A 144179-nucleotide genomic window follows, 5' to 3' on the forward strand; every position below is an offset into this window, starting at 1 on the left:
GATCTTATTTCAACTTACTGCTTCAATATAGGTCGATGGACCATGACCCTGAATAAAATTGGAAATATCGTAGGTTTTTTACTGATATTCTTGATGTACGTTGAGCACGAGACATGTCTCTACATGAATACTACATGTCTCTCCGCTGGCCCATCTCTTCTACAGATATCCTATGCCCTAAATTATATATAATTTAATACGAAACTTCCGTGTATACTTATAGTGTGGCTTGAAATATAAACAAAAAGAACTAAACTTCCACCTATATACAATTAGCAAGATCTTATGTTATAGCACGTAGCAGAAGGTTCTTCACTCTCATCTTTTGTCTGGTTTTGTTTCGGTTTGAATGGTGTATTCTAATAAAATAGTATATTTCACCCAAATCTATAAAGAAGTCTTAAACCTATTTCACGAACTCACAGCGGCTCGGCTCATCTTATTTTATTTTTTAAATTTTAATTATTTTGCTCGAAGTATCGACAGAGTTGCATGGGTTAAAAACAATTATCCATAGTATTACTTAATTTTATTTGTGTACAAATTATTTCAACTTAATAATAATGGTGTAAGTATTTTAACAGACTTCAGAAAAAATATAGAGTGACATTTATGGGCTCAAATCTGATTAATAATTTATTGCTCTATTTCGTCTTAGAGTTTTATATTATTTGGATTTTTTTTATGGAATTATATATTATGTTCAGTTGAATAGTAACGTAAACGAAACGTTTTACGGGACCTGTAAAACTATTCTATTTTAAGTGCGCTCTTAAGGAGTTGAATATAAAAGATCTTTAGGCAGTTGCTAAGGTGTATTAATGTTTTGTCTATATATTATATAAAAGATAATATAATCATGACAAAATAACAAGAGGTCATTGATAAAGTTACGCATGAAAAAACTAATCACTATAGTTCATAATTTTGCTACCTAAATTGATAAGGAGCATTACACTTATTATTTTAAACTGCGATGAATTAATTAAAATTTAAAATACGACTTTTTGGACAGTATACATAAGTTAGTGGTCATATCAAACTATGTTGTCTGTGATATTACTCAGTTTACCTAATTACCTTTAATTAATTGTGTCACTGATATTCGTTATAATGGAAGAGACAGTACCAAGTACAAGAGTTTTATTGTATAGATATTAAAGACTAATCGATTATTATAAAATAATGATAAAGTTATTAACGGATACTTGTATTTATTTTATTGTTGCATTAAACGCTGATTATACTAACGAGTATGTTTCCATAGTGTGTCAGTATGAGATCACGCGTCGGTAAGCGTGCTTTGCCAACGATAAAATCAACGCCAACAGAATTATGTAGCTAGCACCCTATTGATAAAGGTACGTTATTTACAAAAGTTTTATTATGTTCTACAAACACACACATTCATTATGGAATAAGATTTAAAGTCTCAAAACTATGTATAATATGTAAATGGTAAAAAATCTATTTGGTACGTGGCCGAGTGCATCTGACAATGACAATATTTTATTCACATATTAAATAAATGAATCATAAAATTATTTAGAATCAGTTGGATCTATCGCGTGGAAACATATGAAATATTCTTAGTTGGTTTATTAGAATTTTAGTATTGGTACGTTAATAAGTTATTCTAGATACTATTAATATCTGCAAGAATTCGTTACTTCTCAACCGGTACTTATCGACGGTTTAGTACTTTAGTGGCATAATGTATTTTTTGTGCATGTAAGTAGGCGCACGGGACATTGGCGCTGTAAGAAATATAAACCATTCCTTGCATCGCCACGTTGCAGTGCCACCAACCTCGAGCGCTAAGATGTCTCTTGTGCCTTTAGTTACAATGATTTACCGGAACCGGAAGTGTTTGTTACAGACCCAAAGAGACTTGCGCAAAGCCCTACCACCAATAATGCTTGCGCTTTTACGGCAGGATTCGAGAAAACGGTGAAATATTTCCATTTGTAAAGTTCAAATAACCTGTCAATTACAATTTATATACAAATGGGTAACTTGATGTTAAGTGATCACCACTGCCACTGTTGGCACTGTTAGAAATGTTAAACATCCCATAGAAATTTCATACTTGTAGTTACACTTACGCTTAAAACCGGAACACTAAATACTAAGTACTTAGTACCTACTGTTGTTGGCGATGTAATTTGTGATGAATGGTTACTACTTTAGAGATGACAATCCTTAGATAAAACGACCTTGTTAGATGGAAATAATTGGACGAATTTAATCAATAATTTTAACGTAATCGTTACCGTTTAACCGTTTTCCTATTCTACTAACACACAAACCAGTTACAGTTTTATCGAATTTGAATCGAAATAGAATCGGAAGCGTGTCGTAACAGTTATAAATAAGTAGAATTGGCTCTCAGGTATATGATGATTCTTTCCGAACCGGTGGTAATGGTACATAGGTAGTGGTATAGGTTTTGTACGTATTGTTTGCGGATCGATACTAACATAAAGGTACAATACTGGAGTGGTATCGAATTAAAATAATAATAATAATGATTTTGACTTTGATTAGTTAAGAAACGCATTAACCCGAACATATATAAATGAATAGATGTCTAGCATAACTTGTTGTAGCCCGTAGCTCCGTTTACATTTCAGGGGAAAAAGGAACCAAATTTCATTAAATTCTGTTCAGTTTGTACGTGAAAGCGTAACGTAGAGACAGAAAGAGTAACTTTTGCATTTATAATATTATATCATGTATAATGAAATGGAATCATTCATTTCAATAAATTAAGTATAGGTATTAATATGTTATTATTATCACGTGGGTAGTATTAATCCTTGAGAGTCATTAACTAGGTATAGTTAGATTGAGAAGATTAATATTATGTTCTAGTGCGTTGTGCAATCAATTAACCGTTTTTTTTTTAAAATATGATTAAGGATTATAACTAATAGTTTTAATATTACGAATTAAACATAGTCGTTGTTAAAATTTTTCACGTTATTTTAATATATAAATACCTATTATTATATATATATATATATTATTTTTGAAATATTACGTATACATGCAGTATATAACGTATTCTCAATTTAAAAGCATTGTACCCTTTCCATATATATTACAATCTCTCCTCTGCCGAAAGCTTGTCTGGATGTGATGCCTGATTTAGCGATGAGACAGACTCCTCATGCAACTTAAGTTAATCCTAATGTATAATTTAGTGTAAGTTTTGCGAGTGTCATTTATGGTGCTCCCTAAATGATAAAGAATATAAATTCACATATATACCTTTTTTTTTATGCAGGTTGATCTTAAGTCCCAATTTTTTCCATAAGAAAATACATATATTTTTTGCTTGCTTTCATAATGATCGGTCAACGTTCAAAGTCTATTAAACTCAACCAGACGTACTAGTCTATTTATATTTATATCGAATTATTTGAAAATCGAAACCTACAAAAAAATAAATGTTTATACTTAGAACTTATACATGGTACTCGATACAAAATGTATGCGTACAATGCGATTCCACAAATTATGATATATGATGCTCACGTATAGCATACGAAATGTCATATCAACATATCTTCTACAAACATCGGGAATATTGATTAGCGCTTAGCCATGAGAACGAATACATTGTATATTTGATTTGCGCATTAATTAATTAATATAATATTAACAGAATTAATTAAGTCAGTGTAATTGCTTATAAAGGATCGTAATTGGTTGGTGTGCAGACGTGTCGGGAATGGTTAACGTGAGAATTGTTAGAATTACTATAGGCCTCGGTCAGGTACCATCAGAGGGATAATTTAAAAAAAAAGAAAAGAATAAGGTCTGCATCGCTACATACAACTGCAAATGTTAATTGTCAAGAACATATGTAATTGGAGTTAAATAACTGTTTTCCGAAATTACCTGTTTATACAAACACAAATTAGTCAGGCAGTTAACTTCAATAGCAATGTTATTGTTTTAAAATAAAGATAATTATAACCATTCCACCTTTTCAGAATGTTTAATTTATGTCGATTTAAGCAAAACATATAAAATAAAGGCCTATAAACACGTGGCTATTCTATCAGGAGCAACAAGCTATCGGAACATTATGTTGTGACGTGTCGTCATTAGCTGACTAAGGGCTAGCTCGTTATAATTTAATACGATAAGATAATGAAATTTGTATGCAATTAACAGCTTTCTTACTGAGAAAGAAATACCTTCGCGGTATGCTCTCTGAGTTTATTTGTTTGTCGTCTGAAACATTCTGATAGTAATAAGTGTGACAATTTTTATCTAATCAAAGTTTAACTTCTTCAAATTAGTGTATCTAATTATACATAGCTCATTATATATGGCTCTATAACGTCTATTTTAGAAATAAAGAAGGATTATATTAATATGATACACACAAGTGTTTATAAACATAAAATAAACTTACTATTTATATTTTTATTCATTATATTCCATGATATCATGTTTGATCTTTAGTTACTTGTAGTTTTAGTTACTGAAGAATTACTTGAAGTAAGTCAAGCCCGTCTGGGTAGGTACCACCCACTCATCAGATATTCTACCGCCAAATAATAGTACTCTGTATTGTTGTGTTCCGGTTAGAAGGGTGAGTGAGCCAGTGTAATCACAGGCACAAGGGACATAACATCTTAGTTCCCAAGGTTGGTGGCGCATAGGTGATGTAAGGAATAGTTAATATTTCTTACAGCGCCTTTGTCTATGGACGGTGGTGACCACTTACCATCAGGTGGCCCATATGGTCGTCCGCCAACCAATGCCATAAAAAAAAATACGGTTAAGCCGTTTTAAGAACAAACAGTGAGTGCAAATTAATTGGTTCGAATCGGCTTAACATTAAGATTCATGATTTGTCATAATAACAAATGAATTAGAATGTAAATTCCTATTTTTCAAGTTAATTTAAAAATGGAATTCGAATCGATTAATTTTTTAATATTTAAAATGAATCGAAACTGCAAATGCGGCACATGACGAGGTCGCAATAATTATTTGATTGATTGGACTATTGCTTTTGTTATCACGTGAAATAAAAATACCTATTCTGATAATTTTATATGCTGATCCGTCATTATTGAGCCGTGTACGTCACTGTTGTTTATTTAGTGATGTATGCTTAATGCAATATATGCAAAAGCAATAAATTAAAAGATTCAAGATAATCCGACATCTTTTCAAATGATATCATATTTTTATAACGTGCAAACAAACAAACCATGGAAATGTCATAGAGATAAGGATTTCCTGTACAAATAAAGACTATCTCTAGAATCCGAGTATCCCAATTAACCGTCTTCGTATAATATATATTATTTATCTCTATCATAATTGTCCCATTTAATAAACGCGTACAATCAATACTTATCATTTTAAACGGTTACGTTCTACAAGTCAGATCTGACAAACCGGCTCGTATCGGTTTCAAGTAGATGTATTGCAGTCGACAGACTATCGATGTCCCGTGCTTGATTAATTACATTAGTGTTTTTTACGAAATTACAGACGATGAATAAACCGAAACAGTTGAATTTGAAGATAAAAAAAGATGGAGATTTCATTCCCCCGGATGGCGGTTGGGGATGGATGATCGTTATTGCAGCTGGATTTTCTAACGTGAGTTATTTTCTGTGTTTTTAGGTCAAATGACTCACTTAAAAAAATCTCACGATATTAATCATTCTCATTTTATATTGCCTTATAAATTGTCATCGTTTATTCATGAATAATTGTAGTATACACATTTGTTTAAAATTAAATGTTTCTTTTAAAAAAATATTAAATAACAAAACACATAAACAAGATTCTTAAAAATAAATATTAAATAATATTTTGGAAATTTTTAAATTAGGAAATAATACATTTTTTTTTGTTTTACTTTAATACAATTACTTAAACTTACAAAATGATTTTTAATTTACAATAACATGATATGAAACCTGATATTTTACTAAATTAACTCTCAGTTTATATAGCATAGGTGGACATGAAAGAGTGCAGTGTTCATTGCCTGTTCTAATGTATTAATAAATCCTATCTTTAAGTGTCACAACCATAGACGAACTAATATGAAATATCAAACAAATTGTAAAAAAAAGTACAAGGTGACGTAAAAAATTATCTGAAGTGGTAATATAAGGAAAACTAATGTTTTATGGATCAAGGCATTGTAAATATCTACAGCGTGGTTTAGCCGTGATGATAAAGTTGTTCTTCGATCGTCTTTTCAGTTGTGTCCCTGGTTATTTATTTAACTTTTAACAATATATTATCTAACGCAGCCACATCATATAACTATTCTTTAATAGACTAGGTGTTATACTTTTGCTGGATATCAAATAAAAAAGGGGGGAAGAATCAACAAATTCCAAAAATTAACCTATAACGATCTGTGGGTGATTCCGCGTAGATTACCGATTAGTTTCACGTGATTGACGCACAAAAAATCAAATAAATTAAATATATGTACGACAAGTTTTCTTATTTATGTATTTATTTATATACATAATATAATACTTACTTGTAAAGTTCTTTTATTGTTAAAAGTTTTAACACCTCGATTAAATTGACTCGTGTGTGAGTCATTTCAAACATGCACATACAATTACAACAATTTTATTAAACGCTATAAAAATTAACAATCGCGACATAAATTCTACAGATATAAAGATTAAGGTTTAGGCCCAAAAGTTATATTCTCGTGATAAATTTGTAGTTATACAAATAATCTTCAACCTGGCTTAAAAAACATATGTTTAAATTCATTTATATATGCGTTTGTATATTTCCATTGATTATATTATATAGTTATGTTTAGTTAAAATCAGTATGCGACTGCGAGGAACTAATTTATAGAATGCTCTTGAATATATTAGTTATATCTATTAGACATGCGCGTATAAGAGGTACGACTGCTACGTGTAATATTTATGGAACAAAGCAATTGCTTTAAATTGCTATGTTTGTACAAACATATACAAAGTACAATAAACTATTGGACGCATTATTCTAAATCTGTACTTCGGGAACGTAGTTAGTACCTAACAAAAGTCAGTCTAATTCTGTCTAATTAAATAAAAATATGACAAACAACTCCGCAGTCCCATTGAGAAAGTTTAGATTCACGCTTGCTGGATGCTCCCCTTAAATTTGATGGATGTGGCATTTTATTAAACACGTGAAGATCGTCACTATGTTTTCCTTCACCGCTGATGTGAGGTATTATAAATGCGAAATACAGCGTCTGGAAGTGTCTAGACGTTGTTTTTGTTATGATTTACTGATAAATGATAAGCAGGCGATGTTAAGTTTAAGGGCGACGTGTAAATACGTTTTTAGGCTATCCTTGAAATTAACAAAACGTGAAATCATAGATAATATCAAATTTTAACTAATGCCTTTATGATGACGATAATTTACATTTTATTTTATTTAAATCCTAGTGTTATAATGATAAAATACAAAATAAAAATCTATATCTTTGTTTCCTATTGTTAAATAGTACATTGGGAATGAAAAGTCACCTACAATATTAAATTAAGGTTCAAACTTAAGTGTTTTATCTCATTCCATCGCCTTGTCATTTTACTTTTAAGTACCTTAAAAAAAACTTATATTTTATTTGAAAAAAATATTTTTATTCAGCAAAGTAATTAACACTTAATATGATACTATTGTAGTTGTCAACGCTGCCTATGCTGCAACAGTTTGGGTTGCTGTTCCGGGACAAATTTTCCCGCCTGGGCATCACCAGCTCGGAGACGACGACCATCATCAACATGAATGCCGCGCTGACCTCTTGCGTCGGTGCGTGACGCGCCTCGCATGGTAACTCTCTGATACCATACCGGCACTTCAGTGTTTTAATGTTCAGGCATTGTGCCAAAGATACGTAGACCGTACCTAAATGTAGAATTTCTTCAGTCACAATTTTAGATATTGTGACGTCGATAATTATCTACGATTCCAGCTAGAACAATCGCACATAAATATTAATGAACTATTAAAAAGTCGAAATAAACTTGGCTTTGAATGTTCATTTCGACTTAAAAAATTACCCCGTTAAACGTTAATTTATATTATATTCTTTATTGCACTAAAATATGTTACAATCATGGTACAGTAATATATGTACAGGCAAAGGTGGACTTATCTCTAAAAGAGATTTCTTCCAGTCAACCTATGGAGGTGAGTGACAGGGTGATGTAGCGGGCAAAATAGTGCATACTGTAGTATAAAGAAATATGAAAATATAAATACTTACATAAATAAAAATATAATACATAAACATACATAAAAATACAATACACAAAATACATATACTACGTATATTATTTATATATACTATATAAATACATATACATACATATTTACAAATCGGTGTTAATTTAATATGCAAAATAAAACAGAAAAGACATGGGGAGAAGTAAGGTTAAGATGAAGGGTTAGCTTGTGAGAGAAAATAATGTTTCAAGCGGCTTTTAAATAAATCAATACTACTACTGTTTTGGATGGATTTCGGCAGGTTATTCCACAGTATCGGAGCTCGTACTGTAAACGATTGCAGACGAAATTTTGTATTACTCCTAGGCACATCAAGCATCGAAGTGATGCAAGAGCGCCTGGAGCGTATGGGAGTGGGTAGGAGGTTGATCCGGGAGCTAAGGTACGAAGGAGTATGCGGGTTATTGAGTATGTTGAACAGGACTGAAAGGATGTGCATATCTCGGCGAAATCGGATAGGGAGCCATTTAAGTTGAGCGCGGAAATGAGAAACATGGTCATACTTACGTAGCCCGAAAATAAAACGAATAGCGAGGTTTTGTAGGCGCTCTAACTTATTAAGTTGCTCCTCCGTCACATCTAGAAAGCAGGCATCGGCGTAGTCAATAATTGGGAGAAGAAGTGATTGAGCGAGCATAATTTTGGTATTGAAGGGGAGAAAATATTGGAGACGTTTGAGAGAGTGAAAAGTGTAATGAAAACGCTTACTGATATCGTTGAGGTGAGCAGTCCAGGACATGTTGCAGTCTATGATCAGGCCCAAATTTTTTACTTTGTCATGGTATGCTATTGGAACCCCAGCATACATGACACAGGGTACAGATGACCAGTCTATTTTACTTCTTAATCTACTGCTACCAACAATCATGGCCTGAGATTTGTCGGTGTTAACCAATAAACCAAAGGATTTAGCCCAGGACTGAACAGCTGAAAGATCTTCATTAAGGCAATTAACAGTGTCAGACAGCTCACTCAACTCAAAATGACGATACAACTGCAAATCATCTGCATACAGATGAAAGGGAGAAGAAATAACACGTGATATATTATTAATAAAAATAGAGAAGAGCAGAGGTGAGAGAACGCCACCTTGAGGAACACCGGCAGTAAGGTTTGTCCAATCAGAGGATGAATCCTTTGTTTTTACACATTGCCGGCGCCCGAAGAGATAGGAGTGGAACCAATCAATGGTAGTTGAAGAGATGTTAACTGCTCGGAGGACACCGAGAAGAATGTCAAAATCAACAGAGTTGAAGGCATTGCTGAAGTCCAACAAGGCAATTACAGTAAGCTTGGTATTATCCATAGCATACCGCATGTCCTCAGTTATATTCAGCAGTGCTCCAACAGTGCTGTGGGAAGGTCGGAAGCCGGATTGGTAAGGACACAAGAGGTTGTTGATGGTGAAATAGGAATAGAGTTGCTTGTGAACCACAGACTCTAGGACTTTAGAAAGGATGGGCAGTATAGATATGGGTCGGAATTGCGAAGGGGAGGAGGGATTGGAGGTTTTTGGTAATGGAATGACATAGGCATTCCTCCACAGTGATGGAAAGACATTGCACGATAGTGAGAAATTAATAATGTGTGTGATCACAGGTGCAATATCCTCCAGCACAGGAAGAATCATGTCCAGGCTGAGATTGTCACTGCCGATGGCTTTCGTGGAGATAGACCTGACATTCCTCTTTACGGTATCCTCCGAAACTGGTTCAAAAGTGAAAGGGGGTAGGTCTGGTGGGACAAGACGAGACAAATAAGACAGGGTAGCTGTTTTAGTGTCATTATCTAGTGTGATAGGCGGAGTGGTAAAGTGATGATTTAAAGCATTGAGATCCACAACAGTTTGACAACTATCCGTGGTTTTGCCCACACCTAAAGACCGTAAGAATCCCCAAACTTGCGCTTGAGAAAGATTCTGAAGCGTTAAGTGAATATAGCGGCGTTTGGCATCCCTACACATTCTGTTGCAGATGTTACGAAGTTTTTTGTATGCGTCAAGGCCTTCCTGCGATGGAAATTTTTTGTGTCGGGCTTTTGCTCTATCGCGTTTAGCCATGGTTCTTCTGATCACCGGCGTTAACCAGGGAGCAGGCGCGTGTTTCATTCGCACTGGGCGAACAGGTGCATGGACATCATATAAACGTATCAGTTCAGCAGTCAGTGATTCAACCATGTCATCAATATTATTAGTTGACAATAGAGGTCCCCAGTCAATATTTTTTACATCCTCTCTCAAGCGTTCCAGGTCCATATGCTTAAAGTCGCGTAGAAGAAAAACCTTGCCTCTAATCTTGGGAGGTCGCACTTTGTAAGTGATGAAAATTAGGTCGTGATACGAGAATGGAGAAGTCATTTGACCGTGAGAGAAAACAAAATTGGGGTTAGAGACAGTGATTAGATCAAGTTGTGTAGGCCTGCTGTTTGGAAAGTAATGAGTTGGAGAAGTCATGGGAAGAAGGTTTAAATTCAAAGATGACATTAGCGTTTTCAAGGTTTGTGCTCTGGAGTCATTTTTCAAAAGGCATGTGTTTAAGTCACCCATGCATATAATGTGATCGTACAAGGGGACAAAATTTTCAAGAAGGCTTTCTAATGTGTTAAAATAATTTATCTTATCACTTGGACAATATAGCACTCCAAGCAAAATTTTTTTATGATGTACGACTACCTCCAAGAAAAGATACTCAAGATAGCCTGTGTATTGAGAAGGGGAAGAAGAGACTACACTGACAGGAATGTTGCTGCGAAGGTAAATACCAACGCCACCACCACCCTGAGCAGTGCGATCATTGCGGAATAACTGATAACCTGGAAGAGCACAACTGGTAGATGGAATTGACGGTTTCAACCAGGTTTCGGACACAAGAATTCCGTCAACCACGCCGGTACTGAAAGATGTGAGAAGATCAGAGTAGTGAGCTACTAAGCTCTGTGCGTTAATATGCACTAAGGAGAGGAGGTTAGTAGTATTATCAAATATTTTTGACAATTTCACTTCAAGTGTTTCAGAGTCTGAAATTGACGTGTTGTTGCTACTTGAAACACTCATAAATTCATCCGATGAACAAGAAAAATATTCTTCATCCAACATTATATAAAATATATAATATATTAAAAATATATATATCTATGTATTTAAAATAAATATATAAGTATTTAAAATAAATAAATACAAAATTGCTAATTAAAAACATTACACAAACCTCAGACATAAGTTGACCTTTAAAAAAAAAAATCCATTACACTTAAGAAATGAACACAATGTACATCAAATATAAATAAAAATAAAAGTAAGTTTTACCAAAAAAACAAAATAATTAAAAGTAAGTATCAAAGTAAATCTACTATTAAAATGACAAAAAAAAAAGGTATCTAGTATACATAAACAAAGATAGACTTAAAATTTGTACAGGCTCAAAAGGTCAGAATCCATAGCAGTAAATAGTGACATTTGACAGTAGTTGTTATATGAACATCAAATTAATAGGACAGGTAGTTAAAAATAAAGTTATAAAACGTTAATATAGTTCAAAATAAAAGTTAAGTTACAATAATATAAATTAGCAATACCCTGCAATGTAAAAGACAGCGGCAGAGTGATATAAACCGACCGAATTGCGAAGTTATAAACAAAGTACCCGTGATCAGTTGTGGCAATTTGGATGCTGAGCAAATAATTGTTTGAGCTCGGAAGATGATGTAATCTTTTTCCGGGTATTGTTTGGAAGAAGGATGACAATTTCGCCGTCTACTGACCAACACTTCTTTATTCCAAAATATTTCCGAGCTTCTACGAAAACAGCTTGACGGGACTTGGTCAGAAATTCTGTGACTGTTATTTTGGAACCCTTCAGCGCCGTCTTGGCCTTCCATACTCTGGAGCGAAAGTGTACGGAGGTGAAACGAATTAATATAGGACGCGGAGCATCCCTCTTCACCCCCAAGCGATGGCAGCAGTCGATCACTTCAGGTGCAGCATCTGACATCTTCAATTGGCCAGTTAATACAGCTAACGTTTTCTTCATGACCTCTTCACCTTGGTCTTCTTTAACACCATGGAGGAGAAGAACCTTCCTACGACACTGAGAGTCTATGCGATCCAACCCATTTGCAACAATCTCGATCTGGGCTTTGAGTAGTCCGAGCGATTTCCACACAAGGGACTTGAATGTGTAAAACTCGGCAGACAAGGACTTTATTGTTGGATTCGTAGGAGCAGAGGCGCTTGATGGTACCAAATTTCTTTCAAATTCTTCCATTCTTTGGCTGAACATCGCAGAGAGTTCCTCCATCCCTTTAACCAGCTGTTCAACAGGAGTATCCATTTCTCAGTGGTGTAATAACTTATGTGAGAGTGTAGTGATGGTCCACTAATGCTTAGGTAGTGTAAGTATTAAAACATAGGCACTAATGTATTTAATAAAATTAAATAAAGATAGAGCTTTGAAAAGTACGACTGTATATTTTCACTATACCCGTAAATTATCATTTTATCACAAACTATTTGGAAACGAAATATTAACTGTAACCGTTTTTATTCAAAACATTTTAATTTAACGTAAAATAATTTTTAAATTATATATAATATCAACATAAAAATGAATGATAATAGCATAAAACGTATCGTGATAGACTATATGTAGATAATCTATGTATAAACACATATATATATATATATATATATATATATTTACAAAGAGATAATAAAACAGAACATTTTTTATTAAGCAGCTGTTCCATTTTGCGTTAGAATTTTATTTCACATAATCATAGTCATCAGTTTTAAGAGTTACAGTACAGTTAGATGTACAGAAAGAATTCTTATTTATCCCACTGGAGGGCAAAATCCTCCACTCCAGTTCAAAGGAAGTTTTGAAGAATATTCATCCACGCAACTCTGTATGAATTATATAGTGGATATTATGCGCATACATATGATACGATACTGGTCTCCTTACGACGTTGTCCTTCGCCGACGAGCTCGAGATGACTTATAAAGACTAATGAAGCTTTGTTTAAATTGATTGGCAGTGGACTGGAATGGTACCCAAGATCTTCAGTTTATACCTATTCTCGTGATCTATCTCCTTCTCTATGTGACTTCAGTTATTTTTACATGTAATACGATTGCTTACTAATATTAACATTGAATTCTAAAAATAACCTCCTCCTTTTTGAAGTCGGTTAATAATTAATCATAGTACTTATGAGTCACACTTATAGTTATGGGTTGAGAGACATGATAAGATACTGTGTTTCTTACATGGTGTTTTAATGATCACACATTGTTTAACCTCGATAGTTCATCATCATAATCATAAGCCCTTATTCGTCCACTGCTGGACATAGGCCTTTCCAAATGCACGCCACTGTGGTCTTTCTTCGGCAACTCGCATAGTTCATTTCTATTTATAAGAATGCGAAAAAGTAATGTCAAACGAAATCTCTGGCTGCATACAATAACTGCCCTGGCTGAAATATGACCTATGAGGGCAAACTCAAGTCGATGCTATTGTGAATATTAAAGAAACAAATCTAAAAAACTTTTATTAGCCCGATCATGCGGCTTACCAATCAAATTACCGATAACTGAGACTTAATACGCTCTGACTCGTAACTAAATGAAAATAATTTATCTTATAATTTTAATTTCCGTTGAATAGTTTATTAGATATTCGTTTTACATTTAAAACAATATTTTCTTTACAGGATTAGCTAATGGCCCCGTCTTTAAAATCTTCAGCTATCGACAAGTATCACTAACTGGAACGATTGTGGTGTTCATAGCTTTAGTATTAACCGCATTTTCCTACAACTTTATCACGTATTTAATATGTTTCTCAATTCTTTATGGTAAGTAAAGAACCAAAAAATACAAATGACCTAATTATTAATATATTATTTACTAAAATTATAACGTATAAGTTCTATTACAAAATAAATTGAATGGTATTTTTTGTAAAATAACACTTGGATTCGGATTAATACCTGCACATTAAATAAATCATAAACGTGTAATAAAACCTTAAGCGAGGAATATTTAATTTAAGATATGCTAACTACATTTTCAGGTGCTGGATATGGTATAAGCAGTTCCGCCAATGCCTTAGCTCTAAATACCTATTGGAGAAATAGAAGAAGATTAGCTACGGGATTATCATGGACTACGACAGGCCTAGGTCCAATAGTATGGCCGCATATAATAACTGCACTGTTTGCTTCCTTTGGCGAAACTGGGACGATTCTTATTATAAGTGGATTTGCATTACATTCAGTGGCTTGCGCTCTTTTACTACAGCCTGTGGAATGGCATTCTAAATCGTCAGATTCTAAAGATCAAGATGAGGAGCGATTAATAGCTCCAAATACACAAACAGACAATTTACCTAATGATAAAAATGTTGAGGAAAGTGGATATTTCAGTCAAGTATCAAAGATAAAAAACCTTAGTCTTTTTTCGAGTCAGTATCTGTATAATGAAGATGACCCAGTGACGCCAGGGTATGAAATAACTGATCCAGGAGTGCCGATGATGTTACGAGCAAATGACGGTTATTTTAGTCAATCAAGGCAATCCCGAAGTAAGCTATCTTCCAGAGAAGGATCTGCTAAAACATCTCGCCTTAATTCAAAAAAACCATCTATGTCTAATTTATTAGAAAATCGATCAAGAAAATCGTCAACATTATATCTAAATGAATCTAAAAAAAATTCCTCCGCTAATCTAGGCGCTCTGATGCAGGATCGAGAATCCAAACAAACAAATAAGCCTAAACGTAAAACTTCAATTACTCTAAATACTCAGATTGAAGAATCCGAAATAGAAGATTGTCCAACATTAAAAGCCCCTCAAGATTTAAAAGCAGATGAAAAAGCTGTAGTTGAAAAAATAGACCCCGAAAAAGCAAAATATATTGCAGATAAAGCAGAAAAGCATTTAGCGGGAACAAAAAGTCTCAAATCTTTTAAAATGGATGGACAATATAGCGAAAAATATCACAAGGACAATCATAGCAATATCTCATTAAAGAATCAAATTGAATCAGAAGAACGAAAGTATCTAAAAGACAATCACAGCAACCAGTCATATCGCACGAAGCATAGAAGGAAATCTAATAACTTTAATTATGAAAGTGAAGTGCTTAAGCAAGCCTCTTTAAAATTAGAGCAATACTTAAAAGAAAGTGAAGATGATTACCAATCGAATAAGTTCAAACTTTTTGTAAATAGTCCTTCAGAGGATGACGTTTTTGAAGAAAAAGTTGAGCCAAAAAAAGAAGATCAAGAAGCCGAAGACCATGAACTAACGTTCTGCCAAAAGGTTGCAATGTTCTTTGACTTGGATCTTCTTAAAGATTTTACATTTATTAACCTAATGTTGGGCATTACATTGGCTAACTTTAATGAATTAAACTTTTCAATACTGACACCGTTTATTCTCGGCGACTACGGGATGACCAAACCCCAAGTAGCTTTCTTCATGTCACTGTTAGCAGGAGTAGATATTTGCGTTAGATTTTGTATTCCATTTGTAGCTGGGAAGATTGGATGGGATAACAATTCTTTTTTCTTATTCGGTGTCTTATCAATGGCCATGGGTAGAGTAGGTAATTATATTTTTCTTAAGAAATAATAAAATTTTTAGCCAAATCTCTATACTAAGAACTGTTTTTTACTATTTCAGTACTAGCTTATTGTCAAGATTATAGCGTAGTACTTATGGTGGCAATAATCATAGGCTTTGGAAAGGGTCTTCGAACAGTATTTATGGCTCTTGTAATTCCTACACATGTACCTCTACATAAGCTGCCAGGTGCTACAGGGATACAACTGTTAACAGCTGGAGTTGTTTATTTAACCTTGGGACCAGTTGTTGGTAAGATTTTCTAAAAAATATAAACATTAACATATTTTTTGTTTATAACATACCGAATTTAAAAATGTATAATAACGAAACTGCTTTCTTCTAGGTTGGATAAAGGATGGTGCTTCCACGACTGTCATATTACATTGTCTCAATATATTTACATGGCTCACTGCGATTTCCTGGGGCATAGAGAAGTACTTCATAGTGAGAAAACAGAAAATCGAAGCTACATCGATAAAAGCGTGACATGAAACACTTAATAGCCCTAAGCATAGTTAGATATAATATAAATATTCAAAATATGTTGTTAAGTTTAAGTGAATAATGCCCGAATAAATGGGTCCTATTAACCAATGATGTCGATTAGCAGTGTCGACAGAGGCCGGGTTGTTGAGGTCAAGCGGATCGTCAGTGTCGGCTTTAACTTCGTTACATGAGTCGCGATAACACCTACCAATATTATTATTATTATTATTACTTTTTATCTGTTTATAAATTGTCGTTAGCGTCTCAATAAAGTGTTAAGTGTTTCAACTGAATTTTATTCACATCTGCATTTTCGTAGAGCAAGTGACAAGTGTGAAACAAACGTAAATTTTTAGTGATATAAAAATTTGATCTGCGGAAAATATTCAAAATGTATGAAGTGGATAAATAAAGTATCTCACGAAAATATATTTATGTATTTAAGGGACAATTTTGAAACAAAAGGCACGAGAATGTTTCTACAAAAGTTATAACGCCCGAGTGCAATTGTTGTTTTTATTAAATTTCAAAGCGCCTTACAATAATTAATAGCTAATTGAGGTAAAGTGGCTAAGTAGCAATAATAGTAACAGCGATGTTTTGATTCTTCTTGAAATGTTAAAAGTGTTCTTCAGCTCTACAAACTTAGTTAGCTACTTAGACTACCTTAGTTAGTTAATGTGTGTATTAACTACCTAATAGTTAATACACACATTTTCACATTATCACTTAAAATGCAATTTTAAATACATATTATTTTAATTGCCAAATGTTTATAAACAAACAAATTCATGTATATTTAATAAATAACTATAGGTTTCTAAAAAAAATAAAATGCTAATGCTAAAAATTAATTCATAAAAGTAATAATAAACTAAGCACGTAATCATTCATAAAAATATAATCCAAAAATAAAATCCGTTGTGCTTTTTCCGTTACCAAATATTTTGGAATATGTACAGTGTTGTTTACAAGCAATTCTACGTTTTGCTTAGTTTACGCATCAAGCAAACTAAACAAGACCATTTCGTTTAATTGCAATTCAAAATTAAGTAATTTCTTACTTACTACAAAGGCTATTTTCCGATAATAATTATAACTATAAGAACATATACAAAACATGAAATTAAAGTTTAACTTTAAAATTTTCATTATTTAATCGTATTTATCTTTAAACTATCTACTGTAGTTCTTGACAGTAACCGTTATAATGAATTGTTACGTTTATATGCACCTTTATATGAAAGAATTAAATGCGTATTTGTTTACGAGGGCACTTTATAATTTATCCCACGAAACGAATTTTCCAATTCACACTTTTTTATATATTATTTATTTAAAATAGCTATTTAGGATAGAAAAATAAACTTTCATTGTAATATAGAGATAAACCCAAGAGTGAAAGTTTTTTTTTTTTTGATACCATATGACAACATAGTGTAGTTAGGTTATATTATATTTATTTGTGTTTTAGATTAGCGGAATTATGAACATTGCTTTTCTATTTCCTTTATCAGTATTTAAAGATTGTTAGCGATGAATTGAATTGTGTGCATTTGTTATATTATTTAATATCTGAGATAAAATAAATACGTCATTGTTTCATATATAAATAGACCTATAGTTAACCTATAGTCTCGTTAAATAAAAAAATAAAGTTGTCTTTGCTTTTAAGTTTAATTTAAGTGTAAGGTTACCATCGGTGAGAATTGTAAATTGTAGATAAAAAATCGGGATTAAAGAGACTCGGAAGTTACTTTTTAATACGAATGATATATGAATCGTCAACTGCCTTTATTACTCATAAATATAAATGCATTACATTAAAAATAATTAAATTTTTTAATTGCCTTAAATTCTCATAATCCGATCGATGTTATCATTTTAACGATAAATTTAATCCACTGCGTGACCAGTTTATCATTGATAAGATTTTTACACTTTGTAGATTAAAATGTCGTTGTGTCGATTTAAATATATTTTTAGGGTTTCGTAAGGATAAAACTTTTAATTACTGGCCCATGATTATCTACGGATACATAACCGTTCGTTAGTCTTTAATTCTTCTACTGCGAAATAGCTATACCAAAGTTTTCACGGTTCTAGGTAATAGTTATTTAATATATTAATAGTGATGACAACTTGCTAGAGCCAACCTCCAGGATCGAGAAGGTAACTACATTCCAAAACCGGTAAAACAACACAATAGCAGTTACTGAATGGCCGCTGATGCAGAACTAAGTTCTGGAGTCCGCAGCCGAGAGTCCGCTCCCCGATCCGTATCGAAGATCGGTAATAATCCCACACTGCCATGTTTCCCTAAAGAGCCGGGTATTTCGATTTTTTTCACTAATTATTGAGCTGAAAATCCGAAAGTCACAGATTCATATGCTACGTGGAGCGGCCCAGAGTTAAGAAGTCGACAATGTTACACTTCCGTTCCTCGGAAAGCATTTACAACCATTGGCCGCGCACCCGAAGACTCTCAGGGCGTCTCAGATTGCTGTTACCAAGGACTACGAGGGTGTGGGTATAGCAAGTGCACGTGACTTTGCGAACACATTTGTACACTACAATATCTCATCGGCAGCTAATCCCAAGTGGCCAAGATACAGTCATTTATTTATATATTATAATTTACGAGGACACCGTTATTTAAAAAAAATGAATTATCGATTTTCGTTTTTATTGTTTGTACTTCAGCGTCTTGTAAATAAAATCAATTTAAATTTTGTACGGAAGCCTCGTTGCGCAAGCACAATGACTCCCACTTGGATTTCAATATTGTTCGTTACAATCAAACACACTGCGCCACTGCTAGTAACTATGTACGTTAGTTTTCTCCATAAGCCCTGTTCCCATTAGTTATCACTACGTGATTTCCAAGCGCTACATCAATAGTACAATTCTTGTAATCTCGCTTCGTACGTAAATAATTAAAACCATTTGTTTTGTGAACCATATGTAGATATTAAGCGCTCATTGATTGATAAAATAATTTAATTTTCATTCAATAATAATTATGTTCGTTTAATTTTAAGGAACAACTTAAATAAGAGGTTAGATGTAAATCTATTTAGTCAAAAAAACAACTTTTTATTACCAATGATGAATTATAATCGTCCTGCAATTTACATAAGATAATATATAAAATATTTTCTTTTTATTTGTGAACGTTAAATATGTTCTTAAATTAAACAGATACCTATTGTTGTTATAATGATACTTTTATTACAATAAAATATTTTATTTAGATCACTCGTTGTTTATATAAACTATTATCTTTGACACAATTAATAGTCAGTATCGTACAACTACATGAACCGTACATAAAATTATTATATATTTTCACGGTTACAAGTATAATATTTACCCGGTGATTGCTCTATATTTTCATCCTATTTTAAATATAACATCATCATACAGTAGACTCGTCATCAAAATAGTTTGTCCATAAGCGCTATGAAACTAAAAATAAGACGAATATATTATAATATTAAAATAATCCTACTACTACTAAAATTTAAATTTGTAAACATTACTAAACTAGTTTATGCGTAAAATTAAATTTCAGACAAAAAAGTAACTAACGTCGATGTATCAAGTTGATCTTCTTTTATCAATATTTTCCAGTTGGATAAATAACCTTTTATAATTATATCTTTATCTAATGTTATAAATGCTATAATTAATAATATATAAATATATGCTTACAAGTCTAGAGCGGTATGCTTAGCAATTGGGTTAAATACCTAAGGTTCATCGGTTACAGTGCAAAGAACATCAACATATGTTACATAAATTCGAATTGATATTCTAATGGTTCACCTGTTTTGTTTCAACAGCTTTTTTCTTGAGCTGAGCAAACATTACAAAACCTTAAACTTTATTCGACACTGTACAAACTTGTTACTATTAATAGAACGCACAGGACGGAGAAAAACTAATTTATATTTATTAATAAAACATATTTCTTATTTATAGACACATATTTTGTTTAACTAATGCCTATTGGTTCGATGCTAAAATAATAAAAAAAAATATATGATATTTTTTAAATAATCGAGAGTGTATCAAAATTTTATTTTACAAAATAAATATAATTATCATCTGTGTGAAAAATGTTTATTATTACAAAAGACTATGTAAATATGTAAGTCTTAGTGCCAATAGTACGTTATTTGATAACAGGGACATTTTAGTCGCTCTGATAACAAGTGTCTGAATGTATAGTTACTTACTAGCCGTCGCCTTACAACAATACGTGCGGGTACGCTCTGATCCCACCACGAACTTCGAAATAACACAGTGTTTAGTGCCATCAGATCCTCTATAGGAAAGATATATTGAACGGGCAGTGATATCGAATAATGGTTAATAAACGCCGTGATGGCGGCTGAGTGAGCTCGTGAAAGTGATTCGACTTAAGACGGACTTTGTGGACAACTCTTATTGTTCAAGAAATGTGACGGTTTCCCACCCGGAATCACTTTCGTTAAAATGTCTCGTGCAATGAATAAAGTGCCACCCGATGGGGGATACGGATGGGTCGTCACTTTCGCCTACGCGTTAAATAATGTAAGTGTGAATATATAAATCGTATAATTGAAAAAAATTAAGGCCAAACTGAGATAATTATTCGTCTCTTGTCTCCTAAATTGTGAGAAATACAGATGTGGATTGAATCTTATAAAAAAATTATATGTGGTCATTAGACCATGAAACGTTATAAAAAATTCTTTTTAAATTATCTTTACCTACGAGATTTCTAGCATTTATACAAAAATATTTTTTGGTTTTAGGTGGTGGTACTGCCTCTCATAGTAGGCTTCGGCTTGGTCTTTCAAGAAGCCTTTGATGAAACTGACTTGTCTGCAACACAGGGAAGCCTCGTTATAGTCTTAAACCATGGAATCGGAATGCTTCTGTCATTTTTCGGAGGACCCGTACTTTGTCGCTTTGGGTACAGAAAAGTAGCAGTTGTCGGGGCTTTATTGGTCTCATCCGGCCTTATATTAACTGCCCTTGCGACCAACTTCTGGCTGTTTATAATCTCTTACAGTATTATTAATTGTAAGTACAATGCACTCACAATAATACATTCATTCGATATTGAAGTCTGTTTTTTTACTCATAGCAATTTCACTATATTTCCTAAGGTAACCGTTTTGCTTCGATATTCTTGAACTAGACAAAAATAAGTATCATCAAATTTAATATATTTTTTTCTATGCCTTAATTCGGGCTTATAGTTTTATCATAAGAAAATGTCTACTATAATAACCGACATTTGAACAAATATTAGAACAAAAAATCATCTCGTGCCTCGCGTTACAAGTGTGTCAACTAAATATGCCGCGAATGATTTTTTGTATCGTGCAAAAATAGTGATACTTGAAATTTAAAGTAGATTAATGTTTCATAATGTCTTAAACAACTCATATTCAATTTTCGACTACATCCCGTCGACTCCTTCATAAAGTCACAATTTTAATCATATCAAGGCAAATAAATATACGTCATACACTTTATTGAAATTAGACATTACATTGGGATATTATATGGGTATTTCTCATATTATATAAACATAAGTTCATAAAAAAAAACTTATTTCAAATATTAATATTATATAAAAAAACACCTTTTTCTTATTTAAATTGAAAACGTTTTTTTATCATTTGACAATTAGCTTAAACTTGTCTTGTGTATATATATATTTAATCTTTTACTTGTGATTAAATTGTATGTTTTTCTTGAAAAGTAAATTAATAATGAACTCATGAAACTGACTTGCCCGCCTGCTTTACCAGAGAGAAATAGCATAAGATTTATTCCCTGACTCTTCATTTACAGCTATGGGGGTTGCAGCAGTTATGGCAGCCTTTTCATTAGCAATAAATTCGTACTTTAAAGAAAAAAGAGCACGAGCTGTTGGCATTGGCATGTCCATAACAGGATTAGGAGCTATTTTTATGCCATTACTAATGAGCGTTCTTATTTACGCATACGGTTGGAGATACGCCGTTCTCATTTTAAGCGCAATATGTCTTCATTCCCTCCTAGCAGCATGTTTACTTAGACCGGCGAAATGGTACTTAAAAGATCCCCAAATATCAGAAGAAATGGTTCCATTAAACAAAGATCTTAGCATAGAGCTAGTCAATGGTAGCTTTACGACATCGTCTAAACAAGGTAAGGAGTTCGTTTAAATTTAAGTTATCCCCGTACAGACCCCAAATATATGGGCAAGAAAATAACGATGGTGGTATTCAACATCAAACTATAGGAATATTAAATGAATTGTATAATCTATTAATATTTAATGAAAACACTGTTTTATTTTTTCTTTTAGGAATTAATTCACTGGCTAAATTAGACGAATCTCTTGAAAATGGTCTACCACCACCCAAAAGTGTTTCTATGCGAGCTTTAAGTGGTTCTAACGGTATTATCAATAGGAATGCGATTTCGCATCCCGATATACGAAAAGAAACATCCGAAATGCCTCTTGCCGAATCCAAATATAAGTGGTGGGAATCTCAAGAAATTAATTTGGGTAGCTCCATAAATATATTCAATGAAACAGAATATGATAAAAAGGAGAAAGAATTAACAAAAGACTTGTCTGAAGAAAAAAAATCGAAAGGATTTGTACAAAAAATAATAGATTTCTTCGATCTAACTCTTCTGAAAGATCCAATATTTATAAATATACTAATAGGGCTATCATTGGCTTCGTGCGTCGAAATAAATTTTTCCCTGTTGCTGCCTATTATACTCAAAGATATGTTGAATTTTGAAACGTCCGATATTGCTAAGATTATGGCCGTAATAGGGTTCTCCGACACTCTGTTTCGGCTTGTGTCCGCGTTCATCGGAGAGTGGTGTCACAGGCCTCCTCGAGTTATGTACCTAGTGTGCCTGATTATAATCATCTTCACGAGAACAAGTAAGTACTTTTAGTCATTTAAAAATAATATATGATCTCATTAACAGGAAAACCTCTAACCTTACTTAGTATTGTTGTGTTCTGGTATGACTGGTAAGTGAGCCAGTGTAACTTCAGGAACAAGGAACATCTTAGTTGCCAAGGTTGACAGCATACTATTGATGGAGTAGTTAATATTTCTCATAGCGTAATTTTTTATGGACAGTGGTCATCACTTACCATAAGGCATCAAACAAATGGGCTACCCTAATTTGTTTGATGCCCTCAATCAAATTTAACCATGTGTTTCCAGAAAAGTAAAACCTCTCTTAACCCAGGGGTGCTCTAAAAACCTTACTTTTTTATAATATTTCGGATACATTTTTTTTACATCGCCGGCTATTACATATTTATGACATCGGAACCTCAAAAAAAGTTATTTATTACTACTATATTTCATGCATTTAATTTGCGACATATATAGGTAAATGAATATTATATATATTTGATTAAAAAAAAACCACTCCACGGTATGAACGCTGTTATTATATACATCAAAATGATTTAAATAAGAAATTATGTTAATTGTCTGTGCAAAAATTTAGTCGCTTAGAAAATTCTTAATTTGAAATCATTCTCTGATATGAAATTTGTATCACTCTTCGTTAGACGTAATTTAAAACGTATTTATAATAAAAAGTATATTATGACATACTCACGACGCAATCAGCTTCTATAAATCTTATGTAGTGTTGACGAGTTAATATAAAATAAAATTTATTATTATTAATTAATTAATACATAAATAGTTGCCAACTTCACTGTTGTGGACTTCTTTGCCAAATTACATCCGACCTGTAGTCGTTCGAACGTGAAGCAAATCCAAACAAACTTTATAAAATAATTAGGTACACCATATAAATATGTGTCAGCGCCTTTTGTTATTACTTAAAACAGCTGGTAAAAAAAGTGGTCACCATTATTGGCACTTAACAATATTAATCATCCCTTACATTGTCATTGCTATGTTTATATGTTATGTTTCTACATAAATTTACCCTGGATCCCTTAACCAGATGGGAAGCCGTACCACCAACTATAACTATCTGAAACTTAACATTGTAATACAAAGTCTAAAGGACATGCACATGTCGTGAAGCTCAGCGCGGAGAATACAAGCACAGGTTTAACCGAGCTGGTGCGCAACCGACAGTTTGTTTTGATATATCCATAAAAGTTACACGCCTCGCAAAGTAGCGCGTATAATCACGAGGACCAGGTTCGGTACCTTCACGGATGGAGTTATTTAGTTTAATTATTTTAGATTATATATTTATGTATGCAATGTTTACAATTGATTAGCAATGACAATTACGCTGCACTTGCGCCCTTGTGTGTTTGAGCCCGAACTCTAATTCGATTTAGTTTTATATTTAACGACTTTGAATAACCTTTGTGTTTCGAGTAGATTGATTAATTATTATTGATGATACTACTTGTGATATTATGTAATATCACAAGTATCTCTCGATTGATTGAACTCTTTCTAATCATAATTCGGATTAACAATTATAATGGGCAACGTTTGTGTTCCAAATCAAGGGCTAATATTAACTTTAATTAATTATCAATTATCAATTAATTATTCCATATTATATTGCTATGCTGACCCAGTTCAGCTTTACGATGTCGATACCACCTCATTATCAGTTATTCTACGCCCGAACATCAATAATTATTTCTATATTAGCTCACAACATCAGTAAACCAATTTATTCGTCTGCCTTATTTGCTCAAACAATAATAATTAATATTAATAATACCTAATAATTCATACTAATTAACATTTGCCTAATATAAGTATATGATTTCTTCTACTACCCATTGAGGCAACGAATAGAATAAAAACTGAACGTTAGAAAAAATGATATATAGAAACTAATGTAAACCTTGGAAATAAAAAATACGTTTATTTGTACACGCCGTATAAAGAGTACGGAAGAACAATCTCGGTACAATCTTCAGATGAGCTAGATTATCATGCCGATTAACATAAACGGCATTTAATTCGATGCAGCGATCAGAACTAGGTTTTAATGAATTTAATATAAATCCCACAAACGAAAATTCTAAAATACACACAAACGAAAGTGAGATAATCTGTTAAATATGTTTATGTCTTTACTTCCAGTAATGCTGTTCACGACGACGTTTAGCGGCATGCTCTTTGTAGCGTTTTTGATAGGGGTGACTAAGGGTATCCGGACCGTATACATGAATATCATAATCCCGAATTATGTGCCTCTGGAGCGGCTGCCCTTCGCTTCTGGAATTCAAATGCTCTGTAATGGGATCGTTATAACCACCATCGGTTCACTCTTAGGTAAGGATTTTTTTTTCAATTTATGTTTTATTATTACATTTGTATTTTGTTAATTTTGTATTTTTGGAAATAATCATGTGAGACCATCAATCCGCGTTAGAGCAATTAGGTTTAATTATTCCTAAGACAAGGTATCTCTGTCCAACAGTTACACATTTCTTTATCTTTTAAAATTGTTGTTATAAGTTAATACATGACATTAGCTGGCTCAGTCCGTGGTTCGATTTAACTTCACGCATTGAGGAAAAAAGGAATCTTTGTAATTACTTTATACTATTTATTATTATTATTAGATCTTAATTTAAAATGTTTAAAAAAAATACTACGATGGAATATTGAAATACAAATTGCGTTTTTATCTTACGTATTATATTACATATATTTTTTTCTTTGTCTTTATTTTATATACATAATATAAAATATTTTATTTTATATACTTAATTTTGAATTTAATTTATTGATGTTGTTGTGTATGAACACGAATTATCAAAAAAGTTGTAAAATTTTAAAATTATTGACCAGATATGGTCTATTGAAGTTATGTATTTGATTCGTAAGTTGCTATGCCATACATTTATATATATATATATATATAAATAATTAATAAATATACGTTAAAATCGAAGCGATATTAGTATATGCTATATATTTAAATATTAAGTCATTTTGTTACGCGTACTTTTTTATTATCTTGTTTTAAATTGATATTTTTATCTTGGACGATTACATTTTATATTACATTGCATTTGCTTTGCTCATGCGGCCGAGTTTAAAATTGCATTAATCTGATTAATTTTAATACAATAAAATTCCTTACTTACTGACGTACTTCGTGTTGGGACTTTGTACAAGCCCGTCTGGGCACGTACCAAACACTCTATGGCAAAAAAATGTTAATGTCAATAAAGTCGTGTTGTTTGTCTCGTCTCATCGGATACCCTATATTGTTTCTAAAAACCATAACAAGTCGAAACCATCATAATTAATCAATACATCATATAATTAAAATGATTCAAATTTAATTCAGAGATAAAAGAAAAATAATTCTAAAAAATGTTGTAACCTAAGAAAAAAATAATATTTTCCCGTCTGTTGTCTGTCCGTCATGCAGATTAAATAAATGTCCACAGTGAATTCATTAAGTCTCTCTTAGACTTTGTTCTTTAGTGTCTGTTCAAGATCAAATGACATTATGCCAAATAATCATTTGGTTTATCATTTCGTCAATAGATGGCGTTAGATGTATTTTACATCGCGCTATCGAAATGTTTTTTCTAAACTATAATACAATTTTTGTAATTTCATAAAGTGCGATCAATTACACTATCTGACCAGCAGTACATATTCGGTGGTTTTATTTTGAAGTCTCACAGTACCAACACTACCGGGTATCAACCCTAACAGTGTCAATTAGAGTAACAGACGTTTGGCCTAGCTCTGAACGCAAAACTGAAAGTACCTGGTGTGATAGCAACTGCTTATAATAAGAAAACAATTATATTTATAAAAAGAAGTGCGATACATCAGTAGCGAATGTTATCTTCAAACAATTATCTGTCATAAATGTTTTATCAGATAAATTGAGGTCGAGATAGCGGCTCATAAAAATATATTAGAAGCTATAATTACATAACACAGACGCGGGAGATTCGTATGGATGAAAAATCTACATATATTTTAAAACATATTTATTTATTTTATTCATAATTTTAATTCATTTCGTCTAAAGTATGTTATAAAACGACTTTATTACTTAAACTTTGGAAAAATCTAAGACAACTTTAAATAAGTGTACCATTTTCTATACTAAGCATTTATTGCCCTATTTTCTAAAAGTGTAATTGCACACTTCTACAAAAAGGTATAAATAAATAAATACAAACCCGTATCGTCATGAATCCTTTTCCTCAACGTCCACCACAAGTCTGCCCGTGATATTTGCTTGTGAATTGCACTCTACATTTAGTGCTGTGCAGAGGCCATAGAAACACATGGAACATAATATCATCCAACAAACGCAGGTTTTCCGCACAAACTTTTCCTTCACCAAAAAACACTAACTAAGCAAGTAACGAATCAGTGGTGCAGTCAATCAATGTGGATTTTGATTAAAATATTACAAAAATCTGTTTTTCATATTATATGACATGGAATTGTCAATAATATTTTTAAATATCCTCTGATAATCCTCATTTAGCTCAAACAAACTCTGATATAATTTATTATAAATGAATGAAATGTATACTTTATTGAACACAATCTTTTTATTTTTTTCAGGTCGCTTCCGTGACTTGTCTGGATCTTACAGGATGCCCATAATTATTCTGAATTTTGTTACGTTTTTAACAGTCATCTTGTGGAGTGCAGAGTTTATCTACTTCAGGATAAAGAACAGAAATAATTAACAGATATCTGAATAGAATGATTTATTGTTGGATGTTACATTAGCTTCTTATACATAAATGTTTTAGTTACGATGTAAATATTATTCACTAAGATATACATCACTTCATGCTTTATAACTTATGTACAAAACTGTTCGTATTATAAATTGTACAATACAATAATTTTAAATCTAAAAACTCATTTATTTACAAAGTATATTTACAATTATGGGCCGTTAGTAATTATGATAATCGGTTTATTACATTTTGGATACCAAATAGCAACAACCTTAAACTTAAGGAAAGCTTCTATAAGTTTCAGTTTGGTAAATAAAACGAAGAAAAAGACCTTACTTTGGTTTATGTTATTTTAAAATGTATTTACTATTAATCGATCAAATTATGAAGGAAACAACTACGTATTCTTCATAATTTGTTCATGTGTCTATTATAATTGCACTACTTGACTAACCACTATTTAATCAGTCTGTGATAATTAAATATAAATGTCTTTTATTTGTATAAAATATAGCACTAAACACTGTATGGCATTGCTACCATTGATGAGGTCCTTCGTCACTCGTCAACACTACCAGCTTTTGAAGTTTTTTCCTCCTGAAATGAGGGGATTGTTTTAGATTAAGTGGCAAACGAGATCATTGTTATAAATAGTGTCATAGAATTAATAAATTATTCCTAATCCACGATAATGCTAACTTTTTGAAGATCGATTTAACTTTAATTTGTTAAATAAGATTTTATCTTTAGGTGCTTACGGAACTTTTTAAAATAGCTCGACACTAAACTTTTAAGTTATTTAAGATTATTCTTTACTTTATAGATGATTCATAAATGATACTTGGGTATCTATAGACTTGCATTGTTAGTAACAATAACCAAATAACCTGCCTAAATTATGCCTGCTCACATCAATCAACAAAAATTATTTGTAGACAAATTATCTAGACACGCGGTGGCGTGTCAGCCGAGTTCAAGTAACAGAACTGGCGAACAGCACCGTTAATTAACTTACCTTAGTTTCCTTATCTGAGTCTTCTTCGAATGATGAAGAATTGGGATACTCCAGATTATTTACTGAAACAAAAATACAATTTAAAATATACGTCAAATATGATTTTTAGACTACCTCTCAATCGTGATATTCTCAATATATCTATGTCACTAGTATATGTAATGTAATGCTTCAAGCCAACATTACCTTTTTTGTGTGACGTTGATTGCGTGTAATGAAACCAGATCTATCATGATACAAAAAATAACTAAGACATTGCACTTTAGCCTGAACTGATTAGATGATTGTATTGAAATACCGACAGTAATACGATCGAAGTTAGTTATTCTAGATGAATTACTAATTTTATGTTTAACTTACTTCTTCGATGCCATCCTTTAGAATAACCATACGGTGATTCAAGCTTAGTAGATTCAACTGAGTCTGCTGTAAATCCGTACGAAGGTCTGTTAGAAAAGCGAGGTGAATGAAATGATAGATCATCTAAAGAAGAGTCATCATCGAATTCCTCTTTTTTTAATTCCAAATTTTCACCACCATAATCATATTCCTTTGTGATATTATTTTCCCGCCATGGTTTAGATGTAACGACGTATACTTTTTCATTTGTCAAGGGTGATATTGACGTCTGAATATGTCCCCATGGTGCCGGGGTCGTGGTCTTTGCGCTCCGAAAAGTAGAAGCAGCTGTATAAATATGTAACTTTTTAGGACCTTCTGACACCTCGTTCTTGTCAGTGTTATAACTATTTTTTGTCATTTCGATAACATTATATTCTTTACGTTTAATAGGAAAAGAATTTGTCCGATTTTCGGTGACTGTGTATTGTATACTGCTCGAACCCTCGTGATCGTAGGAATCAAAATTATAATTACTAATTTCGGTATCGAAGTTTGTAACAGGACTGATTGTTGTAAAGTATTCATCGGGTATTTGCTTAGCATACTTTTCATTGGAACGCGTTTTCTGCGGGATGTTATAGTGCTTGGAATACTCTTGCTCCGTCCAGTCATCTATTGTATGCTGTAATTTTATAATGTCAAACGGTGGCTCTTTCACATCATAAAAGTCAACAGCTGGTGTATTTAATCGTTCTGTGTCATAGTGGTCGGTCATAGTTGCCATCGGTGTCTCAGTTGTTGCTGTATTGCTGTAGCCTTCAGTTGCGACAGTAATGAAACTGCTTTCGGTATTTGATTGAATTTTTCTAGCTTGATATTCCTGGTCGTTATTCGTGAAATCAATCTGACTAGGTGAAAATTTATTTTTAATGTCATCATATATTTTTTTACCGTTCGTATAAGGTACTATAATTTGAACTATTTTAGGATGATTTTTATTTTCTTCCTCCGCAGTTGTGTGAGATAAATCTTCAGTGTCGTGCGTCCTACTTGTATCCCACGTATTTAAAAAAGTTGTTTGTGTTGGTGATAGCGTTGTTGGAATATCATCGTATATTTCATATTCATTTTCTTTACTTGGAGTTGTTCTCGAAAATGCAAAGTTCTTATAATTTTTATGTGGTGCACTAGGCTTTAAATAAAGTAGAGGTGAATCGATGTATTGCAAATTGCTCTCAGTGCGATATTTGTCTACATCTTCATCTTTAACTCCTCGCAAATCAGCAAAGCTAACTTTGTGATTAAACGGAACTTTGGAAGATTGCTGCAAGTCGAAAGGTACACTTGCATCATATAAATCATTAGTAAACCCGATACTTTCAAAACTGATGTCTGGGTTTGATTTTGCTGCTGATATGTGATCTTCGGAAGCTTGAGGAGATATATCTCGTATTTCATCTATTTCATGCCCATTAGCTATGTTTCTATAAGCTTTAGACTGATTCATATTTCTAAGTTGATCGATATCAATAACCGGTGACTGAATAAAAGTTGTAGGATACTCTATAGACTGTGTATATTCTGCAACAGGAACACTCTTCGCTATGTTAACCTTGTTTTGTCCAGACTGCAAATGGTTTATACCTTGAACAATGTTTGGGGGATATTTTGTTGATACTGTCCGAAATGGTCGTGCATTAAAAATTGGAGGTAGCGGCGAAACACTGAGGTTAGGTAATGCAACTGGTTGTAGTGTATGAATATTTCTTCCTCTATTTAGGCTAAATGGTGCAGGGTTAGATAATGCCATAGTTGTGTTTGGTCCTTGGGCTTTTGTAAATTTGTCAGGTAATACTTCAGTCTTTATCTTAGACGATGCAGCACCAGCAGCTGACACAGAATATGGGTAATCTAAATGGTACGTATTGACAATAGGTTCTCCATAAGAGTTTCTAAAACCTGTAGGATGTGTAACTTTAGGAAGTTGAAATTCTGTAGCTGGTTCTATTTCCCTAAATTCATCTATATTATTTTGTACCGGCAAATGCTGATTTAATATTTCGGGATTATAACCCGTTGAAACTGGGTTGTGTGTTGTTGATGGTACGGGATTTCTATAATTTAATGAAGGACTTGTATATATGAAAGGGGATGATTGATGTGCTGAATCTTGTGTACTATAAGGTGAATTATGTGGTTGGAAATTCGAACCAGAACCGATAGATGTATTTGGTGGCTCGTGTGAAGAATTATCAGAATATGGAGCACTCGGTGGAGTTTGACTAGCAATATTTATAGTATGGGTAGGACTTGGAGGCCCGTAAGTCGAACTTGGAATCCTAAATTGAGAGAGACCTGGTGGACCGTAGCTGGTATGAGGTACACCAGTTGAAATTTGACCTTGTTTAACGTTATTATTCTGAGTGTTAAAAGGTACTGGTACGTTTTGACCTGAATAAGCATTAGCTTTGGCTGTTGGACTTGGTGGTCCGTAAGTAGGATTATTACTTTGACGTCCACTATCGGATGCTAAGTCATATCGTATAACCGGTATCCATGGCACTAAGTTGCATGGATTACAGTCTTTCTTTAAAGGCGCTATGTTATAATTGTAATTTATTTGTGGTTCTAATTCGGATGCTGTTTGTTGAGACGGAAAAAGCCAACTAGAAACTTTTTGAAACAAATTTGGCGATGGTGTCGTCGTAAATGGCTGAGGTGCCGGTACAAAGTTAAAATTGTACTGCCTGTAAAATGGCGCAGGGAATTTAAAATCTGTCGCTGGTGCGATAGGAGGCGCTGGAGGTGGCTGCGGCGGGGTCGCCTGGTACTGATATCCGAAGTCATTATTCTGTCGTATTTTCCCCGTTCCTCCGTGGAATGGTACTGGCAATATTGGCAACAGCGGTGGCGGCTTCAATATGTTTCCAAAATGTGATGCAGTTTTTCCATTGTTACTATTATAATTGTATATATTCGTTGGTTCACATTGACATTTGGCTAGTATAACGATTAATAAAACCGGAAGTACCTGAAAGCATACAAAGAAAAATTTCAAATAGTATAATAAATATTTCGGTTGACATTATTGCTTTGTTAAGAAATTACAAGGACAGAAATGCTTTAGGAATGTGCTCTCCAATCCAACTCATTATGAATACTAATAATGTCATTATAATCTAAGTTTAATAATGTAAGTAAGATATCTGATATACATAACAATTGACTGATAATAATTGGTTTTGTAATTTTATTTCATTTAACTAAGCGCAGCTTAGTAGCTGTAATTAGCTAGAAAATACAGTGAAACCCGCCGAGCACAAACTATTGTGTCCAGTTCCCACGAACTAGTATTCCAGCACTTTTCTCTTTTCTCATTCATGACTCATTCATGAATTTAAAAAAAAAACCGAAATCCAATATCATATCTGATCTAAGTATAGATACTTATTACCCATAAATTCTTGCTTTTTTTTTTGTAACGTACATTTGAAAAAACTTCCAAACCAAAATACAATTAACATTTATTCTTCTATTCCATTGGAACTAGGAAAAATATAAACAAACCGTATTTCATGCGATTTGCCAATAACTCATATTGTGGACTACTAAGAGTTTATGATTTATATACCTTTACTTATAATACAACACTGTTACACTTAACTACTTATTTTCAACTTCCGATAACAGTTTCGTCGACGTTAAATTTTCGCAAAACCATAGTGAATATCATAGATTAATCCAGCTCTCGACCTGGATTAATCGCGTCAATTTGCTATCAATTGTGGTTTATTAGGCTTTCCTCCTCTTATGGTTGGAAGAGATTATATAGGAAAGAATATGCTGCGTGCTTCTCAGTAGGATTCAGTATATAATATTATTATACAAGTGCCTACTTCGTATCATATTATTCTTCACAATGAATACAAAGTATTAAAGTATCCAAAAGTATAAATAATGAGCTCAAAGATCACCTGCATATAAATTGATAATCTACTATTTTTAATAATGTTCGATTAATTTTAAATAAAAAATATTTTGTTTTCATTAATTAAATAAACTGTAACTGTTTAAATATTGTTACTAACAAAAAAAGCTTGAAGTCGCAATTATAGTAGAGATAGATGTTACTCTTACGTAACTGAATGTGTGGTCTCTTGGATAGCCTTGTATGCGCTTAAAATTCAATTAATATGTCTTACACGAATTTGAGTGTCACCATTTATAGCAATAACCGATTCAATTGTCGTATAAAGAATTTCGTCATTCTGCTTTGTTGGCAATTTATTTTGGCATATTGTCTTACGATCCGTTGCTAAATAAAATGGAATCCTATTTATAAATCTGATAAAACCTACGTTAAAACCTCATATAAAAGTAATAATCGTTATAATAACTAATAACAATAAAAATACCTAACTATAAGTATAAAGAATAGAAATTTACTTAAAAAACATTATTAATATTTTAGTAAATGTAACGAAAACTATGTCAATAAATTTTCTTTGTCTAAAAGCTTGTCGTTTTAAAATAAATATAAGTATTATATCGTAAAATACTTCAGTTAAATGAAATTGAGAAAAACCAATTTTCGGTTTTTGATAAAAAAATTAAATAGAAAAATTATATCGTAATTTATTCCAATGCTTTTATTCCAAAAACAAAAGCTATACTGAACCCAAACACATAAATAATCATCAAAGTCGTCTTCTTTTTAAAGTCGCTTAAGAATTTTCTTTAAGAAGCATAAATACAATAACAATTAATTATAATAAAATCAAATAAAATCCAATGAAATGTTTTATTCCAGTAAGCTTTACAATAAACCATTTCTGAATCGTCAAAGTTCACCTTCAAAGATCTCTATTAGAAGCTTAAACACATTATTTGGTAACGTAACAGCGTTCTTGTTTATATTATTATGATACAAATAAATTAACATACACACCGTGTCACAAATATACAAATTAGCAGCAGTATTGGTTTTACATATTACATATTAGTGAAACGCAATTTACCGACATTCGCTACGATGACACGAACATTGAAAACGTACAAGGGTCATTTAAATAGTGAAAGTTACGAACGTTAGCATAAAACTATTGTTTACATTTAGTCAATATTGTCTTTAAATCGTTTTTTTTTTTAACACTTCATAATTTAGTTTCAGGAATTAAAATGAATCTTGATAATAAATAAATCATATGGTGCGTATCGTTAAACAACGATTACAATATTATGATAAAATCTAATTTAATTATCGAGGTATGATATTATTGCATCGAGTTTCCTTTTCCGCTTGTTATTCATCCTTCCTTGGAAGATTCGTTTCTATAATCAAATTCCGCATGCAAAATTTCGCTCGATATAAGATTATACGATAAAAACATATGCTTGTAGTTCGTATTCGATTTAATCGTATTTAACACATAACATGTATTAATTTCTGAAAATCTCTAAATACTAAGTCTTGACAGCTCTTCTGAGTAGGATATCCTTCCGCTCCAATTACTTTTATTTTAATTAACAATTGAATTGTAATATTATTAAATGTCAATCAAAAGTGAAGGTGAAGTGACGTTGATAAGGTAGATTTTGTTTTTTAGTCATTAACAGATCCAATTATACCATAGACTCTTTTCCTCTCAAGCAGATGTTTAGACGCATTTTATAACGAAACAAAAGCTTTTGATATACGATGGAAAAACGAAATATAGAAGTAGTTACGAAAGGAATGACTAATGTTTGTTTCAAAAAACCGATCCAGTGCGAGTCGAACCCGCCTAATGTTCCACGCAACAGAAATCACACTTTTCAAATTCGATTGAAAATATAAGTTATATAAGAAACGAAATGTTTATGTGCATAAACTTAAACTTAGTGTGCGATATTCTTCATTGTTGTAATAGAAAACAATGCGAAGAAAGCATTTTTTAAATAGTTTTATGGAATAAAGAACAGTGTATAGTCCTATTTCGTAAGAACTCGTGAAATATTGTCAAAAAAAAAACGTAACTTACGTTACGGTGGAATTCTACATCGATATCGTTTTTTATATGATAAGTAGGCGAACTTTTATATGGATCACCTGATGTTAAGTGGTCACCATTGCCCTTAGACATTAATGTCGTAGAAAATTTAACCATTCCTAACATCGCTTATGCTCCATATTAGGAACTGAAGTGTTATGTTCCTTGTGCCGATAGCTACACTGACGCACTATTACAAAACGAACACAACAATACTAATTTTTACTGTTTGGCTGTAGAAGTTATGATGAATGTACCCAGAAGGGCTCGCACGAAGCCCTAATACCAAGTAAACGTACCTTTAAATCAATGGCGTATATTACTTTTTGACATTTCACTAATGTTCAGCGGTGAAACAGGAGATTCTTAGAGAAAAGCTGTACAGCTTGTGTACAGTAGGTACTCGCTGGGGGCAGAAGATCATTGCATAAAACGCACGTACGGAGAAAATTCATTTGAAGAAACCCGCACATCGAGCTCTTATAGTGGAGCTACTTATTAGTGGTAGGAAACCTAAATCTGACACGGGAACTACAGTTGAAAAATACATATAAAAAAAGAAAAACATATTATCTATACATGTATATTGTATAACAGTGGATACACTTGCAAAGCAGTTTCGAAACATCAATTTAAATCTAAACTCTTCAAAAATGTTTATCTTATAATTACTCAGAATAAAAATAAACAGACCAAGGTAAATGACCTTATAGTGCTTTAGATGGTACGATAACACCAGTCCCTTTTAGGGCCAAAGATCACGCCGACTCAGGAAGGTTTATGTTGATATATAACTATATTTCTACCCGTAATTCGACACCGTAAACACGCGGGTATTAAGTTTGTGGTTCCGAAAAAACCAAATCGTAGAATTTAACGTGAAAAAATCTCGACTAGAACGAGCAAGAACAGTTAGCAAGTTTTAATAAAATCCATGTATATATGTGTAAAATCTAGAGTATTAAATTGTATCGTCACCATACCTTACGAGAAGTTTCAGCTAAAGCTGTTTTGCGGAACAGAGAACAAGTGCCTTATTCCATTTAAAGGCAAAGTGATAGTACTAAAAATAAGTATTACCTATAATCGCAGGAAAATACTTAAAAAGGGCCCAATTGATGACTTCCTTCTTTTCGAGTCGGATAATTGGGCCGCGCTGTATGACTCTTACAAACTCTTACAAACCATTAAATAATAACTTGAGTGTTATCTTCTTTGTTTTATATTTAATAAAGCATCTCCTATTTTTTCATAATGACCCCTAATTTCGGATTTCTTGAAAATATCATAAAATAATTGTAATAAATTTTTTTTTACATAAATATACTTTATTTATTGTGGGTACATTTGACAATATCAAAACACTTTCTGAGTATGAGACCAGGTCTTGAGAGTAAGCATTTCTGAAAATTTCAATGTTAAAGTTAGGAAGTTGACAGGGTCCTGTGCCTTAGGGCTAAAAGCACCATAACGGCATTTATACCGGTTTACGCATTTGGGCTCTGATCTAGCAAGCCATGATTTACAGATGGCCTCCTCCCGGCCATCCCGGCGTACTTAGCGCTGTTCAATCCCACATAAGACTAAAAGCAATAAATAGTGCAACTTAGTTCGTGCACACACAATGATAACACTTTATTCAGACGGACATCATACTTATATTATGTGTAGAATCTACATACACAATTTTAGTTCTTAATCAAGAGTCGGGGTTCATAAATACATTTGAACTATAAACTGTAATTGGTTTTATTATACATGCGTCGTAGTTGCATCACAAAGCGGTAAAATTGAAAGTAAACGTTTATACATACTCTGAAGCTCAACTCAAACACCGGTAACCGGTTTTATCACAGATGATAAACTAGAGGCTCTGGAAATAAGTAAATATGTTTTTATGCATACCTCATGCGAAGAGGAAGAAGTCGTTGAAAATCGTTTTTAACGATTATGTACAAACGTCTTATGATAATACATTTTATGTTATTTCTAAATAATACAATAAGCTTGCAATCCGTGCGAATTATCCCATAATTAAATACCTTAGTAATTAATTATTTTTAACTATAACCCTGATAAAACTAAAACTACTCATAATATTTCCTGTTTTATTAATCACACACGAATGCTGTGTCATCATCATCATCCTCCTACCCTTATCCCAATTTTACTTGGGGTCGGCGCAGCATTTCTTCGTCTTCCATACTTCTCTGTCGGACGTCATCTCACAAGTAACATTCTTTCAAACCATATCGTCTTTCACACGGATACTGTGTCTTATGTCTAAAAGATTAGATATAGTTTTTTTTTACAATATTCGAATTATAAATTTGTTGCTACATATATTATGATGCTTTCCTTCATTATGTATTTTGAATAATTACACTTATCTTATGTTAATTATTGTGTTAGCTACTTGAAAGCTTCTACAAGTCATTATATAAGTATTATAACATACATATGTAGACCCAAACATTGCCTGTGTAATCATAGCCAATAGCGTTTAGATATAGACAATTTTACTAGTTTGTAATGTGATTTGATATATTCCTAACACACTAAAAACTTTTGGAAAATTACGCAAACGAAGTTTACAATCTCATCAAAGTACAATGCCAAACAAGTTATATACGACGTCGATTAAGATACGAAATAAGTTCTTACAAACACTGTTGTAATTTATATGCCAAGTAACTTTAACATTGTGTAAATCTTAGATTAATAAAGTCTATTATACATATTACACTCAAATTATGAACTGTTTATAATGACGATAACTATACGTTTCCAGTCTAGACTACCTCTATGCTTTTCCAAGCAAAACTCAATTCAAACACCCATATAAAAGTATTTGCTCTGATAATTTGAGTTCTCATATCATTATATTACTTAGTAGGACTTATCATTAGTTTTAATGTGTTTCAAGATTGTTTACGGTGACAAAGACACAAAAAAATCATTACATATAAAGTAAATATATATTGCCTACATCTTGCCCAATATAGTGTTAGGCAGTTATAACAAAATCAATACGTCAGACGTAGAATTCACTAATATTCGGTATGAATATTTAATCATACTTTAAAAAAAGTCTTTATATATTATTTGTGCACAGAAAAAAAAATAAACATACAACTTGTAAATGTCGAATTATTTGACAAAGATATTTTCCCTTCTTAAGGATTTAGAGATAATTCGGGCTGAGTTTCAGATTTTAGTTATAAGCAAATCACATGGACTAAGTAAATCTAAGGTTTGCTTTTTTAACTTCTTCGTTTAGAATAGAGTATAAAACTTACAACTACATGTTATAATTTACGGCAATTCAAATGTCGTACAATTAAAAATGTTAATAGCTAGTCAAAGAACTAATTAAAATGAAAGTATAAATCGTTGTAATTTAGAGGGAGGGACCCATCGTTTGTTTTTATGTTTCGTAATGAAGAGAACAAATAATTTAACGTGTCCAACAATAAATGAGAAGACATTAAAATATCGTTTAAGTGAAATTCAACAGATGACCATGTCAGAGCAAAACGTTTATTAACGAATGATTCACATTGCTTAAGAATACGTAAATGTCACAATTACGAACCATTACTAAGAAAGCGATACGATGAAAAACTGTAATCGTGGTTTTTATTTATTTAAATTGTGTAGCAAAATAGGTATAAACTTAGCTGTAAAGTATTTCATAGTAACTGATATTCGAATTGGGAATAGAACTGTATGTGCGGGTCAGAGAGCAAAATAAGTCGACATCTTTGCATATAACAGCTATATAAGTGTGTATATTAATTTGATTAATAATCTGACGTCCCTGGGATGATGGAACCGATATACGGAAATCCAGGTGAAATAATTCAAGTATACGACAAAAAAAGACTAATTTATCTATTTATTTTTCGGTTTACTAACAATCACTTCTACTAAACATCAGGAAAGAAAACTTTAGTTCATTAAAATAGCTAAATTTAATGATTAATTATAAGTAAACACATCGTTAATGTATTGCATTAACGATATATATTAAAGTAAAATAAATAACAACATGTAAAACAATAATAAATTTAAACAAAAACATAACAGAGAATTATTTAAATTAAAACACGATTAAAATGATAAAATAATATAAATTGTTATTTATCTTCTAACTATAAAAGTACGTTTTTCTTCATGAAGGATTCGCAGGGAGGACGAAAAAAATCCACGATTTGCATATTTTTCTTCGGAACATATACGAGTATGTATATTTAGCCGGAATAAATTAACAATCGTGCTTTAAACGCTAAGAGGAAGGTCTGTCATCGTACGTATATATGTATATATAGAAAAAACAACATTGTCATCTACGTTTAATAAATCTGTAAAAGTTTTATTTATTTAAGTCGCCTTACCAAAGGATCTTACAAATAGCATTAGCATTAGCATTACCAGCAGGATAAAGGCCTCCTCTCCCTTTGAGGAGAAGGTTTGGAGCATATTCCACCACGCTGCTCCAATGCGGGTTGGCGGAATACACATGTGGCAGAATTTCGTTGAAATTAGACACATGCAGGTTTCCTCACGATGTTTTCCTTCACCGCCGAGCACGAGATGAATTATAAACACAAATTAAGCACATGAAAATGCAGTGGTGCCTGCCTGGGTTTGAACCCGAAATCATCGGTTAAGATGCACGCGTTCTAACCACTGGGTCATCTCGGTAATGTTATATTTGTAAGATTTAGAGAGATGTAAATCTTACAAATATAACATGAAAAATGTTATAATATTTATTACTGACTAATATAACACTATCTTGCAGACCAATCGTATTTATTGAAATTTATCATATTGATAATAATTAGATTCAAATAAGATGAAATACTTTAACTGCTTATTTTTTATTAATTGTATGAGAATGTTACAAAATAAGCAAACGAAATCAAATCGCTCATATAGTAATTAAAAATATTAAAAGTGCGTGTAACTTCAAACGTATAGATACGTAAACTTTTTGCGTTAAAAACTTTCACTCAAACGTTACATACAGAAACGTTGCAAACCATTTCACTTGAAGAACACTCAGTACTTTACATCGATATAATTGTAATACCGTATACATAATATTGCATTAAAGTATTATTGAAATAACTGCAGCGCGATGACCATCGCGCAATTTTAATTGAATGCGATTTAACGCCGGTGAGTAATTATCGTGATCAACTGCGTGTTGATTAACATTAAATGCACTTATTCCGTACTCTTTTTCATTATGTACTATTGCATAAAACTGTCCAATGTAATTTGAACAAATATAAGTAACAACAAGAGTGTTGACTCGTTTTATAATTTTATAGCTGTCCGTCCCGACTTCTGTCGGGTAAATTTTAAGCAATGAGAGATTAATCAGTCAGTTAGGCGCTCAGATGTTTTTATAGTATGAAGAGAAAGCTATCCTCAGGATGCGGCAGGATGTTACCGAAACCAGGTGTACCATACTCACAAAATAAAAATCACCGAAATCTGTCAATCCGTTTAACAGAATGATTACGAACACACATTTAAACTTTATGTTTAAAGACAATTAACGCGTAACGCGTTGTATAGATAAATATTAAAATGAACTTTCATATATACACTCCCGATGGTAATTATAAACTTGTGATTCATATTATGATCATCGAAATCCAAAGGTTAAGTGGATGGTTTCATTCAATCAACAACACAATTACACAACTCGTGGGATTTTACGAAATAAGCACCACAACCGCTCTATAGTGATAGGTGAGAAAATACGCTTTCACGAACTTTAGAAGAATACATTCCCAGACGTAACAATTGCATGGAACAATGATTAGTTCAAGAGCACTGATGTATTATGCTCAGTGACATTAGCGGATGTCGTGAGATATGGTCATGAGCCGTTTAATGTTGGGGACATGATCCTCACATTAAAAGTCCCAATAAACCGTATTAGGCTTTAGAAAATTGATGACAAATGATCATGTCAATGAATTCCCGTATATGAGCGATTATTTAGCATTTGTTCAAAACAATACTGCAAAAATATTCATATAGAATTCCAGAAATCTATTACAATAAACATATATGTCTGTGTTTCTGTCTATAGCGTGATGGAGCCTGTATAATTACAGACAGGGTACATAACGTATTAGTTCCCATTCCGGGAGCATTCATGGTGGCATTTTATATTTCAATGTCTCTGTCACGTCACGTCATCATGCCAATGACGATAAAGACCAAATACCATCCACACACTTGATAACCACACATTTAAAAAAATCCATAAAACACAATAATTACGTCCTTTGTTTACCGATATTAACTTAAAAAAAAAAAACTAAATATTAGTTCGTCTAGATGACATTATATTGTAAATATAATAACATTACAAGTTAATAGTGTATTTTGTTAAAGACAATGTCTGTCTCAAGCGTCGCGATGTCTGTGTGTCGCGGACATCAAAGCCGAAAACGAAAGTGAGACGCGCGCGTAGTGAAATAATAAATGAAACGGACCCAAACGCATTTCAAATTTAATTAAAAAACTTAATCCTACTTAAAATTGATAGGACATATTATTATTAATGACATTTATTATAAATTAAATTAAATATTATAACTTGGATTATGTAACGATTCTTAGATTTAAGAATTCTTGTATTAAATGTTCAAAAAGCAACAAATATATGTCAATTTATTTGTGCTTGTTTTTACCACTACGCTTATTCAGGTTTGGTTTACGGATAATTGAAAAAAAAAAATGGTTAGCAGTATTCGTAAATATTGCCAACGTTTTTTTTTTCGGTTTTTTTTAATCGAACCAATTATAAATCTATTGTTTGTTGCAGAAATAGAAAAAAAATAAATAAATAAATTATTACTTGACTAATATATTAGTAATAATGAAACCTCACAATTTGTTTACGAGATTTTTTATAGAAAAACTAGTTTACGTCCGAGACTTCGATCACGTGTGAGTGATGCGTTAGGTACCCTTTAATATCCTCTACTATACCGATCATAACATTTATGCAAAATTTCATCATGATCGGTTTAATAGTTAATATGTAACAAACGAACAAATAAACAAACCTAATTTCGCATTTATTATATTAATTAGGATATAATTAAAAAATCAATGCTTTTTTCAAGAGATTACAAATATAAAACTGTAAACATAATTATAATAATTTACCGCTCATTTAGTTGTAATTTGAATAAAACTCACGATTACCGGCCGCGCACTTTAAATACTTTCATTTTCCAAACAATCCAGGCGAACTTCCTCATAACACTAGACATGTTATTACTACATCACGCATGCGTCTTAATTTTTCCTTCTTTTAAACGAACTCGACGGCGACGTCTTGTCCATTTAAACGAAAACATTTTTTTTCGAATTTCTCTTAGTGTCAGAATACAATCATGAAACGATGAAATTTTGTCAAATCATCTCCACGACTTCGCTGCGAGATGAGCCATTAGCTTCCCTAAGCAAGCTTTGCTTTTTATTCAAGCGCTTACGTCGCTTATTGGAATCACAAAAAAAAATACTTCGGTCATGCAAAAGCCTGCTAAGCGTCATCATTTCCTTTTGATTGTTTTGAAGCGATTTCTCAGAGAATCAGCAATTAACTTTCGTCATAATTTCGGTCAATTTCTCGACAACTTTTATTTTGATTCATTTTGACCACTTTTAAACTATAAATAATTTTCATTGTCCGTCCCTCGTTTATCGTTATCAACTTAAGTGTTAGGTTTTTAGGAAGTAAAACTTTGCCATCATTAAATACAGAATGCGTCGTCGCTTTAAAAGTCTAATGGAAACCGATATAAACTACTGTTGTAAGACAATACTGTACTTATCACCTTAAAAGGATTTGGGTTGCTTGGGGTACACGTTACAAAAACTTGATTCTAACGAGAAAAAAACTAACTTATTTACTAAGAAAAGGTTTGCAAATAAAACGTATCACAAAATAAAGAAGACATGTAGAAACATACATTTTAAATTTAGTATAATTTTAAACGCTCTAACATTTTATTTAATATAGTTATTGGTATTTAATTTATAGAACCTCATTCAAATGTAACAGGTAACGTACACGTAACGTGGTAGACGTTACGTGTATCATACGCTTATAAATCTTAAAATTCAGTATTAATAATCCACAATGTTAATATGAAGCACGAAATTATCTATGCCCATAGAAGATACAATGAATGTAAACAAAGATAAATAGAACTTATCTAGAGGTACATCAAAAGTTCCTGAAGTAAGGTCAACAAAAAACTCACCGGCGCGACCGCCATTATCTCCGATTATCTGATAGGTATATATAATAATCACTTTGTCTGTTTGATCATCACTCAAATATGATCACCAATGACGAATCCAATGTTATAATACTGCACTCCAGTTTTCATATCACAACACTAAAAACGATCACCCATAATCGACTTTTAACGTGTTAACGCTCCCGGAGTTGCGGAGGTATAAGCGTTCTGGTAAAGCACGAAAAAGTCAATGGTTCCCACGTGAGAGAAATGCTCGAGTGAACAATGGTGGAGGCTGCGCGCGAGTCGAAAGGTGGGCAAAAAGCGAATGAGCGCGGGCACGATGCGCGCACGACGGAGCGGGAGTTTACCTACCTGCTGACCCATTTCGTCCAGCACGATTTATTTACTAATCATAAACCTCGGCAGCCTTACAAATATCGAAAAAAAAATTTGATGTTTTTAGTTGAACTAATAAATCATTTATTTAATTATATATATTATCATAGAATTTACTTAAATGTGCACTAATTATTGAAATGAAGCTGATCACGTCAGAAAACCGCAAGAGTAATTTACTAAGTAGAAAATTGTAAATCATATACGATAATTAAATACATTAACTTTCTAAATAATATTTTCAAATAAAAATATATTAAAAGTAATATTTTTATGAGGTGTTAGGTAAAATGAAAGTTAGGTGTTACTAGAAATGTATTCAGACGAAAAAGCAACAACATCCAAGTACATGATGTCAGTAATACGAAATCCAATAAAAACGAATATATTTTAGTTGAACTCATGACACAAATTAACTCGAGGTAAAAAAAAAGTTTTGACGGACAATAGATACAACTTGTTAAAAAAAATAATTATTAAATATTAATTAAGATAGAAAATACTAATTACAGATATATATTTATATGTAGATTTCATTAATTATTTTATCTATTTGCAAAAATTTTGCGGCTAGTGCAGTGCCCAAGAAAATGGAAATTAGCTGGAATTAAAAAAAAAAATTAATATATTGCGATTGTATGTTAACATTTTTTATTATAAACATTCGATCCACTTGCATACAATAGTGATGTAATTGACTAGGAATGAAAAGAATTTATCGGACGGGTCAAAAGGATTTTTTGTTGCTTTTAAAATTCTCCTTAAAAGGTCCAGGGCACCTATCGTTGTTCCTTTAAGCATAAGTAAAAACTATTTGTAACTGTAAAAGTCATGGTTTGTGATCATGGCGTATTTATTATTGTCATGGTTTTCGAAATATAAAATAATATCCTTTGATTTTTTCATAAATACTTGCACAAACTATTCTGCCAAAAGAAAAGATATACCTACACCATAAATAAAATAAATATTTTAACAATAAAAGAAATTGACACATTGAAATTTATAAAAAGTTTAATTGATTAAGTACGTGAGGAAATGTTAGAAAATGATTAATAACGACTAATGAGCATGTGTTCCGATAACAAATAGGAAGGCATCATAAATTTTGCGTGTAGCTTATATTATCAAATAGACAAATAAAAAAAATTGTTACAAGTTGCTTTATAGTTCTATTAATAAATATCAAGCCGTTTTATATTTTTAGGTATGTATATTACATGTAACTATATAAAATACGATTACATATATTAAAATAGTTAGGTATTCAATTTTTTTTCCTGTATATTGATTTCAACAGTGACTTTTAATTTTTTTTACTCTAAAGCGCCTCTCGAAATTGTGTATTGAATGATTTTTTCCATTCATTCCAAATATACTCATCTATCGAAAGTCACGATGTTATATTCATCGATCACAATCACTTGAACTGTCAGAAATAGGTTTAGTTGTTTGTTTTGTATGAATTCATATTGTAATTATTCTTTTATTATTAAAAGTTGTTATTATACCAGAATATGAAAAAGTAGGTTTAAGGAATCTTACTAACAGTATAACTAGGAATTTTTTGGGGAGTTTGTTGTTTAATTAAATTCATCAAGTAGACGAATTCTAACATGTTTTTTGTTGAATATCTTCGGACATACTAATTTACTGATTTGTAATTTAGGAAATACTTAAGATTGATACATCTTAGTAGTGACTAGCGGTGCTAAAGGTTCCTGTAAACTATATACGAATAATTTGTATCATAGAGCCGAGATAGCCTAGTGGTTACGGGAATCCTAATCGAAGATTGCAGGTTCAAACCCGAGCTAAATCCGTCACGTCTTGAGTATTAAAATTTTACCTACCTTTTCCTAAAAATAGAAAGAAGGCTGTACTCCTCAGTAAGTTAATTAGACTGTTACTTTCATCATGATATATCTTATTAGGAGGCAAATGTCAAATGGAGTTCACCTAATGGTGAAATGGTTGCCACTGCCCATAGTCATTGGTTCTTTAAGAAATGTTAATCATTTCTCATATAACAAACCTACCAACATTGGGAACTAAGACGTAATGTCCCGTATACCTGGAACACAACAAAACTTGCATGTGTTGCTGCTTGGCGGTAGAATGACATCCGTTATATAATAAACACGAATTTATTTAAAGTGATATAACAAAGTTCTCGTTTTAAATAACTATTATTTTCATTTGTCTAAAATGTTGGTGGTCGCGTTTAGTGCGTGAATACAAACAAGAAATTAACTGAATTTTATTACCGACTTACATACAAACTGCACTAAACGCAATCCAAGTTAGTATTCAAGATGTCGGTCAGTTATTCAGTGAAATTGTAAAATTTCGAAGCACAACGCATTTACTATACAGAATGCTTTCGAAACTCATACCATTCCAACCACGTCCTTTATCGAAACTCTTACTCTTGGCTATATATTTGTCAAATAAAATTATGTTATTTCTTGTTACGAAATTAGATTACATCTGCATTTTGGCAGGCTCTGTAACCTACATAAGGAATGAAGCACTCACACAGCGTAATCGTACATGTATACTATCATACGTATGTATGTGTGATACATCTATTAATATTTATTATTTACACTTAATTAGAGAAAATGCAGAAATAAAACGACTACGAAATTTTAATAGTTATATTATTTTTATATAGATATGATATATTCGCATAGTATAACGTTTTGTCCTAAGCCCTTTATTTACTCTACCACCAAATATCAATTCTACTCTTCAGCCAGACAGGACATAACATTTTAGTTTCTACTGTTGGCGGTGAATTCATTGTGTAAGGATCGGTACTATTTCTAGCAATGCCGATGTCTATGGAGTAGGAAATACCATCGAGTGGAAAAAGTTGAAATGACTTCAAATAAAAAAATACATAGAAACGCTCCTATATAAGCCTATTTATTACTAACACACTTACACTTACACACACATAGACTGCTGTATATTTTATATCCATTGTCATTGTGAAATAGTTACATGAGAAAACCGGAGACGATCATCAAAGAAGCGAAATTAACAATTCCAATGAATGTTATTTAATCAATTGCAAAATCGTCTGACAGCCAACCGAAAAAGGAAAATGCAGTTTATTTGGAAAACGTGCACGTGTCTGCTTTGTTATTATTCCATTAGCATGTGCCGTAAACAAGGCTGTGTGCTCGGAATGTGACCGGCGGTCGAAAGTATTGCGAATATACGCAAAACCGTCGAAGTGCTTTGTCATGGCCTAGAAAGCTTATCTCAACGATGTCGGTAAGAGTCGATAGCTGTAATGAAATTACCTCGTTAGTCTAGCCGTTAGCTTGTAAGGCTTCACATCCCTGAGGTCCTGCGATCAAATTTCGGGTCGAGCAAATAAAAAAAAAAAAATTTTCCTTACTCTTGGTGTTGTGCATTTTTGAAAAACGGAACTGAATCCGAAAATCGGTCAACAGAACATTTTTTACAAATTGTTTTAAACGGTTGAAAACTCTGTACATATTGATTATAAAACTTATTTTGTAACAAATATTTTGCTCTAAATTACATTAATACTAGAGTAGACAACTCAATTTTTTTAGTATCCCTGACGAATTCCGAGAGCGACCCAAGTAATAACAATTCATAGTCTAATAAATACCATAAACTTACGGTACGTTACTAACGTTTCCTCTACATTACTTACAAAACAGTACTTCTACTATGAATCCTACCTTTAAATAAGTTATTTATAAACGGTCATCAACAACTTTCTCGTAAAGTATATCATATGACATATAACAAGGAACTATAAAAGTAATTGAACTATGAAACAAGTAACATTTAAATGTTTAGAGATGTTAATTCATGCGTTCGTTACTCGTGATTACTCTTCGGTTACGCAACTGTGTATCCCATCATGTTTATGCGAGTGACACCTTTCAACATCGCAGGCGCTAAATGTCGCATCATCGTTTAACCAAGCTCAGTTTACTGCTGAGTATAGTCCGCTTCCAAGTTGTGGAAAAGTCTTCCGTATTCCGTATCCAGTCGAATGTCGGATATAAGAATGTATCGGACATTCTTCAGATTTTAGCTCCACAACCAGCTGGTGCCCGACGGTATCTTTACTGCGTCTCGGGACTAGTCCGTACAGCTGCTTCAAGACTAGTTCAGCAACTTTTGTAATTTTTGTCTGGAAAGTCTAATTTCTAATTTAGAAATATCCCATATCTCATATCATCTTCATCGCGAATATTTTAATATATCCTTTACTTGACAAAATCTACCGCAATTGCGAGTTTAAAAAATGTACTGAAATTAGTCAAATTAATCTGTGTCTCTAAGTTAACCTATTCATAAAAATATAGTTATTTATCGAGGATTTCTCGACAAATTACAAAATCACCTCGGTGAAGTTGATACATGTCAAAATATTCGTACTCTATAAAATTGAAACTTGCATATCGAATACAAGTTTATATGTGTTAATAAAAACTTCACATAAATCTTACATAAAAAAACCATCTGTAAAAGTTTTCAGTTCATAGATAACAACAATCAACAGCGTATTAAAACCAACCAAAGCTATGGGAACCGATCACCGGGGTAGTAGAGACACGCAAGTGAAAGCGTATATCACACGATAGCAAATTAAACAGACGAAAGAAAACCATTGAGTAGACATCAATGCACTAATTTGGAATAATATTTCAATACACATGGCTTAAATAAAACATATTCGAATAATGAGTTGCTTCCTCATCTTGCTCAAAAAAAAATTAGTTTTGATTTTCATTTTATGTAAAGTATGTAAAAAGTATGAGTATATATATACACACCACTGTAATTCATCTATGAAAATAAAATAGAACGGTACAATTAATATAACTTAAAAATTAAATAATTGTCATTTGATTTAATGCGATTTTTATGTATTGTAAAAATAAGATATAAAATAAACTATTTCTATTAGTATTGTACTTTACCGTATATATCCGCTACGATGTTGGAAAATGACACAATACTTGTAGATGTAAATAGATGTATTCACTTAATTTGACTATAACAAGTACAATAATTTCCAAACAAAACTCCTATGTTGTACCAGTCGACCCCAGCCACGTTCGAATGCCCGTTTTCCCGCGCTGTCACTCCTTCGAAACTCTTCAAGTTATGTTGCTCGCATAAAAAAAAATTGATTATATTCCAAAATAGTCAAGTGACTATCCTAAATGTGATTTTGTTAACAGACGGCCGTCCTGTTATTGGGAATGTCCCCATTCCCTGTCGGCCATTCGAACGTTGGTGGTTAGAAGAGAAAAAAAATAAACTAAAAAAATAACGAATTTCTAAAATGTAAACATAACTAGTTTAAATAGGTCTAAGTACTGTGTATTACAACAATATCGTTTCTATTACTATTCCATAAAGTAGGCATTTAACACTGTTATAATATTTTAATTAATCCTAAGTTACTATTCGCTATGTGGCTCTACGCTGGCATTTCGAGTACCTGAAATGCACAATAACACAAAATAAGTACTTATTGAATAATATTCATGTGATCGCATATAGGAATTATGGGTTGAAACAAAAGGTAAGTAATAATAGCTGCTTTTAGATTTTGTAAAATTCTAATCAATGGGAAATAAATAGTAATAAATAACACACACAAATGAATAATAGTTGCCGTTCATATCCCTATTGGATCTTTAGACATATTTAGAGAAAGTTTAAGAATAGATATAATAGAGTTTTTAAAGATAGAGTAGTTCGATCGTTAAAGGGGAATTATACAAAGATATGTATTTCATCGGTATTGTGGGTACCGCTTATAAATACATCGGCATACCTTCCACATACTACCGTGAATACTTACTTACTTTTGGTTTCTTTCATAAAATAAAGGTTGGTGAGAACCGCTTGTGCATCGGCATCCCTTTCACAACATTATGTGAGCACCGCTTGCACTTCGGCATACCTGTCACCTTTTATTACAATAACAATAAAATATTATGTTCTCTATACGTACGCTGATCTTTTCCTCGGTAATCATGCGTAGAGCAAGATACAGCACTTTGTAAATTTGTTATAATCATTAATCATCATCGTAGGTGTATGTATATTGTTATCAGAACATAATCATCATAATTATTTATATTTTTATAATGTCCTTCTTGATTTCCTCTTGTTCTTGATTAATTAAGTATATTTATTTTTGTATTTCTTCTTAATTTTATTAGGTTCTTTACTTTTATTGTTGTCTTCTTCTGTTCGTAATTATATCGTTATTGCCTGATTTGGCCTGTATCACATTTAGATGCGAGATTCAAGCCTGTAACAAATGGTGGTAAGGGTAGAGGAAAGTAAGGATAGGGAAAATATTTCACTCTATAGTCACCAGTCGATTTATCATTATCCAGTCATTGTCTACCTACTCTCAGAATCGTCACTAGAACTTTCTGTTTCGTTGGCGTCGTTGTGTTCAGGCTCAGCATTAAAAGTAACCCATTTTTTCAACTGATCTGCTGGGAATATACTTTTATAAGTTCTCTTTGAAAACCCGGGTATGCTCGAGATTTGATACCTATCGTTACTCAGAACAGCTGTTATTTTGTACGGGCCGCGATATTTTGGAAGTAACTTTTTGCTCTTTCCTTCCGCTGGTAAATTATGGTTAGGGATCATAACAAGATCGCCTTCGTTAAAAAATTTTGTTGGTGCTCGGTTTTTATCGAAATTTTCCTTCATTTTAATCCGGTTCCTTTCCAAATTATCTTTAACAGTCATTTCAATTTTCTCCCTATCAGCGTTTCCTACATTATCTTCTTCACTATTCAAGGCGTTCTGAATTGTTCCTTCATTTGGACTTGTTGTCCTCCTACCAAACACCACTTCGGACGGCGCTGTTCCTGTGCTCCTATTTATAGTGTTGTTGAGACTCCATTGCACTTTCCCAACATGCGTGTCCCATTCGCGTTCATCACGGCCATGGTTCGAAGCAGCCAACGAGTCCAGTATTGTCCGGTTGTACCGCTCAATCTGGCCGTTGGCTCGTGGAGTAGCTACGGCATTTAGAATATGTTTCACGCCGATCGTTTTGATATAATTTTTGAATGACCCAGATGTGAAACTTGTGCCTCTATCGGATATTAAAACTTTAGGACAACCAATTATGTCAAATATCTCCTGTAGGACCTTAATTGTGGTTCTACTTTTTAGATTTTTCACGGCTCTAATGAAAATAAATTTACTAAAACCGTCAATGATAGCGAATATATATGTATTGCCGGTTTTACTCCTAATAAATGGACCTAAATGGTCCATATGCATGGTATGGAATGGGCTACTGCCTTTGGGTATTGGATGTAAATAGCCGCTGCGCTTAGAAGTCGAGGCCTTGTTGTAAGCGCAATTAAGACAAGCCAATACATATTTACGCACGAACCGATTCATTTTCGGGAACCAATAATTTTGTTTGATTCTATCTAAAGTTTTATCAACAGAGAAATGCCCCGCGTCGTCATGATTTAATTGACAAATTCGCCATCTAGCCGCACTAGGTACTACCCACTTTAACGTCTCATGGTCCTTTCTATACAGTTTGTTATCCTTTAATATATAGTTATCGATTATGTCCTTTATCTCCTTGCTATTATGACTCAAAATATTTTTTATTAACTTTAAGTTTGAATCGGTCATCTGTACCGCTTGCAACCACTCTGATGTATCTAATACGTCTATCTTGAGCACATCAAACTCTCTCGCTTCAGCCAAGTTATCGTCGTCATTGCCAGACAGTGGATTCCTGCTTAAAGCATCGGCATGTTTCATACTGTCTCCTGGCCTATATTCTACAGAAAAATTATATTCTTGAAGCAGGAGCCACCATCTGGCAATCCTTGGCACCAGATCACGTTTTGTGAGAGTCGATCTCAGAGCGTTGCAGTCGGTGTAGACTTTGAACGGTATGCCTATTAAGTAAGTACGAAACTTTTTAAGACTGAGGACAACCGCGAGCGTTTCCAGCTCGTACGAGTGCATAAATTGTTCGTCTTTAGTGGTTTGCTTACTGTAGTACGCAACTGGTTTCAATGGTGACTTTTCATCGGGCTTCTGCAATAGAATCCCACCGATACCCAACTTACTCGCGTCGCAGTGTACTTCAGTAATATAGCTCGGATCATATAATCCTAATAACGGCCTCTCTACTAATTTATTTTTTAAAGTTTCAAATGCATTAATCTGGGCTTCGCCCCACGTCCACGGAGTGTTAGCTTTGGTTAGTAAGGTCAACGGTTTTGCAGTACTTGCAAAGTTCGGAATAAACCTACGGAAAAAGCTAGCTAGGCCCACAAATTGGCGAACCTGTTGGACGCTTGTAGGCGCGGGAAAAGAAGCAACTGCATCAATCTTTCTTTTCCCTGGCCTTAGGCCTTCTTGGGAGACCTCGTATCCTAAATAATCCAAGCTGGTCTGGAAAAAGAAACATTTGCTGATATTTAATGTGAGACCGGCCTCACGTAGTGATATTAATATTATTTTAAGTTTATTCAAACCATCTTCGACTGTAGTTGCCGGCGATAATAAGTCGTCCATGTACGGTATTGCAAGGTCGTATCTGTCTTTTCCGAGGGCCTTGTTTATCATGTGCTGAAAGACAGCCGGAGCATTGACCAACCCAAAAGGCATTCTGGTATACTCATAGTGGCCATCAGGGGTTATAAAAGCCGTCATGTGTGTAGACTCCTCACTCATCGGAATTTGATAATAACCGGACTTCAAATCTAAACTGGTAAAATATTTTTTTCCATTTAATCGATCCAATTGATCATCGATTACAGGCATAGGGTAGGAGTCCTTGACAGTTTTCTTATTTAGGGCCCTATAGTCCACGCAAAGGCGGTATTCACCGTTCTTTTTCTTTACTAGGACTATAGGGCTAGCATAAGACGAATTCGATTCCTGCACTATTTTATTTTCTAATAACTGATGGATCAAGTCCCTAACTATTAGTCGTTCACTATATGGCAGGCGATACGGTTTATACGAAACCGGTGTGTCATCGAGTAATTTAATACGCATCTCGCAAATTGATGTTTTGCCCAGCTCGTCCATGTTAAGAGCGAAACAATCCCGATACTCGTTTACCAAACTAACTAGCTTGTCCTTCTCAATGTTTGTCACGTTAGGTCCAATATTAAGCATATCAATTGTTATGTCATTAGTGTTACAAAAGTCCGCGTCTGTCATGTGATCATTTGTATTAATGATTTGATTTACCTCTAATTCGGTTGGATATTCAGTTGACGGCACGTCTATTGGCAGAATACGTGCTCGAGCCAGCAACTGCCCCTCATTTATAGTTATTGATTTACTAGAGAAACTGATAGCTACAATTTTACATTGTCGGTCTTTAATCGGATATACGCCAGGTAATATCATTAATTCATGTTCAGGTTTAAAACATGAACTCCCGGGGATATATACATATCCAGAAACGTCTGAGTCACTTTTAGTATCTATGCTGCATACACCGGTAAAATTAATGTTACACACACTAAAGAGCTTTATTTTGGTGTCATCCAACATGTCCGATTTTTCAGAATATAAAATAAGATTAGTGCTCGTCTTGTGTATGATAATGTCCGCTCGTTCGGTTAAGTTCTGGCCCAGTAGTACGTCATAATTCAAAAATTCGTCCGGTACCACATAAGCATCAATATTGGCTCTAATAAAATCCACAGATACCTCTATCTGTACACATCCTAAGGGCTGCATACTGCCAAATGCAAATCCTTTCAATGTAGGTAAATTTGTCGATTCTAATTTTAAGTTCAAGTCGAGAAAACAGCTCTTTCTCATCATGGTACATTGACTTCCGAGATCGATGAAAGCCTCTTTATTTATCGAATTAACTTTGATCATTTTTATATAGATGTCAGATTTGGGGTTTTGAGTTCCAGTTTGCTGTATTTTATTAACAGTTTTAGTATTTTCAATCGCAGGGACATTAAGCTGTACATGTTTAGTCATATTATCTTTCCTACAATGTTCCGCAATGTGGCCAAGGAAATTGCATTTGGTACATTTTTGCAGCTCCTTAGGACACTTAGGGACAGTGTGACCTACTTCAGAACAATTATAGCAGCGAATGATACGCGATGAGTTTCCTGTTCTACTTGTTTTAACATTTTCGTAAATTTTTGGTTGAGCCGCTCCTGTTCTTGGTGGCAACATGGGTTTTCTAACGTCTCTATTTGTTTTCATAGAAATGCTGCGTAGATATCGTAGCAGCTTATTTGGTCTCTTAAAGTTAGCACCCTGAGCATTTAACCTTATATTATGATCGTAAATGCCGTGTATTATACAATCAACGGCATCTTTGCCTTTGATATTGCAATGGCTTACCAACTTTGCCTTGTCAAAGAAATATTCTTCTAAAGTTTCTTCTCTACGGCTTTTACGCTCCAGCATTCCAGTCAGACGCTCCGCGTAGTTCCTATCGTCTGGGAAATTTTTTATTAGCTTCCTTTCCCACTCCTTCCAGTTTAAGTCCACTGTCGTGAGACTCTCGTACCAACTGCGTGCTAAGCCGGAAAGTTTTGAAAGGGCATGAAATATTTTTTGCCTTTCGCTCCATTTATATATATTGGCCATTTCGTTTACCTTTTTAAGCCACGCTCGTGTTGATTGTGTCTTCAAGCTAGGGTCAAATTTGGGGATAACGTCATGAACGCCCACAAACGAATTGCGTTCATGGTTGCTGAAGGCATCTATGAATTTCTCCATCATAGCACCTTCCTTTTCATCATGTTGGGAACGACTGCCACGCCAACGCTTACGTGAAAACGGTCTCGTACGTGATCGTGACCTGCGCTCACTAGAACTAGAATCTGAGTGACTTGACGAGGAAGATGTACTCGTGGAATCAGATGAGCTAACGGAACGTTCAAAACGTTTCCGTTTCTGAGTTCGAACATTATCAGATGACGTCGAACTAACGGAACGACGCCTAATATTCTTACGTCTCCGAGAACGCCGGGGTCTCTTGCGCGAGTGTCGAGAACGATTTCTACTTCTCTGAGATGGTCGCGGCTCCGTAGTTCGCGATCTGTTACGCCTATATTTCCGAGTTTGTCTTCTATCGGTCGAGCGCTCACGAACACGTGAAGGTCTCGGTGGAGTTTTTGTGCCATTAGAAAATGCCGATAGTGGGGGTGTTCGTGGATCTGACATAGTGTCTGGTCAGGTGACTACTTAGTTATTAAGTGAAATAAGGATATAAGGAGGAATGGAATAAAGTTATAAAATTAGTTGCATCATTAATAAAATGTTTTCAAAACAAAAGGATGTAAATCCTTTTGGCTACCACGAAGTACAATCCATTAAGAGAATGCTATTATAGTGTATAAGTATAGGTATAGGTATGAGTATAATAACAGTACATACTCATATTTTATGTAAATACATGTACAGTAGTATAATAAGTAACGGTAACTTAATTAACGTATGACATTCGCAATAAAGTATTTATCTTTTCATTCGAAAAAATAAAACATACCTATCACTCGTTATAAGTTAAAAAATAGTTATTCATTATACAATTACACGATTGCAATGATAACCTAAACGTACAGGGATAAACAAAGTAAGTTCCTACAGCACAATAATCGCATAACGAGAAACATAAACCCTCATTATTTCTTGTTTAGTCTACCTAGGTCTCAAACTAAATGCCTAGATAAATGTTCGCTGCACCTCTCATAACTTCATGCATTATAAGTTAATAATACTACTTTTTTTCATATTTTAACGTTTATGATTATAATGACACATTACGACGGCAAAACAAAATCTATAAAAATTACTAGGTACTCTAAATATACATATTGTTAACGGAAAACAATCTAAAATTGGTTGCCGAATAAGCTTGTAGGATGTAACCACACAAAGAAACAAATTGGTAAGTAATTAAAACAATGATTAAAACGTATTCGGTTAGGTATGTAAATAGCAATGAAATCACTTACCGAAAGGCGTAAGTAAACATCCCACTTCTGACTTATTGTACTTTACCGTATATATCCGCTACGATGTTGGAAAATGACACAATACTTGTAGATGTAAATAGATGTATTCACTTAATTTGACTATAACAAGTACAATAATTTCCAAACAAAACTCCTATGTTGTACCAGTCGACCCCAGCCACGTTCGAATGCCCGTTTTCCCGCGCTGTCACTCCTTCGAAACTCTTCAAGTTATGTTGCTCGCATAAAAAAAAATTGATTATATTCCAAAATAGTCAAGTGACTATCCTAAATGTGATTTTGTTAACATTAGTATGATAAATAAATTTTTATTAAACATATATTTCGACAAAATAAAATCTTAAATGCCTCTAGAAGTTTAATTAAAAGATACGCAATACATATCCACTCTATGAATTTCTCTGTGAATTTGCGGAAGTAACTATTAAGAATCGTGTATAGCAGTGGCATTGAAAACAATGCTACAATCGGGAGCATTCTCAGACTCTTCCCTGACAAATTGTATACAATTATAAGATTAAATTAAAACAGCACGTATTGTCGATAAAATAAAGCCCAGATTGACGTAAACAAAATATGTAATATCTAATATAATTGTATAATGGCGTATTTAAATTATTTGCTAGACAAATTTGACCTTGATTCCGGGGGAGAGAGGTGATATTATTATATGGATTCATTCACTCTTCGCTAGGAAACAGTCGTTCGTGTAGTCGGACGTTATGCGTGACCGATGTCGTAAGAAATATTAGTAATAGTAGTTCCGGAGTTGCTCCAATAATATATTGAACCAGAAACACAAATTAAATTGTCTTATAGTATGTCTGTAATAACTATAAATTGGTTTATTGTTATTTCAGTTTATAGCTCCAAGAAACTTCCTCCTAGTGATCTTCAAATCACATTAATTGTATGAGATCGTATCGGATTTAAGAATTTATAATATATAATGCTGTCTTCCTTTATTAATACAGTAGGGTGTATTTCCTAACATAATCAAGCTTAAGTAATAGTCGAAATAGTTGAAATTACGAATATTACCAAATTTTGTAGCTACTAGCTATCGAATTGTATATATTTTAATAAACGGTACCGTTTAAACCTACATATGTACTAAGTAAAATCTTCAGGGAGCGCAAAGCCAGCCAGACTCTCATATTTGTTGCAGTAAATCACTATTTCCCCGTAGACTAGACATTCCTAATAATGAAACTAACATTTAGAATACTGAATTGAACATTGTGTGAAACAATACTCGCGTAGTATAACAAAAACCTCTTTTATTTATTGAATGTCGAAGTAAAATTACCATCGGTTCAGAAAGTGAATACCCTGACTACAGGCATACAGGCAAAAGATACTCAGCCTGTAGGTTATATTGGAGCAATCTAGGCTGTACAATAAATCCAGGTCGCCTGCCTGACGTCAAAATTTCTTGCAAAATCTTTTGCTGTTGGGGCTCTATTCTCTGCGCTCTCAGTTGATGGATGGACATGGCAGACGTTCATCGGCCACGTGCAGGTTTCCTCACAATGTTTTCCTTCATCGCTGACCATGAGATAAATTATAATCACAAATTGAGCACATGAATTCAGACGTACATCGAATTTCAACTTGGAATCGTAAAATATATAAATGTTTTAGCATCCTTGTGACGCCAAGGGGACAATTTATGCGCCACAATATTATTAAATAAATCGCAAATAATTATCACATCAAACGGTTACGAAATCAAATCAAAAGCAAAAGTCGCCTGCTTGAATAGTAATAAGATAGAAATTAAAAAAAAAATGAGCCTTACAATAGTCGCTTAAAGACATCTTAGAGACAGACAGACATCTAAGAGTAACACCTGACATCTCAGCATGGTAATAAGCAACATTAACATTATATCCACTCGGAAAAGGGTTTACTACTACCTATCCGATGGCCAACTCTAGCACAGTGCGCGTTCATTGGGCAAATCAAATAGCGCGCTTTTCCTAGCAAAGTCCCGTCCTTTTAGGAAAAAAGATTGGTACTGTTGGTGGGCTTTTAAAAAAAACTTTAGCTTGGAGGAAAATAAATATGATGGTTTTTTTTTTATTTATTCATCTGACGACAAAGACAAATATAATTTATAAATTGAAGAAACAACTTTCATGTATTTTTAATGACAACGCCTTTTGATTAACTTGTACGCGCACAAAGAAACACATCAGCGTTCACACGAAAAACGTGAAATGAAACAAATTCCAATTAATTTCTTCTTTCAGTTGATTTTATTTTCATGTGTATTTTTTATTATCTTATATTCGTTGAACACGAGTGCGGGGAGGCCTGGCCGTTATGAATATTGTAAAGCTAATTTTTCTTTAGAATGTAAAATTATACTTATATATCAAATGAGAAATATGGATGTTAAATTAATATTAACCCTCTCCGCTAATATTATAACTAAAGCGGAAAGAAACTTTACCGTCGATACTTTATGTCTACCGAATGTCAAAATATGTCATTGTCTTATTTAAAAACGTCTAATATTTTATTTAATGGTTGTTCCCAGTACGAAATATATTTTGTTTACGCAGTGGATACTGACTGGCCTCGTAACGTTTACGTGTTCCGTGAAAACGTATCAAGTTAATCGTGTCAACGAATCATCATATATCGTAACCAGTTTCCCTGATTATGAACAAGATAAACCAACGTTTAAACTGAGAGATAGTGGTAGCAAAGAGGTAGCAATGAACGACAAGAGGTCTAACAGGGTAGGATATACTACGTCTCCGACCACAGTGACCGTCGGTGATACAAAGAAAGTAAAAACAAGCCCAGCAGCAACTTACATAAAAAAAGTACGTGAACATTATTTTCGAAATTATTTCGCTACAATGAAATCAACCAATAACATATACCCAACCAAAACGACAACCATGATCGACGTTCTCGCGGTAAATAAAAATACAAAAATATGTCAATTGAAACATAACCTAAATATCGCTAGGAAATTAGCATCAAAATTAATTCTTGAATCAAATATAGACGTGCCTAGGGAGAAAAATGACTTTTATCGAAATACAAATCAAAGTGGAAGACAATCTGTTGAAAAGGGTTTGAAATTTTCAAAGATGAATAAACGTAAATATAGATAAATTAATCAAGATTCGTTCGTATAAACTAACGATTAATGCAAACCCAATAGTCTAGAAGACGCATCAACTCATTCGTGACTTGTATGTGATATTGTTGACAAAAAAAAGGTACACAATGCAGAGTATAATATTGAATACACACTAAGGAATACAATTTTTTTATAATTGAAATGAAGTCGTCATTTTTCTCTCCCAAGGTTTTATTTACGTACGCTATCAGTAATTAAACTTGAATGATAATGTGAATCAAATGACATCAGTTTCTTTGCTAAAGTAAAATATTCATTTAGAACAGTCGACTCCGTTCAAGAATTATTGTTAACGATTCTTAGATTGTAAAAAACATTTGTAGGTTCTTCTTTTTATTTATTTATTTTGAATAAAAGTTTTTAAACAATCCACTAAGTTTATTATATGTGTATACAGTAAATGAATATTACATTGTTATGAATTAATTTTATTTCTTGTAACTAAGCTAATAGATTTATTTTTAAATAGGTATATATAATTCCTAGTTCAGTTTACTTCAGAAAGTATGAGTTCCTAATTGATATGTTGGTTTTGAGCTTTATGAACATTCTCTTAGATGATTTTTTTTTTCTTTTTTCCAACTAAGTAAAGGAATAATATCATTTGTTGTTGTGTTCGGGATAAATTAAATAAAACATAATGAGAAAAGAAACACAAAAATATAAAGAATATTTATAATACATAAAATTAAAATTTTATCCCCTATCTATTTTTGTTTAAGTATTTGAATTACACAAATAATTGTTGGTACATATCCCTTTAACGGGATCAAATAACGATGCTTGAGGGCAAGTGTAGGAATATGGAGTGTAAGCATTATTAATCAATACGCAAAGCGTGTAATCCTGGCAAGTTGTATCATCTGGGTCTGGAAACCGGCCCGCTCCGTTTTCTGCACAGTTTGCTACAGCAGTGGCCTCCCGCAACAAACATGACACGGATAGAAACTAGAACATAAATACCAGTATTTACATTTTTATTAAATTGATAATTATTTTTAAATCAACTTAATAAGAATTGCATTGGGTGTCCACAGTATACCATCTCATTGCCCGATGGAGTGGCACTCCATCACGATATGAGAGTGATAAAATGCTGAAAAAAGCTCAATAACTGACTGCCAGAGATTTTGCAAATACAAGTGAACTCTTGACTCCTGAACTCTCTTAGTCAGATGGCCATCACTACGACACGTTTGGAGATCTTTCTCCGATCAACTGATCACTGGACAACTGAACGGATGTAATTGCTTAAGAATGCATACGATACAAATACAGATACGTTTATTTACATTTTTAATCAATAATAAAATTAAGTCAGATTTATTTTAATATAAATACTAAAAAAATGTATTAAAACTTACAACTAATAGTCCAGTGAAAATGTTTCGCACCATCGTGACTACACTTGGAATATGTTGCCCACATCTTTCGTCACAGTGTCTTTTATACCAAAACACTTGATAGACTAATTAAGCACTTATGAGGATTACCCCTAATGATAATACATACTCACAATAAATTGATGCCATACTAATCTGTTTTTATAGTTACTTCACTAAAACACTTGAGTCTTTTCCTGTCATAAAAGTATAGTTGTTATTGCCGTCGGTAAGTTTTGCAGCCTGCGTTACGAGTTCAGCCCCATCTTAAGAACAACAAGCGCTCGGGTGCAACTCTGTGATCTCAATAATCCAAAAATATTTTTTCAGCATAATTTATTTGAATGTAGTAAAATGTAGTATTATTACTATATATCTTTATTCAATTTTTATAAACAGGCAGAATTAAGATTACACCCATGAAGGCACACTTGGTGGGTGCCAAGGGTGCCTTTTGTGGTGCCCAAGACCCATCTTCTGCAAGATGCACCTAACGCGCTATGCCCGAGTTTTTTGCACTTCCTGCATTATCAAATGAGATGGCCCAGTGGTTAGAACGCGTGCATCTTAACCGATGATTTCGGGTTCAAACCCAGGCAGGCACCACTGAAATTTCATGTGCTTAATTTGTGTTTATAATTCATCTCGTGCTCGGAACCAGCGTGGTGGAATATGCTCCCTCCTCAAAAAGGGAGAGGAGGCCTTAGCCCAGCAGTGGGAAATTTACAGACTGTATCCATGTTGTATTTATTTATTTTCTCTTTGTGGTGTACAATCTATACTAATATTATAAATGTGAAAGTAACTCTGTCTGTTTGTCGCTCTTTCACTGCCAAACCAATTAACTGAATTTGATGAAACTTGGTATGAAGCAAACTTGAACTCTAAGGAAGGATATGGGCTACTTATTTTGCCTAACATATGACAACCGACCCCCTAAATTTTTCTGGATGCATCGCCATGAGTACAGCATAAAGATTATTTAAACACAAATTGCATGAAAATATTTTAATTACTTAATAAAAAATTTAATAAGAATATAATGATTTAAACAAGGTAGTGTGAATCATATGGGTGGCAGTGAGAAAATGTAAGAAAAAAATGTAATGATTTTATTATAATTTTTTTTTCTCTTTGGAAGGCATATATTTCTGGACCTAATTTTTAATTTTTAATTCCATAATATTTTAACATTTTTTGTAAACTGTCGCGCGCCAATTTGTCTTCTATGGAGATTTTTTTTTATACAATTATCTGCCAGTAAAATAAAAGTTAAAAAAAATAGCCAGATTCGGAAAAAATAATCGTAAGTACATATAAACATACAATCATTCAACAAAAATTGTCCCTACCATCATTCTTCGTACTTCTCTTAAAATAAACTACGGTAAAAGAAGGCAATGAGAACGACGGCGAGGATTTTCAGTAGTTTTTAATTAAAAAAAAAACAGAGAATTATTAAACTTATTTTGAATATCGTAATCGAAATCTTGTACCTAGACACCTAGTTAACTAATTTTCTAATCACTTTTGAAAAACAATATATTTATATAACAATATATTTAACGAAGGAGTTCCTTCACGTCGTATTTTTTTTATGAATATTTTCTTAACCAATAACTCGCGGACTCATATAATAAATGTTTCCAATAGACTGTAGTTAATACATTTTATATATAGTAGGTAATCACAAAATATGATATAAATCATTTACGCCATTATTGTTTTTTGATACAATGTACTATACTTATTTTTAACTTTACTTTATTACTGAGAGTAATGTCAGGACACAGAGGGTATTGAATTTTCTTACTATTAAGATTAATTTCCGAAAAATGGCCTCCTCCAGTTTTTGAATTTCAGTGCGTACGTAAAACATAATATATATTTTATTTTAATAATAAAACTCAAATAAAAGGATATTATTAAATTAATATGGAAAAAATCGGCTGGACAAGTAATTTGGCCAGATTTGGTGAATTACCCTAAAACAAAAATGATATTTGAGAGAAAGTCTCTTGATAGGTATAATAAAAATATAATCATGCTCAATATTTTATTTCCGAAAGAAAAAATAACATAATATTTTTATAAATATAAATATCGACAAATTAAAACAATTCCAGTCATCAATTTATCAATCATGTTGGACACGTATAAGCTGTTGAACAAACACGCGTATTAGGATTGAACACCGATGTTGACGGACAAGTGTACAAGTACTGTGCGTACGTCCCGTTGGTTGCTAATACACAAAGGTAATAGTTCCTACAAGTCGTGACCGAGGGATCTGCAAATCGGCCAGCGGCCGTACACGTAAATCCACAAACATAGGTTGTTTCACATAAAGTGGAAATCGGGTTATAAAATGAACCATCGGGACATGTTATAGGGAATTCTACAAAAGCTCCATTATCTAACAGACACTGTATGTAGCTTGAACAGTTTGTTGAAGTGGGATCCTGCGTAAAGCCTTCCGCAGTGCATACTGTTGATGTGGTGGTGTTAGCGGTGGTTGTGGCGTTGCAAACGTAATTAGTTGTGCACTGCGACACTGCGGGGTTGAACAGCGATGTGGTTGGGCAGACGTAGTTGTAGGACAAAAATTGTCCAGTGGTGGGGTTCACCGCGACGCAGAGAGTGTAGTTCTTACAAGTTGCGTCATTTGGATCCGCAAAACGACCTGCGCCTGTTGACGTGCAGTTCACTTGTGCATGTACATTCCATGCCAGGCAGATAACCTACATGAACAAAAATATAACTCAATAACATTGGATTCGATCGGAAAAACGTTTTTTTTTTACTATCAATATACTTACAAGAAATATGGCGATGTAGAGTTTACCGTCCATTTTAGCTATCTCAATAAATCTAGGAAATCGTACGTCTTTTATACTTGATATAGTTTATATCCACAATTAGCGCATAGGATTAACTAAAGAACTTTCAACGACACTTCAATTTGAGTGGGTACTATATAATTTCTGTGGAAAGGATTTGTCATTTCCCTTATCAATTATTGCCATCAGTATTTTTGTATCTCTACTAAAACTAAAATGCCAAAATATGCGCCGGCAGTACAGGAAAATTACGTACTTTGTAAACCAAACTTGGGAACTAAGATGTTATACCCGTGTGCTAGTAGGGTGACTGACGCTGACTCCGCGCAGTAGATTATAATAAATTCGTGAGTATACAATTATGAAAAATTTTACATTGTATTCATATTTGAAATACTATAAAATTTTCGATCGTTACCACTAATTCGAAATATATGTTCCAACGTCAAGAATCGGGAAGAAATATCGTAGTTACTCTTTTTACTTTTATGTAAAAAGTTAATTCCTATGCGACGTCTAGCAATAATAAAATTTTTAATATTCATGATCGTAGTAATACTTATGAGATTATTTTTAATGACGAATACGATTTTTTTTAGTATGAGATCAACTATAGACTGTGCACTTATCCTAAAATGTATTGTTAATCTTATGGCGTGAAAAGTTTGCAGTGATTAGTGTTTTTATTTTTATTGATTTGATTTTGTGTAACTTTTTTAACAATTAATTTGGTAAGGTATTTAGGAGAAAACAAAATAAATTTACTGACATAAATAGAATATCTCATAGAAGCTCTAATTAAGCAAAGAACGGTGCCGTATGTACCAATACTTATAAAATAACTGAAATCGATTCTGGCAGGTTCGATATTTAAATTTTCTAACTTTCCTTACATAAACCGAAGAATTTTCTTTCCTGTGAAAGTTGATAACTGTGAAGATTTAAATCGTAAGACTACAACCAAAAAAATAGATATATACTATTAAATTTTAAATTTAAGCAATTATTTTGAAAATATCTTCATTATTATCACAAAAATATCAATATTTGTGGTATTAATACACAATAATAATAAAGCCTTTATTGCTGTTCTTGTTTATACAAATAAATTATAAAACACATTTTTCACTTTTGCCTTAAACTTTGATGTAAAATATCGGTTCACGATCGTTGGTCTCCCACAGCTTGTCTTCCGACAAAGGTCTCCTCTAAAGATTTCCATTCATACCTACCTTTTGCTTTGCAAATCCATATTGGATCCGCTGCTTTTTTAATCTCATAATTTGTCTACCTCGGCTTCTTTTACCATCTCGGGGGTACTAACGCATAAACGTTCTTAAACAACTCACCCCTTATTATAAAATAATATCTTAATTATTATACATTAAGAATAATTATATATTGTTGTATGTAGTATAAAAATATTTCTAAGATATAGTGTATACACTGTTATTCAACATTATGTCTATGTATAACAATAACATTAAGATATACCTACTGTGTCTAAGAGTTACTGTTTAGTCCTATGACAATACTGTCGTATGTTATTTAAATCGAATGAAACATGAAGTCCGATAACTAAAACAAATGTCCCATATTTTAATGAATAAAAACAAAGACGACATATATCATATTTTATAGATTTAGACATACATCGATATCTTCATTATATTTTATAAATGTTCAATTAGTTAAATTAAGAAAAATATTATGCGAACACATAAAAGGATTTCGTTAAAGTTATCATTTCCACATAAAAGTCATTTATAATATGGATTACTTGATTTAAAAAATAGTTTTAGTGCACTTGGAGTCATATTTGGAATTCAATTAAATGTAGACATGTTAAATCATTTCTATGTTTAGTGGAACATACGACTAATATTTTACATATAAACCCAGTTCTATTTGTTTTATATTAATTTATTATATGATCAAAAAGAAAAATATTATTCAAAAATAATACTACGCACAGATACCTCAAAAAACTGTTTTCTGAATTTCACAAATATCGATTACGAACACAGATTGTGTATAATAATTGTATTACGTGATAAGAACTAGCGGAATATTTTACTGATATGTATATGTTTAGGTATTCATTACAATAAATTTCAAATATGTTCCATAAATTCTCTATTTATTATTTATTCCGGTTTATTCTTCATTTAAAACGCCTCGGTTCTTAAAATCATCAGATCTAACACGTCATGCCCTTCGTGTCTTATACCTTCAAGCCAGAATATACCCATATTTTTTATGTTACTGTAAAATAACTATAGAATACGCCTATGAAAAAGCCCAACTAATACTAGTCAAATCTACTAATTTATAAAGTTTACGATATGTTCCCGATCCTGTTACGATCCAATTTCGATCTAACCCCAACTGGATCGTTGTGTAGTATAATAAGAAAACATCGAAAAGACAACGATTCAGTTTCAATTTGATAGCAATAAAGTGTCAATCTCAAGGAAGTCCAGCCAACTACGCAGGACACAATTGTGCTTGAAAACCCAGATGCACTCCGACACGACCGACAAGGGTAGAACTTATACCCAAAATCTTGAGTAACCTTATATCAATCCACAACGAGGCAGTCTAAATCGCAACATTAAATAATAATACTAATAAAATTTACATATTCAATTAGAATTATTGAGGAAAAATTATTTAATTACTTATCTCAGTAGATCTAGTAATACCTATTATTTTGAAAAATACATATCATGACAGTGATGTCGTGATGAATATGAAACATCTTACTAATCTAGATATTAAACAGTGTTTGCAGTACGAATTCTTTATCATAATGATTCATAAACTTTTCCTGTTACAAAACGAGATTTTACGTTAAAACTCTACTTTTTTTAATTTCTCCTAAACTGACTTTATTTTTCATTTTTAAATAATATATACATAATCCATAATAAATAATATATAAGCAATTCTTTTAATCCTATTTACTGCAATCTAGCGGGCCCTACTCCGCGCTCGATCAGAGAGAGTACAGCCTCGGCGACTCTGATATCGCGTTTATGTATTGAGGTCTAAAACTCTAATGTAACATAAGTTTCCCTAAAGCTTCCAACCGCTTCAGAATTTATAGACGACAATTATAGAAAAAAATAATTATACGATTAGTAATCGATTACCATTAACTGTAATCGCATCGCATAGAATATAAATCAAACTAGTCAGGTTTCATTAAAAAAATATAGAAGTAGTAGGTTATAGCTGATACATTTTTATTTTCTAAGTAAACCAGTCACTTCGTGTAGAGTTATATTTTAATGCATGTAGATGCCTACTGAGATAAAACATGAGCCTTTACTATTTAAACATTATTATCATTTATCTTACGACCGCGTAGTGATGTCCTTTAATAAATGTAAATATAATATACAAGGTACATATATTAATTAATGAAGTCCTTTTGGTAGTGATTGGAGTAAAAACACGAGGTTTCTTCTAAATATACTTAATATTTCTGTAAAAGCGTTGAAAAATACGTAGTGATATAACCGTCAAACTGGAAACTGTTAAATATTTTATTAAGCGCGTATATTATTAAAATAATTTAAGAAATAAAAGTCTTTCGCTAGATTTTTTTAAATCATCTTATTTAGTTTCACATTGAGATATGTATATATATTTTTGGAAATATGTTCATTAGTAATAAATGAGTTTCTAATCATATAATCGAAACAAAAGTACAACACTATTATTAAAATAATGCTTACGTCGCGACAGTAATTCTCAGTTTCCGTTTATATCTCGGGTCTGATTTGACAAATATTGAAACCGTGTTTTTAGATTTTTAAAAACGAACAGATTATAAAATGTTTATACGGATTTTAATTCTACTTGTAGTGAGTATCGAATTTGTGTATGTTTTATTTTTACAAGATTCCTTAGTTTTATTTACCTAAAGCGATTAAGAAATCATACTAAGCTAAATAATGTTTTAGTATTTTTTTATTATTATTATTATGGAAAATACTAAAAGAATATGAAAACACCATTCTCCTGTTTTGTGCGATTACTTTAATTTTAGTTATCATTTATTTTGTTACAGATGCTTTACTACGAAACATGTTCTGCCACTGAATGCTCTACTAGAGGCAGATTCCCCGACAATTCGTATTCAGACTGTCGAGGATTCACAATGTGCTTAAGTACAGGCGCAAATTCAATGAAATACAACGTCCTCTGTCCAGAAAATTCTATTTACAGTCATTTAGAAAGCCAATGTACAAACGTAACTAGTTATCAATGCCTGCCCCATCATAATTGCACACTGGAGGGCGATTACGCCAATCCTACAAGTGAAGATTGCTCGTCGTACATAGCCTGTGTAAAAGACCTAAACAATATCATAACAGCAAGACTTGTTCGTTGTCCGGATGACCAAATTTTCAGTGCTACGGAAAATGTTTGCGTGAATCAAACGTTGTTCAAGTGCGATATTGCAACTGAATCACCGAAGGTTCTCCAAGTGTCCGTTAGTAATTCACCAAATATATCTGGAAACTTTCCATTGAATAATTCTGTGTATATTTTCAAACGTTCTTTGTATGTAACTATTGCACTGTGTATTGCTGTTAACATTATAATAAATGTGTGAGGAAAATATTGTTGTTATTCCCAACGGTTTCCTGTGATTAAGTCGTTACTTTTGTAATACTAAATTTGAAAGACCCACATAAAATAAGATCAAGGTTTCGCACGAGCATACTTGAATTAACGCGACATTATTTCACCTCAACGTGAGAAATGTGTAGACGTTAAATCATTCAGAGTAAAAAAAGTTATTTCGAAATTACATTTTGAATGTTAAAGTAATTTCAAAAATTAAACGATATATTTTTGGATAGGTAAGATCGAAAATAACCTTTTTTTAATCTTTTTCTAAGAAATTAGCGTAATATTATCTACCGCTTAGGGTTCATTTTATTTAATTCTGTATAATGACGATTTAAAAGTGCTTGCAAGAGCCTACTCGATTATACTCTTAGTATACTTGTTGTCGCCCGCAACTTCGCTCACCTTTTACGGGTTGGTACTCAGGTGTTAGGTATTAAAAGTAGCGTAAGTTCTTCATTGCGGCTCAATTTTGCTCCATACCAAATTTTATCAAATTTAGTTCAGTGGCTAGGCTTATTGTCAGACAGAGTTTCATTCGCATTTAATAACATTAGTATTAAATGCGAATTTGATTTGATTTATTGTCATTCACTTGTTTTAAGATGTATCATAATATTTGTTTTTCTTATACAAAGATAGGCAAGGTTGGTGTCAGTGGAAATACGTAAATGATGATTATGTACTATATCTATCTATGCCTTTGACTAATATATTTTTGCTTTCTTATAATTTAATAGCTGGACATTAAATAAACCTGTAAAATTTTTTTGACGATTGATGATTTCGCGTAGATTAGTCAAACTCGCCAACCGAAACGTTTAGTAGATGTCACGTGATTGATATTCTTCGTTTATCTAGTTTTCATTACATAAGAATATAAAAAAGCGGAATATATTATACATCTGTGTTGTTTGTTTGATAACTAATAATTTAAGTATTAGTGCAAACTAAATAAAAATATATTTTTAATAAAGAAGTATATTTATTTTCTTTCTAAATCTATATTTAGGTAATTTTAAATAAATGATGCGATATGTAATGACTGAGTAATTTTATTTAAAGTTTATAATTTTTTATAAAGCAGAGTTTACAATAATGATTTTTACAAGCTTACAAGTCAGATTTTACTAACTAATCTTTAACTATGCATAAAAAGTTTTCTTATCAAAACTTTAATTGGCACATTTACAAAATTTTGATCTAACTCAATGATAAGACAATATAAAACAAAACCCAGGACATCCTTGGCCGTTTCTTGATTAACTAGATGATTAAACATTCATTTACAGCACACCATTATTTTAAAATATGATATTTTTTTAAAACTTTTACTTAACTTGCAATGTTTGTTTATTTAGGTCAAATTAGGGATTAGAACCACTTCCAATTATCCTACTGATTGACATATTACATGTTAGTCAGTTCCAATTACAATGCATTTTTATCATAAGCATTATGTGATTGACGTAGACCAGTATTCAATCCAAAAGCCAGAACTCCTCAACGTTCAACAACATAGAAACGAACATTAGTATACAACTGCTTGTTTTCAGAAATGTTCTTTTCTTAATTAAGAGATTTAGATGGCTCAATGTATTATATTGGTGGAGTCTTAACTTATGATCTAGATATACATCGACGATATTGTATGAGATTAATTTGTAATTAAATTATATTTTTTCAGGACATATGTAAAATCAGAATAAATAAAAATAAAAAATATAAAAGTAAACGATTAAATTTATATCACTTTAATTCCTTAATCAGTATATGTTATTTCTTTTTTGAAAACGAGTAAAATAAGTAATTTTATTTATTATCCAGGGAAGTAGTAGTATTTTTATATTCTTAATGACTTTATTTGTCTTTATAATTCATGGCAGATGCATTTATAATTTATTATGCTCGACGGTGAAAAAAACATAGTAAGGAAACCTTCATGTGTTTAATATTAATCTGCAATCGTGTATACATCAACTTACACTGAACGTGAGGGAATTAGCTTCGAATCTTGTTAGAATCAAGTATACTTGTAAAAACTTATCCGAGTTATTAATTTTTTATATTATTTTGAGTTATACACATTTTAATTATAATTTAAAATGTAAATTAAATATCATATCACATATTCACAAAAAAAACCATTAAATATCTATTTCAAATTAAAATTAAGAAATAATCGATTTCGGTTTCGATTAGTTTCAGTTTATCGATATTTTCAAAATTTGACAACTACTTGATCTTTTTGACACTTAAAGTCACAGTGACAATGACATTTCAGCTGTCGGACTGACATCAAAGTTTAGGTTATATTAAAGTTTGCATTTTCCAGGATCTAAGAAAATATCACTGAAAAGTAACATAAATATAGCTAAAAAAAATAATTTAAATGTATTCGAACATCATTATACCAAGGTGACGATGGTGCTCAATATATGTAATATATTTTACTAAATGTTTTTCAATAATGCATTTTTTATTTTTCATTTATAGGCAATGGTCCAGGCTCGCTTGTGTATGTCGCTCTGTTGCTTCAATAGAAGGTCAAAAACTTCCTCAAACGAGTATATCTAGTGATGGCATTTCTCCGCCACCTCGTATACCCAGAGGTCCGACTGATATCTTGCAAGCTCTAGCTGCAACCGTCGGAAATGACCCTACCGCAGCCCATTACAAGTAACCTATATATATACGACTTAATATATTTTTCTTGTATGGCGTCGTATAAATATTTAATTATATATATATAATAAATTTTTAGATATCACGATGATCCATTTCTCATCCCACTGTCAAATTTCCGTAAACGAGCATATGCCTTATCAGCGGAGGCAGGCAGAAAAGCAGCTGCTTGGATCAGGGATGAGCATGCAAATCTTTTTACTACAAGAGAATGGGATCCACCAATGAAAATGAAAACCCCATACTTTAATGCTGACCCACAAATTCCAGCATATGCTCCTAAACCATTTTATAATGATGAAAGCACTGTAAGTATATATTTAATACTAGCACATAACGAAAAGCAACATGGTATAATATGCTATTTTGGCCACAAAATAAAAACCACATTCTTCTTAGAATATTTTTTTATTCCTTAAGTGTTATTTTTATAAATTTATAAAATGTAAGTTATAATTTTTATTTGATATTATTCTTCCATAATAATAATAATCAATATTTAATGTAATAATAATTAAAATGATGTAGGGACTAGCTTAATTATTTCATTCGGAATAACACTAAGAAGGCATACTACATTATACTATATATAACTATACTTAATTTTCAACCTTTCAGGTCACAGAAATTGACTTAAAATACACAATAGATAATGCACTTATAGAAGATGCAATTAAAGTATTCGAACTCCTTGGTGGAGAATCAGGTTTAAGCAGTGAATTAAAACTATCATTCCTCCAGCTTCTTTGCTTTTACAATGAGAAGGAACCTGTTGCATTGGAATGGGTTGAAGAGAGATGGTTTGCTGCAGCCACAAGGGAAAGACATGCTACTACCTGGAAGTAAGAAGTCCCAAGTATAAAAATCTTAGTAATACAAAATTAATTATAATTTACAAGCTGTATGGGTTAAACCTAAACTCGTAGGTGTGGGTGGGAGTCAACTCATGGAAATATTTGTGTTAAGCACATCATGGTATTAGATTAAGCCCCTCGGCAATATTTAAGAAATAGAAGTGTCAGATGATCTTGGAGTATTATAAAACAGATGTTGCAAACTAAAAGTTAATTATCTAAGGGCAGAAGACTGAGCATATAACTATTGTTATTACAATCCAACTTAACATTGTCTCTTAATTTATGGTTAAATCTAAGTTTTTTCTGCACAGATTGGGTGGTCTAGCTGACAAAATTTTCACATCTATGGAACCAAAAACACCTGAAGCGTATTGTGCTATTATACAAGGAATGGCAAAGTATTTTCAGGTAAAAATAAATATTTGAAAACATTCTTTCTCTTTGAATAAGTACTGAAGTTATAGACTATAAGGAATACAATTTTAAATTTTATATAATCAATTTTATTTAATCAACATGTTATGTTTTATCCTTTGTTTTTTTTGTATTTTAAATCTATTACCATTTCAGTATCATGCCATTGAGTATACAAATGATAAGTTTTATGAAAAAAACTATTCAAAAAAATTATAACAATTTCGATGTACACATGACGGTAGACAGGTCTAATAGTCACTGGACTAATAAGTTTAATCACTAAATTATATGTAATATAATTATTAATATATTTTTAGGCTGAACGCGCTTATGCCTTGACGCAAGAAGCAAAAGAGAAAGGAATTCCTCTGTCCACTAGTGTATATAATTCTCTGTTGGGTTGTATTGGTTTTCTAAAGGAAGGTGTATCTTTACGTATTGAAGCTTTGAAGGGTTTGCTGGTTGAAATGGATGAACAGGTAATTCCTTCTTTTGTTAGTTCCTTGGTTCCAGGTAGTTCCTTGTTTTGTGTTAATTTTGACAATAATCATGGTACTCTAGTGCAGTTTCATATAGCAAAATAATATTCTACATATGTAGGTTTCCTCATAACATTGAAATCCATGCATTCTCTCTTTTAAATGATATAATGTTACTTTATTACTAACTCTTTTTTAGGGATTGTCACCAAATTCAGAGACACTAACAGCGTGCCTGAAGTCCCTGTCGGCTTGGGGGGGCGGCAAGACGCTGCAGGGCGTGGCGCTGCAGACCGTGGCCGAGTTCCGCCAGCTCGGCATCGAGCCCAGTCTGTCCGCCTACTACTACTTGCTATGCCTGTTTTGCAAGGACCGTGAGTACATTTCTACTATAAACTTTTGTACATTTTACTATAACACTACTGCTTCTCTACATACCTTGTTTGTGTAGTTGCATGATACATGCAAATATAGGTCTCCTAAATGTCTCCTTACATCCCACACGAGATCAATTATAAACAAATTAAACACATGAAATAACAGTGGTGCTTGCATGGGTTTGAACTCATATTCTTCAATTAAGATGCATCAACTGTTTACGGTAACAACTGTATTTACTATACAGGTAAATAAATTAAACATGATTGTGTATTGTTCACAGAGGGACCAAAAATTGACATATTAACAAATATAATAGCAGATCTAGAAAAGAGAGAATCATTGGAACCCACAGAAGCCATGGATACCAACTTCTTTATAACCGCTATGGGAGTTTGCAGCAACCACTTGCAGGTACACTTTAGGCTTATAGCAACCTTAAATATATCTCCCATTATCATAATTGTCCTGATTCTCAACAGCCGTGGAGATATTATTGTCTATCAATTAAAATTAGTTTAAATTATAGTACATATGTATTTAATCTTTTCCAGCAATAACAGAATCTAGATATAATAAAAACTATTATTTACTTTCCTTATATAAATATTATAATATTATTTACAGGATATAAACTTAGCAGAAAGATTACACGCATTGTTAATGAAGGACGATAATTACAAACTAGTAGGAGACGCTTACAAGGAGAGTATATATTACAGGCACTTCGTGACTGTTGCCTGCAGGTGAGTTACTATTGCTAATATATAACGATCTGCCACGCTGGACTAGTGACTTACATATAAACTCACTGACTGTGAAGTCATGGATTCAAATCCTAGATCATCCTATAAAAAGTTATTGAGTTTTTCCATTGAGAAATTAGTTTTTGAACGCTGCTGTTGCAAAATTTACCCTCAAAATATCTGTGATCAAAGTTGGTAAAGGAAATTATCAACTTTTTTTTGTTTTAAAATTACGATTTAACATTAAATCTTTGTATATTTATTGATGCTTAACATCCTTCCACTCGCCTACAATTTGGCAGTTAGTTTGTGAAAAGGGACGGAAGTGTGTAACTAGAAGCCGGGGAAGCGCGAGCTATTTGATTTGACCAAGGAGCGCGCGTTGCGAGTCTCGGTTGTCTGCTGGTAGCGACCCGACGCGTAATATTAAGATTTAAATAGTTAGTTTATTGTATATTTAACAATAGGTATATTTTTTTTTAGTTTAACAAATGAACTTATGATTTAATTTTAGATTCGCGCCGTTCGAAAGAACGACGCAGCTGCTGGATACGTTGATACCGAATATATACGTTCCGGAGCCGTCGGTAATGGAGGAGGTACGGGGATGCTAGTCAATTAATAATACTCGTGTCCGTTTCAATTGTTACTTAGAATCTTTCGGAACGCACTGTAGTCAATTTGCTCGTTACACGATTGAGGTATTCCTTTAATAAAAATGCTAAGAAAGTAGATAGACTAGGAAGTAAGTTACTGCTTGTCACCGGCTAGCACCAAAAGCAGTCTCGGCGCCGTGGTGAGTGTGGCGTGACGGGCGATGTCCTCCGCAGATCCTGAAGGCGCTGGAGCTGCAGGGCGCGGGCGCGCGGCTGGCGGCGGCGTGGCGGGAGCTGCTCGTGTTCGGCCACGCCGCCCGCGCGCGCCTCGTGGAGCGCCTGCTGCGCGCGCTGAGCTGCTGCTACCACGACCAGGGTGAGTCCTCGGCCGGCGCTGGCCATCTGCGGTGTCTAGGGAACCGACCAGTGTACGTTTTGTTGTCTGTCCTCTTTTAGACGACGAGGTGAAGGAAAAAATGCAGACCGTCGCAGCGGACATCCTGAAGTACGGTGAGCTGGCCGAGGAGCGCGAGGAGAGGGAGGATCGCAGATCTCCCACGCAGAAGTGAGTTCCCTTCGGTCGACCCGTGGGTGCATAACTGTGGACCTGTTTTGCATTGCGCTTGTGCCGACTGGCCCAAAATGTTGTATGAAATACTATATACTCACTTTTCCACCATTCTGAACTAATTTATTACATTTACACGTTAACTAGATTCTTGAATTGTACGTACAGTAGTAATACCCTACAAATTCAAATGTCTTTGTTCGACATAGAATTCACTTTTTTTAATGAATGTAAAAATTCTAGCATCTCTAATCTCAGACCTGAGAAAAACTGGTGAAAGAAATTCAGCGAATTTTTATTTATCTTTCTTTACGTATTTGTGTTTTGAAACATGTTCCAAATAAATTAAATTCTATGACAATAGAGGTCTCTAGCACCTGTTTTAACTTTAATCGAAACAAAATAGTCAACATAGAATTAATAATAAAATTGTAAACCTGGTGTACCAAACTATTCAAGGAATGGTAGAGAAGGACCAAGAAGTTGAATTATTTTTCGGTTGATCCAAAGCAGTCTTCCAGAGTTCAGGACGACGCATTATGCGTAGGACGGAAAAGTCGTGTTAAAACCGGTGCCAACTCAGGAGCACATATCCGTAGCTCAATCAAAGGGGATGATGTTGGGTCTACTCGAATTTTGGATATCCAAGGAACGAAGTGCTTTGCGAACTGCATTTTGCCGGAATTTAACCTCCAGCATCGTTGTTGGTGGAGACTTTCCATGGTCACCCGTTGAGTTGAGTTGGACGCGAAGCGAGAGAGCCATGAGAGTTATAGGCCAGAGAGAGGCCTGTCATGTGATGAAAAAGAAGGCTGAGAAATTCCCCAAGACAGCCTTAGCGAGATACCAGAGCGCACTTGTTCCTGAAGGGAGGTTCACCAGTCTCTCGCCATTTGTGCCAATGTTCTTCGTCTTCGTTTATAATGATGGATTTGAAGGACCTATAGGCAGATTTATATGCCTTTCTGGATGGGCTAGTATATACATCACGAGACGCCTACCAAGCCTGGGCTAACGTATCGGTTTTCGGCGTAGGGCCGTTTTGCAATGTGCAAGTAAACAAACCAAGTTTGGGACTTGCCATCGATATGCACAGCAGAATACTTAATGAAAAGTTCCATACCCTAAAGCAAAACATCAGCGACACAGTCGGCAACAACGTTTGAATCATCTGGCGAGAAACAAATCTGCCCCCATGAGTAAGATGCAAAAGAGGACCACATCCCATCCCAATGACCGCTGACCTGTGTCACACTAATCTGCAGCCCACAAAGCGAGGCCATGAGCAACATGCAACCGGCAGTGTACTCTGAACGACAGACGACAGACGACAGATCGACGGTAACCTGGTAGTCGTCCAGATGAGAAGTCAGCAAAAAATCCAACAGAGAAATATCCGGTATTCGCGTTGGCGAGACAACCAGTTGTGTCAAATCATATGCTAAAGCGAAGTCAAGAACAGATCTACGCGCATAATCGGTAGTGCGTGATCCAAGTTCGGCATCTTGTCATGTAATAATTGACGTCATTTTATTTAAAAAATTGACGATATATTATCGGCAAACAATACAATCTCATGTTTATCTCCGACCAGACATGGCAAATTATTTACGTAAATGAGGAAGAGTAATGGACCAAAAATAGATCCCTGAGGGACGCCCACGTTTGCTAGAGACTATCTCTTACCATTTACATTACGCTCTGAACTCATATGTTAAGGTACCAAATCAGAAGACTGAGAGTGGCGTTTTTCAAAGATCTTGCTAAGAGTTGGCGATACAGAGATAGGTCTATAGTATATGTCGAAAACATTGGCAGTGTTGAAATCAAATCAGACATTATATTCTTAAAAAAATATATTTAATAAGGTAGAAATGAGTGATTTGGTAGCTGAATTCTTTTCAAAAACAAATGCAACATCCCGATCTGAACTATTTGACTTATTGTCAATAATCAAATTAAACTCGGAAATGTTGCCTTTGTCTCTTAGAGTTTCACTACCAATACTCAGATAATTAGTAAGTACAACGTGTTATTTTAATATTATTTGCACATTTTAAATTTTACTTCTTACGTGCAAAGAACGAATCGTATTTCTTTACCGTGGAACGCACGCGCTCAAATAGTTTGGAGCGAGCGCTAACATAATCAATAAAGGAGGTTCGATTGTATGATCTTCGATTCGAAAGATCCCACAATCGTTTCCTCTTGCTCCATCCATCGTCACCCCGACTGACCCCCCACGCGCAGACTGTCGGCGCGCGCGCTGTCCGACGTGCTGGAGCTGTGCGCCGACGCGCGCTGCGACGCGGCGTGGGTCGCCGTCGGCGCCGCGCTGCGCCGCCTGCGCGCCGACGCCGCCGAGCCCGCGCCCGCCGCGCGCGCCGCGCTCGCCGCGCTCGCCCCGCGCGCCGCCCGCCACGCGCACCACGCGCTCGCCGCGGTGAGCCCGCCCTCCTACACACCCGCCCTCCCCTTCTGTCTCCTCGCTTTGACTATTTTAATGGAAAATTACTACGCCCTTTAAGTGTAAGAGTGAGAAATCTTCAACATATCATATATTTGTTAATAAAACTTCGAGAAGATTTTAATGTCAGTTTTCTACTGTCGGTCTACTTCCAAACGACAAAATTTTGAACTGACTGGACTATTCCAGCTAGCTATATCTTATAATTGTATTTTGATCACATTCCAGACGACAGTTTCGTACCTAGCCGAGTGCGGATTCGAGGAAGCAATTCCAGCGAGTATTGAAACTCTAAGTGTGATACTGAACCGAACCACAGAGGAGGTAGGGAAACTTCTGGAAGAGAATAAATCATCTCTGACGACATCGCTACAACCCGCAGCGTTAGAAATCGCGCAGGCGTACCACACGTAAGAGTCCACTTTTGTTCATATCATTACTAACAATATCTAACTATACATCACTGTCATTATTTGTTTTATATTTTTAAATTAATAAATATATATAATTTTAATAAGTTTTTTCTTATCTATTGGGACGAAAAAGACCCATCAGGCAGATATGGGTTAACAATATTTGTTTAATTTAAACATGATGAATATTTATATCTAATAATATATATGATCTAAATATCTTTATTTGTGCGTGTAATTAATTAATTTTATATGATTGTTCATCAGAGCCAAGACCGGAACACCATTACGAGATTTGGAATCATCGACAAGTTCTGACAGTGACAGCGAGTCTTCTTCCGATGATGATTAAACATTATTATTATAAATATAGAATAAAATTTAGTATTACAATAAAACGCATTTAGATATTATAAACAGTATTTTATTTTCATCTCATTCTTATACCCGATATTAAATGAAAATTATACAATAATATTATAATCATCTAAGTATGTGTTAATAAATTAATTGTAACAAATTTGTGTATCTATCAATACAGCATAATTTCAAACATGATAATTCATTTTAATCATAGAAACATTTACAAGATCAACACAACTTTGTTATTCATAAAATTTTTCAACAAATATTTAAACTAGTTCGACTTCCTGAATTATTCATTCGAGATACGCGTAAACGGAAAAAAATAGTTGTACAGTAAACAAAGTAAACACGAAAACGCACGTGAGGCTCAACTAACCGTGACACGGTGTGCTATTGACACAAAATCCGCACATGGAGGTGCTAAAAGTCATAATGGACCGTGACATGAAAAGTTTGAAAAGAAAGCCTGTCTCCGTTAGTCACTCTTCGCTAGTCTTGCAGTCATCTTGACTGAGAAGATACTATAAACGACTCAAGCTTAAACACAGCGCCGTGAAAATGTTTAAAAATTTCCTGTTATTTATTGTAAGTAATTTAAATTTTAAGTAATGTACTCGTTTTCATATCAAGTTTGCTGTTTCGTTAGTAAAAGGGCAAATTACGAGTTGATTTTATAATAAATTACAATATATTATAAGTAGTTTAAATAAAATTATTTTGTAAATCTTACGAAATAAATGTGAAAGTGACATTGTTTGTTTGTTCTGCGTATTCGATACGACATCGACAAATTAACACGTGACTTGGGGCATGGCTCATGACTTGTAACTTTTTTATCTAAATAAATATAATTCGAGAAAGCATAAACAAACCAAATGTGTCGTGTTATGGATTAAATATACATTGTATAAACTTATCTTTTCAGATCCTACTGAAGAGCAGAGCTGTATTTGGGTTTTTCAGTCGTGATAACGTGGAATGTGGCCCTTATGGTTTTGTTTGCGACGGAATATCAAAAGTAAGATTATGCGATGGTGATAAATTACTAGGACCCACTTTTCTCTGCCCAGCTAACACCATTTGCAATGAGGAGTCTAGTGATCTGTGCGAGAATGTTATAAACTATATTGATTCTTCTATTACCAAGAACGTTCGGTGCCATCGCAGTGAAAGATTAGCTGATCCAACTGTCCCTAATTGCAAAGGCTACATTCTGTGCATTCCTAACAAAAATCGCTTTCAGGGTATCAAATTTAAATGTTCAGGAAATACTATATTTAATGGTTATACTCGCGCGTGTACCTCTCCGGAAAAATACAAATGCCCACTAGTCAACACAACGAAGACCAAACCCCAATTATATGGTGAATATAATACAAAGGCGAATACATATCGCGACAATAGTTTCCAGAGCTCGAATGCTGCTGGTCATAGACCTATAGATTGCAAAAACTACAAATTTACGTTAACTCAAGATACTAGTCCTGTTCGATCCACATACTTTTGCCCTTCAAAACCGGTAAGTGGCGAAAATTCTATTCGATGCACTGTATTTTCTAATCATTTTTGTATGACCCTAGAAAAGGATGTCGAAGATCAATTCATTCAAAGAACAAGTGCGGCATATCGGATGCCACGGAAGTTTCTGGCCGGTCAGCAACAATAGAGTATAAATGTATGTTTATACCATATATAAATGCATAAGACTGAAATAAATGGATACAAACGAAAGGTGTTTTCTTATTTACAATTAGTACTTTTTATTTATATGTTATTATTATTTAATTTGTTTTATCTACTTGATCATTAAATTTTAACACTCGTAGCTATCCGCATCCACACATTTCCTTTTTTCTTTATTAAAAACTTCGTCTGAACTGCACTTTTTAATTTTACGACGGAACTTCGACTTGGAACTTTTTCTGCAAAGGAAATATTTTCTGCAATCATCTGGATATTCAAACTTTCCTTCTTTTTCACATTCAAATCGTATTTCATAATTTTCTGAGTACGAATTATCGTCCGATTTTATTTCCTTGGTACTTTTGTCACTGGTGGTGTTGGAACTATTTTCAATCGAGGACGTATCCACAGAACATTGTATATTATCTTTATTTAAATGATAACCTTTCTGGCATTGTAATTTAAATCTAACGTAACCGTCTAATTTCTTAACGCAAATATAATAAAAGTTTTCTGATAAAACGTCAACAAACCTTCCTGAAGATATACATTTAAATTGGTTGTTTCTTATACAATGTGAGAGATTATTCGTACATTGTTTTCTTATTTCACTGAAAACAGTATCTTCTGGACACATTCCAATAATCGGTTGAAGCTTTCCTATACAAATATAAAATTTATTGCAATTACTTTTATCAGAATATTTTCCACGATGGCGACCTTCGCATGTGAATTGTTCTAGTAGTGGTGTCGCCCGGTTACCGCTATGAATCAAACTTTTCACCGTACTCGTTGGTATTGGTGTAGTTTTAACAATGTTCGATAATTGTACATTATCTCTTGATGATAAATTTAGATTTAAATCTGCTTGTAATAACTTTAACGTTTTATTTATGTTCATTCCATTTTCTGTGAAAGGACTAGTACTGTTGTTTGTTTTATCTAAGAGTGCTACAATATTATCATTATTTTCGTTTTCATTATGTTTCAATTTACTTTCATTGTTTAATTGTTTTAGATTTTGTGTTAGCTCAAAGTTAAAAGCAGGTTTATTTTCAAGTGTAGGCAGGGTTTTAGTATTACTTAATGCATTAGCACCTGATTCACTTTTTATTTTATCAATATTTTGTGTCAATGTAACGTTATTTAGCATTCCAATTATATTTGCTTCGTTATTTATAACTTCGATGTTGTTCGTTGTCATTGTTACATTTTTGTGATGTTTGTTTATATTGCTTATTGTACTTGATGAATTATTATCGTTTTTGTTGAGAATTTCCACACTAGAAATTGCTTGTGCAATATTTTTAAGATTTGGGGCAAGATTTACAGTAGTATCGACATTCAAACTATTTTCAAAAGCTGTACTACTAGTTTTCGTTAGAAATGGTGAAGATTGAATAATAGCATCTGAAATAAATTCTGTTTCATTTTTGCTTAATTTTAAATCTTGTATATTATTTTCAGATGCATTATGAGGTGTGGATAGTAAGCCACTGTCGACATATTCAATGTCTACAAATAATTTTGAATTTGTAGCATTTTGCTGGTCATTCGGTTCAGCTATGGTTAAATGTTCTTGGTAAATGTATGGATTAGTTGTTCCTACAGTATAAGAAATGACAGAATCATATGTTTTCGTCGGCTCTTTATACTTGGTTAAGCTTAAATTGGAACTAACAGGGATCATTACAGTTTCAGTTGTACTAATAAGTTCGCTAGTCTCTGTATTCACATCAACACTTTTATTTTCGTATGTTTTTAATGTTATGAGTTTATGTGTTTGTATTGGTAAATTTGCTCCAATTACATCCTCACCATTAATCATTTCATTATTTACAGTAATATTTACATCACGTAAAGGTAAATTGAAAATTTTGTTCATCTCTTTTTTCTGCGTGGTATTTAATTTTTTTTCTACTATATTTTGATTAACACTAGATTTAACTAGGTCATTGTTATTAAAAATATCATTATTATTTATTAAATCTTCCACAACTACTTCATTTTCGTTCACGTATGAGTCACTTGAATTGTTTAATATTGTGTCTGTTGAAATACTTAATGCTGGAGAATGTATGTTTAATTGGCCGTAAGTAATGTTTGGTGAATTTATGAATACACCAGTTTTTTCTCCATTAGCTATATTTTCCGATATATTGTTTCTATTAGAATAAAAATCATTCAATTTCTCTTTTTCGTACATCTCTATTTTTTTATTTGGATCTATAGTTGTAGTATCTATTAATAACACGGTTCTGTTTTCATTCGTGCTTAAGACTGTAAGGTTAGAACTTATGGAATCTCTGTTATCTTTATCAAATGTTTCAATTCTTGCACTCGTATTGGGGTAGTTAGTAAATATTCTGTTACTCATATCAAGATTGAAATCAGACGAAGATGGTATTTCTATGGTTGTGATATTCTTGATATGTATTTTAGGATTAGCACCTATTGTTGGTTGAAAATATTTAGGAGTTGGAGTATATTGAGTATTTATCGTGGGAGTGGAATTGAAATTAATATTTAATGGCGTAGTATTGATCAAGGGTGGATTTGTAGCAAACGTAAAAGCTGTATCTGATACTGTAAGATTTGTGTTATACAAGTCTGCTTTTAAAGTAGTATCTGCAGTCGTATCTTTAAAAACTAAGGTGGTGTTATTATTATTAAAACCTACACTACTTATATTTTCTGCATTAGTATTTTTGTAATTTGCAGGTAGCTTATCATTACTTATAGTAGTTAGGTCTACAATTGTTTCTTTATACATAGTATCGTTGGTTACATTACTTTCAGGTAAGTTTGTAAAAGAGATATCCTTTAAATTACCCATCAGAGATATGTAATTAAGCGTAGAAAAAATACTATCATTATTTAGAACTTTAAGATTAGATGCTTTTAAATCTGCTTCGGTTAAACTTAAAATTTCAATCTCTGAAGTTGTATTAGATTTCATCATATCTTTTGTCAACGATTCATTACTAGCGATTACTTCAGTATCTAATATTTCTGATAAAATGTCATCATGAGGTGTAACCAGAGGATTTATAACATCATACTTATTTTCCATTTCAATTAATTGATCATCTGGTATTTGATTTGGAAATTGACTTACCGAATCGGTAGCATATATTGAGCTTGTTACGATATTTTCAGAATTTTGCCAATCGTTGTTATTCCTAGTGAGCGAAGTTAAATCAACAAACTTGTTAGGTACAGTACTACTTTCTACAGACTTAGTAGAAGGCGAACCAGAATATGACGAAACTAATGTAAATAAAGTTTCTGTTTTATTTTGTTCGTCTACATTTATTGTAAAACCATTCCTGCCATTAAAAACATTATCTGTCGATACTTTACGTAAATTATTTTCTGTGTCAGAATATATTTGTCTAATTACAGGTATAGTAATATCACTTTTAATATCGTCGCTACTACTTACAGTTTCTGTGACATTTAGCACCAGGTTAGTTGTAGGATCACTACCGACTGTTGTGGTAGAAGTTGTCAAAATATCTCCATCTTTTATCCATCCATTTATTGGATCTAATGTATGTAAATTAGCTGTAATGGTAGGTTTTAATGAATTTGGTAAAGAAATACTTACATAATTTGGAATATTTAAATTGCTTGAAACAGTCATTGGTGTCGTTGAGGTATTGGAATGACTTAAGAAACTTGTGGTTTCACTGGAATATGAAATTGGATTTCTAACAATTTCACTAGAAGAGAATGATAATCGTCTTTCTTTGTTTGTGTAAACATGCTCATTGTTATTACCATATAAACTGCTGTTATTTAGTACAAGGGCGTCTATATTTAATTCCGTTGTACCTTGAATAGTTTTAGATAAAGATAACTCATCACTTATCAACGTTATACTTTTATTTAATGTGGCATTTAGTATAGTATCATTCAACGTTATCTTTGCATTCACGGTTGAATCGTCATTAGTATTCGTCACAGTAGCACTATCACTTACATCACTTATTTTATTATAATTAATGTTATTTGCACTGCTCGAATTTACTTGATTTAATTTGTCATTCGATGATGTTGATGGAATAAAATTAAAAGTAACGTTGTTGATAAGTTGGTTACTTGTGGCAATCGTAGTCGCACTTAAATTATATGTATAGTTTTCAAGGGCAAATGTAGTAACATCAGCATTATCCCAAGTTAATGTTGTGTCTAATTCTGAAAGTTCGTTGTTTACATCACGCTGTAGTGTAGAAGGTAGAGTGGTCGTTACTTGATATTCGTAACTTGCACTTTTGAAATACACTTGATTTAATGTCTCATCCGATGTCGTTGATGCAATAAAATTAGAATTATCGTTGTTGATAAATTCGTAACTTGTAGTAATCGTAGTCGCACTTGAATTATATATATCGTTTTCAGGGGCAAATGAAGTAACATCATATTTTCCCCAAGCAGATGGTGTACCCATTTTTGGCGATTCGTTAGTTACATCACTCAGTTGTGTAGAAGGGTGAGTGCTCGGTATTTGATATTGATCACGTAAATCGCTTGTTTCATTATATTTCAAGCTATTTGCAATAAGATTAGAAGTATCGTTTTCGATAAATTCCTTATTTGTGGATATCGTAGTCGCACTTGAATTATATGTGTCGTTTTCAGGGGCAAATGTAGTAACAACAAAATTATCCCAAGCTGATGTGGTATCCAATTCTGACAGTTCGTTGATTACATCATTCTGCTGTGTAGAAGGGAGACTGGTCGTTACTTGATATTCATCAAGTAAATCACTAGATTTATTATGTTTAAAGTTATTTGCACTGCTGGAATACACTTGGTTTAATATGCCATCCGATGTTGTCGTCGATATAAAATTAGAAGTATCGTTGTTGATAAATTCGTAACTTGTGCCAATCATGGTCGCACTTAAACTATACGTATCGTTTTCAGGGGCAAATGTAGTAACATCAACATTATCCCAAACTAATGTTGTGTCCAAGTCTGACAGTTCGTTGACTACATCACTCTGCTGTATAGAAGGGAGAACGGTCGTTACTTGATATTCATCAAGTAAATCACTAGTTTTATTATGTTTAAAGTTATTTGCACTGCTGGAATTCACTGGGTTTAATATACCATCCGATGTTGTCGTCGATATAAAATTAGAAGTATCGTTGTTGATAAATTCGTAACTTGTACCAATCGTGGTCGCACTTAAACTATACGTATCGTTTTCAGGGGCAAATGTAGTAACATTAACATTATCCCAAACTAATGTTGTGTCCAAGTCTGACAGTTCGTTGACTACATCACTCTGCTGTATAGAAGGAATAACGGTCGTTACTTGATATTCATCAAGTAAATCACTAGTTTTATTATGTTTAAAGTTATTTGCACTGCTGGAATACACTTGATTTAATGTGTCATCCGATGTTGTTGAATTAATAAAATTAGAAGTGTTGTTGTTGGTAAACTCAAAACTTTTTTCAAATGTAGTCACGCTTGAATTACTCGTATCATTTTTAACAGCAAGTGTAGCAACGTCGGTCTGCTTTGTAGGTGGAAGAGTGGTCGTTAATTGATATTCATCGCGTAGATCACTTATTTTATCAAATTTAAAGTTATTTGCACTACTTGAATTCACTTGATTTATTGAGTCATCCAATGTTGTTGACGGAATAAAATAAGAAGTATCGTTGTTTATAAATTCATAACTTATGTCAATCGTAGTCCCACCTGAATTATTTGTATCGTTTTCAGGGGCAGATGTAGTAACATCAGTAGCTGATGTTGTGCTTAATTCTGCCAGTACATTCGCTTCATCACTCTGCTGTATAGGAGAAAGAGTGGTCGTCACTTGATATTCGCACTCAAATTTATTAATATCGTTGCACACAGTACTTCTTGGACACGGTATAAGAAACTCGTCTACTGTCCTTGTCACGCCTCCACCTAGATCAACGCATATCTTAAAATGTGTTGAATTCACACAATGAAACGATTTTCCTTTGCAATCAATATTCTCTGTAGATATCAGTGGTAAAGTCAAAATCGTGATAGCCTGAAACAATATATTGATATAAACTTAAAAATAAGTAATTATACAAAATGTATAGTTCAGTTGATTATTTAAAAGTATTTATTACCAGAAGTCCAGGAAAAAATATACAGTTTGCTCCTATGTTGAAAGCCATAGCAGCATTTCTTATTTTATTTCTTTAATATACCGCAAAATAAAACACATGTCCTGCATCGCGTTGTTTTCGAGAGAATAAAAGCAAGATTTTGTCGCAGATAATTTCAATAGTCGCACGAGATTTGTTAACACAAGACACCTCACTTTACACAAACATTTATAGAACATGTTGATTAAGACGACACCGGGTAAATATTGTTGACACTTTATTTCCTGTAATATAATTATTCCCCAGTTCTGCGAACGTTATGATTAAGTTAAGATATTTTATTTTAAATAGATAGATAAGCCTTATTGGTAAACAGTCACCATCGCCCACGGACATTGGCACTAAGTAAGATTATCCACCCTTAAACCAGTTGAGCCGAGATGGCCCAGTGGTTAGAACGCGTGCATCTTAACCGATGATTTCGGGTTCAAACCCAGGCAGGCACCACTGAAATTTCATGTGCTTAATTTGTGTTTATAATTCATCTCGTGCTCGGCGGTGAAGGAAAACATCGTGAGGAAACCTGCATGTGTCTAATTTCAACGAAATTCAGCCACATGTGTATTCCGCCAACCCGCATTGGAGCAGCGTGGTGGAATATGCTCCAAACCTTCCCCTCAAAGGGAGAGGAGGCCTTTATCCCAGCAGTGGGACATTTACGGGCTGCTTATGTTATGTTAACCATTGACAGCGGTGGCCTTACCCATTGCGAGGCTCCGGCCGGTAGGTCTTTGCGAGGCCCCCTGTCCTCGGTGAAAAGTAGGTCTGGTTGTTTGGTTTGGGTATGTGTTATGTTTGACGAGTGATGGTAAAGTAATACAAATAAATAAAAATTGTATACTTTTAAAATATTTTACAAAGAAATTATAATTTTTTAAATTGATGTTTTTGGCGTCTTCCTTAGACTAAAATCGTTTAATAAAGCATGGACCGAGTACTATGCGATTCAAAAACCGATCTTCAAGTGTTTCGAGGCGCGATATATTATGTTCTGAATTAATGAATTAGTTAACTAAATTTATTTTAATTTACTGTTATTTTATAACCTTAATAAATAATTAGGAATCAAAAACAAAAGTTTTAAATATAAAATCTATTTCAATTTTGCTTGGATTTATGCTAGCGGCCCCTGCAAGAGCGAAGCCCCGGGCGATTGCCCCGTTCGTCACCCCCTAAGGCCGCCGCTGCCCATTGATACTTATCACTAACTAAATATTATTATACCTATAATACATATTTAACATAAGAATCGAAACGACTTACTATTACATAAAATTTTAACTAATATTGTTTAAGGATATATCATTTTTGTGAAAAATAATGTTACTGCGTTTTAAAAAATATCGTGGTATGAAAATTTTGTTTTTTCAATTAAATGTGTTATCTTAAAATTTCCTTTTCATTATCAAGATTACAAAACGAATCTAAGCTTATTTCGAAATGAACAAATATTTACGCCCGTGTGGATTTTACCTCAATAACTCAATTACTTACATCACCGTAAATAAATATTTAGTTACATAGTAATCAGATTAAACAAACAAACAACTTCTCTACAGAAATGAGTCTACGGCAAATATGTTTTACACAATCTCTCGGTTAAACTAAATTAGTTTTACTCTACTAAATATGTATCTCTCGCTAATTCTTAATTTTGTGTGACTTTGAAAAACGATATAAAGTAATTTTCATCTTTTAGATAATAAACATATTGAACAAAAGAGGCAGGCAGAGGCAGAACGATAGTTTAAAAAAAACTATTATCACGTATAATGCTAATTACTTTCATACTGTGAATAGACTCGGGAATGTATCGTAACCGTTAAACGGGTTGTACAATTAAAATTATTAGAAAAAAATAATCTCGATTTATAGACAATCATCAGGAATGTATATATTTTAGTATATGTAGATTTGAAATAAATTATCAAAATGAGATTAATTTTATAAGTATTAAAAAATTTATAATCAACATTATATTAAAGGTACCATACACATATACCTACTTGGTGATAGGGCTTCGTGCAAGTGTACGTGCAAGTGTACTTCGTGTACGTTCAGCAAAAAAAAATGAAAATAACAGTAAAAAAATAATGTTTTGAATAGGTAAGTCATATGTTTCGCTCAAATTTAGAAGGTTTTAGACCAATGGGAAGTCACTAGTCGACATAAAACTATAGGACGGAGGGACTGCTTGTTTAAATTGTGAGCGCAGATCTATGTAGAGTTATATATCCCTAAACCATCGTCTGTTATTCTGCCGCCAAATTCTTATTATAAATGTATTAATGCTTCTTATTATAAATGTATATGTTCCACTAAGGAGAGAAAGGCTGGGCAAAAAGCTCTACCCTATATGGAATTTTTAAAACTATTTCATAGTACCGTCTTACTTGGTGGTTGGGTTTTGTGCAAGCCCGTCTGTCAAATATTCTACAGACAAACGGTAGTACTCTAACCTAGATTGAGTGAGCTAGTGACGCATTAGTGATGTAAAGAATGGTTAATATTTATTACATTGTCTATGGGCGGTAGTGACTACTTACCATAAGGTTAACATAATTTGCTCATACGTCAATCTATTTCATAAAAAAAGCATATAAAGTGCCCGGGTGCAAACAATTTTTTGGTGATATCCCGTCCCCTTCTGAAAAGATTTATAAGAGAGCTTCTGAAGCGCCTCACCAATGATTCAAGACTAAGCCGTAATCGGCGGAGTGCGCCCAAGCGCGTGGAGCCTCTGTGCACCCAATGCACCGTAGATTTTCCATTCTAAAGTAACTTACAAAAGAGAACTTAATAATTTATCTATTTATCAAATAACATTGGAAGGAATGAGACACAAATTCGAATGTAAAAATATATTTTTAAGTTAATTAATTATAAATAATATTAATAAATAATGTCATTCATAATTGTCTATATTTTAACCAAGTAGGTACTTACATTATATGTACAATATCATGGTACGCGTTTAACTAATTAATTCTAATTAATTGTATAATTTTCCAAAGGAAAATCTGCTTATACCTAAATTTATACATGGACTAACTAGATCAACGCTAACATTGACTAAATAGATTCAAAATTAAGTAAAAATATTTGAAATAATTAGTTATCACTTAAGTTAAACCACGTTTTCTTTTAAAACTAAATGATCGAACTTTGCTCTTATATATTGACACAATTGCGATTATAGACCAAATAAATGTACAAACAGCCAGTATTACACCTAAAATTAACATTGAAAATTGGAGACCACTTTCTTGCCGCAGTACAACTAACAATCCCACAACAAACAAAGCCTGGAGGATCGCTGATAGGGTTTCTAATGTGCTGTGAATTTTCGGCCATTTGCGTGCTCCGACGAAATCTTGAGCGGCTGTTTCCCAGCATGAAGTCACAGCTCCATATCCGAAGCCGGCCGCTACACAGCCGATAGCGAACGAGTCATGGTTTCTGGCTTCTGCCAACACTAAAAAAACAATATAAGATAATCTATCAAGGAGAGTCACACTAAACAAACACTAAATGAGTAACTAGAACACCGACAATATGATTTAAAAGTAAACGAATGCTAAACAATTTAGATAGTGTCTTTTTAATAACTAATGTTTGATTAACCTATATTAATATTAATGTAGGTACTCTATTTTATTTGTAATAGATAAGTAAAACTAGAAAATGGTCCAACGCCGCCCATTGTTAATGCTTGTATTTAAAAAAATTATTACATACCAAAGCACGCACAAGTTGTTATGATGAGACCACAGACTGCAACGTACTTAAAGTTTCTCTTCGGAGTTTGTGCCAGCCATGGCGTGCACATAAGGAAACACACCCAAGTGAAACCATGTAAGGACATTAAAAAGTTATTTTCCAACACCGCTATTCTAGGTCGCAACTGCAAGCCAATCATTGGCAATAACACAATCCCAATTCCTGTTAGAGTCAATTTAGTGAAACTTAATAATAAAGCCGGGTAGAATTTTAGGCAAGAGAGGGACCTCGTTAAAGGTTTCACAAATGTGTCATTAATATTGTACATCAGGTACAAAAGCCTTCGTCTTATCCTATAAATTCTATATGATGGCATCCATAATTTCCTCCTCATATTGACATAAGCGGATTGACATCGAAAGCTAAATGAGTTCAGAATTTTCTCTGTGTGAATATCAGTAACGGGGGCTATAGTTTCATAGGTAACTTCGACTTCCGAATAATCTTTGTCATTTATATCGCTATTGCATTGAGAATCTTTCCTTAATTGATTTATAATACATCCATCAAGATTGTCGCCTAACGTGCTTAACCTTTTTATAGCGACACTGAGGCGTTTCTTATTATTATTATTTATACTTGTCACACTTTGCTCATCTTCACTCTCTTCACTTTCCTCTGGTATTTCTGGTAAAATTTCAACTCCAAATATGTTCCTTCTCTTTTCTTCCGGACTAGGAGGGGGCGTTATCGTTTCAATAATACTACCGTCATCGTAATCCAATTCGTCTAGTCTGTGTAGATTATCATTCGAGGGATTATTCCAACATTTTTTACTTAAATCGTGAAGTTTTAGTTCAGTACCATAGAAATTGTCCATAGAATCGTTTTTAAAAACCATAAACGTTTGCGACAATTCCTTGTACCTAGATAAGTAGCTAGATTTTCTAGTCTCGTCTATTTTCAGTAACATTATCGCTGGCAATGTTTGCAACATAATACCTGCCAATACTATGTACGAGAAGTGGTAGCCGTATTTTTCTATGAGCACGTATAAAATATGCGGGAAAGTGGATTGACCAACAGCCTGCCCCGTATAACACAACCCTCGTATGAATCCCAGACGTGAATCATATGTTTCGAAGAGAACTGCATCAACTTGCGCCGATATTAGCGATGAACCTACACCTAAAATCAAATAATAATTAATAAGAAATAACTGACAATCAATAGCATTTTAAAATGATTTACTTACCACCGAATATACCATACACGAATGGTTGTATATGATAAGGAATGAAGGCACAAATAATTAACCCAAGCATCACGAGCCCAAGTCCAATTGAAGCCATAACCCGGTACCCTATTGACCCGCCCCATGAGTCCGCTGCCTCTCTGAACCAGCATTCTGGAATAACCAAAAATAACCGTTATTATGTTAAACGTAAAATACCTATCTATATGCAATTATTGTTATTAAAACACCTATGTCATTTATATCTTTCCGGATGTTTAATCGAAATTTAATTTAGATAATGCTATTAATAATTTATTTGTAGCATACATTTGTACAATTCTGTCTGACCGGTTTGAAGAGCGAGTGTACCATTATAATCATAGGTATGAGGGATAACACCTTCGTTCCTGATGGTACAAATACTATATAAGGAACCTTACTGTGTCATGTTCTAGGGACGGTGTACACTTGTTATAGATGCTCTGGACTAAAGTATTGATAACTCAGCGATCTATACTTTTCGCAATATATTTCCTATCGACATTCCACATTCAAGAATTCTCGTAATACCTTACTCGAGCATTCTGTGGAATATAACACAAAGACCACCAAAGCGATCGCCGTGAATTCTTGGTAACACATAACGTGGGAATCGTACGAGTTGAAACATCAAGACCGAGTACCGAGTAGGTACGAAGGAGACTTCTGGCTCACGCTTCGAGCAGTAGACACTAGGCTAATTAGTTGATAGGATAAATGTAATTTATTCACTTCTTTTTTTCTTAATAAATGAATAGTTTAAGTAATTGAACGTTTTATTTTCGCCTCTCGGGTTCGCTCATTTTAGCTCACTGACATAGCCGCCTGTCTTTCAATATTGTATACATAAACATATGTTTATAGTACTTTGATATCTTACGTGTTAACCCATAAATTAGGATGAAGATTGATGGAGCAGCAAGACCAAGCCATAAAGGAACTTCGTAATTCGCCAAGTGTATCCAAAACACACCGTAAGAAAGCACCAAACTTGGCAAGCAGATCTGAAAGAATATAAAATTTTTCATATAGTAAATATCTATGAGTTATTGTTGTATACGTGAAATACATAGGTATTCAAAGTTAGGGAAATATAAATAGTTCATAATAATTTAATGGACATAAACAAATCGTACAAAGTAGATAAATTGTTTATGTCTAAGTCTCATTGTCTTTGATTAGGTCTGTACCGGAGGACAGGATAATAATTAGTATGTACTAATACCTTGTACCTGGTTACATACATATCTATACTTATTATTAAAAAGATATAATATTTGTTTGTTTGTATTAAAGTGTAAAACTTTGTTAAGTGTTGGAAAGCTTTATTACTCCTGAGTTCTAGAGGGTATAAAATATATTTATATCATATAGTTTTCTATATTGATAAATGCCCTTGCGAAGCCGGGGTAGATCGCTAGTAGTATATATGATATAAATCTATTTAGTGTAATTAGTACTTTAAACAAGACAATAACTTGCTAGTGATAATAATTAGAATAGATATATTTCACGTAGAATAAAAGTAATCGCTATAATTTCGTTGTAATTTAAAAATAAATAAAATTTATCACGTTTGTATCTGTATTCAAGATTAGTTGGAAGATGCCTTTAAGAATGAGATACAAGATAATAAAATACTACAGCACAATTCTCAAAAGAGGATAATAAAAAGGAGGATACGATTTCTGAAAAGAAGATGAAACTATTATATAAAATAAACTCAGTTACCATAATACGCTATTTTTAAGTAAAAAAATTGTAGGTACAAATACTTTCATATTAAAATTCTTTCTTCTTATGTTTTTTTTCATTTACATTTATTCATTAGCAATAATATTTGAAGGCAAAATAGTTTTAACGATGACGTATATAAATGATAAACTGCTTTACTGCCTGGCAATAAAATACAATCACATTTAAATAATTTAATTTTATGTGAAATTATAAACAACATGATATAGCAACGTCACGAACAGCACGTTTGTTTTGAAATTACAATTAATAAAAATATATATATTCTTACATATGTACGGATTTTAATTGTTCTTACATTTCCTCCCATCAGTGACAGTTACCCGATTTTTACCCGTTTTTTTTTTAATATAAATATTTTTTAGAAGATATTCAAAAAATGTAGAACTCTCCGCAGTTATATAATGTATGCTTGGTATCTTTTTTATTTATTGTGATAATAAAAATCATATCTTTTTACGTTCCCACGTAGTAATATACAGATACGTGAGAAATTTATATATTTATCAATTTAAGCACGTGATTCTTTACGTAAATAATAATACTATAATATTAACTACTAACACTTAATTATCATTCGTAATATCCTACGTACTTAGGAAAGTTGAAAATAATTGCGTATTCAATCATTCTAGTCACAGATAAATTTTTTAAATAAAGATTATACCAGTCACTCATAGACAAATGGCAAATGCTTTACCATCATAAACGAAGACCCGGCTAAATAAACTCACCGCGGTTATTTTTTTTACTATTTAATAGTAAATCTATTGTATTTACTTGCTTCTTAGTTGAAAACCATTGTAGATACTCCTTCAATCAGAGCATTACTCACAACGTCATATATCATTTACGTCATAAGTATGTATATCATTAGTTGTAAAAACCATATTTTATTTTAATTACCTACTTGCTCCTTAATATTTAGTAGCTGTAAGCCAGAGAAGATAGTCTTTCAATCAGAACATAATACGCATCGTCATATATCATTTACGTCATAAGTATATCATCTAATTTAAAAAACAATATGTCATCAACATAATTTATATTTGATAGCTAACAGATAAGTCATCAATATAAATAGGACATTTTTAAAATGAGTCCCGTATGGACCGATTTTAACCGTTTTAATTATAAGCGAGGCAGATTTTAGTGTCTTGAGGCCCTGGGGCTACAAAGGATTGGAAGCTCTGGCGCAACAGAGGGGTGGAGGCCCTAATTATTATCTTATAAATTAATTTGAACATTTTGTCTGTAATCAATAATTGATTTACTCTTTGTATAAATAATTACTAGTAAATATTAGTTACTAAATCTGACCCTGAATATAAGGAAAACATTCAATGGAATATACAACGAATACAAATATATAACTATTCGTATCTAAGTAAACTTATTTCAATGGCTACGGGTACTGTTTTAACTGATTGTGTTTAACAATAACTGTTTATTTTAATATACAAGAACACGTGTTTCTGTCACCTGTATATCAGCTTGTTTACAACATTTGTCCCGATAGCTAACCCTAACGTTATGACACCACGGCCGCTCTGATAAGATGAAAGCAAAGAAAATGCAATCTAATGTCTAATGATTGCTTATTAAACACAAACACAAGACATAAAGTTATTGAAACAAACATTACCTAGAGATATGCAATGTATGAAACGTTCATATTATCATATATCGGATAATATATGTAAATATATGTACAGCTAGGTATTTAAATATTATATCAATAAAAAAAGAGAAAAAATATTTATTTAAATTGTATAATCATGACTCACATTGTGGAAAGATTAAGCAATCCTTTTTTCGCTCCTACGAATAGCGATTGCTTTTATTTGTAATATCAATGTTGGAAATTTATAATATAAATTAGTATTGTCTTCATTAATTAATTCTGTCTATACCTCTCTCTCTCTCTCTCTCTCTCTCTCTCAGATAGAGAAAGGAAAACGATTATGATTTTAAAATAATCTTCTTAGGTGAAGTAATTACGTGCCATATGAAACATTAACTTTTTTTTAATCTAAGACATACAATGTCAAAAAAGTATTATACGAAAAAGTATTTATTAAACGTAATTTGAAGGTAATTTAATTACCCACGTAATAATATAATATGCATTATATATACCAATTTATAATATACATTAGCATATTCCTACAATCTTATACATGCAGAACTTCTTTGTCATTAATCTTTATCATATAATACTATGTAGGTACTAGTACTGACGCTGAATAAAGTTGATTATTTTTTATAGTAATAATTATTAGTCTGTACAACGCTTATTACTCTCATAAGACAATATGTTTACCAATTGATTTAATGTTTAATTAAAGGATGATTTATTATAATCATTTATCAATTTTTATCCTTTAAAAACATTGTAAATCTTTATAAATATTCCAAAATAGATTTATTTTATTCTTGCGTACGAGTTATTGGATGAAGATTTTCTGCTACATCCGTATGCCAATGGCTTATATGACAGTTGACTTCCTCGAATTTAACGCCCATTGAAGACAACTGTCCGATTTAAATTAATCTATTAGTCTATAGAACAATACATACGTTTAACACCGTAACCGCTACAAGAAGTGGCCAGCGCCAACTCGCGCTAGTGGCTCGCTCATTAAACTCCATTTAGTATCCTTTTAACATTTTACAAACATTTTAAGCACTGTCATGTATAGGCACTTCACTATAGGCGTATCATTTTCATAACAAAAGATTTTATCTTAGAAAAATATCAATCTATACGTCTTTGAACGAGCATGACGTCGTATTGACGACTCTATACTTGCATTGACAGTGTTATCTATCGGCGGACCCGAACACGGCTACTTTGTCTTATCTTATCGAGTTATTATTTCGTGGTTATTTTAAGTGCTATTAGCCTAGAGAATTCATTACAGAACTGGGAATATATAAATAATAAAATATAAAATTAAAAAATATGAATAATACGTTTATCATCACAAATCTTATTTTAACGCTGCATTAATTAATCTTTATTGTATTTTATATAATATACCTACGTCACACGGAACGAATCCGTTGATTGCTTTAAGTGTGTATTTATAGTTTCAATCGTTTTGAACATTTCGTAATAAAAATATTAGTAATCTTTTCGACATATTCTTAGATTTAGTAAATTTAGATACTTTTTTTTAATTTAATTTACAACATCCACGGGCTCACAGTTGCCCGTGCCTTTTTTTACATTTTATTTTTATAAATTGTGGCGTTATTTTATATTTTTACTAAACATCAGCAGATCTTCGCTGGACTTCGAGCTTGTCGTCTTCTTGGAAGACGTGGCCCACACTGACATTTTTTTTTTTTCAATTTTAAATTATATATGGTAATATATAATTTATAAAAAACTGTATATAGTAGTTTTTTTAATCCTAATTACTGCAATCCAGCGGGCCCTGCTCCGTGCTCGATCAGAGTGAGTACAGCCTCGGCGACTCTGATGTCGCGTTTATGTATAGATGTCTTAAGGCTGTGCTCTAGGATGGTCTTTTCTGAAACAAAAAACTAAGTAATTGGGACAAATTTAGATACTAAGTAATTAGGACTTAGTAGTGTTTCTTATACAGATACTAGTAGCACGAGTATGTATGTGGTAACTCTCTTCCAAAATTACAGCCTACTGTTGATTCAGTTACATTAATAGCCAAAATTGTGTATCTATGTTATAACTGATGCTTTAAGTTTTTTAAATCTTTGATCTAGATGAATCCTTAAAATCTCCGAATAAGAATCAACTTCCGCTCCAGATTAGAGTTATAAAATATATATTTTGAAAGATTATTTTCTTTGTTATTAAATGTACATATGTTGAAATGGTGGCGTCGGTTCTGCTTTAGCATTGTGTTAATTTAACTATGTTTAAAATTATTTAAATAATTATAGCTTAGAGATACTAAAAAGTAATCATTTTTACCGTTATTCTTACCACAAAAATAAGTTACTAAAATAGAACCGCAGCTTCTACACTAATATAATAAATTAGTAAGTAACTCTTGTCTGTTACCTATTCACGCTTGAACCCCTGAACTAATTTAGATTATATTTGGTATGTAGATAGTTTGAAATTAAAAGACACGCAATTGATAGTTTAATATAAGGAGGAGCTTAAGACTTCATTAGAAGAGTCTTACTATGAACCTCGTGGCTCTATTATGTATGGCTGGCTTGCGAAATTATACTATACTAGCGACCCACCCCGGCTTTGCACGGGTGCAATGCTGAATGCTGATACTAAATATACTACAGAATGTCTTACAACGTTCAGAGTTTTTCAGACATTAAACAATACAAACCGCTATGTCTAATGGACAATATGATCTATATTAAATGCACAATGTATTTAAAGTCCTTAATTAGATAAGGATCAATGCTGTATTGCTTAATATCGCTTCGAAAATAAGCCATTATTTCTCGTAAAAAGTAAAGAATAAAAAATGGTTATTGTGGGTTATCCCTAAGAGATAAACATATCTTAGACTTTTTTGAAGATCTTTTTTAAGGTGTACAGTACTGTAGTACATTATTTTGTTCTATCTCGTAGGGTTCAGCCAGCACTTAAGCATCACTTAATGTGTTTATTTACATCATTTTAGAAACCTCTAAAATTATCAGTGTTTCTCTACTATATTGAGCATGTATTATACGTATAAAACCTTCCTCTGGAATTAATCTATCTATTAAAAAAACCGCATCTAAATCCGTTGTCTAATTTTAAAGATCTAAGCATACACAGGGACAGACAGCGGTAAGCGATTTTGTTTTTAATATGTAATGAATGCGCCTTCAGTAGAAGTTGGAAGTAGTTGAGTTTACTCGACTACTCGCAGTGGACAGGGGCACAGTCTTTACCCAAGCCATTCTACATTACGGGCTATTTCAAATCATAATATTTTTGTTTGGCTAAGATTTTTAATTTTATTTTAAAAACTTGGAATTTCTCTTTCAAAATTCATCATTTGTTTAACTAATCAAGAGTGTTATATTTTAAATCTAGCTAGTAGCTGGGGTAAGAGTAAACTCTATATTTAAATTCCTAAAAATTAATATATCTATTCCACAAAAGCTTATTTTCAAAAATCATAAGTAAAAAACTTTAATAACGATAAAAAGGTTTTATTATATGCAAGGATATCCTATATAATTAAGAAGTAATTTAAATAGATAAGTTTTAATATTCCAATTAACTTAATCATATTTAATTTTTAAAACGATAATATCGTAAAATGAACCGAAATGTCGAGTGTCGAGATAATATTAATGACATTGACAGATGACATGACAAAAAATTAAAAAATACATAAGTCAATCACAACTTGTATTGAATGTTATCATAAATGCATAATAACAATGTTTACAATTCTAATGTGATTAATAATAAGTAATATAATGTTAATATTACCTACGAATTGCAAAATTATTACACCGAAGAATGTGTTAAGAAAGAAAATTAAAACATAAATTCTGTTATATATTTTTAAATTGTATCAAAATGACAAATAAAGAATTATTGCAAGAATATTCTGAGTCTATAAAGAGACTTAAAAAGGAGAGTGCTGATATAGGCATAAATGATGATGAATTTCGAAAAATGTATTTTGATAGTCTAAATGATTTAGATGAAAACTTACAATTAAACCGACGCCAAAGTTTTTTTAAAAAGTACAAATTTCTTATAATATTTGTTATAATAATATTATTTGCCATATACAACTTTAAGTCTATATATAGTTACATAATATGCAACATACAAGAATATATTTACCCAGGACTAAGGTTATTAAGAAAAATTTCCATTCCATTCCTGTCATTATTTCCTGCAGTAACTGGTAAGTTTATTCGAAAGTATATTTTTAGATTATTTATATGCACACTTATAATAAAAGTTATATTGAATTTGAAAATTATTGTTATCAAAATGTGTTATCATTAGATTTTCTGCAGAAATTTGTATGCTAATTGTTTATGTTCATTTCAGATTTATACCAAGAAACATGTCTGATACAGAATCCATTTTTCACTGTTGTGGACATGGATTGCTGGCCTTGTAGTACAGTAAACAACATAGGTGAAGTTTTCAATCCACAACCAATCAATAAACAGCAGACTGCCCCTTTTATTTATAAGGTACAATAAATTATAAACTATGCTTTTTTATAAAAAATATTTTTCATAGCATGTGAAAAATAAGGATATTAACTATAGAGTAATTTCAGACTGATCAGCCTCAGATTGATGTGAATAAATTGAAAACCTTATATTTAAAAAATAAAAATATATTTAATAAGGAAAGTTCCAAAGTTCTTACAAATAATAAGTATTATGAAACACCTGAAGATATTTTTGACTCGGATATATTAAAAGAAAATCTTTATATTTGGTAAGGGGCAAATTTTATTTTATTTTTCCTTATTAGCATATTATGCTTCAACTATTTTCTCTGTTTAGGAAATTCAATAACTTCAACGTTGCAAGGATACTACGCCAGATCATTGAAAGGCCAAAAATTGTACCAAAGTTCGGTCAAAGCACTGAGAGATTTATCATAATCGATTCTAAACATGATACATTTCACATACCAGATACAGAATGTAGCTTTGCTTTTCTGCTCGTTCTAAGTGGTACAAGAATTATTAATTTACAACCAGCAGAAGAATGCAAACATCAGTGTAAATCCTTCAAAATGGAATTAAAGAAATCATATCTATGTAAGTATGCAATAAATATTTATTTATACAATATTGAGCAAAAAGGTGTAATGAATTTATAAGAAAATGGTTATGGTAATATAATATATATTATAAATTTACATGTATAGAGTATATTATGCTGGAATATTTTTTTAAGATTTTGTTTATGAGGATAAAATGTTTTTATATAAATGGATATATAGGAATCGACTTACCATTATTTTAATTTATTTGAATTAGAACATCATTTATGACTGTTTAACATAAAGAAGTACTTCATATTTAATAAATTAGAATAATTCATTTTACAATTCTTCTTTTCAGTGTGGTACAACTGGTGGTATTGGAGACCATCAGTTCAACTGACACGAGGCAATGAAACCTTTATAGCACATGTTGGCTCATATTGTTAATTATTTTTAAAATAAACACAGGCTTGGAATGTTACACTGAAACACCTTTTATTTTACCTTATATATAAAATTTTCTAGTATAAATTAGCTAAATATAAATAAATTCATTCAAACTTTTCTCTGAGCTTCTGTTTAAGTAACACAGGTACTAGAGAGATGAGTGCAAAAATGCTGAGAATAGTGATCGAAGTCCAGGACCAAGCATCACTCGTAGACGTCAATGTATGTAGTGTTTGTCCAGCTTGTATTGCTACAAATGATGGAGGAGCCACTCCTACAACAGAATATTAAAAATGTATGACTCTCCTAGAATACAATTACACAAAAATTACTTCCTTGTATCACTTACCAATGAACGTCCCCAAAGCAAATGGCACAAGAGGCACACCAATAACTGGTGCTGACATATTAATAAACCAATTTGGTAAAAATGGAGTCACCCTCAAAAATATAATATAGTTGAGCAAGTTATTTTTGTGTTTTGTCACAGCCTTTGACCATTGTGCCGCTCTTTCTGGGAAGAATTTTCTAACTAATTTTTTCCCCAAAAGATTTGATAGAAAGAAACATAAACTTGCTCCAAGTGCTGAACAGCAACATACTAAAAGTAAAGCTAAATAAAAAGGAAATAAAAATCCTGAGAGTATACTCAGGAATATTGAACCCGGAATTGCAAATGTTTGCAAACTGATATAACCAAGTCAAGGTACATTATTGCTTCCCTATATATAATATTTCAAGTAGAACAGCAAAAAAAACCGAATAAATATATCATTTAATCTTGATTTTTAACTGCTAACAAATTTACCAAATCCTTACAAATATTTCATTTCTGTTGTGATACTGAAAATGTTTTTATTATAAAGCAATCCACTGAATGCTTTGCCACCTCTTATGTTAGTAAGCTTCAAATAAGCATCTATTAAAGGATACAATATATAAACTAAAAATACTCCAAGTAATACTTCATAAAAATACTTCTCCTTGTACCTGTCTAATACAAGACCTAGCTGTTTAGCATCTTCTAGATCCCAAGGTAACTTTATATGTTGTTTTTCATGTCTAGAATTAAAAATTACCAAATATACATTTTTATTTATATTAAATTCACATTGTGGAAATATTTTGGATATAATTTAATATCAAATACTCACTCTTCTAATTTGGGAAATTGGGAATACAAAAGACCTAAAGCTGTTAGTGATAGGACAAATATTATAACAACTAAAATAAGAGCCTTTGATGTTGATAATCCCTTATTTTTCGAGTTATCAGTCGATTGTATATCTGTAAAGTAAATATGTAATTACTACAATTTACACGGGACAAAGAAAAAACAACTAAAAGTTTAGAATAAAGGAAATTAGGTATAAGACAGGAAATAGGTACTTGGGATAGGAAAATATAAACCAATGCAATCTGTTCTGATAGACCGTATTCTGGGTTTGATATTGGATGTGGATGAAACTGAAGGATCTTGTACTTCATCACCTTGAACCAGTGGCGCACGAGAATCATTTCTGCGATTAATTATACTCATAATTGTGGCCTAGATGATCCCAAAAAAATCCTTATAAAACTATAAATTACACTGATTTTACAACACAACTTAAATATAATTGTTTAATTCAGGTCTTATGTACTTTTAGTGAATAAAATTATCCAACTTTGAATTATTATAAATGACGATTGACGTGACATTAAGTCTTAGTTCTTTAATCTGACTATTCAAAATCTTAGTTTTACATGACAATTTAAATTTGTTACAAAAAAATGTTGCTATAATAAAAGAAGCAAAGATCATAGATAATAGTGTAACCTCTACCCATGTGTACATTTATAGTAGACGTCATCTATTATCTATAAACTTTACCGCATAAGTTACAATTAACTTCAAACTTTAATCGTTGTTATGAAAAACCTCAATGTACAATGAATGTTATGTACCTATATATTTTACCAGTTGTTAGCTTGAAAATTAATTAAATAAAAAGCTAAGCGCCTAGTTTAACTAACTTAAGCAGATAAAATACAATTTCCATCGTGACACTACTAATAAAATTAAGTCATTGACAACCTCAGAATTAAAAAAACAGTTGTGATGTATTATTTAACTTTGTTAATATCTTATTAAATTTAAATTTGTTTTATCGAATGAATAATAAAAGTTACATCACTTTCACTTGTATTTCACTTGTACTTAAAATTTCATTGTAATCCAAAAAATAAAACTACAGGAAGACAGTTACTTATTATTTGATAATGTAAATATAGTTAAATAATAATTAAATCATTGAAATTGATATTCAAATAATAAGCAAGCAAAAACGAAAACTAGCTCTGTTTTTAATACACCCTGCAACATTTGTACGTCAAGCTTTTGTTTTGTAAACAGCTAAGTACTAGAAAATGGTTCAGTAAAAAGCTGTCCATAAATTATTATGTACTTTTATAACATGATACGTTATTTTGTGTTCATCGTTAGAACTAAAGAACACACAATTTTTTTACTCAATACTATAATAATTGACTTGTATTGATGTATTCTACGTCAATGTTTTTACTCGCCTAGATGTTAGATGCTACACTTATATATATGTCAGTAGACATATAGGTAGGTCAATGCACATTGCAAAGTAACTACTCTGTTAATCCTTAATAATCTTTGCGATCTGTTACACTTTCGAAATCAGCAAAACATTAACTATTCAATGATGGACACTACATTAATGACAACAATAACTCATACAATCACGGATTTCTGAATAGGGGAAATAAAATCTTTGTGTAAAATTACACTAATACCTATGTATTATATAAGAACATCCCACAATGATGTTTAACAAAATATTTATATACAAAGCCTCTTAAAAATGGTATTACATAGGTATCATTAAAATAAATAGACCTAGACAATGTAGGAGGACCGTCACAATTCACAAACAATAATTAATCACTTATGGCTACGGCTAGACGAGTCGAGGCTTGAGAGATTCTCAGGTCGAGCGTCGCGACTCCGGCACTAACTCGGACTCGGACGGGTGTCGGGTTCAGTCGATTTACGGGTTTAGTTACATCTACTTCTACTAGCCAGTAGGCGTAGCGCGTCGCTAACGTTACACGTATTCATAACGCGCGTTAAAAATACATTATAAACATCGATATAAACAAAACTTTATGAAATATGTATACGAAAATACGATAAGCATCTTTTCATGTATTCATTAACGTTATAATTTATTTTGTAAATGCTACGTTTAGAAGAAAGATGTGATGTGCTAGTGAAAGTATTGTATTATACGAGGAGATGAGGGATGACCTTTATGGAAACCTAGGAGAGCTACATGAATCTAAGTACTAAGGTAAAATTATCATACTTTTAAAGTAATATTAATATACTACTGCATCGTCGATGTATTCACGTTAAAAACATTTAGTATTTTCTTATTTTAATTGATTTCTTATACTCCTTCAATTTGTAAAATGTTTTGCAATGTGCTTTAAACTAATTCTTCATAAGAACTGTTCCAATTTGTTAAAATATTATTGGAGGAATAAAATTTTCAATTATTTTTTTGAATTATTATTAAGTAAGGATTTTAGTACTAAAAATAAAGAATCAACAGCTATACCGAATACTAGAGAGTCTATTCAAGTTTATTATTTTAATATAACGTTAAAAGTTATATGGTTTACTTCGACAAATTAATACTTCACCAATATAGAAGCGTATCGATAATACGTAAAGATTTAGATCCATTTATATGCATTGGACGTTACGTTTAAAATTAAGGTTACAAGGGTTTTAGAAAGTTGTTAGTTGCAACTTACAAGGAGAGATTACATGAAAGTGTGTTTCAAAGTAATAAAACTGTCGTCAATTACATTTATAATGCTCAGTCATCAAAATTTCAAACTGAAAGGTTCTAGTAACAAGTTAAAGAGTCGTACAAGTCGTAAGAGTATGACCTTTTTGTAACTTTTAACTCTTGTCAAAAACAATACCTACGCGTAAATATTTCAAATAAATTTGAAAACATCATGAATTTTACACACTCACAATTATTATTCTCTTGAATTTTGAATTGGTATTCTGTGGTATACCATCTAATTGAAATGATTAAATAGGTATAATAAGAACGAATAAATTTAAAAATAATATTTTTTTCTACCATGGTTACTCTAATTACAGATAACAAAAGGATAGCTTTTTTATATGTATTATGTAGTTCTCATAAATATGCATGAAAAGAAATCGAACATTTTATTATCAACAAATGATTTTATGTTCGTTTTCTATTTTATTTGATTTGATGTTAAGGTGAGGATTTATAGCTCTGACAATCGAATTTCATAAAAAAATGACTGTTTATCTGTTCAGGTAATGCGAGGAGAGATAGCGAAGTTGTGTTTGGTGATCGCTACCCTCGCGCTCGGGACCGTATCGAGTGACGGAGCGTGCGAGCGGGGGCGCACTTGGTGGCACCGGCAGCGCGGCGCCTGCATCCCCTGCACACGCTGCGACCCGCGCCGCCTCGCCGTTAAATATCCATGCGAGCTACACCGGGACACCATTTGCCAACCTCTTTACGAGGTCCGCATCTGGCCCTTCAACACGGAGAAAGACAATGACGCGAGTGAAACGTCCAGTGATTATGAATATTACGAGGACTCAGACTACAGCGGTGAAGTGAGTGATGATCTAGAGTGGGATATCCAGACATCGACCCTAACTCTTGCCGTCAGTGGGTGTATAGTGTTTTTTGTGGTAGTTGTAACTCTGTCACTATACCACGCGAAGCAATGGCGAGTGTTGAAACAGACCCTTAAGACAGGTAAGCAAATACTTATTTGGTGACACCTAGACTGACACCTAGCAGCTAGCAGCTGACCCGACAAACTTACATTGACAGACTGTTTTAGCTAGGAATATTCAATTTAAATTGGAATAAATATTGACAATAAATTATTTCAAAAACATAGTGTTCACCGCAGTGTTTTTTGATACATGCAAGCCCGTCTGGGTAGGTACCATCCACTCATCAGCTATTCTACCGCCAAACAGCAGTACTCAGTATTATTGTGTTATGGTTTAAAGGGTGAGTGAGTCAGTGTAACTACAGGCACAAGGGACATAGCATCTTAGTTCCCAAGTAATGATGAATGATGTGAGGAATGGTTAATATTTCTTACAGCGCCATTGTCTATGGACGGTGGTGACCACTTACCATCGCCTGATGGTAAGTAGCCTATTTGCCCGTCCGCCTACCGACACCATAAAATAAAATCATACCTAACTTTGTCACTTTCCTTTCTGGCGATGGCGCGTAAAAATATATTTATAGCTGACACTCCCTATCAGAAAATCCATATAAAATGCCAATACGGTATTGAATTTTTTTAATTTTGTTGCGCTTTTATCTAAATTTGTCTTTCCGTAATATTATTTTTTTTCTATTAAAAAAAAAATGCTAATGTAATATTCTACAGAGTATTAAAAAACTAAATAAAATGAATGAAATCGGTAAAGTAACTCACAAGTTATGGATTGACTAAGGGAAATAGGATTTGTCTTTATATTGTTTATCTTACTTATTGTACTATAATTTTTAGGTTATGATTTAAATAATCGTCGGACATCTTAATAGACGCGTATTTAATATGGACAAAAGAGTTAAGAAGTATTCAGTGACAAAAATAACTCGTAGAATGCCAGTATGATGATATAATGTGAAGACAAGTCTGTCAAAAATATACTCGTACACGCTGTACGAGTATATTTTTGGCTGAAATACATTATATAACTAAATATCTTAACTAAACGTTGGCGCTGCATCCTGTTATTATTTTTATTACGCGATATAAATATTATAATTTCTGAAATTGGATGGAACAGCATCCTAAGCTTATATATATATACAGTTATCTTTACAGAAATCGAATTTTGTAAATCATTACGAAAATCGGTTGGTGGTAGGGGTTTGTGCAAGCCCGTCTGGGTAGGTACCACCCACTTGTCATATATCATTCTACCGCTAAGCAGCAATACTTAGTCTAAGGTCTATGGGCGGTGCTGACCATTTACACTCAGGTGGCAGGTTTGCTCGTCCGCCTATCTATACACAAAAGAAAAATTTATACAAGTTATTCTTCATATAGACCAGAATTGGATACATGATGCATCTAATTATTATCCTTTTGCCTTTGCGCCGACTACAACAATCAGAACTGCCATTTCTAGCAATTTTTTTTAAATTCAAGATCTCATTGTGAAGTACCAAACCTGCCCGTTTATTAAGTAAATAAAAATGAATTAAAATGGAATTTAAAACTTGAATTTATTGAAAAATACTCTATAATTATAATATTTAGAGCCGAGATGGCCCAGTGGTTAGAACGCGTGCATCTTAATCGATGATTTCGGGTTCAAACCCAGGCAGGCACCACTGAATTTTCATGTGCTTAATTTATGTTTATAATTCATCTCGTGCTCGGCGGTGAAGGAAAACATCGTGAGGAAACCTGCATGTGTCCCATTTCAACGAAATTCTGCCACATATGTATTCCGCCAACCCGCATTGGAGCAGCGTGGTGGAATATGCTCCAAACCTTCTCCACAAAGGGAGAGGAGGCCTTTAGCCCAGCAGTGGGAAAATTTACAGGCTGCTAATGCTAAAAAAATGCTAAATAATATTTACAGTGAGTTTAAATATAAATATAAATATAATCTCTCCTGTATGGTCGGATGTTTCAGTACTGAATATATTTTCATTAATTCACTATCATAATTTATTTCTAAAACTAGGTCTTCCTAAATAAATATAAAAATTTACTTAGAACCTCCTTGAGGTTCAAGTTTGCATTATACCAAATATTATCAAATTTGATGCCGTGGTTTGGCTGTGAAAGAGAGACGGATGAACTTCTGAAAAGCGCATACAGCCGATGAATCTGAAGTTTGGTATAATAACGTATTTTTACCTCCTAATTACGAATATCGTCAACGAAAATTGGCGCAAAAGGTACTTAGAATTTGAAAAATAAAAGAGAACGTGTGTCGTTCGATAAACATAATTGCGACTTCTTCAAAGTTTTACGTATAAATTTCCACTTAGTATTAAGAGCCTTTGGTGATACAAATCAAAGGAGTGCACTCGACTTTAGCGTTCTTCGGCCATTTGCGGATAATTGTAATGCTTATAGCGCCCAGCAACTCTTCGACGACGATCCTAAGTGTAATGGGGACGCAACGCTAATGTAAGCACTTCGTGCAAAAATTCTTCTCCCACTCCTTTAACAATGGCGAAATTTACAACAATCACTTCATTATGATCAAGATGATGGTTGCAATTGTACACACACATTCCCTATCTGGGGAAACTAAAATAGTCTAAATGGGCTAGAAATGCTCACTGAAGAAAAGAGTTTCTCCTTCTTCTTTCATATTCAAAATGACGTCATCGTTATTTTTGATAAGGAGGTCAAAATACGTCATTACCGAACGACAGTATACGCTTATCGGAAATACAACCTAAAAATCCTAAAAAAATGTTACTATGACAAAGTTTCTTACATTTCATTTAATTACTATATCTTTTAAATATATAAGTAAATAGCTTATCATTAAAATGTAAACTATGAAACAGTTCTATACAATACCAGTAATTATTAATTATGTCCATCAAAGTCATATTATGCTATGGTAAGAATACATAATTATACAAACCATCAATCCAAAATAAGCGTATAAAATTACGTTACATATAAACCAGATACAAATATTAGTTACAACATTTTATTTATTCTGGACGTTGATGGCCGTGCGGCCTCCGTGTATAAGACAAGCATACCCTATAGTTTTATCTAAGTAGGCGAGTCTAACGAAACAGACGACGTTCAATGAATATCAACAGATTAAACGATTAACATCTTCGACCTTAGCTTAACATCTATTTGGATACAAGTATCACACTTCATAACTCAGGGATATGTATTTCCTTATTTAATAACTAATGAATAACAATTTAAATAGCTAATGAACTCGTGTACTTGATAATAATAATTGTCGTGATGGTTTTGTTTTAACGTAATGTGCGCAATAGTTACTTATTGGTTCGTCAATATATACTTAATAAATTTATATAATATTTATACCTATACGTCCTAACCTTTCTTGTTGCCCTCGCCTTGGTTTTATAATATTTTACTCATATTCAAAACACGCTACAATGTCGCCTTTAGGAAATACCAATATTTATCCCATAATATTTACATTTTTAGGTTCGCCCTTTTTAGATGTTACACACCTTACTTCGAACGCTGCTCTTATTACAACAAGAAAATAACGAATCAAATCAAAAAACCAATAATTCTAGCTCTAGCTATAGTTTTACAATATTGTCATTTCCCCATATTATTTTTAATATATTTAAATAACAATAATGCAAAGGAAACTATTATTAATTACAGTTACTCCCTTAGTCGCTGTGTGCTAACCGTCATACATATTTGGTATTAAGAAAAATGTTAACAGCCTTCTCTGTTATTGGCAATTACATAATATTTTTATTTAAATATATGTAGGTATGCATTAAATTTATGCATGTATAATAATAATGTGGGTCGTCTCCCACTTCGTAAGCGATCTCGTGGTGCCCCCACGTAAAGTCGGAGTGGGTACTGCTGTTTTAGTGGGTATTCCGGTGCCTTCAGCGCCGGCGATTTCCACAACGAATACATAATGTGGGGGAAAAGCGTAATGCGTTTTTCCAGCGAAAAAAAAGGATCGTCTCCCACTTAATTTTAGAACCAACATGGCGCGAGATTTATAAATTTAGTTCAGGAATAACGGGAGCATCTAATCTATACCGATTAATTAAAAAACATGTCAATTATTAAAATAATTTCTAGAAAAAAACATTGCATTAACCACCAAATGGGCTATTTTATTGGTCAATCGGTGAAATAATTAATAAAATAATAGATTTGTAAAAAAGAATCGTTTAGGAATGTATAATAATAGTAATACTACACATAAAAAATTAAGATGATTTTGTTTCAATTTTTGATTACGAAACTGAAATTGAAGACCTGTCGCAACCATGACAGCCATTTTAAAGTTTGGTTAATAGTTTTTAAAATAATGCATAAAAAATTAAAGATACGGAACATTAATCTAGCGTTGTTAGATTGTTTCGCAAAAGTTCGATAACATGGCACGCACTTTTGACTTATTCGAATATTTTTATATCCGTATTTTTTTATGTTTTCAACGTATATTTTACCTAAAATCCGTTATAGTGGATTCTTTATTAAAAAAAAACGATAAACAATAATATTATTAATATTTATTAATATAAGAAATTATTAACCCGCGGGTATAAATAGCATCTAGAAGATTTTTTTTACTAAATAATAAGGTATAATTAAGGAGGCCACTTAAAATCAGACTAGACACTGTCCTAATTTTAAAGTCGAATTAAATGTCTAAATAAACTGGACGGATCTAGAGAGTACTAGAGACATACGCGTCCAAACGCGTCTTCCGAGCTGTCCTGTCGGCCTTCGAAGCCTGTATGAGACGAAAGCGACATTTTGAAATGATGACAGTTTGTCACCACTTTGGCGCGGACCGGGATACCCTGGGGGCATTCCCTGGTCCGCGAGTTTGAACGATATCTCTCCTTGCGAGCAATCATGTCGGCGATATTTCGCAAGAAATCAAACTCAAATTCCTTTACTCAATATAGAAGCATTACACTTACTTATTGATAGTCAAATTAAACACTACCACCGGTTCGGAAAATGGAACACCCTGACCTGAGAAGAACCGGCGAAAGAAACTCAGCGGGTCTTTTTTTTGTCAAATTAATTATATACATAATTGTATAAGAAACAGCCAGGAGGCGATCATTCCCAAGGTGTGCTATCAAACATAAACTCACTAATTGTATAGTAACCTTTCGCACAAAAGCGTTCCTTAACAATTTTTTTAAATTTGGTAACAGAAGCATTTTTAACGCTTTCTGGGATTCTGTTGTAGAAGCGTATACATTGCCCGTTCGGGCAATCATTTTTGTTCTTACAGATCGTGCACACGTTGAAAGAAATTCACAAATAAATTACTGAAATATGCTTCAATAATCAATATATTGCAAGATCTGCCCATCAATACAACAAAGTGTTGATGTGTTTACACGTGTATTTTATGAGTCAAAATATTTATTATAACATTTAATGGAAAAGAAACTAGAAACGCTTCGGGCGGAACAGTGAATTATGGCTCATTCCGCCCACCAGTGGCGCCATGAACCATGAGAATTGAGTTGTATAGACTAGCCTACACAGAGCATGAGTGTGCTTCATCTGTAATATCGAAATATCGTAAATGTACATTTAACGCAGCTCGTTGAAGGTGAACAGCGCAGGCGGTGTTCCCGCGTAAACAATGCGGGTTTGTTTAAACATGTGCGCTACTAATTCTGACCTGCGTTGCCGACCGCCACCGAAACAATAGCTAACGGTGTTTTTTGTTTGCATTCGCTTATACCAAAACCAGAACACAGACGGTAGCTGAAGCGATTCGGTTTTGGCTTCGCTGCGATCTACCGTTCCGTTTTTTTACGCACAGGAAACGATTAGCTCGTATACTCCCAACTCTTTTATTTTTATTGATAGCGCTTTGAACTTTATTAGAGGTGACGCTTTGTAAAAAAACGGCTTTAAATTATATCTTTTAAACACACATTCTATATTATGAAACAATAAATCATAATGTATATATTTATTATTATTATGCGATTTATTTCATAACTCGTTTCCGCCCGAGAATTCGCTGTGAGTTAGGTTAGGGTCGAAGGTTTTAGATATAAAAAAGTACCCCATGTCCTCCTTTGGGGTTCATACCAAATGTCATCAAGTTCGAATCAGTGGTTTAGCCGTGAAAGCGTAACATTCAGACAGACGGACAGACTTACTCTCGCATTCATAATATTAGTTCAGTTTTGTAAATAAGTACAGCCGATAAATATAGATATACTGACAGAGATTAACCTATTCATAGTTTTATATATTAGGCACAAAACTTTCACTCATCGCCCAAGAAGAATTATTTTATTACAGTTTTATTAGTCTTGCATCGTTATATTCAAATCCATCAAACGTGATACGAATGTGAACTAATTAAATAACAAATGGTACTATTTAAAAGATTTAGAATTAATTTCAAACTATCGATCAGTAAGGAGCTAGACATATCAAATTCTAACAGAGGTTCCATAAAAACGGACGACGAATAACGAAATCAATCACGGTCTACATCCGGTCCGTTTTTTCACGAGACAAAAATCTAGTGTAATTTTATTTTATAATTGACTTCGACTATTTCCAATGCCAATCTGTGGTCATTGGTCGAAGTAGTCTGTTCTTTTTATATCACAGGTAATTTATTGCTATATTTTTTATCATGACATTTATTTGTAATGGTTTTACAGACGTACAAAATTTATCAGCCAAGCTGAGACTGATGGAGGCCGGTGCAGATGGTCCAGCAGATCCGATGCCCAGTGAACATCACATTTATTGCAATATACACGTCGGCAAAGATGCTTTGCTTGGTAAGTGACTAAAATTTCATATAATATTTACCGTCATATAAAATTTCGATCTTGAAATTCTCATCAAGGAACTTATATTCCATCGTGTCCTGAATTAGGATTTTGTTTGCAATAGAGCATGCACCCTTAGCGGACGAGGTTTGCCACTATACTATACTAATATTAGAAAGTAACTCTGTCTGCCTGTTTGTTGCCCGTAGCGGACAGCCCGCGTCTTTCATATCAGTAGGCAGTCAGTCTAGTTTTCTGTATTGCTAAAAATATACGTCTCAAACATATGACGCTCGTTACCGATGTGTTAAAAACAGAACCAAAAGATGATTTCAAAAAGGAATACCTAGAGGGAATGTTTACGGCGTCACTGCATAGTCGTAACTCGTTAGCGGGCAGCGGGCCGTCGCGTCGCGGGCGTCTCGGCCGCGGCCGCCTCAGGCGAGTCGTGCGACGCTCTCTGGCGTCATGCCAGTTATTGGATCCAGTTAAATGTTCTAAAATAAAGTCGCGTGGGTGCACTCGCTCGGCGTTGCTTTGATTTGCTGGGGTCACATTGAATTCGATTCTGTGAACATTTTATGTTTTTATTTAAAAATCATATAATTATCCATCCGTAGATCGGTCCATCGTGTTTTTGTTGTTGAACCCCTTTAATATTCTCATGACTGAAATTGGACATTTTTTATATTTTTAGTAATGTATGATTCACCTACCTACGAGTACCTAATAACTATATAATATGTCAAAGATTAAAATTATATATTGATAACATTTATAAAATGTAGTTACTGACCCTACATACATAATTGCAACATTGCAATGACATGCTAGTTTGTTTCGCACGATTTTATATCTTTGTAGCTTTTGCACACGAAGCCGTCTGAGAGTTACTTTATTTCCCGCCAGAATTTTTTACCGATTAAAAAAATGTATTCCTCGGCTATAAGAGTTTATATTAATTAATGGGTCCCCATTTTAAAGTGTTAGTTAATTACCCGTTCCGGTTTCACACGGATATAATAAGATTCATAATAAGAAAAAAAATATTCTGAAGTAAAAATTCTTGGATCACTCTGCTTATTGATGGAAACCGCATTACAATCCGTTGCGTAGGTTAAAAAATCAAAGCGTACAAATGGTGGGAAGCGACTTTGTTTTATTACTATGTACAGATGAGATAATCTAAGCAGCAACACGCAACAAATTTCTAAACGATCAACTTAAATCTGTCCTATTATGATTCTTTTATTTCACAAAGATATATAATGTAAGTACAAAGTATGAGTACGTTACTCTTATATTCAATATAAGCTGAGTCCCCCACATTTTAGTGATTGACCTTCCTTGGAGTTTAAGCTTGCTTCATACAAAATTTCATCAAATTCGTTTCAACGGTTTGGCCGTGAAAGAGCGACAGACAGACATTTCCTTGCACATTTTTAACATTGGTCCAGATGAGCCACGAATAAAATATAATATAAGAGAACGGCTTAATCTGCCAATTAATGGAACGAATCACTCCAACAGTATCTCATCCATTTAAAACTTTTGTTCGCACCTCGCGCAGAATGACAAGACTTTTATGAATTCATCGAGGCGTCTAAATTAAATAAAAGTTTTATTAACGTTATATTATATTCTTCTATTACTTATTATAAATATTAATGTAAAAAATATTTAATTTGTTGTTATTTTTATTGGTATTGAATACAAAAACGTTGATTGTAAAAAAATCTTGTTCAAAACAAGAAGATATACTTATTTACTTTCTATTTACTCCCAGATAAGTCATAATTTACGGTGTATATTTCCAAGTATCCAAATCAATTATTGTAAATAATGAAATATAAATAAAGTAAAATATAAGTTCAAAATTCTCGATCACTGCAGATATGCGTGTCGATCAATACGCACGTGCGTGGTGCGTTCATTTAGTCGTATTTGTAATGCAAGCTTGTCTCTCGCACCGCACCGCTTCCGCCCCCGAGGTTTTCACTCGCCGCCGGGAAGCCTCTCACTTCCTGCTCATACCAATTTTTGACAATTAACGATAAATAAACATTAATATAGAATTTATTGGTTTGTTGACACCGACGTTCCAACATCGAGCGTGTTAGTGAAGACTGTTATATTCATATACCTTTCAGAATACCAAGAAATCGCCGTAATCATGTTACAAAAAAACATAAGTAGAACGACTTTAGGAAAATATATTTAATAGGAGTTGTCGTTAGAACTCAGTGATTTAGATATCGCTCGTGATCAAATAAATAAATTTCGATCTTTCGATACGTTCAATTATATTTCGGATGAAAGTAGCGTGTTTTCAAATAATGAATCAACGATTTATGAAATAGATAAACAGAGGAGGCGACGACTAACATCAGGCAGGTGTTTTTATAACCTGTTTTTCACGAAAAGCACATTTGAGTTGCGCTGAATACTCGCATATTTATAATCTCATATGAAACAGACTAAACAAAACGCGATGCACGTGAGCATTGAACTCGACTTAATATTCAGCGGGTGATCGCGTCGTGGGATAAAGAATAAGGCGGTCTCTGAGAAGTATCGGTGATAGATTTCGGCGTATCTTCACGTTTCCATGTTATTTGATTGTATTTATAAGTGACTAGTGAGACCAGGTTTCGCTCGGGTGAATTGTTTTAAAGAAACGATATCATATAAATATAATTCATACCCTATAGCACTCAGGAATAATTTAGCATTCTACTAGTGAGTTTAATTTTATAATTCGATCACTAAATTTGGAAATAAAAAAATCACCTCTTTATAATATTTCATTTATATTGATGGCAATAACTAAATTTTTGACAATCAATAAGCAAGTGTAAACACTTCTATATTGAATAAAGATTTTTGACTTTGACTTTGACTGTAAGGGGTGCGAGACGCGATTACTTGGTGGTAGGGCTTTGTGCAATCCCGTCTGGGTAGGTACCACCCACTCATCAGATATTCTACTGCCAAATAACAGTACACTGTATTGTGGTGTTCCGGTTAGAAGGGTGAGTGAGCCAGTGTAATCACAGGCACAAGGGACATAACATCTTAGTTCCCAAGGTTGGTGGCGCATAGGTGATGTAAGGAATGGTTAATATTTCTTACAGCGCCTTTGTCCATGGGCGGTGGTGACCACTTACCATCAGGTAGCCCATATGCTCGTTAGCCAACCAATGCCATAAAAAAAAAACGTTACAAATAACTTTTTTTTTAATCCAAATCCATTTGATTTCTATATATGCCTATATAATAATATTTTGTTATAAAAATACAGGAAGAGCATATTACAAATATATTCTATTGGTAGCGTACGGCATACGAATGTGCCTACTTAATAATAATAATAATTTTTATTCCACAAAAAATCGTCCTTATAAACAATTACACTGTTGAACTAGGACAAAAAGTCTTAGTGCATAATAACATAGTCATCAAACGAAACACAGATCAAGTACTGGCTATCCTAGCTAGGCTAATTAAATAACCTGTGTTAAGGATAATCAATGCTCTCCCAGAAAGTTGAAATACATTAGAAATATCACCTAGGTAGTTACAAAACATATCTTGTGTAACTTAATACAAATCCAGTAACATATGTCTTGTCTAAGGATAGTCCATAAAAAGTACTTACATGCATATAATTAGTAATATTTTTTAATGTAATTTAGCATCCAAAACCATCGGAATAAACGAAAATTTTATCAATAAAAGTCAAATTCATATATATTAGAAGATACATGTAAAATAATTACATAGTTTATATGGGAGTTACATGCAAATATTTCATGCATGCATGTGCTTGTTGTGAAAATGATGAAATCTCGGATTCTCTTGTATCGTTTTCATAACGTTTCAAAATTAAACGTTTACCTATGAAACATTACCTCTGCCACGCGTACTAAATTGCACAATAGATTAAGCATTATTTTGAAAATGGTTTCAGACTATTTAAGATCCGTAATACTATTTATTATCAAATGTGCGTTTATATTAACGATAATATCATTATTTAATTTATTACGGCACAGTTGTTATGACTGAAGCGGTTTCTTGTATCCAATTGGGATAAATAATACTGGACCTAATGTATTATTTAGAATATAATTTTTTACACTTAGCTATTTTTAATATTGAATCATTCTGAAGTGACCGCGTGTCTGTACTGCTCGTAATTTGTATTTATCGAAATAATTTGCTAACCAATATAAACGTTTGTATTATTTAAATACACTAAATGAAGAACAGAGACAGAGAATAAGCATTTTAGATATTCGATTTAATAGGGAAATTCTTGCCACCATTCAACGCGGTCGTGATTTGTACAGTGACTTTATACTTAAGGCGTTATTCTTAATAATTCCTATGTAAATAAATATATAATAACTATTTTTATTTCAAGGTACTTATAAAGAATATTGTCGCGAACTAGTGGCATAAAACTCTACCTTAATACTCAATTGATATCGAAAAACTATTTAGTATCCAACAACATACCTTATTTTTATTTTTGTTGGGTGTAATGGAAACAAGTTGATTTCGTAGAACGATAGTAAAACAAAGTCTAGTCACGTTAAATCGTGATCGTGTAAAGAAACGCAGCTCGAACCATTATGGTAACGAAATTACTATTAAACGCTTATTCTTGTTTTTGCTTTATTCTGATTCAATACTGAAAACTTTCCAAAATAAATGCACAAAATACTTTTCAATGTAAAAAGGTTTGGTTATAAAAATCAAATCATCATACTATTCATTCAAATATGTTCATAAAAATGGTATCGAATGTTACACTAATACATTAAATGCTACACCGGTTCGGAATGTAGATTCTACTAAGAGTAACCGTCAATGAACTCAGTAGGTACTATTTGCAAGCAATTTACTCAGTACTTGCATGGTAAATATGAGTTCAGATGTTATAGTTATTAAATAACAGCGTAGTTTAAAAGGCTTGGACACATACTCTACTGTCAGAAGATCCTAATTCCAATATATTTAACAATTATCAGCAAACTTTAATTATGTAAAACATTCAATAATCAAACGATATATACACATATATATACATATCAAAAGATAATATTGAAGGGACCTAAATAGCTGCTAATCTTACAACAAAAATAGAAAGTCTACTCCGAGTTCCGGAAAGCTTTAATTATTTGTAAACGTAAAAAAATGTTCGTTTTATAAATATGAACGGATGTAGTAGGTAAAACGTGCGTCACGAACGGCCCCATTTCTCTTGCCAGGAAATGGCCCAAAGCTTCCCTTCGAGATGTTTGTGCAGTCAATAATAGACTCCATCCAATCTAAACTGTTTATTGCCGATCTATCATAAATGCCAGAAGCATTGACGTACATTACAAAATATGTAAGTACATAGCGTTATTTCTCACTTTACGATAACGGGCGGCGGCTATTACGCGCGGTAATACTCTTGAACATTGTAAAACATTTGTTTTGTTCTATTCTCGTCTAAGTACATAGCTATGTATATTTTATATTACTAAAGCAAACATAGTAGTGAATGTTTTTAAATTATTTTAAAGCATGGAAATACACATTCATAATTATGTACTTATATCATTAAACGCTTAAATCGGAAAATTTTTTAGTATCTATTAATTTTATTTTTATATATCTTTCGAAACATACTCAAACTCAACTCAAACTCAAATTCCTTTATTCAATATAGAAGTATTACACTTTCTTATTGATGTTCAAATTAAACACTTACACTTACTTGGTGGTAGGGCTTTGTGCAAGCCCGGCTGGGTAGGTACCACCCACTCATCAGATATTCTACCGCCAAATAACAGTACTCTGTATTGTTGTGTTTCGGCTAGAAGGGTGAGTGAGCCAGTGTAATCACAGGCACAAGGGACATAACATCTTAGTTCCCGAGGTTGGTGGCGCATAGGTGATGTAAGGAATGGTTAATATTTCTTACAGCGCCTTTGTCTATGGGCGATGGTGACCACTTACCATCAGGTGGCCTATATGCTCGCCCGCCAACCGATGCCATAAAAAAAAAAAAAAACTGGTTCGGAAAAAGAAAACACCCTGACCTGAGAAGAACCGGCGAAAGAAACTCAGCTACAATTTTCTTATCTCCTTTAAATATTTCTTAAAATTCATTTAAAAATATAATATATACCTAATAACCATACGCAAGAAATAATACATAAGAATATGACATTAACATTAAACAACAAAACAACAATAGCGTGAACCGTGAACGAACTCGGCCAATATGGTAGTCGTGTACAGAATTGCAAACTTGCTTGCGAATTTCCTTTCCTTTCCGGGCTCCGGAAGTGCTCATGAGTGCGATATGGACATCTTCTTAACATGCGAAACGCTCGTTGGCGAATCGTCGGTAATTGTTAATCAATACTAACCGATCGTATCCAAAATTTCCATGTAACAATATGGCTTCATTTACATAAATAAGTAGCTGACAACAATTTATCGAAATCTGAATAAAAATTCGAGAGCTTTTTTTTAATTTGTTTTATTTTAAGTTTGAATGGCAAAGGTAACGTATAAAACTATAAACAGCCAAAATCAATGAACTCTAAGCGATTTAAAATAAATACTTTATTACACCCATAGCAAAATTTATAGCATAATTCTGATATGACAATAATAAAAATTTAAATACAATAAGCAAGGAAGGTCGACAGGTTATCAATAACCTTACTTTTTTTATTTCAAAATATGTACATACCAAAATGTTAATTAAAATATAATATTAAGAAAATATAAGTATCGCTTGATATTTAAACAATATCAAAACCATTTACGGCCGCATTGTGATCAGATACGTATAGACTCGAGACTAATTCGCGGAGGTCCTATGCGTCGATGCATCTGCTATTACGATTCTATTCAGTGCATAAAAATAATGACTCATTAATTCTCCGCGCACGTCCTATTGTATCGCACAGATCACTGGGTAGGTGCTAAAGCACGACTAGCAAAAGATACTCGTTAATATCGTGCGTGTCCTCCACGTGTAGATCGCTGCGTTATATTTGTTTTTATTTAACTCATTATTATCTAATTTAACAAAGACAGTTGTTTTTGAAATAACTTCTGATAATAATGCCTGAAAAACTATATCCCATACGTATTATATTATACTGACGCGTTATCACTGCATACACTCTACATTATTTTTATTCCAAATATTTGCTGTCAGGCGTCGGATTTACGATCCCCGCGTATAAATAGTATTGAATGAATGGCCCTTGAAAGTCAATCACAGAGGATCGTCTGATGCCAAGAGCCGGCCCTTATCGTGCTTTAAATATCTCGTCGCACCACTCAGACTGGACGACAAATGATTTATTATGTTTATGCAGCGTGTCTCTGGCTCCATAAAGACGTCTCGTTGTAAATAAGATTTAAATTGTTCGCCGCGCTCTCCAGACGGATCATAGAATTGGCGAGCGCTTGAAGGTTAAATCATATTAAAACAGAGACTGAAGTTTAGATAGGAAACTTCCTGGAAACTACGACTGAAATAGGCGGCTCGCGCACGTTCCCGTACACTTGCCAATATCACGTCTGTTTATAAACATTGCCTCTGCGTTTAATAAACTAGTCGTTCGTAAATAGAACATTTCACAAAAATATTTACGTAAACTTTTTGATATAATTTAACGCATGTTAATAAAATTCTAATATTTTCTTCAAAATTTAGTCTTTTCAAAACTCGTCTGTTATTCTAAACAATTTAAAGTTATGTGGTTACTAGGTACCAGCTGCCTGTTTCAAATTCGTGCGGATAAAATAAGGATTTTTTCCTGAGCCACTGAGATAAACATTCACCATCCGATCTATTCGTCCATATGGTACAACACGTCCTGCATATTTTTTCACGTGTTGATTTAAATTTCTTTATTTCTGAAACTACCGATTCGAATTTTAGAGTTTAAACTTTAAAAGTAATAATTATGCACATAAAACTTTTGAAATGAATATGTTAATTATGTTACTAAGGAATATTCCCATATGACAATAAACATGTTACTATAGAATAATTGTAGTTATTTTTGCCTTTTTACTAACTTAAAGTGCTTAGTGAATCTGAAAAGCATGTGTACTAGAAATCTGATTTTTTTTGTGTACAATACAACTCACCTCTTCATAAAATTAGTTCGATTAGGTTCTTATATTTATCAAAACATATATATAATATGTATATCTACATTTAGAAATATGACATCATAACGTGTAAGAAGTAAGAACAACGCAAGCAATTTTAATTTCCTTGAGTTCGTTACATTTAGTCAACCGCGAATAGCATCAGCAGCTGTGTGCCGTTTAGAATTCCAAACGCACGCGCATGCGCCGTAAATTCATATACGGTTGCTACAAACCGCAATTAGCATAAGCTCCTTTCAAAAAGGAAGTTTTTTATTACAAATATCATGTTACGCAAGAAGCAATTGATTCGTATGTAAATAATGCATCTTTTTTTCCATTACAGGCCCTGTTTCGACCAAAAAAGGCTTGGGGAACGTATACACGCAGGAGAAGCACTCTCCTTAACCGATGACCACCGTAAAGCAAGCAATACAAGTACAAAATATATCGAAGAACCTCGCACATCACTTAGAAGGGACATAATGAAATACTTATTTTTGTAACACGAAATATATAATTCACTAAAAACTAGTTTTTCTTTTTAAATACATTCTTGGTTAAATTAGTTTATAAAATTCGAACATTAGCATTGTGTTCGAATTTGAATTGAGCATTGGAGACTTTTACTACAGTATAATTAATTGATAATCGTTTCTAAATATTCTGTAAACGGTTTAATTTAGTTTTCGCGAAAATTTGAATGAAGTATCAAATTATCCTACTACATATTTAATTTACGTCCACTATAATCAATACGGGCTTCACTACAAGAACGTCAAAATAATGGCGCAAATATAGACATTATGTCATCACTATTGAATTATAAATTAAAAAATGCCAATGTATTGTCATTTGAATCAGTGGCTTCTGGTTTCTTTCGTGGTTTTCTTAACATGTGATTTAAATTTAATAATTGGCAAAGGCTTATAGTATCGATATATTGCAATGCGGCGATGAGATGGATCAACTAAGGAAAATGAAAAATGTAGGCAGGTAATTATTCTACATTACTTTTAAATCCGAACCAAGGCAGTGAGACGTCTTACCGCACAAGTCGTATTGTATTAAATCTGTATTTTGCAAATTCGCAGTTTTATGTTTTGACCATAAAACTAGTATTATCCCCTCCATGATTGCTTATATAATCAATAAATCTTTATTGTAAATACTCTTTAAGTATCATATAGTCAATAAAAAGTATTTTGTTCAAGTAAACTTCACAAAAAAGCGTTTTTGATATCTCAATAGTTATACTACCAGTTTCGGAAAACGGCCTCTAGCGAGAAGAAACGGCAAGATAAGTTGCTCTTTTCAAACAGATTTACAATTATTGTTCAATCGGTCGTGGGTGGAAACCTAGACTAAATGCAGTCGTTTTTGCCCAAAAAGTATTAATTTAATGATACTTTTTGGAAGATTTGTTAGTTAATTTCATCTAAATAAATAAATGCTATCATATATTTGTTGATTTGCTTTGTCTACGCCACGGAAATGAATATTTTTAACGATCACTCTTTTAATGATACCCGAGTTCAAAATTGGGTTGAAATAAAACACTTAGTAATTTAATATTTTATATTACCAATATAGGTACTTACCTCCATCAGCTAAATCCGAGCAAAATATGGATTTTATTATATTAAATTACAATAAAACTACTTATCAACATTAAAAACATACCTTATATCTCAAAAATAATAATTTACTAACAAACATGAAAATAAGTGCTAAGAATTGGTATTTAAATAATCACTAAGTCGTTTACAATTCAAATACATTACAATAAATCTTTTAACGCCAAGTGCGATACCGTTCATCCATCACATTATAAAAAACTATAATTTGTAAATCATTGAAAGTTGACAAAGATATTTTAAAACTAACATACAGTAGAATTACTTTAATTTTTATAAAAAAATTGGTCCACGATACAATCACAATACTATCTACTTATCGTTCTAGGAATAGCGAAGTTTGAACATTTCGCAGTCGTGAGAATCAGTGTGACAAAAGCGGTAGATGTAAATGAAATGAACACAGTAATGGTGAAAATAAATTTCTATGTAAAAATTTTGCTAATTTTAGTTTCGTTTGTGATATTAATAATATATTCCCCAATCTTTGAATTTCCTTGGACATCAACAAATTACACTGACTTTTTTACGTCATTTAATTAACAAAAAAAAAAATGTAATCTTTAAAGTACATGCAACATGAAGACTGTAATAAAATTATTTTTAGTTAATGTTAAAATAATGTTTACTTGACATTCTATACTAGCAACTATGACTATTTGACATTCATTACAGATGGCTTGAAGAGAGTTTCGACGCAAAAACTTTTTTTAAAATTATAACCCTGATCACTATCACTAGATACATATTACTGTTACATTCGTTAAATACATCACATGAAAATAAATGCTTAGTCTTCAACCATTGTCTTTTCATACATTTTCTTCAACAAACTATCTTCAAATGGGTAATGAAGACTTTTTCAACTTCATCATTGTTTCTGGCAGGATACTAAAACTTACTGCATGATTTAAAAAAATATAACCGACATTTCTTTACCTGGATGACACAGCTGTCTCATGTAACTATTAGTCTAAAAAAACAAGAACTAGGGACATCATTATATCAATTAATTTTTATCACTCAATTCTTACAAAGATTATAATTTTCCGTATAAGTTAAACTGTGAGCGATGTATATCCGTGTAACAGGCGAAGCGTCCGAGTGGTGGGGGCGCCCCTGGGGGGCACTGGGGGCATTGGAGGCGCACTAGCTGGCGCGCGCGGCGTCGGGCGGCGCCCGCGTGGCGGCGGCGGGCTGCTGGTACTTCGACACCGCGAACATCGGCTTGGGCTCTATTGTTGATACACCATCGAATCTGGAATACGATTAAAAATTAAGTACTATTTGAAAAATACAAAAAAAATCGTTCATTTATATATTCATCGTTAATTAATAGCTGAAAATAACTCGGTTCTTTAGTGAGGATAACTATATTCGTGTCTTAAATTTTACTAAAGAAAGTATCGCGATATTTTTGCCATCACCAGAACACTTTATTTTTTAATTAATGTAACTTATCACTTATCACTCCAAAAAAGGTTTATAAAAACAAAGGAACGAAACGAAAGGAAGGAATAGAAATTATAATGAAATATATGAATGTATGATACTCACTTGTTGTTCTTATATTTGTCTGGGATGGCCTGATAGGGCTGTCGCGACGCGTGTGAGTGTGTGCGCGCCAGCTCGCGCAGGCAGGGCTCCAGCTCACTCCATCCGTAGCCCGAGCTCTGCACTAGTGCCGCCGGCCACGCTGGGGAATGTTTACACGGTAGAATTACATGCTTAAACTACATATACTATATTCTAATACATTAAAAAATATGAATATCCATTTAAAACAATTTCGATGATTGAATTCAAATAAAAGTACAAATTCAGATAATGCATGCTTACTTTTTATGTATTTATAAGTCATCTCATGCACCCAGCATGTATAGCGACGGTATATTTATTAGGAACCCTTTTTGCATATATATATTTATTTTACCATCCGGGCCCTCATGATTGTCATGGAGTAAGCCTGAAACCTGTAGCTTAGAAGCTTATACGTGTGTGTACAGCGAGCGGACAGTACCGGTGTTGGCGCAGGAGGCGTGTGCGGAGGCGTGTGCGGAGGCGTGGCAGGCGCTGCGCTCGCACAGCAGCGTGTGGCGCGCGGTGGCGAGCGCGCTGGCCGCTATGACGGAGGGTTTGAACTGCAAGTACGGTTCCGATTCCAACAGTGACAGCTCCGCAATGTACTAAAGAATAAAATTATACATTATTACACAGTACAATTTAAACTTTATTTAAATAAATTGTATGTCATCCTACTTAGGTTAGATTTGAATTTATTTCTAAATAATGATACCAATGTTTAATATAAAAAGTTAGGGCAACTTATCGCTTTTTTTTATTTGCACATTGTATTGTATTCAAATTAATTTTATTATTTTTATATTTATTATTTTTCAAAAAATATAACCTACATAAATTGACACATGATATATCTTAAAAATATCAGATATAGTAAAAAAAAAAAAATGCTCACAGCAGCTAAGTGAAATATTTTCTTTGAGATTCCATTTGAAATGCAGTAATGTGAGAGGAATGCAAGAGATGTAGGAGTTGAGAGATCAAATGACAGCACTTTTAAAATGAGATGTTCCATACGAAGGACCTCGCGCTTTGTGTAAGTATCATCCGTGATGTAGACAAACTCTGATACTTCTGGGGGATACACTTCTTCATATTTCCTAATAAAAATAAATATAAATTATTAATAAAATTTCACCTTTAAAATAACAATGTTTGAAACTAATTTTATCTCTTAAAAATTTTTTTTCCTCAAAGTATTAAATATTTAAATAAATTTTTATAATAATTTAAACAAGGCAAATTCTACTTAATCTTTTTTACATAACTTACGCAGCAATGTATGTAGCAGCAGTGCCAACTAGTTGCAGTTTGGTGCGGACTACACTCATGTATGATAAGAAGCGATCAATATACGACACGGCAAGGTGTAAAGTCTCACTCTGTTGTCCGTACTCATCACAAACTTCCACTATCCAATCAATAAGTATCGAGCGCATGACCTGTGTTATGTCTGGCTGCTTACGCATGTAGCGGGGATTTGCTCTATTTTTAACCTGTTTTAAAATAATTGATAATATATATATTTTATACTCATTCTTAGTACTCAGTAGAAAGTCTTTGTGTAGCCTATTTAAAGTACAAGAGGGTAAAGAGAAAAATGAACAATTTTGAAATTTAATTGAAGTGATAAAAATAGTAGGGTACTCTTTGCTGTAGATATGTGAAAAAAAAAAATGCGATACGAAATAGGTTAATTAATATTTAATGAATAAAGGCCCCACTGCCCAATTTTATATAACTGTACATAAAAAAACAAAACAAACATAATTGTGTATTTCTATGTAAATAAAATTTGTATACTGTACATGCTACACCTAAGAATCTCAAACAGTTTTTATTTTATTTTCTGTGAGAGTGGTTGAGACTCAACACGTTTCCACTAAGTTCATTGTTATATGTTTTTTTTTAAATAATTTCTTAAAAATACATTAACAAATTAAGCATATATGTTGACTTTCAGGCAGGATATTATATTTATATATATATAATTGTATTTAACTAACATAACTTTATATTTTAAATATTGGAAAACTAACTATGGTGTTTCCTGCTCGTTTTTTTTAGCTTTACTTAATACAGTTCAATGACAATTCAAAAGTGCTTGTAATAGCCTACTTGAATAAATTATATTTTGATTAAAGAGCAATCATTAATGTAAGACACCTACCTCAATCTCCTTCATATAGTCATATATATCTTGCCGATACTCTACAACATGGAAGAACATCTCACGATCAGTCTGAGCTGTAGTTGTATCCTCTTCGTCATTATCTTCAAGAATATCACTTGCATTCTTTGAAATTGACATAGAAAGAATGCTTGTATCCACAACTGACATGGGTGATTCAATGACATCTTTATCTTTCTTCTCTTGCAGTGGAAGTCTAAAAAAGATCATATGATATTAACACTTCATATAAAAGCTTGATAAATAAGTTACATTTACATATTTAAAGCTTACTGGACAAATGGTATTTAAATGGTGTTTGTTGTTTTGTTTTAAATTGTGTTTTTAAATAAATTCTGTATGTAATTATGACTTAATGACTATTAATTACTCTCGCTAAGAAATCACTTTGAATAGTGTTTAGTGAAGGATTATGTCTCATTCGGCTAGTAAATATTACTATAACCTATTCAAACCACAAGGGCAGTAAAGACAGATATACAACTTAAACATTGAATTGATATTTTCTCATTAGTTGAAATTGTTTGTGCAATTTGGAAACAATGGTGAGTGAAAAATCTGTGCACAATATAGCAGAGCTATTAGCAAATTGCATGGAATGTGTCACGCTTTGTTATCTTAAATACTTCTTTGACTTGATTACATGAAAAATGATGATACATATAAAGTCTTTTACAACAAGACTACAAAATTTTTAATTTATCAAGAAAATATTGATAATTTGCAATGATTTTTTTTTTGTCTTAGTGGGTAACTAACTAGGCCGTCAGATAGTAAGTGATCAGTGCCAATACATTGGTACCATAATATACATCAATCACCTATTACAGTAGCAATTTGCCAATATTGGAAACATTGATGTTAAGTACCTTGTGGCTGTAGTTACTGATTATTTGGATGACTAGATCCACAAAATAATACAAATTTGTTGTTAGTAATGGTTATGTGGGTGGCCAATTGATAAACAAAGAACAATTGTTAGGGATATAACTTTAGTTATAATTTATTGAAGATTTTTTTTATATATCTAGGTTAAGGTTATTGCAATTGCTATTGAAATTGTTATGGACATAATGCTGAATATTGTTTATGCTCATTACTACCTGAGTGGCGGTGCTTTGGCCGGTTCTTGTTGCTTAGCTTTTTCCACTTGAGCACAAAGAGCTCTGACATTCTCTGCAGCATTGATGAAAAAGTTATCTTTCCTTATTTCCTTTGCAACAAATGGCTTAAACGTTGGTTCTCTCTTTTTCACCTTGACTTCTGTCGGTTTATCTTCATACACACTAAAGGCGCGAAACTGGGCTACGGGAGGTACGATATTTTTTTCATTTTTAATCTGACGTACTGTTCGGTTCTCATCTTGAACTTTGCAAGGTCCATTCGTCATTCCGGCCTGGAAAAATAGTAAATTATAGCCCTACAACGTTTAATCCTACATAGGGCAGAAAAATTAACAACTTACATGCTTTGTATTGCGATTTTGGTTACAAGCAAACTGGCTTAGGTCTCCAAGGGCACGCCGTTGAGAAGCAGCCGAAAATACATCAGCATCTTTTCGTAAGCCTAACGCGGTGTTTTCTTGATCTTCATGAATTCTAAATGATGCCATTACTCCGTTTCTTCCTTAAACTTTAACGACAATCCTCAAATTGTAATTATGATGAATCAAAACGCAGAGAACGCTTTGCCAAAGCGAAATACGTTTGATATATATCAGGAAGATAACATTTTATCAAAATTATGTGAGTAGTGCTAAAATTTAACTGGATATGAATTGAAAACACCCTCAAAAACGCTAACCAGTCTCAACGGACAACAGACATTTTGGTTGCTTCAGCTGTTGCAGTTTACGTTTGTCTATTATCTATGCTATTTTAAATTTTAGCCAATAGTATTGAAGCGATTTTTTGTCTATGAGTAAACGTTATATTAAAAGAGATAAAAAAATACAATTTAATTAAATTAATCATTTATATTCACTTTATTTTACTAGTATTATAAATACGTGTTAAGTATTTATTGTTTTATGAAGATCAAAAGATCAAAGAAATAAATTAATTATTGATATACTTTATATTTGTTAGTTTTATTGGTAATATACGAAATTTAGTTTAATGAATTATTATTGTACTAGATTTATTTTGTTAATAAAATTTATGAATATTAATAATTATAATAATATATATTAATAATTTTAATAATAATAGTAATATTTACTCAATTTTTTCATATTTTTTATAATAATTGTAAAAATTAGCGTAACTAATAAAATATGTTAAATTGATTTTAATTTTGCCAAAATATTGTGTAATTTAAAATAGATTGGAAATTCAGTGATGTTAATTTACTTTCAATTTGGCTGAATGACGAAATACTTTTACCACTTTCTTTTAAGCAAAATAAATATTAGCTGTCAATGTCAGACGTCAGAAGACAAAACAACCGGAGAGTAGAGATGTCGTCTTTGGTATCTATCTATTGAATTGAACTCGATTTAGCGAAAGTACTTTATTATCGATTGAATTAAGCACTGAAAGTAAAATTTGGCTGTGAAATTATTTTATAAAACATTTTATTAATTTATTTTTTTAGGAAATGTTTTTGTTTAGATCATATTCTTTAGTCATGTTATGCAAATAATCAAAAGTTTAATGAAAATAGGTTCTCGATACTTTTTCCTAGATTTATAGTGTTTCTAATCGACTAAAAACCTAGTTTGAATTAAGTAGGTTTCAGGTCACATCTCTATTCTACTGCAGTTATTGAATGCAGTTTTCAGTGTGCATTCATCGGTCTACGACGTTTTTGCCCTGTAAATATAAATATCGATCCTATCTATTATGCAGCCAAGTAAAATATAATGTAATGTCCAAAATCTTTGAAACACTTCATTGTTTTATGATATCGTCTTAAAATTTGAAAGTACTAATCTAGAACTTCGTATAAAATGAAAAATTAATGTTCTATTATTATTCTTCACCTCTTTATCGATCGATAGCTAAAATGTATCGAGCACTATTGATTTCATTTTTAATTCTGGGTCTGCATTGCGATAATTGCTTGTCCATAAGGGAATACAGTAAAGAAGATGTTTTAAAACTAAGGTATATGATTTTTTTTGATAGTAAAATACTATCACTGTAATTTACTTTAAAACATTATTTTTCAATTTTAGAGAGGAAGTGAGAGAAATGTTTCAACATGCATACGACAGCTACCTGCGATATGCGTACCCCTACGACGAGCTACGCCCTTTGAGTTGTGATGGAGTGGATACTTGGGGCAGTTACTCTCTTACACTTATAGACGCTTTAGATATGCTTGTGATAATGGGAAACTATACGGAATTCAACAGAGTCGTTGACATTGTGCTCGAGAAACAAAACTTTGATACGGATATCAATGTTTCAGTGTTTGAAACCAATATTAGAATTATTGGTGGCTTACTTAGTGCACACCTCTTATCGTATAAGTAAGTATATTGATACAATTACTACAATTGTGGTTTGTAATGTAATTTAGGAGTTTACAATTAAACATTTCACCCATTTTAAGGTCTGGAATGAAATTAGAACCTGGATGGCCATGTAATGGACCTCTACTTCGATTAGCTGAAGATGTTGCACACAGGCTTATTGCTGCTTTTGACACTACCACTGGGATGCCATATGGTACCATAAATCTAAGATCTGGTGTTCCACCTGGAGAAACGAGTATTACTTGTACAGCTGGTGTGGGGACATTCATCATAGAATTTGGTACTTTAAGTAGGCTTACTGGCGACCCATTGTATGAAGAGGTGAAAGTCTTATAATTTTGACATTTATTCGCTAGTCAATGATTTTGTGGATCAGTTTTGAAATGAGACTATTTTTACAGGTTGCACTGAATGCACTAAAAGCTTTATACCATCATAGATCACCTATTGGTCTAGTCGGAAACCATATTGATGTCATGACAGGAAGATGGACAGCTCAAGACGCTGGTATTGGAGGTGGTGTCGACTCCTATTTTGAATATCTAGTCAAAGGTATGTTTGGCGATTTTGTTATAATTATTCAAAGATATGTTAACATAATATTATTTGTAATTTTATGAAGAGATGTAAATAACTTTAGGTACCCTAAAAAGCAAAAATCTTTGTTAATACAAAATTTGAGCCCATATGTTAGAGCTGACTCTTATACATTAAATACAATTTAATATACAAGAACTGCTTATTTAATAATCAAAACTATTAATATTTACTATAATAAATTAACACCTATTCATACAAGACTATATTATGTCAACGTTAACTTTGCTAACAATATAACACAAATTGTTAGTTACACTTGTTTCTTAATTTCTTATTAAATTGCTGTAATTCTAAATACATTAGTATAATCTTGTTTTTCATTTCTCAGGTGCAATACTATTGGAAAGGCCGGAACTAATGTCAATGTTTAATGAAGCTCGGACTGTTATTGATAAATATTTGAAGAAGGATGACTGGTATGTGTGGGCCACCATGCTGAAAGGACATGTGACCCTTCCTGTATTCCAATCCCTGGAATCGTACTGGCCTGGTTTATTGAGCTTGATAGGTACTTTTTTCTTTTCAATTATTAAAGTATAAAATAGTAAGTACTACACTATTTTTTTTTTTCTTATTTCTTCTGGCTTTTATTTGTGCCAAAAAGACACAGATTAAGTACTACTACTAAGTTAAGTTTCAAACTTATTACATATTTTAGGTGAAAGCGACACAGCAATGCGTGTTATACACAATTACCACAGTGTATGGAAACAATATGGGTTTACTCCAGAGGTTTACAATCTCGGTACTGGTGAGGCCTCGTCTTCGAGGGAGAGCTATCCCTTACGCCCAGAATTGATAGAGTCTATTATGTACTTGTATAGAGAAACAAGAGATCCAATATTGCTGCAAATGGGAGAAGATATACTGAGGAGCATACAGCACAGTGCGAGAACACCTTGTGGATATGCTACGGTAATTATATTTAATCTTTTGGAATTGTCTATTAATTTAATAATATTTCATTTTCTAACAATATAATATATTTCAGATTAAGGATGTCCGTGATCACCGTAAGGAAGATCGAATGGAATCATTCTTCCTCGCTGAAACAACCAAATATCTTTATCTATTGTTTGACCCAGACAACTTCATTCACAACCCAGGTGTCCACGGGACAGTTATAAATACACCAAATGGCGAATGTATAGTCGACATGGGTGGATATGTTTTCAACACAGAGGCTCACCCCATTGATCCTCTCATGCTGTATTGTTGCCACGAAGCCAGGCAAGGGTAAGTGAAATATATAAATATTTTGTTTCATACCAATGTTTATGATATATATTAAATATACATGTTATTATTTTCTTGCAGTATAAACATTAGTGAAGTACACAGAATTTCTCAAATATTAGATGAGGAAGATAATATCCAGTTTATGACAATGATAGATGCCTCAATGAATAGGAATACCACTAATACCACAGAAAAAGAAACTGACTCCGAAACTACAACAAGCTTCAAGGTGAACACAACTACAACAACGACAAATGAAATAAGAGATTTTCCTAAAGCGGAACAAAGTCAAGTTTCAATCAAAACGGAGACAAGGACTGGGTATGTCAACATTGATGGCACTGAAAGAGAAAAGACTAAAAATGAAAGCTTAGGCGATATTTTGAAAGATCATATCAGCAATTACTATAATAATACAACTATAAATGATAGCAACAAGGAAACCACCACCGAGGAGCCTGCTACACAAACCGTTTCAAAAGTGGCAGTTGACGATATAATTATACCACAGAAAACTGAACCTGATACATTGCAACTACCGAGTACTACGAAAGCAAAGGAAGTTATCAAAATCTTGCCGAAAGTGTTACAAGATTACATAAACAACGATTATAGAGCCAAGTCGACGTGCGAGCCGCAGCGGATGTTGGAGAGAATTCGAAACGAGAAGAGATATCCGGAACACCCTGACATCAATAAATACAGAATCCTGTTGACGGCGGCTCCGTCTTTCATGCAAAGGGTTTGCATCGCTGGAGAATTTTTGAATCGAAAGCATGTGGAATTGTGACATATAATGAATATGTTTGTACCTATCATCTTTTGTCTGGAATATCTGATTATAGTTAGCCGCTACGCATATCTCTAAATGCACAATACACGCTGTACTTGAATGTAGAGTTCAAGAATAAATAAAGTAGATCAAATTCAGATTATTGTTTTATTTATAAAATCAGTTATAATTTAAATGTCTTTCATTTATACCTTATTACATGTTGTATCCTGAATTCTTAACGAGTGTTACTGGCTTGCTTAAAAAGTTTCATAAAAAATGATTAGATTTTTCTGTTAAGGAACTCTTCGAAGCAACTTATAATTTGAAGGTGTTTTAGTCCCTTTAAACCTGCATGTGTCTAATTTCAACGAAATTCTGCCACATGTGTATTCCGCCAACCCGCATTGGAGCAGCGTGGTGGAATATGCTCCAAACCTTCTCCTCGAAGGAGAGGAGGCCTTTATCCCAGCAGTGGGACATTTACGGGCTGCTAATGCTAAAAAAAACATATTGTGCTTGTACTCTCGTTGATACCGGTCGATAAGACTGAGAGTCGGAGAATATGGAGTGCAGCTGTGATCTCCCTCGCGCATATACAAACTTCATAAAGATGTCGACAAAATGAAGACAAACTCTTCGTTCTGACTAAGTAGTTCTCTTATTCTTTATACTCTGTAATAGTATATTTCTATAGAAGTAAATAACAGTGTCAGTGTGGCATAATGTCAGAAATGAGGGAATTTCATAAAGCCAAATTTCAGTGATGTAAAACAATCTAAAAATGCCCTCTATTTATCTCTCTATGAATCTGTCAGCTGGACGAGAGATCGTTTATGAATATTTGTCGCAAAATGTTCGATGTTTAGATAAATGTTGGAATTATAATGAACGATCTGAAAACTACTGTATCTGAAGAAAATACTTTATCTGCTAAAGGATACAAATTACTTAAGTTCGTCGGCGAAGGAGCATACGCTAAGGTAACAGAATTAGGTAACTAAAATTTTAGATCCAGAATCGATACATCTGGGTAATCTAGAACTTTTATAATAAATTAATTTTCAACAGGTGTATTTGACTGAGTATATAGGAAAAGAAGAAAATAGTAAAATTACTCTTGCGTGTAAAATTATTGAAACATTGAAAGCTCCCAAAGATTTCGTTGTTAAATTCTTGCCGCGTGAAATCGACGTACTTATTCGATTAAATCATCCGCATTTGATTCATGTTCATAGCATATTTCAAAGAAAAACAAAATATTACATATTTATGCGATATAGCGAAAATGGCGATCTTCTTGGGTACATTTTAAAGAACGGTTGCGTTTCGGAAAATCAATCGAGAGTTTGGCTCCGGCAGTTGGCTTTGGGTTTACAATACCTCCACGAATTAGAAGTCAGTCATCGAGACATCAAATGTGAGAATGTTTTATTAACTGCCAACTTTAATGTGAAACTATCTGATTTCGGATTTTCAAGGTTTTGCGTGGACGAAGAAGACCAACCAATATTGAGTGAGACATATTGCGGTTCGATGTCCTACGCGGCACCAGAAATACTACGCGGCAAGCCGTACTTGCCTAAGCCAACGGATTTATGGTCTTTAGGGGTTGTGTTATTTGTGATGCTAAATAAATCGATGCCCTTCGATGACACACGTATGCGAAAACTTTACGAGCAACAGATGGGAAAAAAGTATAGATTCAGATCACGTGTTGCAAGTGTCCTTTCTTTGGAGTGTAAGGCGGTAGTGAAGCATTTGCTCGAACCAGATCCGGGTTTGAGGCATTCGGCGAACCAAATTCTTAACTCGGATTGGATTGCTATGGACAGTAGACTTACTTGTAAGTGATGCGAAACTGAATCAGTATTCTATAGTTATTTCAGTGCATAAAAGGTTTTTTTTTTTTTAAATAATGTACAATTTTAGCTCTAAACGCAGTTGAAGCAGCTGCTCTTCAAAGAGCCAGAGAGGAAAGACAAAGATTTACAGATATCCATAAAAGTCCACCAAAAAGGCAGGGCGATATTTTGGAACGACAACATAGGGAGTCTACAAACAGGGTACTAACAAAAACTTTATTAACTTAATAAATTATTAAAACAAGACCAAATTTATTTAGAGAATAATACTTTATACGGCATTTTTAGGCCAGTGAAATGATAAAATCTCTTGCAAACATAACGGCAAGGCAAAAGAAAGCGGAATAAATGGAGGGAAAAATAAAGGTTTCGTTATGTTATTACTACGCTGAATAATGTTTTTTATTTTTATTAGTATATTAAAATAATTCACTTGAATGTAGCTCAACATAGTGGACGATTTAAAATTATCTGGCTCTGAACAATTAACACTTGCTACCCGCGGCTATAAAATGATAAAGAAGGTGAATGAGGGATCATATGCTAAGGTAAATATTTTTTATTGATTAATTTATACAATGTCGAGTAACTTCTAATTGATGTTTGGAAAATATACCGACAGGTTTACCTCGCAGAATACAGAAATCCAAATAAAAACGATAAACTAACGGTATTGGCGTGTAAAGTGATCGATACTAATACAGCTCCAAAAGACTTTGTTAAGAAATTTCTTCCAAGAGAGATAGAAATGCTGATAAAGCTTAACCACCCACATCTCGTTCACACTCACAGTATTTTTCAAAGGAGATTCAAATATTTCATATTCATGAGGTACATGGAGCACGGAGATTTACTTGAATATATATTGCAAAAAGGAGCAGTTCAAGAAGACCAGGCCAGGATATGGACACGTCAGCTGGCCCTCGCCATACAATACATGCACGAGCTAGAAATAGCACATAGAGATATCAAATGTGAGAACGTACTGTTGACTGCCAATCAAAATGCCAAGCTTTCTGATTTTGGTTTTGCTCGCATATGTGTTGATAAAAGACTGAAGGATATTCATAGTGACACATTTTGTGGTTCTTTGTCTTACACGGCACCCGAGATCCTGCAGGGTTCTCCGTATTATCCGAAGCCAACGGACATTTGGTCACTCGGTATTGTAATTTATGTAATGCTAAATAGGGCTATGCCCTTCGAGGATAAACATATAAAGCAATTGTATCAAGCTCAGATAAACAAGAATTGGAGATTTCGATCACGGTTTATTGATACTCTGTCGGATAATTGTAAGCGACTTGTTACACTAATGTTGGAACCTAATTACCGAAATAGGATCAAAATTGATAGCATCCTCAACAGCGAATGGATTGCGATGGACTCTAGGTTACTAGGTTGGAGTGGTTTAGTACTTTGAATTTAGTAAACTCAGTAAACTCTCTTATCAAATAAATTGTAGGTTTGTAAATATTGATCAAATCACGTCGCTTCAACTGCTTTAAATGCCTTTCACAAGAATATGTTAATTAGGACGCGCTTTTAAATTAAATAGGTATAATAAATAAAATATTTTAGAATGGTCACCTCAAGAAACAATGGCGTATAACAAAGCTCGAGAAGAAAAAAAAAGTTTAGTAAAAAAGCTGGAGGTCCAGGAACATCTCACGGATCCTCTTCCAGAGACATCTATTGTTAGGACGAATTGTGAATCTGTCGGTTCCTCTTCAACTTGGTAAGAGTTAGAGCTCTGCGGTATTGTCTTTGAAAAGAAAAAGATGAAAAACAAATTCTAATGTACATAATCGATAATTTATTTGTTATGATTAAAAAACAATATAAACAATTATCTAATAAATTGTAGCTAGTTTAGTTTATTTATAGCTTTATTACTCAACTTATTGATCAACTTTGAATTCAAAAACGATTAGTTCCGATTTTTAAATAGTAGTAGTAGTAGTAGTAGTAGTAGTAGTAGTAGTAGTAAATTTAGATCCAATGAAAGTTTGCCATTTTTCCATTTTTCTTGAAGGCAAATCGAGTCAGCCTAAGCCTGTTGTTATCAATTCGAAGATCACAAGTTGTAATAAGTTTAATTGGGAATATAGGAACTTGTTTATAGTTAGAAAGATAAATTCTGGCATGACAATGTCAAATATAAAATTACCAATTCGACAAACTTTAGTAAAATTTATAATATTTTTCGAAAAATGTAGCTTTACTTAAACAAATTTTAGATCATCGTCTCAATGGAAAACATTTTCATTTTTAAACCATCATGCCGACGAAAGTAAAAATTAAATAACTATGTGTAACAACAACAAGAAACACAAATGTGTCCCGCCACGGAGAAATTGGATCTGAGCACAACAGAGTCAGATATTTTAATATTACAGGAAAAAGGATTCATATTAGAAAAAATAATAGGAGAAGGATCTTACGCCAAAGTATGTTCAGCGTTGAATTTCATTAAAACCAGACCCGAGTTTTATATGTAGTAACTAGTTATTTTTTTACTTTTGTAGGTATTTAAAGCAACGCACATGGTCGACGAAACCCGTCACAGCGTGATGGCTTGCAAAGTAATAGATACAGCACAAGCTCCAAGGGATTACTTGACTAAATTTTTACCGCGAGAGCTAGACATTCTGATTCGTATAAATCACCCGCACATTGTTCACGTATCTAACATTTTCCAACGTCGCGCTAAATACTTCATATTTCTTCGTTTTGCCGAAAACGGCGATTTGCTGGATTTCTTGTCACAGAATGGTGCAGTGCCGGAAAACCAGAGCAGGCTCTGGATGCGGCAGATTTTGTCCGGGATTAACTACATACACACGATGAACATAGCGCACCGAGACTTGAAATGTGAGAACGTTCTCATTACGGCCAATTACAACGTGAAAATAACCGATTTTGGATTTGCGCGTAATGTCAGACAGAGAGACAGAGACTTGTTAAGCGAAACCTATTGCGGTTCCCTTTCCTACGCAGCTCCTGAAGTGTTGAAAGGCGTTCCATACTTACCGAAACTAGCCGACATGTGGTCTATTGGTATTATCTTGTACACAATGCTTAATAAAGCACTTCCGTTTAACGAGACGTCCGTAAAGAAGTTGTACGAAAAACAGGTAAACATTTTTCATCATACAATTATATAAGTTTCCTTTCGTTTTGTAAGAATTAGAAGTCTTCAATTTCAAAGTTATACAAAAAAATTGATCTCTCCTCCAAACTAAATAAGGTTATGACTAAGGAGTCATGAGCAAACTGGCTTCATAATTATTTCCAAACAACGATAACGCGAAGTTTAAACTCTATAATGGTAAAGGTAATGCGTAAGTGGCGCTTTCGCACAAGCGTGGTGAGCCAGCTGTCGACGGAGTGCAAGCAGCAGGTGACGCAGCTGATGGAGCCCGAGGCGAAGTCGCGGCCCACTGCCAACATGATTTTTCATGGACCCTGGATAGCTATGGACCCGAGACTTACCAGTGAGGAATTATTATTATTTTACATTGAGAGCTGAGTAGCAATGAGCTATCCTACGATAAGCAATTCAACACCAGGAAATTGATGTTTGTTTATTTTTAAATTAATAGCTAGCATTGTAGCTTATTATGTTTTAATGTTAAATATTTAAAATATACAGAAAAAGTTTTGTCAATTATATTTGAAACTGACATTTAAAAAGTGATGTGAAAATTAGATTATACAGATTTTTCAAAATGTGTTTCGAATAAACATGCATAATTAAAATTTATAAAAAAATTAAGCCGACTTCTATACTTTCTAATTACGTAATTTACCTTTATCTCCGAAAAAACTGGACCGATTTTAATGAAACTTACACTGTTCCCTAAGTTGAAGTGTATATAACTTAAATTAATAATGATCATCTCGATGTGACTTTTAGTTTTCGAGAAATATACAAACATACCTACACTCACAAAATTAAGTACACTTGCTTGGAAGCCTAAATGGATCCTCATACTCAAACATAATTCAATTCTAACAATGTTACATTCATACATGTCGAACTGATAATCTCCATTTTTAGAAGATTGCCTTGAAAATCTAAGAACAATTTTGGACACAGGAGGTGTCTTAAATTTTTATTCTGTTTAATTACCGAGACAACGGTCAAATAAAATAAAACATTATTTATATATATTAAAACATAAATTTATTTGCTCACAGAACTAACATTTTTAGAAGAATCATTATTAAAGCAAGCTCAAGAAGAATCTTATAGAAAAGAAAGGGAACACATTGAAGAAGAGACTGAAGTGGAGAGGCTCGCGGAACTGAGGCGTAAAGGCAGAGGAAAAGGTAATCAGTATAATCTTTATCCCATATAAAAAACTATTTAGGTAAGGTCCTGATACACATATCTGTTGCTCGCATTCAAAAACGCAAATATTTTACAACTAAATAATCCAATATATAAAGGATACTAAGCTCTACGCGTTTTTATCATTAATACGCGTCTTTTAGTTCACTCCATGTTTTAATGCAACAGTGGAAACTTTTTTGGCATATGTTAGAATTATTTTGGTATTAATTGTATGTGTTATACTATGCTGTATGGTTCCCTAAATAAATAAATAAATATAATGATGTATGGAGTGAAATGCTTTATTTAAAAAATATTTTTAGCATAAGTAAGCCGAGGTGGCTAGCAGCTCGCATGTTAGTGCTAGAGACAGTCGTGCTTAATACAAGCATGTGTATGCGTTTTGTCAAAGAATTCTAGTTAGTCTGTGCCCAAGGACACTAGCAGTCATGTGTATTGCAACTCTTGGTCGATTTTTTTGTATATCTATATACATTTTATATACATAATATTTTACAATCTTTTAGTGGTTGCTTTAAGTCTTAAATAGTGTACAAAAGTGTTGTGTGTCTGTAATGTAATCAAATCGGTTTGTATTTGCTTTCAGAGGGATTAAAAATACTTAAAACTGCCGATTCAAATTTCGGTAAATCACAACCTTTATTCGAAGATGCGGAGTGAAAAACAGCAAATGTATTCATTCATTCAGTATTTATTAACTCTTACATTTTATATTTATTTAAGTTATTGTAAAAATTATTTTAATACATTTTTGTATAAACGAGCTGCTTATATGATTTTTGGCGGGGACACGTTCCCGCCATTTAATACTTAGCACTCTTATCGATTACAAAGCTATGGAAGACAAGGGTCCATTATAAAGGTCAAATTATGTGCCGCGCCCTTTTGGAATTGAACATCGAATAATACTTCGAGTATTATATTTGTAACACATAACTGAAACCAAAGATAGTACACTACTCTACCGGAAAGAGGTTTAATTCTAAAAGGGCGCCGACTGCCCCCGAGGAGGCGCATTACAACATTCATATAAGATTTGGCACAGCTTGGTAGGAACAGGATCACGGATCATAATACAGTCTTAAGTAAATCGTATCCAAAATTTGGTATAAGACTAAAAATTTTACAATTTTCTCGCCAAGTATCATTCGTGAAGTTTTGACATAGCTTAAAAATAAAATATTGGACCTTCGTAAAGTTTAAAACTTTTCTACGTCAATACGATTATTTATCATAAAAGCTAGAAGTCCTTCCACGATTGTTATGGTCCAAACATTTCGTACGGAACCCTCGGTAAATGCTGTACTTTGAACACTATATTGTGCGATGCGGGGCTGAGTCAGAAATATTATTAAATTATGTTTTACAATGTACTAATTCAATGCGATATATAAATAGGTACACATTTAAACACTAACAATGAAAACTCTTAGAAAACTCAACGTGTAATCCCTCAACTATTCTAATCTGAGCTACAGTAACAGACTTTAATATATAAACCCTTAGAATTTATTATAATAATTTACTTTCGAAACATTAGCAGCAGAAATGATACCAGGTATGTATTGTCATTTCTCAGTCGTTTTACAATTAACTACTCATTAAACATTACTCGGAAGTAAAATATCAAAACCGTGAGGAAATGTGTAACCGACTCCAATCGAAAGGGGGTCAAACATAAACAAACCTTGGATTTTCTTATAGCTCTCCTATAAATCACTTCAAATAATTCTCGATGAATATATCTTTATTTTTAATAGAACACTATACCACTTAACTACTTATATCCACTTTAATTATACTCTCAAAGTTTCAATAATAACTTCGCAGACATTCAAAACGTCATTTTTTCACGAATGAGTATCACAGGTTATTCAAAACCTCGACCAATGATTTAATACAAGTCGTTGATTTATCTTTAATCCCCTGAGGTTGGAATACACTTTTGACAATTAAAAGTAAACTATTGTTTAATTTTCATATCTAGATTCATTGGAATGTCTTAATAAATATGTCCGAAACTATAACTGGGTCGCGAATTATTATAATATTGTGAAGCTGCCTTATAAAAGTTGGCAATTTTTGTGTGTGTTAGAAATAATATTTACTATTATTATATAAATATAATTAATTATTTTTATTGTATAATAATATTAATTAAAGCGATGTTTGTTAAAAAGAAATTATATAAAATTATCAAAAATATTTTGAGGTCCCCCCCCTCGAAACCTAGCCAAAGCCAAATGAAACAAAAATATTTATTTACCAAGTGAATCTCGATAGATATATCTAGGTGTTAAATTTTGACACAAAATTTGCCAACTCTATTTCGGTGGACACGTACCTTGTCAGAACATAATCATTAATTACTGTCGTATTAAATAGCTTTAAATTAATTTCTCCTTAAACCTAAAATCCAATAGAACACATGAAATGATTTTTGGTACATAATCAAAAACAACACCGCGGCGCTCACCGACTACTTTTTATACAAATCTAAAATATACATTTTCATCGTTACGAACGTAGCACCACGTCGTGACCGTGACGCCAAATTAAATAAAACATTACTCAAATATAATCGATAAATTGAATTCAAAGATTTCGCACAAAAAGCTCGCGTTCCAAGATCACTCCCGCCTCTGTCGTATATCGAAAACATTACAAAAATACTTTAAATATGTTCAAGTAAAATATCAAAACGAGGAGTGAAGCGAACATATTAACAACTCACAAGTGGGTCCAAGGTACAGAGCTGCCGTGCGCGGCGCCGCGGCGTGGTGGGCGCGGCACCGGCGGGGGGGCGGCCCACTAGTGGGCGCGCGCCGCGTCACGCGGGGGACAGACAGCCGACGCGACGGCCGCTGTTGCTGACTTTACTTTCATCGTCTGTCGGGCAGGCGGGGGTTAGCGCGGTGGGAATATCCAATACCCAGGGAGGTTAATAACCACCACAACAAACTGAGTTAGTAGACCACACCATATCCCGGTTAAATCGGTTAAGTGAACGCGCTACGGTAGGGCCCTATTAAGTGGTTCCTACACTACTGATAAAAGTAAACATACATTACATAAACCCTTAATTATGCATTACGAGTAAAATCGCGGGAGCACTTCGATCAAGTTTGAGTTAGAACGGCGTGTAAGTGCCTGGCGATCGAAAACAAATATATTCTGTCCAACCAGTTATTTAATTTTTGACAGTAGCCTTAGAATGTAACTGTTGAATATATATGACATCTGTGATACAGTAAATGTGTTTTTTTTTTAAATTAAAAAGACAGTTATATTCATAGTACATTCTATGGCTAGTGACGTGATCGAATGTATTCGCTGAAAATAAATTAATCGGTACATGATATACGATAGATTAATCACGATAGGATAATATTTTACATCTACTCAAATATTAATGAATATATTAAGGTATTAATTGTAGTTTTTGTGCATCGAAGATGACAATATAATAAATATTCACAGGTTTTGTTACAAATATTGTGTACTTTATTTTAATTAAAATAAGTTATTTTTCTTAGTCTCCCAACATGCCGCCTTTTTAATTTCGATGTTTTGAAACTTTCAGTAAATTAAATATTACGCACATAACGTTGTTTTAATACTTAATATATTCTATTAAGTAACTGATACTACAAACGAGTTGATTATTATTTTTACGATGTTATTTGCCATAAAGTTGGATTTAAAATTAATGTAGGTTTTTTTTTCTTTAATATTAAAAAAAACATAGCAAGCAAACCGCCAACAAACCAAAAAAATATATTGAAAAATGACAATATTTATTCAACGACAAAAATCGATACCAATAATCGAATCGATAAAATCAAAGTGTGACGTCGCCGCAATCACTAGTTGCATAATATGTCAAAAAGTGAATAACTGCTTGGACCGGGTAGAGTTGATGTAAATACTATACCGTGTTCGAGTAATTGTCTACATCACAAATTCAGCAATCATTGTCATTGGTCGCAGCTATTGTAACGCTATGCACTGAGGCCTCAGCGCGCCGCATCTTTGGGTACATGGGTTTAGTAGTTTTTTCAGTGAGGCGTACAACAAAAATGGATCTCCACTTATTGGTATACTATACATGTCATCGGAAGATTAAAAAAACATCGTTAGATTACAATCTATCTCGTCAGATTGTAAAAAATATCGTTAGATTAAAATCTATTTCGCGCAATTGTAAACTGTCGATAGATTGTGAACGTTTATTCAATTTGCAATAAAATATAAACAATTACGATAGTTCATAATATTTCGGTTAGGTTAGGTTAGAGTTTTTATAATTTAACTGAAATTTACTTCGATAGATTGTAAGCTACCGAATAATAACGGTGACATATGATTGGTCGCTCTTACAATAAGACCGGCCAATCAAGAAGAGCTTTCGACAGTTGACAATTTGACGCGGGACAGATTGTAAACTAACAGTTTAACTTCGATAGATTACGATATAGCGAAAAATAATGCGTTAAATTGCAATCATATATCACGGTTCACAATATTTCGACAGTTTACAATCTGACGAGATACAAACAGTTTGTAACCTTACGGTGACATGTGTACTACTGCTTGTGCATTCAATGTTAGATAAAACGTGACTCCTGATTCATAATATCAAATGACATATACCCAATCGTTGAATATTTTACGCGTGAACAAATGAAGTCCACCCGAACGATCGCAGCGGCGATATTCTTTAGGGGAGATGTTATAGATACAGATTAAACAATGAATTGTACAAGTGAGCTGTGTAGCGATTAGTATTGTTAGTGGGCGACTTACGGGCGAGGCCATAAGGTCACCTGAGCAGTCGTCGTGCAGAGGGCACACGAGGTCGCCGAGGTCGAGGTCGTCTTTGCTCTTCTTTCGCTTTAACGAGAACTGGCTCTTCTTTGGCACCTTTTAAATATATTTTTTATTAATTGAGTAGTCGTTCAAGTTTGGCTCTATCATTCTATTCTCACCTAATAAATGTATTAGAAGCCGCGTAAAAGACCTTCGTCTCAATAATTCCTCGAACTAAGCAAAACTAGACTAGATATTTCAAGCCTCCTATCCGATATATCTGAAGTATAAAATAGCAAAATGTGCCATTATCAATTATTTTTTTTTAAATATTATATGAGTAGGTAGTTGTAGGCGGATGAGCACATGGGCCACCATGGGCCATGGGAAATATTAATCATTCCTTACATTGCTAGAATATATGATGAGTGGGTGGTATCTACCCAGTCGGGCTTGCACAAAGCCCTACCACCAAGCAAATGGTAAATCCCTACAATAAGTGGTTGATAGTTACTTGAAATTTTAAATAAAAATGACGTGAGTGCACTATGATTTTTTCATACATATACTGATTATCTGTTTTTCAATGTCTTCTGAGAATTAGAGCTGTGAATAAATAAGGATTATTTATAAGTAACTACTTCATTTTATAGGGTTCAGAGAAGTATTTAATGTCAATCAGGCCCGTTTTAACTGATTTGGGGCCCAAGTTCGAGACCATCGGCGAGGTCTCTTAAAAATATTTGGGTTATCGGTACCTTATATTTGGTAGTAGCTGTAAGTGGTTGATATCCCAGTGTCTGTTCTGCGTTCCGCTTTTGCTGTATAACATCTCGCCCGAGCAAGTCGTTAAATCTGAAAATGCAAAGATTACATCTCGATAGTAAGCGCACCATAGAAATATAATTAGAAACAAGTTATTAATTATTGTGGAAATTCAGAAATTCGTGCTTATTTATTTGCAAATATATTTTTATTTCTAAGACTAAGTATTGCTTGTGCAGAGTTTACTCTTGTGCGGGTGCATTTCTTAAGAGCCGGCAGACTTTAAGAAATGTGCGGCCTTTTCTTGAAAGTTTTCCTAAGCCGTATCGGTTCGGAAAAACCGCCGGCGATAACTGGTTCCACAGAGTGGTGGTGCGAGGCAGAAAATATCTTAAAAATCGCGCTGTTGTGGATATTCGGACATCTAGGTGGTGCAGATGAACTTTGAATTTTGACGTGATGTCCGATGGTGACATTCAGCAGACGGGATCAATCCAAACAGTTCCTCGGAACATTACCCGTGAAAAATGCGGTAGAAGATGCAAAGTTATCCAACATATGCAAAGTCAAAGGATCAAGTGGAAAAGGCCTAATCGTCGATAAATCGAACCGCTCTGCTTTGAATACGGTCAATTAGATGAAGTTGGTACTGGGGAGCACTCGCCCAGAGATGAGAGCAGTACTCCATGTGAACTTGAATTTGCGTCTTGTATAGTTTTAGGAGATGAGCCGACCTGAATTATCATAATGCCTTGCTGAAGACACCAAGCTTTTTAGATACCATTTTGACTTTCCCATCAACGCCATTCGCGCATTCCGATACTAGCTGTGGCAGCAATTGTAGAGATATGACAAATGGTGACTTTCTAGCGGTCAGGAAAGAAGCTTCGATAGAAGCGCTTTGTGCCATACGCTATGTCCAATCTAGCGACTAATACCTCCCTCTTGGACTCAACTGCTTCCACCCATATAAGTGTCAAGTAAACTAGGCGGAATCACCGTCGACCCCTGAGGAGAGCTCCGTCGAGCCACGATCCCGCAGCCTATCTAATCCGTGCCGAGGATTACCATCGCTGTGGTTTTAATGGGTAGGAATCCC

The 144179-nt window shown here is 33.1% G+C and overlaps 17 protein-coding genes across 18 annotated transcripts in view; 10 read left to right on the forward strand and 7 right to left on the reverse strand.

Moving 5' to 3' along the window:
* Positions 1 to 1239: 1239 nt before the first annotated feature.
* Positions 1240 to 16702, forward strand: LOC125077559. The gene is made up of 7 exons (XM_047689497.1): positions 1240 to 1361; positions 5524 to 5634; positions 7698 to 7824; positions 14014 to 14157; positions 14376 to 15911; positions 15989 to 16180; positions 16275 to 16702. Exons 2-7 carry the CDS (start codon positions 5527 to 5529, stop codon positions 16415 to 16417), a joined length of 2250 nt encoding a protein of 749 aa, XP_047545453.1. The 5' UTR covers positions 1240 to 1361; positions 5524 to 5526; the 3' UTR covers positions 16418 to 16702.
* A 3938-nt stretch (positions 16703 to 20640) lies between these two features.
* LOC125077560 (monocarboxylate transporter 9-like) lies at positions 20641 to 28263 on the forward strand. The gene is made up of 6 exons (XM_047689498.1): positions 20641 to 20995; positions 21220 to 21490; positions 22271 to 22609; positions 22770 to 23366; positions 25537 to 25728; positions 28006 to 28263. The coding sequence occupies exons 1-6, from the start codon at positions 20918 to 20920 to the stop codon at positions 28131 to 28133; spliced, it is 1605 nt and encodes a 534-aa protein (XP_047545454.1). The 5' UTR covers positions 20641 to 20917; the 3' UTR covers positions 28134 to 28263.
* Positions 28264 to 28688: 425 nt separating this feature from the next.
* On the reverse strand, positions 28689 to 43944 carry LOC125077951. Its single transcript, XM_047690086.1, has 4 exons — positions 43823 to 43944; positions 29506 to 32518; positions 29146 to 29207; positions 28689 to 28727 (listed from the first exon to the last, which is right to left on the reverse strand). The coding sequence occupies exons 1-4, from the start codon at positions 43835 to 43837 to the stop codon at positions 28689 to 28691; spliced, it is 3129 nt and encodes a 1042-aa protein (XP_047546042.1). The 5' UTR covers positions 43838 to 43944.
* An 18905-nt stretch (positions 43945 to 62849) lies between these two features.
* On the reverse strand, positions 62850 to 63654 carry LOC125077808. The gene is made up of 2 exons (XM_047689879.1): positions 63612 to 63654; positions 62850 to 63533 (listed from the first exon to the last, which is right to left on the reverse strand). The coding sequence occupies exons 1-2, from the start codon at positions 63642 to 63644 to the stop codon at positions 62934 to 62936; spliced, it is 633 nt and encodes a 210-aa protein (XP_047545835.1). The 5' UTR covers positions 63645 to 63654; the 3' UTR covers positions 62850 to 62933.
* A 6911-nt stretch (positions 63655 to 70565) lies between these two features.
* On the forward strand, positions 70566 to 78287 carry LOC125077891 (protein PTCD3 homolog, mitochondrial). Its single transcript, XM_047690004.1, has 15 exons — positions 70566 to 70694; positions 70773 to 70955; positions 71041 to 71269; positions 71580 to 71803; positions 72130 to 72226; positions 72553 to 72714; positions 72914 to 73088; positions 73376 to 73506; positions 73720 to 73838; positions 74353 to 74437; positions 74669 to 74810; positions 74891 to 74999; positions 77253 to 77445; positions 77698 to 77879; positions 78150 to 78287. The coding sequence occupies exons 1-15, from the start codon at positions 70669 to 70671 to the stop codon at positions 78232 to 78234; spliced, it is 2142 nt and encodes a 713-aa protein (XP_047545960.1). The 5' UTR covers positions 70566 to 70668; the 3' UTR covers positions 78235 to 78287.
* Positions 78288 to 78680: 393 nt separating this feature from the next.
* LOC125077953 lies at positions 78681 to 79914 on the forward strand. Its single transcript, XM_047690087.1, has 2 exons — positions 78681 to 78687; positions 79106 to 79914. The coding sequence occupies exons 1-2, from the start codon at positions 78681 to 78683 to the stop codon at positions 79912 to 79914; spliced, it is 816 nt and encodes a 271-aa protein (XP_047546043.1).
* On the reverse strand, positions 79641 to 86216 carry LOC125077540 (protein PF3D7_1417600-like). The gene is made up of 2 exons (XM_047689448.1): positions 86060 to 86216; positions 79641 to 85974 (listed from the first exon to the last, which is right to left on the reverse strand). The coding sequence occupies exons 1-2, from the start codon at positions 86105 to 86107 to the stop codon at positions 80062 to 80064; spliced, it is 5961 nt and encodes a 1986-aa protein (XP_047545404.1). The 5' UTR covers positions 86108 to 86216; the 3' UTR covers positions 79641 to 80061.
* Positions 86217 to 89014: 2798 nt separating this feature from the next.
* LOC125077898 lies at positions 89015 to 95781 on the reverse strand. Its single transcript, XM_047690011.1, has 5 exons — positions 95430 to 95781; positions 91975 to 92098; positions 91074 to 91226; positions 89837 to 91006; positions 89015 to 89573 (listed from the first exon to the last, which is right to left on the reverse strand). The coding sequence occupies exons 1-5, from the start codon at positions 95499 to 95501 to the stop codon at positions 89221 to 89223; spliced, it is 1872 nt and encodes a 623-aa protein (XP_047545967.1). The 5' UTR covers positions 95502 to 95781; the 3' UTR covers positions 89015 to 89220.
* Positions 95782 to 98221: 2440 nt separating this feature from the next.
* Positions 98222 to 100030, forward strand: LOC125077909. The gene is made up of 5 exons (XM_047690023.1): positions 98222 to 98722; positions 98872 to 99020; positions 99110 to 99273; positions 99342 to 99601; positions 99908 to 100030. Exons 1-5 carry the CDS (start codon positions 98386 to 98388, stop codon positions 99994 to 99996), a joined length of 999 nt encoding a protein of 332 aa, XP_047545979.1. The 5' UTR covers positions 98222 to 98385; the 3' UTR covers positions 99997 to 100030.
* LOC125077910 (transmembrane protein 41 homolog) lies at positions 100020 to 101725 on the reverse strand. Its single transcript, XM_047690024.1, has 5 exons — positions 101488 to 101725; positions 101151 to 101283; positions 100930 to 101058; positions 100346 to 100683; positions 100020 to 100270 (listed from the first exon to the last, which is right to left on the reverse strand). The coding sequence occupies exons 1-5, from the start codon at positions 101534 to 101536 to the stop codon at positions 100101 to 100103; spliced, it is 819 nt and encodes a 272-aa protein (XP_047545980.1). The 5' UTR covers positions 101537 to 101725; the 3' UTR covers positions 100020 to 100100.
* Positions 101726 to 102991: 1266 nt separating this feature from the next.
* On the forward strand, positions 102992 to 120305 carry LOC125077627 (tumor necrosis factor receptor superfamily member wengen). The gene is made up of 4 exons (XM_047689608.1): positions 102992 to 103358; positions 104378 to 104831; positions 111489 to 111611; positions 120127 to 120305. The coding sequence occupies exons 1-4, from the start codon at positions 103341 to 103343 to the stop codon at positions 120186 to 120188; spliced, it is 657 nt and encodes a 218-aa protein (XP_047545564.1). The 5' UTR covers positions 102992 to 103340; the 3' UTR covers positions 120189 to 120305.
* Positions 120306 to 121447: 1142 nt separating this feature from the next.
* LOC125077912 (cyclin-A2-like) lies at positions 121448 to 127021 on the reverse strand. The gene is made up of 8 exons (XM_047690025.1): positions 126655 to 127021; positions 126293 to 126585; positions 125169 to 125385; positions 124271 to 124494; positions 123894 to 124098; positions 123438 to 123603; positions 122975 to 123113; positions 121448 to 122675 (listed from the first exon to the last, which is right to left on the reverse strand). Exons 1-8 carry the CDS (start codon positions 126799 to 126801, stop codon positions 122567 to 122569), a joined length of 1500 nt encoding a protein of 499 aa, XP_047545981.1. The 5' UTR covers positions 126802 to 127021; the 3' UTR covers positions 121448 to 122566.
* A 623-nt stretch (positions 127022 to 127644) lies between these two features.
* LOC125077836 (ER degradation-enhancing alpha-mannosidase-like protein 2) lies at positions 127645 to 131439 on the forward strand. Its single transcript, XM_047689921.1, has 8 exons — positions 127645 to 128296; positions 128368 to 128664; positions 128748 to 128991; positions 129072 to 129222; positions 129599 to 129778; positions 129929 to 130185; positions 130262 to 130506; positions 130588 to 131439. Exons 1-8 carry the CDS (start codon positions 128151 to 128153, stop codon positions 131297 to 131299), a joined length of 2232 nt encoding a protein of 743 aa, XP_047545877.1. The 5' UTR covers positions 127645 to 128150; the 3' UTR covers positions 131300 to 131439.
* Positions 131440 to 132163: 724 nt separating this feature from the next.
* Positions 132164 to 133506, forward strand: LOC125077881 (testis-specific serine/threonine-protein kinase 1-like). The gene is made up of 4 exons (XM_047689989.1): positions 132164 to 132264; positions 132353 to 133127; positions 133214 to 133347; positions 133435 to 133506. The coding sequence occupies exons 1-4, from the start codon at positions 132169 to 132171 to the stop codon at positions 133492 to 133494; spliced, it is 1065 nt and encodes a 354-aa protein (XP_047545945.1). The 5' UTR covers positions 132164 to 132168; the 3' UTR covers positions 133495 to 133506.
* LOC125077954 (testis-specific serine/threonine-protein kinase 1-like) lies at positions 133495 to 134888 on the forward strand. Its single transcript, XM_047690088.1, has 4 exons — positions 133495 to 133512; positions 133590 to 133694; positions 133769 to 134546; positions 134728 to 134888. Exons 1-4 carry the CDS (start codon positions 133495 to 133497, stop codon positions 134886 to 134888), a joined length of 1062 nt encoding a protein of 353 aa, XP_047546044.1.
* A 446-nt stretch (positions 134889 to 135334) lies between these two features.
* On the forward strand, positions 135335 to 138212 carry LOC125077538 (testis-specific serine/threonine-protein kinase 3-like). The gene is made up of 5 exons (XM_047689447.1): positions 135335 to 135596; positions 135675 to 136283; positions 136484 to 136643; positions 137350 to 137481; positions 138093 to 138212. Exons 1-5 carry the CDS (start codon positions 135483 to 135485, stop codon positions 138164 to 138166), a joined length of 1089 nt encoding a protein of 362 aa, XP_047545403.1. The 5' UTR covers positions 135335 to 135482; the 3' UTR covers positions 138167 to 138212.
* Positions 137995 to 144179, reverse strand: part of LOC125077537 (liprin-beta-1) — a 21018-nt gene continuing 14833 nt past the window's right edge. The window contains exons 10-13 of one of the 2 annotated variants that reach the window (XR_007120765.1): positions 143074 to 143170; positions 142313 to 142429; positions 140241 to 140395; positions 137995 to 140148 (exon numbers count right to left, since the gene is read on the reverse strand). Coding sequence is in view for 1 of the 2 variants with exons in the window: in XM_047689446.1 (XP_047545402.1) it covers positions 140318 to 140395; positions 142313 to 142429; positions 143074 to 143170 (292 nt within the window). In the remaining variant the exon portion in view is untranslated. Of the gene's footprint in view, positions 140396 to 142312; positions 142430 to 143073; positions 143171 to 144179 lie in introns of both variants that reach the window. The other variant, XM_047689446.1, reaches the window with a different exon arrangement.

The sequence above is a fragment of the Vanessa atalanta genome, chromosome 4 (genome assembly GCF_905147765.1).
Source record: "Vanessa atalanta chromosome 4, ilVanAtal1.2, whole genome shotgun sequence".
Classification (NCBI taxonomy): Eukaryota; Metazoa; Arthropoda; class Insecta; order Lepidoptera; family Nymphalidae; genus Vanessa; species Vanessa atalanta.

Coding starts and splice junctions, on each gene's coding strand:
- LOC125077559 (XM_047689497.1), top strand. CDS start 5,527: ATGAATAAACCGAAACAGTTGAATTTGAAGATAAAAAAAGATGGAGAT. Junction 14,158..14,375: donor ATGTTTCTCAATTCTTTATG/GTAAGTAAAGAA, acceptor CTACATTTTCAG/GTGCTGGATATGGTATAAGC. Junction 15,912..15,988: donor AATGGCCATGGGTAGAGTAG/GTAATTATATTT, acceptor TTACTATTTCAG/TACTAGCTTATTGTCAAGAT.
- LOC125077560 (XM_047689498.1), top strand. CDS start 20,918: ATGTCTCGTGCAATGAATAAAGTGCCACCCGATGGGGGATACGGATGG. Junction 23,367..25,536: donor AATCATCTTCACGAGAACAA/GTAAGTACTTTT, acceptor CTTTACTTCCAG/TAATGCTGTTCACGACGACG. Junction 25,729..28,005: donor CACCATCGGTTCACTCTTAG/GTAAGGATTTTT, acceptor TATTTTTTTCAG/GTCGCTTCCGTGACTTGTCT.
- LOC125077951 (XM_047690086.1), bottom strand. Junction 29,208..29,505: donor TAAAGGATGGCATCGAAGAA/GTAAGTTAAACA, acceptor TTTTTGTTTCAG/TAAATAATCTGGAGTATCCC. Junction 28,728..29,145: donor ACTCAGATAAGGAAACTAAG/GTAAGTTAATTA, acceptor CCCTCATTTCAG/GAGGAAAAAACTTCAAAAGC.
- LOC125077808 (XM_047689879.1), bottom strand. CDS start 63,644: ATGGACGGTAAACTCTACATCGCCATATTTCTT. Junction 63,534..63,611: donor TCTACATCGCCATATTTCTT/GTAAGTATATTG, acceptor TTGTTCATGTAG/GTTATCTGCCTGGCATGGAA.
- LOC125077891 (XM_047690004.1), top strand. CDS start 70,669: ATGTATTCGAACATCATTATACCAAG. Junction 70,695..70,772: donor TCGAACATCATTATACCAAG/GTGACGATGGTG, acceptor TTTCATTTATAG/GCAATGGTCCAGGCTCGCTT. Junction 74,438..74,668: donor AGCCGTCGGTAATGGAGGAG/GTACGGGGATGC, acceptor TGTCCTCCGCAG/ATCCTGAAGGCGCTGGAGCT.
- LOC125077540 (XM_047689448.1), bottom strand. CDS start 86,107: ATGGCTTTCAACATAGGAGCAAACTGTATATTTTTTCCTGGACTTCTG. Junction 85,975..86,059: donor TATTTTTTCCTGGACTTCTG/GTAATAAATACT, acceptor ATATTGTTTCAG/GCTATCACGATTTTGACTTT.
- LOC125077898 (XM_047690011.1), bottom strand. CDS start 95,501: ATGGAGTTTAATGAGCGAGCCACTAGCGCGAGTTGGCGCTGGCCACTT. Junction 91,227..91,974: donor CCTAATTTATGGGTTAACAC/GTAAGATATCAA, acceptor TGGTTATTCCAG/AATGCTGGTTCAGAGAGGCA. Junction 89,574..89,836: donor AACAACTTGTGCGTGCTTTG/GTATGTAATAAT, acceptor TTGTTTTTTTAG/TGTTGGCAGAAGCCAGAAAC.
- LOC125077909 (XM_047690023.1), top strand. CDS start 98,386: ATGACAAATAAAGAATTATTGCAAGAATATTCTGAGTCTATAAAGAGA. Junction 99,021..99,109: donor CTGCCCCTTTTATTTATAAG/GTACAATAAATT, acceptor GAGTAATTTCAG/ACTGATCAGCCTCAGATTGA. Junction 99,602..99,907: donor ATTAAAGAAATCATATCTAT/GTAAGTATGCAA, acceptor TCTTCTTTTCAG/TGTGGTACAACTGGTGGTAT.
- LOC125077910 (XM_047690024.1), bottom strand. CDS start 101,536: ATGAGTATAATTAATCGCAGAAATGATTCTCGTGCGCCACTGGTTCAA. Junction 101,284..101,487: donor TCGTGCGCCACTGGTTCAAG/GTGATGAAGTAC, acceptor TTTACTTTACAG/ATATACAATCGACTGATAAC. Junction 100,271..100,345: donor TGCTTTGGGGACGTTCATTG/GTAAGTGATACA, acceptor ATTCTGTTGTAG/GAGTGGCTCCTCCATCATTT.
- LOC125077627 (XM_047689608.1), top strand. Junction 104,832..111,488: donor GAAACAGACCCTTAAGACAG/GTAAGCAAATAC, acceptor ATGGTTTTACAG/ACGTACAAAATTTATCAGCC. Junction 111,612..120,126: donor CGGCAAAGATGCTTTGCTTG/GTAAGTGACTAA, acceptor TTTCCATTACAG/GCCCTGTTTCGACCAAAAAA.
- LOC125077912 (XM_047690025.1), bottom strand. CDS start 126,801: ATGGCATCATTTAGAATTCATGAAGATCAAGAAAACACCGCGTTAGGC. Junction 123,114..123,437: donor CGCCTCCTGCGCCAACACCG/GTACTGTCCGCT, acceptor AACATTCCCCAG/CGTGGCCGGCGGCACTAGTG. Junction 122,676..122,974: donor GACAAATATAAGAACAACAA/GTGAGTATCATA, acceptor ATCGTATTCCAG/ATTCGATGGTGTATCAACAA.
- LOC125077836 (XM_047689921.1), top strand. CDS start 128,151: ATGTTCTATTATTATTCTTCACCTCTTTATCGATCGATAGCTAAAATG. Junction 128,297..128,367: donor GAAGATGTTTTAAAACTAAG/GTATATGATTTT, acceptor TTTCAATTTTAG/AGAGGAAGTGAGAGAAATGT. Junction 130,186..130,261: donor CACCTTGTGGATATGCTACG/GTAATTATATTT, acceptor AATATATTTCAG/ATTAAGGATGTCCGTGATCA.
- LOC125077881 (XM_047689989.1), top strand. CDS start 132,169: ATGAACGATCTGAAAACTACTGTATCTGAAGAAAATACTTTATCTGCT. Junction 133,128..133,213: donor TATGGACAGTAGACTTACTT/GTAAGTGATGCG, acceptor GTACAATTTTAG/CTCTAAACGCAGTTGAAGCA. Junction 133,348..133,434: donor ATAGGGAGTCTACAAACAGG/GTACTAACAAAA, acceptor CGGCATTTTTAG/GCCAGTGAAATGATAAAATC.
- LOC125077954 (XM_047690088.1), top strand. Junction 133,695..133,768: donor ATGAGGGATCATATGCTAAG/GTAAATATTTTT, acceptor ATATACCGACAG/GTTTACCTCGCAGAATACAG. Junction 134,547..134,727: donor GATGGACTCTAGGTTACTAG/GTTGGAGTGGTT, acceptor AAAATATTTTAG/AATGGTCACCTCAAGAAACA.
- LOC125077538 (XM_047689447.1), top strand. CDS start 135,483: ATGTGTCCCGCCACGGAGAAATTGGATCTGAGCACAACAGAGTCAGAT. Junction 136,644..137,349: donor TATGGACCCGAGACTTACCA/GTGAGGAATTAT, acceptor ATTTGCTCACAG/AACTAACATTTTTAGAAGAA. Junction 137,482..138,092: donor GCGTAAAGGCAGAGGAAAAG/GTAATCAGTATA, acceptor ATTTGCTTTCAG/AGGGATTAAAAATACTTAAA.